The sequence below is a fragment of the Silene latifolia genome, chromosome 7, assembly GCF_048544455.1.
Source record: "Silene latifolia isolate original U9 population chromosome 7, ASM4854445v1, whole genome shotgun sequence".
Taxonomy (NCBI): Eukaryota; Viridiplantae; Streptophyta; class Magnoliopsida; order Caryophyllales; family Caryophyllaceae; genus Silene; species Silene latifolia.
The window spans coordinates 120674884-120819062 of record NC_133532.1 but is presented as its reverse complement, the minus strand read 5'-3'; the positions used below and the strand labels follow the sequence as shown (position 1 = coordinate 120819062).

At 37.2% G+C, this 144179-nt stretch overlaps 10 protein-coding genes, 1 long non-coding RNA gene and 1 pseudogene across 15 annotated transcripts; 7 read left to right on the top strand and 5 right to left on the bottom strand.

Moving 5' to 3' along the window:
- Positions 1-15825: 15825 nt before the first annotated feature.
- On the bottom strand, positions 15826-16275 carry LOC141590648 (protein S40-2-like). The gene has a single exon (XM_074411219.1). It carries the CDS (start codon positions 16273-16275, stop codon positions 15826-15828), a length of 450 nt encoding a protein of 149 aa, XP_074267320.1.
- Positions 16276-21138: 4863 nt separating this feature from the next.
- Positions 21139-21926, top strand: LOC141591323 (uncharacterized). Its single transcript, XR_012520804.1, has 3 exons — positions 21139-21368; positions 21604-21660; positions 21796-21926. It is a non-coding gene; the product is annotated as an uncharacterized LOC141591323 (long non-coding RNA).
- Positions 21927-26757: 4831 nt separating this feature from the next.
- On the top strand, positions 26758-33016 carry LOC141592811 (transcription factor GTE12). The gene is made up of 10 exons (XM_074413643.1): positions 26758-26887; positions 29598-30524; positions 30611-30662; positions 30768-30874; positions 31145-31196; positions 31278-31361; positions 31458-31576; positions 31688-31754; positions 32292-32413; positions 32512-33016. The coding sequence occupies exons 2-10, from the start codon at positions 29604-29606 to the stop codon at positions 32752-32754; spliced, it is 1767 nt and encodes a 588-aa protein (XP_074269744.1). The 5' UTR covers positions 26758-26887; positions 29598-29603; the 3' UTR covers positions 32755-33016.
- Positions 33017-34765: 1749 nt separating this feature from the next.
- On the top strand, positions 34766-37678 carry LOC141592809 (pentatricopeptide repeat-containing protein At3g29230-like). Its single transcript, XM_074413641.1, has 2 exons — positions 34766-36881; positions 37412-37678. The coding sequence occupies exon 1, from the start codon at positions 34800-34802 to the stop codon at positions 36609-36611; it is 1812 nt and encodes a 603-aa protein (XP_074269742.1). The 5' UTR covers positions 34766-34799; the 3' UTR covers positions 36612-36881; positions 37412-37678.
- Positions 37500-39349, bottom strand: LOC141592810 (UDP-glycosyltransferase 708C1-like). The gene is made up of 2 exons (XM_074413642.1): positions 38533-39349; positions 37500-38335 (listed from the first exon to the last, which is right to left on the bottom strand). Exons 1-2 carry the CDS (start codon positions 39266-39268, stop codon positions 37701-37703), a joined length of 1371 nt encoding a protein of 456 aa, XP_074269743.1. The 5' UTR covers positions 39269-39349; the 3' UTR covers positions 37500-37700.
- Positions 39350-41011: 1662 nt separating this feature from the next.
- Positions 41012-44911, bottom strand: LOC141592808 (eukaryotic translation initiation factor 4E-1-like). The gene is made up of 5 exons (XM_074413640.1): positions 44427-44911; positions 42731-42896; positions 42522-42647; positions 41324-41389; positions 41012-41213 (listed from the first exon to the last, which is right to left on the bottom strand). Exons 1-5 carry the CDS (start codon positions 44747-44749, stop codon positions 41163-41165), a joined length of 732 nt encoding a protein of 243 aa, XP_074269741.1. The 5' UTR covers positions 44750-44911; the 3' UTR covers positions 41012-41162.
- Positions 44912-47092: 2181 nt separating this feature from the next.
- On the top strand, positions 47093-51511 carry LOC141592807 (oxoglutarate-dependent flavonoid 7-O-demethylase 1-like). Its single transcript, XM_074413638.1, has 4 exons — positions 47093-47374; positions 48407-48654; positions 49678-50002; positions 50094-51511. The coding sequence occupies exons 1-4, from the start codon at positions 47123-47125 to the stop codon at positions 50334-50336; spliced, it is 1068 nt and encodes a 355-aa protein (XP_074269739.1). The 5' UTR covers positions 47093-47122; the 3' UTR covers positions 50337-51511.
- Positions 51512-51790: 279 nt separating this feature from the next.
- On the bottom strand, positions 51791-55384 carry LOC141592806 (obtusifoliol 14-alpha demethylase-like). The gene is made up of 3 exons (XM_074413637.1): positions 55130-55384; positions 53453-53968; positions 51791-52942 (listed from the first exon to the last, which is right to left on the bottom strand). Exons 2-3 carry the CDS (start codon positions 53924-53926, stop codon positions 51944-51946), a joined length of 1473 nt encoding a protein of 490 aa, XP_074269738.1. The 5' UTR covers positions 53927-53968; positions 55130-55384; the 3' UTR covers positions 51791-51943.
- Positions 55385-64661: 9277 nt separating this feature from the next.
- On the top strand, positions 64662-68165 carry LOC141592805 (protein SRG1-like). Its single transcript, XM_074413636.1, has 4 exons — positions 64662-64995; positions 66006-66253; positions 66818-67142; positions 67742-68165. The coding sequence occupies exons 1-4, from the start codon at positions 64771-64773 to the stop codon at positions 68009-68011; spliced, it is 1068 nt and encodes a 355-aa protein (XP_074269737.1). The 5' UTR covers positions 64662-64770; the 3' UTR covers positions 68012-68165.
- A 17982-nt stretch (positions 68166-86147) lies between these two features.
- On the top strand, positions 86148-99642 carry LOC141592802 (ABC transporter B family member 9-like). 2 transcript variants are annotated; one of them, XM_074413630.1, is made up of 12 exons: positions 86148-86480; positions 89962-90016; positions 90208-90383; positions 92067-92288; positions 93055-93293; positions 93532-94057; positions 94690-94963; positions 95214-95883; positions 96478-96706; positions 97433-97699; positions 98213-98476; positions 98802-99642. In XM_074413630.1, the coding sequence occupies exons 1-12, from the start codon at positions 86223-86225 to the stop codon at positions 99447-99449; spliced, it is 3828 nt and encodes a 1275-aa protein (XP_074269731.1). In that variant the 5' UTR covers positions 86148-86222; the 3' UTR covers positions 99450-99642. The 2 variants fall into 2 exon arrangements, with proteins under 2 accessions (XP_074269731.1, XP_074269732.1); XM_074413631.1 differs by lacking the exon at positions 86148-86480 and adding an exon at positions 88834-89004.
- A 3743-nt stretch (positions 99643-103385) lies between these two features.
- Positions 103386-112969, top strand: LOC141592803 (ABC transporter B family member 9-like). Of its 4 annotated transcripts, XM_074413632.1 has the most exons (13): positions 104612-104671; positions 105514-105590; positions 106458-106512; positions 107008-107183; positions 107384-107605; positions 107870-108108; positions 108289-108814; positions 109327-109600; positions 109826-110474; positions 110858-111086; positions 111407-111673; positions 111787-112050; positions 112216-112969. In XM_074413632.1, exons 4-13 carry the CDS (start codon positions 107022-107024, stop codon positions 112861-112863), a joined length of 3480 nt encoding a protein of 1159 aa, XP_074269733.1. In that variant the 5' UTR covers positions 104612-104671; positions 105514-105590; positions 106458-106512; positions 107008-107021; the 3' UTR covers positions 112864-112969. The 4 variants fall into 4 exon arrangements, with proteins under 4 accessions (XP_074269736.1, XP_074269733.1, XP_074269734.1 ...); XM_074413635.1 differs by lacking the exons at positions 104612-104671; positions 105514-105590 and adding an exon at positions 103386-103598; XM_074413633.1 differs by lacking the exons at positions 104612-104671; positions 105514-105590 and adding an exon at positions 105665-105718.
- Positions 112970-139242: 26273 nt separating this feature from the next.
- The window catches only part of LOC141590647 (uncharacterized), a 5503-nt pseudogene continuing 566 nt past the window's right edge, over positions 139243-144179 (bottom strand).

The following is a 144179-nucleotide window of genomic DNA, read 5'->3' as shown; positions in this document are numbered from 1 at the left end:
AGGGCACGGTGGGGCCAATACATCCCTTATCAAATACTTTTGTTGAGTTCAATCCAAATTTCGAATAAATGTGTCCATGATCCAAACCCACATTAACTTGGGCACGGTGGGGCCGATACATCCCTCATCAACATGAATTCGGTGGATTAACATTCATCACCCACTTCCCCTACGTAACAAGGTTTGTACCCCGGTGTGGCCGAGTGCACTCCCTCACGAAATAGGTTTTCATGGTTTCTACTATTTGGTAAGGCTATGTCTCAATTGATTGTTTTAGCGAGAGGTCATGTCAATTTATTATCTATCACGTTTTAAGTGAACTAAAGCGGTGAACTACGATAATTCTAATTGACACGGTCGAAAAACTCGATAAAAAGACAATGCATGTTTAGTTATGGCGATTTAGCGATGCATGTGACATAAAATAAAATGCAAGCATAAAGATAAATAAATCCTAGTATGGCCTTTCTAAAACAGAAAAATTATTTAACTATTACATATTCGGAAACCAACTCCATTGGTCCCTTGAACTTCGGTTGTGGCACGCATCTCGATGTAACACCGTCTTTATGTATCGCCATTCTTGAAGAAATCCGTCTTTTGGAACTCCGGAATGAATAAAATTACATAATAAATTACATAATTTCCAATTATACATTTGTAACTTAAAATAAAATAAATCTATTAAATTACAAAACGGTGATACGAGATCACAATAAAATTACAACCGAATCGATATTCCCATACATTTCGGGAAATACCAATTAAAATCTAAGGCCATACTAAGTAAAATTACATAATTCAAAAATTACATAAATTAAAATTATGACAATCATAAAGAAAATGCAGCATTATAATATGTATGAACATGCTCAATTTTATGCTAAATCGCCTTTTAATTAGCCAATATCGTATATTACTCGGTTTTTACGGATTTGCGTGATTTCAACATTTTATAATCACAAAAATACATAAACTCATATTTATGCATAAGTTAATTACCCTAACCTCTTAGGACTCAAAATTTAGTCTTCACTAATAATTTGACCATAATTAACCAATATTTTATAAAATTGTTCATAAATGGACCAAAAATTACAAAAATAAGCTATTAAACTTCAAATAAATCACAAAACTTCAAATAAATTCAAAATTTGAAATTTAAAATCATGAACATTCTGGAAAATTACCATGACACTCATAATGTTCAAAATCTTAGGTTAAAAATTTCGAAAATTTTCCGGAAAAACAATGTTGCGGTTTATCGATTTTTAATAAAATAATCATAAAAACATGGAAAAATTATTTTCATTAACTTTTCAATTTTAGATCTGAAAAAGATAATAAAATGCAACATTACACGTTTTTCCTAAGTCATAGATTATGTTTTATTAATTTTCCACTAATAATGTCACTATTTATGCTATTTTTCTTCAAAAATCCATAAATCATGCAAAAAGACTTCTTTATAGCCAATTATTTTACACACATCTTGTAAAATTACATGTGACAACATATTAATTTTCTATGACCAGTTTCGAAATTTAACTCATATTAACCTATTTTTCACTTAAATCCGAATTTAATAATGAGAAATTCATTTTTCAAGCATAACAAGTCCAAAAATTATGAAAATTTACAGGTTATCTCAAAATAATATATGTGACAACATATCCAAAAACCAAGTGAAAATTCGAAGTATAGCTAATTTTAGACCAAAAATGACATTTTTACTCATAAAATCACATTTAAATGCCATTATTGTAAATTATGAACAATAAAAATCCGAAAAATTAACCAAAATATCCTAAAACATTTTAGGACCAGAAATATTAACATGCATGGATTAATTTCATGATATCTCATAATAACACAAATTTAACAAGTTTTATTTGTTATTCTTATAACTCGGAAAAACTTTTAACCGATTTGCATGCAAACAACCTGGCTCTTGATACCGATTGAAGGAAATGTAGATTCATATACATATTAACATACTCATATATGTCTAAATTAATTTGTCATAAAATTAAAACGGATTTTATGCATGCAAACAATAATAAAATAGAGGAGAAATCATGTCCTTACATTGGTAATTTTCGGTTATTAGGGCACAAAAGAGATCACCTTTCTCTTTTGATCTTGAGCTTTCCCTTATGGATGAACAAGATCTAAGTATAAGATCTCTCCCTAAACTTTATACCCAAGGCTTAACACTTAATCTAATTAATATTATTTGATCTAGTATAATATTAATATTGTGAAAAATTGAACCAAAATATTTGGTATTTTAGTTCTCAAAACCGGTTGAGAGAAGAGGAGAGGAAGAAGAATTATTTTTATCTCTCTAAAAATAATTATGTTGAGTGAATTAATAAATTATCTAACACACTATGCCATATAGTGAAAGATAAAATAAAATGAAAAAGAACCCTTGTTCTTTCCAAGGGAGAACCGGGTAGGGTGGAGGGAAATGGCCTATGCATGGCCTTTGTGCTCTTACACAAAAGGCACTAGGTATGCATGCCTATATTAGAGAAATGATGATGAATTCCACTAATCTAAATTAACATAATATGTTAATTATTCCCAATATTTCGGTCCACATTGTAATATGGATTCCATATTATTTTTGTCAAATGTCAATATGTCACATGTCATATGTAACATAAATTGTTTATGTATTTTTAACATATTAAAAATCAACGTATTAATAAAAATACGTCATATACAAAAATCGACTTAGTAATTCATAATTACTCGTACCAAAATATTTTACCGTTTATAAATCGCATTTATAATAATTCATTCAAATCCAATTGTTTCTTTAAACAATAATTTCATCCGAGTAATGATACAATTCGATTACTCAGACCGTATCTCATTTAATCACATTTCAATTTGATACGTAAATTTTACTTCCAAAATCGTCCGTCAATTTTTCAAGTAATTTAATTAACTCGTAACATTATACGATTAATTAAATGATCAATTAAGAGTATTGCCCTTTAGGTATGACCTAGGGGGTCAACTGATCACCACCGTCACACGACAGTAATGTCAAACTCTAGTCAGCCAATCATTACCGATATATGTTGACCAGTTGACAGTAACAATATTACTTCCCAATTGCATTCATTTTAATGAGACTTAAACATGTGATCATCATGATCAACAGTCGTGATCGCATTATTGTCGGAGGACACATATTCCAACAGGAAGCGCATAAGCTCGTCTCAAAGGACGAAAAGGACGAAGTGGTCAACGTCCAGATATCTGCCAGAGGGTGCAACATGCAATCCCTCAAAGTGGCGAAGAAGTCAGAGAAGGGGAAGAGCCCATCCTTACAACAGGAGGGCGACCACATGGATGCAACTGTCGGCATGGTCGAAGGAGCCGAGACTGAAGAGGTGGAGATTGACCCAGGGCGCACCGTCACTATCGGTGTCAACCTGGAGCCAAAATTCAGGGCCGCTCTCCTAGACTTGCTGAGGAAGAACAAAGACGTCTTCGCTTACTCAGCAGCCGAGATGCCAGGCGTGAGCCGGGAGGTAATTGTTCACAAGCTGAACGTGCTCTCCACCGCTCGCCCTGTCAAGCAGAAGATGAGGAACTCCTCAGCCGAGAAGGATGAGGCCATCAAAGCCGAGGTAGATAAATTACTAGCGGCGGGCTTTATCATGCCTTGTACTTATCCTGAATGGTTAGCTAATGTTGTAATGGTGAGGAAATCATCGGGGGCGTGGATGATGTGTGTAGATTTTACCAATCTTAATAAAGCGTGCCCCAAAGATTGCTATCCCTTGCCTCGAATAGATAGTTTAATTGACGCCACGGCAGGCTACACTATGCTGAGCCTGCTGGACGCCTTCTCAGGATATCATCAGGTATTCATGGCCCGAGGAAGACATGCCTAAATGCGCATTTATCACCGGTAACGGCACATACATGTATAAAATGATGCCGTTCGGTTTGAAGAACGCCGGTGCGACTTACACAAGACTGGTGGACAAAGTGTTCCAAAATCAAAAAGGGCGAAACATTGAGGCTTACGTCGACGATGCTATTGTAAAAAGGAAATCTGACAGCGAGCACTTAGCCGATTTACACGAGACATTTTGTTCACTAAGGAAATACAAGATGAAACTTAACCCCATGAAATGCAACTTCGGTGTCCGGGCAGGTAAGTTCCTCGGCGTACTTGTCAGCGCCAGGGGAATTGATGCCAATCCAGAGAAAGTCCAAGCAATCCTGGACCTGCCGGAGCCGCGGAATCGAAAAGAAGTTATGATGCTGACCGGGAGGATGGCGGCCCTAGCCCGTTTCATCTCTCGGTCAGCCGACAAGAGCACCCCATTCTTCAAAGTGTTGAAGGGGAATAAAGACTTCAGTTGGGGGAGGAACGAGCACGGCTTTCGAGCAATCGAAAGCTCATCTTCAAACTCTCCCAACCCTGTCCAAGCCGATCTTTGGGGAGACGCTATATCGTACATAGCGATTACCTCGGCCACGGTCGGTGCCGTGATCGTCGAGAGAAGAAGACAAACAGCAACACCCAATCTACTTTGTCAGCCATACATTGTTGCCCGCCGAAAGAAATTACCCGCTGATTGAAAAAGCGACCTTTCTTTGTCGTCGTTGTCGCAAGGAAACTGAAACCTTACTTCGACGCACATCCCGTGACGGTCTTAACCGACCAACCATTGGAGAAAGCATTGGAAAAATTCGAGCAATCCGGCAGGCTCATCAAATGGGCAGTAGAGCTATCCGGCTTCGGCATTCAATACAAGCCGAGGCCCTCGATAAAGGGACAGGCACTTGCAGACTTCCTGGCCGAGTGCACATATCAAGAAGAGCAAAACCCCGGAGTATGGGAAATATACACCGACGGGTCCTCCACGGCGAACAGCTCAGGAGCCGGCATCCTTATCATCAGCCCAAACGGGGACGAGTTTGAGTACGCCTTGAAATTTACATTCTCGGCCTCAAACAACGAATCCGAGTACGAGGCGGTGATAACCGGAGTTGAGCTAGCTAGGGCTGCCGAGGCGGAACACATCATTTTGAAAACAGATTCACTTTTAGTGGCTAATCAAATCAGAGGAGAGTACGAGACTCGAGACGACGGGATAGTAAGATACCTGGAAAGGGTAAAAGCTGACACTTCAAAGTTGAAATCTTTTCAGATACAATGCATTCCAGTGCGAGAACAACCGAGCCGACGCTCTCTCAAAGCTTGCAGTTCAACCATCAAGAATGTCACCCAACCGTTTGGTGGACATCGGGAATGCCAAGAGCATTGCGAGGCCGTCGGCATGGTGGGTAACATAGAGACCGAGACGACGTGGATGACTCCGATAATGAAATACAAATTGACAAATGAATTACCGGAGGACCGCAGTCTCTCGCAGAAGATAAAGAGGATCGCAGCAAGGTACTTGGTGTTTGAAGGAGAATTATACAGGAGGTCCGTGATAAGGCCACTCTTGAAATGTGTCGGCCCAGCCGACGCGGAGCTAATACCGAGTAAATCCACGAAGGCATCTGTGGTCATCACATGGGGGCAAGAACACTAGCCCACAAAGCTCTCCGAGCCGGCTACTTCTGGCCCACCATGCTTGAGGATTCCAGAGCCAAAACCAAAAAGTGCAACAACTGTCAAATGCATGCTCCGGTGATACATGCACCTTCCCGAGACTGCGGCGGTACTTAGTCCCCTTCCTTTTGCACAGTGGGGGATGGATCTACTAGGGCCATTTCCAACGGCATCCGGAGGAAAAAAGTACTTGATTGTCGCCATCGACTACTTCACCAAATGGATTGAAGCTGTAGCGGTACCTGCGAAGACAACGGCGGCCGTAAGAAAGGTAATCTGGGAAAATGTCATAACTCGTTTTGGGTTACCCCAAGTCATGGTATTTGACCACGGCCGAGAGTTTTGGAGTGACACAATAATGAGCTGGTTGGAAGAGCTTGGTATCAAATTTGCATACTCCTCCGTCGCCACCCACGAGCAACGGACGGCGGAGGCGACCAATAAAACAATCCTCAACGGTTTAAAGAAGAAAGTTGAAGACCTAAAGGGAAGATAGGCCGATGAACTACCGGCGTCCGTGGTCCCTTCGAACCACGGAGAAAGAAGCAAGGGGTACAGATCCATTCCATTTAGTCTACGGGTCCGCGATCCCGCCCAATTGAAGCAACGGTGCCGACATTCAGAACGGCCACCTTTAACCCGGTTGAAAATGAGGAAGGTCTGAGAACCTCCCTAGACCTGGTCGAAGAAAGCCGAGATACAGCACGCCTCAACTTGGCAGTATACCAAAACCGAATGAGAAGAGCCTACAACCGAAGAGTTCACAAAAGGGACTTAAAAGTAGGGGATCTGGTCCTAAGAAAGTCGGCCGCCACCAACAAGGGAAACATTCATGGTAAATTGACGACCAACTAGGAAGGTCCCTACAAAGTGGTTGAAGAAATGAGGCCGGGTACATACCGGCTGACAGACATGGAGGGTGTGCCTTTGATGAGCCATTGGAACACTGACAATCTCAGGAAATACTTTGTATAGCGGCGGAGGTGTCCAAAACAATTGTTGGCACCCCAACGCATGTTTATATCTAATTAAGGAATCATCCAAATTTTCCGTCAAAGTGTTTATCCCCTCCGTAGTCATATCGAGGTAGACGCCACGGCCCAAGCCGGGCAGTCACCCCAAGAAGTAGACGTCACGGCAGTCACTACCAGTGCAGTTGATACTCGCGAAAGCGACCAACATGCCATAGGAACGTATAAGTACAGTTGAGACGCGATTCTAGCCGCCTCGGCCAACCGAAGGCCTGGCAGAGGAAGCGATCAATATGTCTCAGATCTGACATTTGTCGCGCCGTAACCTCTAGCCGCCTCGGCCAACCGAAGGCCTGGCAGAGGGCACAACGGTCGATACGCTAACATGTTCACAGCGGCGGTTGGGAAGCGCAAATCCGACGCCTCGGCTAGACCGAGAGTGAAAGAGGAAGCGACCAACATGCCAACATGTTTTTTTAAAAAAAAAAAAAAAAGACGTTAAACACAGTTGAGATACGCATTCTAACTGCCTTGGCCAGGCCGAAGGTAAAAACGAAAAAGCGCTCAATTAATAACGCAAGAAGACAAGTGAAGGATTGTGATCAAAGCCCCGGCCAAACCGAGGGCCAATAAACAAGCTTTGTTAAAAATGTTTACAAGTAAAGAGAATACAGACGACGGCCGTCCCCATAGGGATAAGCCAAAACACAACCTACCAAAGTTTTACAAAAACAAGGAAAAGAAGAGCAAAAGGTTACAGACATATCATTTAAGCGCCAAAAGATGGCAGGGAGGAAAGGCTTAATAATTGGCCCCCGAACAGCTAAAGCTATCCGAGATGCCGGGGGAACCTGGTGACAACCGCCCGTCTCCCTATGCCTGTTGCTGCTGCTGCTCGCCATCAGCGACGTCAATAGCATCATTTTTGGTAGGCGACCCAGAAGCCGTCTTGGAAGCTTCAGCCTCAGCAGCCTCAGCTGCCTTCATTCTCTCAGCTTCTTCGGCCAGGTCCCGGTATTGGGCGCACATGTTAGGGAGGATAACGGTTTGGAGCGTCTCAATGTCCTCCTCCCTAAGGGCGATGATAGCATCCTTATTCCGAACCACCTTCCCCTGAGCCTGAGACATGGACTTCCATTCGTCCCTCTTCTGAGCATGAAAGTCAGCGACTTTTTGAAGGTGGTCACGCTCCTCCAGCAGTTTAGCGGCTTCAGCCGCCGAAGCCTCAGCCTTGGCTTTCTCAGCAAGGACTGCCTCTTCAGCATCCTCCCTAAGTTTTCGCTCAGCAGAGACAGCCTTTTCAGCCTCAGCCTTGGCCCTCTCGGCTTCCTTCTTCGCCGCAGCGACCTCAAGCCTGAGCCGCTCAAGCTGTGGGGCAACTTCAGCCATGACCTTTTCCTGCTCCATAATATGAGCACCGGCCACCTCAGCCCACTTCGACAGCAGCCTGGACAAACTCAGGCCCTCCAACCTAATCTGGGCGGGGGTAGGCTTCGGGAAGGAGGAGACGATGGTGGCATCCTTACCACCAGCCTGCGCAGTTCGTTTCTCAGCACGCCGTTCAACAGTGCGTCCGGTAGACGGCGGCGGTGGATCTACAAAAAATTCAATCAAGGCATCTGTGTCAACATATGTGGACATGCCAGAGAGACTGTCATCAGGAACGCCTAATGAACCGGCTAAGTCTGAGCCACAGGTTAGATCCGTACCAGTCTTGGCCTTCTTGGCCGGAGGATCCATTTCTTTGCGCCCTCGGCAGCAGCAGCAGCAGCGGCAGAGGCTGTCTCCTTTCTCTTACGAAAGAGAGGAGATTCCTCTGCCTCGGTGACCTCGTCCTCGGCAGCAATATCGACGATCTCCACCGTCTCCTTTTGGACTGAAGGGAGTGGATGTAACACCCGCGAATTTTCCATTTTGACATTTATAATTTATTTAACCATCTACTGTCTTATTTATATTTTAAATTAATTAATTTAATTGATTTCATTATTAAACATGATTTTTATAAATATTATATTTTTAAAGCTTATCTTATACAAAAATAAATATTTTGGTCGGATAATAATAATACTATTCTCCGTCTTGAGTTATGGTAGGCTTGAGACGAAAATTCTAGTGGAAACCGACTCAATTTGAATTGTTGGGCTTTATATAACTCATGGGTTTTTCCCTTCTCTTTTCCCTTCACAAAACCCCCAACTAAACCCTCACAACTCCATCTCCCTCACTCCTAAATTCTGAAATTTCCCAACAAACACACAACTACAACACCATTGTTACACAACTTCCACCTTCTTCACTAAATTGGCCATAAAACCTTCATTTCTCATCGGTTTTCAACGATTTTCGCGGCTATCTCTTCCTCTCATCGCCCTCCATCTTTCTAGGTAAGAAAGATACCGACTTTCCTCCTTATATAGGGCTGTCGAGCCATTTATACATGGTACCCTTTTTCTAATTTCGATTCTTAGTCTTATTTTGTGTTTTCTTATGTTTAGGAGAAAGTTTAGTTGACCCGGAAGTGGATTCTTGAAAGGTAGACGAGTCTATTGTGGATTTAAGTGCAAAAAGGTAACGGTGATGGATTACTCGACTTACATGTCAAAGTTGCGTGTTTTTTGTGTGGTTGGATGCATATAGATGTTAAAGTTGGTAACTTTCATGTTTCATCCCATTGTTGTGTTGAATGAAGTAGTTTATGAGGATCTTCATATGTTTGAGTGGAATGCTATCTTATTTTAAGGTTCATGGTTGATGTCATATGTTTAAATTACCCTAACATGCCAAATTTGTTGAGTATTCATCATATTAGAAAGAGTATGAAGTGATTAAATGAAAGATAGTTGAATTTGAAGGACTTTGGATGTTGTTTAATGGAATTTGCGTGTAAGTGATCCCTGGGCGGTGGGCGCAGCCGGCCTACCCAACCGGCAGCGAGTATATGCGAGTTTGATGTATTTTATTATAGGGTGTACTCCCTGCCGGTGGGCGGGCAGCCGGTCAACCGGCAGAGAATACATAATGTGCAAAGTTGAGCTTGTTTGGCTATAGGGTGTATTCCCTGCCGGTGGACCGGCAGCCGGTGGACCGGCAGCCGGTGGACCGGCAGAGAATACACATTGAGCATTGTTGACCTTGTTTACCTTGACCTGTATTCCCTGCCGGTGGGCCGGCAGCCGGTGGACCGGCAGAGAATACACTTCCAACTATTTTGGCTTTGTTTTACCTTGGCTTGTATTCCCTGCCGGTGGGCCGGCAGCCGGCCACCCGGCAGAGAATACACCTTCATCTATTTTTGACCTTGTTTCACCTTAGCATGAATCCTCTGCCGGTGGGCCGGCAGCCGGTGCCCACACCGGCAGAGAGCACCTGGTAATCATTATACTCTTATGTTTATACATGCTTCACATGAATTGTTTACGTTATGTTTGGGCAATCATTGTTGCTCGTATTTGTGACCCGAGCGTGACGTTTTACATTGTGAGACTACTCGACATTCCTTATTTATTTGCCCTCGGACCTTGGGTCACGGTTAGGTGTCATGGTCTCCGAGTTGGGCTATTTTTCCTTCCGCCTCTTCGGATCGGTGGTCACGGTTAGGTGACAAGGTTCCGATTTGGGGTTACTCGACTTTCGGGCACGGTTAGGTGTACCATGTTTCGAGTCTTGGATACGATTTGGTATCGTTTGTCGAATCGGGTGTCGTCCATCCCGAGAGTCTGGCCAGGTTTAGACTAGGACCGTATTATGATCGTCGTCCTACCAAGAGGTTGGAGTCTAGGGGTCTGTCTTGTTTGAGTCAAAGCCTTTGTAAATGTCTTGCTGATTATGGTCATTGGCGTGTTCTTATATACGAGAGTTCACGTCTCCTACTGTTTGCGAGAGTCTTGGTCCTATCGGATACTAGTGGTGAGACGCAAGCCCCTAGTTGCGATATGATCGCCGGGATTGATGTTCCCATCCGTTCTTATGGTGAGATGCAAGCCGTAAGTATGAATGTGACATTATTAGCCACGTCCCGTGCTATGGTTGTTAAGAGGTTTTCAAAGTAATGGCTATTGATTTTCATCCGTATATTTTCTATTTAATTGATCCGTTATTTACCCTCTTCATGTGGTTCGATGCCTAATCTCATATCCATGTTTTGGTTACATTGAATGCATGTTTAATATAATGTACAATGCCTAACTCATTATGAATGTACTATGCCTATCTCATTATGATTATCGTTTATATCCCCTTGTTCATTATTATTCAAGTATGATGTATGATCTATATGTTTAAATAAGTTCTTGCTTACGTGTATTTTGACATATAGTGGGTGGGAGAACCTCGAGTTACTCCCCGGTGGATATGGCGTTCATGTTTACATGAATGACAGGTTTGTGATGCAGATTATGGGGAAGACGTGTGAGCTACCGAGAACGTTGACCCTTGGACCTTAGTTATAGTCTGCTTAGACTCACCTATCGTTAGACTTGTGTTTATTCGTGGGATATCTTTTCCCCAACGCACTTGTTTTAATACTAAAACTTAATTATCTTTCTTTTCATTTTGTTTGATCACTTATGGTGGATTTCGCACTTTAAACTTTTAAAGGTTTTAAAAATCTCGCATTTTCCGCTTTAAATAAATAGTTCTTTTGATGCCCTATCGAGGGGTGTCACAGTGGAGGTGAAACTGATGTCGACGCCGTCGCCGCCGAAGACTTTGTTTTCGGCGCGGTATGTTACCAGCAACCTTCGCCTGGGCCGCCGACGTATCTAAGCCCTTCCGCTGCTGATCCATGAGATCATTTGGCGCCGGCCTGCGATCACGGGCCTGGGCCTTTGGATGCAAATCAACAACTGTCTTATCCTTGGCAAGCCCCATTCTTCGGAGGATATCCTCAGACAGATCCGGGCCAAAATGGTCTGCAAAGGAAACGAAGCAAGAGTTAAGTAGAAGAAATAAATCAAAGTTCAAGAAACAGAAACAATAAAAGCAGAGATGGGCCTCACACCGACCCCACTCACCCTGTGCTAGGGCCGGTATGAGGCCGACATGGCTGAGCGGCTCGTCCTGAAGAATGATCTGCGTCGGGGGAATCCATCTCTTCGGCACCCCATTCTTCTCCGCCTCAAACAGCCTCATCGTCAGCTTCTCATCCGCATTAAGAGGGACCTTGCTGGCGTCCATCTTAAACTTACTCCGGGTGACCCATTTGTCATGCTCCGCCTTACTCTCGCACCGCAAATTGACTTGGTCTTGGCCGGAAGGGGCGCGGATAGTCATCCGGCACCTCAACGTACACCCACCGCTCTTTCCAGTCCTTGCAGGAGGAAAGCTTATCCACGGAGACGTAACCCGGCTCCGTCTGCAGGCTGTACCACCCGACGCGACCAGGAAACGACGGTCGAAGGTGATGAAGCCGACAGAATAAATTAACCGTTGGGACCTCCCCCTTGAAGAGACAGAGCCACACAAAGCCGACTATAGTCCTAATGGCCAACGGGTGCAGTTGGGCCACGGCGACGTTCATGGCTCTAATGATGGCCATAACGTATTCATTCAGCGGAAACCGGAGCCCGTACTCCAGATGCCGGATGTATACGCCGATGCAGCCCTCGGGAGGGCAACAGACCGCCTGACCTTCCCCAGGGATAACAATATTATACCCCCTGCCGAAGGAGAAGTGACGCTCGAAAAAGTAAGGACCAGAACAACTGGCAAATTTGTGAGTCCAAGCACGGTCAGGGCCGACCTTACAGGCGTCGCCGTGATCCATGACGTACGACCTCCCCTCATTAGGATGAGTCCCTCCAACATCATCACCGTCTTCATCAACATCATCCTCCTCCTCCCATTCCTCCAAAACTCTTGGATCAACCTCAGGAGAAGGAGACCTAGGACCCCTGGACCTCAGCGGGATGGCGGCTAGTGCCTCCTCTTCATCAAAACGCGACGGGGATCCCCCCGGCGCAGGGTTACTAGGACCGGCATCAGCAGAAGACATGTTCACAACAAAAACTTAACAATTAAAAGTTGGAAAATTTGTTTGTTTACCTTGAAGAAAAGTGCTACGCCGAAGTAACGATTCTGAAAACTAGAGAGAAGTTTCGTCAAAGAGGGCTAGAAAGAAGAAATTTTTTGAGAAAATGAATTTGGAAGGCCAAATTCAGGGGCTAACTCTCCTATTTATAGGGCAAAGCCCACTCAATCCGACCAATCAGGGCAAAGCCCATGAAACGTCAACCAATCAGCAACGAGACACATGTCAAGCATGCAGCCATGGAATGTCAATCGACAAACAGTTACAAAGCTTCTTGACACGCTCCTTGACGAGAATGCCAATCGACGTATCTTCTTCAAGACGCTCCTTAGTATCTACTTGCCCAACGGCCCGCCGGTTCAACCAAGCTTGGCGGCAAAGACCACTGGGGCAATCAAAAGCACACGGCACTCACAACCTCGGTCTCGGCCGGCGCCACTCTCTTTTCCACATCTGATGTCCATTACACATCCATGTGGAGGGGGATATGATACGGTACGGCCTAAGCAGAACCAAGCCGAGGTAGAAGAAGCCGAGGCGAGAAATTTTTTCAAACTTGCGCGAGAATACGCTCAACACTCATCGAAGGTCCATACCACGGCATAGACTACGGCTGGGGCAAATTGATGGGGCATATTCTCGCACCCGCCGACCGAGTCAACATATTGAGCAAGGTCAAAGATATCCACAAGCAAGTCAACGACTTAGACGACTTAACCGACGCGGCCCCGTCGGCTGTCTCTTGGGTCTCGGGTGGGAACTAGCGGTAGGGGCACATATCCGCGAACTCATATCCAAGACTCCTCGGCGGCGAGTCAACAGGGCCCGCCGGCCTGCCATGGGTCCCTCGGCCGAGGGTAGATCGATCTTTCCACCGCTTTAGCCACTTGGCCACTACGCGACAAAAGGTGAAAGTCTATAAATACTCCTCAACCCTCATTGAGGAAAGGATCCGAAAAATAACCTAAACACCTCATAATCTGGTAATATCTTCCTTATCTTTCTACAATATATACTTCGCCAAGTAACACACGACTTAATCCCTTTAAGTTTACTGACTTGAGCGTCGGAGTGAGTTCGCTCGGTACAAAGCCGAGCCCTCAGTTTGTTCATTGTTTCAGGAGACCGAAAGGAGGATTCAATCAAAGACATCATTCTACAAGCACGAGTGGTAACAAATAACTGCTCTGGAATTACACCCGGAACAGAAAGTTAACCTATCTCGTTTTTAAGGTCATTAATTCTCGATACAAAGTTGATTATTATCATTAACTAAATGTAAATATTCCGATATACTAATCAAAAATCAAAAAAGAATATCAATATTAATCCTTATTAAAAGTAAGCTCTTGCCAAGGAGAGACTATTCCTAGTGCTATTACTTTATTTAATTTCCCACTTTGTTTAATCAATTATTATGACATTTTTTTTGGTGCCGATTATCAAACAAAATCTAATAATAATATAATATTGATCAAAATCTGCTCTAGGCTTATCAAAAATCAGAGTGATAAAGACATTTTGATCCCCTAATCTATTAGTCGATTAGGTCCAATTTCGATCTTAATTGAATAATTTAATTTAAAGATGAAGCGGCCAAGTATTAGAAAATGTATTTGTTTTTAATGTGTGCTCTTAGGGTACACGTTAGAAAAATCCTTATAGAAGATATAAAAAAACAACAAATGTAATACATACAATGTACTGAAACTTGGTAAAATGACGTTTACTTATATCACATGAGAGTATGAAACACTATTATTCTATGAGACTTCCCAAATAACATGTATACTAATGTCTTGTTCTTTTTAGTTGAAATGAATTGAGATGTGCTTAATTGAATGAAGATGAGTCGAGCTGATACAAGGGTGAATTGAATTGAATTGAATGAAGTTAAGCTTAATTGAACAGAACGAAGTTGAAATGAATTGAATGAAGTTGAAGTAAGTGTTCAGTTGAACCGTGCTGAATTTAATTGAGCTAAATTAAACTGAATGAATTCTAAGTTAAATTAAACTAAAATAAGCTAAATAAATTGGATGGAAAAAATACCTTTACTCTAAAATAAAATGACAATATCCTATCCTAATATATAGGTCACCTCAAGCACCAATAAGTTAACACTTGGCAATCTCAAATGAGGCAAGAAGTCAATAACTATCAACTTCGAATAATTTTGTTGGCCGTTCCAAAAATAAACAAGTCAATTATTTTCATTTGACATATTTACCCAATCCACGTACTATCCAATTATGTCTAGCTAGTTCGTTGTTAAAGTTGAATAATAAATATTCAGGGGTCTGACATTAATAAAAGAGGGTAGAGGTGATTAATTTAGTAGTAATTAAGTGCTATTATTGACAATTTTGTTTAGTGTCCTTGTCTACTTATTTATTTTATTTGTTCTCGTTAAAGACGACCAACCTCTTACAAGCGGTAATAATCTCATATGAAATACTCCTTTCGTTCCGGTCAATAATTATCATTGTCTCAAATATGTAAAACGAAGACAATAATAACTACTTAGTGAGATGGAGGAAGTATTAATTTAAGAGCATAACTATTTAGATATGAATATAAGATGTATGAGATTCATGTATCAAGTAGACGAGATAAATTAACTGGTGTAAATGGCCAAATCGGTATTTATATCCCAAACTCGAGATTCAAGATGAATGTGAAAGACTTTAAAAATTAAGAGCGTCAGATAAAGACTTGATGCTCTTTCTTTTAATTTTAACATTATTGTATTTTTAGCATTCTAATTGTGAAACCTTGAGGATAATATTATCATTCTCTCCGTCCAATCTCACTCGGGTCCGTCTAAATTAATGGTAAGAAAAATTATCGATAACTTGCAACAATATTTTCAAACAAAATACCGCAATATATATACATACATTAAATTGGTAAAACATTACAACTTCATATGGAATAACCCTTGATCATTACATTTGAACATAGTAAGGATCATTATTTTCTCTTGTTATTTGTAAACAAGGAGTAGAAATAAAATCTAGAAATTACTAATAAACAACTAAAATTACTTAAAATCATGGAAAATATTTTTTCTTAACAATTATTTTCCCCTTCCCCTACTCTTGGATAGCTAGTACGTATTTCTCTACAAATTTTCTTAAAACACATGCTTTAATACTCTCACACACATTCGTATATATGTGTCTGGCAGTCTGGCACAGATTAGAAAAACCGTTCTTATAAATGGACTATCTCTCAAGAAAACCCGTCATTCTCATGATATTATCCCTAGCTTCACACAAATTCCTACCTTTAAGAGGACTAAAAGACCTTGCCATTTCTCCACTTAACCTCCTCTCAACAATTATATGTGGAGGCAATCTCAACCCTTGATCATCAACACTATTATCCTCATAATCCTCATCAGACGACTCAAAACACGCCACGCCATCATCATCATATCGAAAAGAGTTGTCTCTTGATGGTATGTTCATAGGTGCAGAGGATGCAACAATCCTTCTTTGTATTTTTGGAATGTTCTTCAACTTTGTTGGCCTTGTTGACCCATTTGATGGTAATTGGTTGTAATGTCGATGTTTTCGACCATCGGTTTTATCTTCATTATTATTGTCAACACTTTGATCATATGAGTAATTTGAGAACATTAGGTCGGATTCTTGAAATTCATCAAAATCCATTATATGAGGATACCGGCCTTTAGACTGCTGAATAACAGAGTCAGAAAAGACAATTTTAAAAACTGTGTTAGGATGACAAATAGGTTTTTTTTTTGAATAATGTGATAAATTAGATGAAAATGTAACAATTTGGAGTGTTTTTTTGTATGGGAATGAGTTTAGGTATTTTTTGTATTTGAGAATGAGTAAGGAAGATGTATGAGAAAGGTGAGGAATTGAGAAATGGGATAAAAGGGTATATATAAGGTGTTATGGATTATAATAGGGTGGAGTGTGGAGGAAAATGATTGGTTAAAATATGAAAAAAAAAAGGGGAATATTATATGATTGGGGAATCATTTGTGCCAAGTAAGTACATCTTTGATTTTGTCTTTGGTTGGCATCGAGTGTAGGATGCTAAATTGCTAATAGTTTATACTTCCCGGAATTTGGGTTGGATATATACTTGGATCCCCATTTGTGCTTTTAGAAAGGTAAGGTAAAAAAATAAAATGGTTATTTTTTTTTTTTTCGACAATTGTATAAAATGGTTTGTTTGGAGTTTATTTGGAGTAGGGTTTATTTGGAATTTGTTTTAGCAGTTAGGGTTTGGAGATGTATAGTGAGATAATGGAATGTTAGTTGAGATAACACATGTATTTATACTAAGCAATGTGTAGTTTGAGTTGTTTTTTAATTAATATATATGTTAGGAAGTTGCGTCATAATCATCATCATATCTCTCTGCTGCTTCAAATCTTATTACTAACCCTTCTCATTCCATATTGTCCGTTCATATGCACAGGGATGGCAGTAATAATGCATGCATCAGAATTATAACGGGCCGTAATTATGCATGCATCTAGTAATATTTAATTTTTTTTTTTTTTTTTAAGAACAAACAACAACGGTTATTTATAAACAACCCGCTGTCTTTAGTTATAACAACGGTTTTGTATATTACAACCCGTTGTTATAACTTTCCCCCCAAAATTGAGTCACATTTTCCACAACGGGTTTTTATACTTAAAACCGCTGTTAATCGTTTTAACAAGTTCCTTAAGAAAACCAACCGTTATTAAAACCTTTTACAACGGACGCTTTAACAACGTCCGCTTTTTTATATAACAACGGTTTTTAACCGTTGTTATAGCCTGTATCTGTAGTAGTGTTTGTATTCATTACTAGATAATGTGAGACTAAAATGATACCATAATTTATTGAGGTATTGTAATTTGACATGGCTATTGGTTGGATTCAAATTGGATCGACTTGAATGTGACCTGAGCTAACCAGCGTGGGGGAGCCAGCTCGACTCGACTCGACTCATGGGCACGCCACACAGGGCCTAGTTTTGCTAGCACAACACAATTTATCTCCAATCCGGGCGGGGTCCTTACCAAAGTCTCCAGTCAAGCTCGCCTGGGGCTAGGGGTGTACACTGAGCTGGGTCGGGTTGTCAATTTGTGGCCTAGGGCGACACTAAAAGGGTCGGGTTGGGCTCCATAATGTCTGGCCCGTGCCCCACCCATATAGTGTTTTTTTTGAATTTTTAGCAGGCCAAGCTGAGTTGGGCTAGAAATTTGGGGCGCTGGCCCGACCCTGGTAGAGGGGTGGGCTTGGCTGGGCTGGCACACGGTCTGGCTGGGCTGGAAAAAATCGGCTCACTGATGCGGGTTGGGCCGGGCTTGGCCGAGCTGGCACGCACCGTTGAACAGCTCTACCCGGGGTCATTAAAACAAAAGGCCTATTTGGGCTGGGTTTGAGCCAGACACAAGGAAGCCCAGCCCCCTTCCCCTTATAGTCGGGGTCGGCCACTCGATCACGACCAATCCGTCGTAGGAGTGGCTCGGTCCGTACCCGCACTCCCCGTTGGGCACCTCTCAATGTGGTCCTTGATTGACCCACCTGGCCGACTATAAGCTAGCCCGTGGAAAGGGTAGAATAAGTCGAGTCGTCTCAACCTTAACCCTTAACGCTGAACATACTCTGATACTCGTGATTACGTTTGGTCGAGTGTGTTAGACCATTTTTGCTGGCAAGTCAATGGTAGGCCAAAAGAATCCGACCCTAAGCCATCTTTAGTTAGCCACCGAGTCAAGCGAGCCATGCGACGAGCCGACGAGCAACACAAATATATCAATCAAACTTGCTAAATCGACCTCTTTCCTAACTATCTCAAATAAGAATTTTTATTCGTATCCGGCTGAAAAAAGGAAACTTGGAAGAGTCAAAGTTGTGAGATATTTGCCGATAAATCCTAAACTCTTAAAAAGTTTAAACTTACTACTACTATTCATATGAATAGTGCAAGCTGAGACCTCCTCATCCGTTGGATTCTCTCTATTGATCCTCTCCCTCCATTTCTCTTTAATTCACAGCCACATTCTAAACCCTCACATTCTCATCCACTCTCACAATGCCTCTCTCTCAGCAAACCCTAGAGCTCACCCAAATCGAAAAAATCGAAGATCCTGTTCAAGGTATTTCCTCCAAATTTCATATCAGTTTGATTTAATTATTATTTTTGTAAGGGTGTAATAGTGATTCCGTTTGTTGGATATTGGTTGTTCTTGGTGGTTGTTTGATCTAAACATGCAAATAGTTTAGATTATTATTATTATTATTATTGTTATTATTTATTGTTGATCGTCTCAGAGTTCTTGTTCGGAGTTTATTAGTTTCATGCTTTTGCCTTTCATTTTCCTCTACTGTCCTCCAATCAAAATGGCTCTCACAACCTGCCGCTTTGCTACCTGGATCGTCGTCTGCCTAATTCTTACCTTATTTCTTCATTTTCGATTTTGATTCAACTAATTTCACATTGCTTTTGCTAGAGATCCGTTTTCGTTTTTGGCGTGTATGCAACATCGTCGTGATTGACTCGGGATCATCATTCATCATCGCACTTAAGCTCCAGGTTTTATAGTTTTTCATTTAAAATTCTACCTTTAATTTAGCAATGGTGGTATTATGATGATGACTGAACTATATCTATGGTTGATTGAAGTATGATCTTTGCTTGATTTTGGTGTGGGGTTTTAATGGGTTTTTTTTATTTAATTAACATTTGTTTGAGTTTATAGTTTAAGGGTTTCAGTTTGGTTTTTTTTAGGGGTATATAGCCTTTCATTCTGTCTTGCTATTGTATTCTTCATATTCGAGTCATCGCTTCTTTGTTTTACGATCAAGCTTCCGGTTGCAATTATTAAGATTAACATTCAAATGAATCAACACTCACAATTTGTGGTTCATAAAGTCATTATGGGTCTACTATCTTGACCTCGTGAGACTGGTTGCATTTGCGCGCAGTGATGATCCTCTATGACATACATAGTTGATGGTTTGACGAATCTGTACAATCAGGAACCAAAGCCTTGGCGATTAGCTTATAATTTTCATGAGTTTGCATCACATGCCGCCGTAATGAGGCTATAAATCCTGCTTTTTCGTTAGCTTTTCTTTTGCTTCTTATTATTCCCGTGTGTCTTTTTTGGTTCTGATGGGATTCAAACTGGCAACTTGCTGTCAAGTGTGTATCTTCTAACATGATTATATCTGTTTCGTTATTCTGTGCAGCCACCAATGTTTTTGGTGCAAAACCAATGGCCATGCTTCGCGTGCGATATTCTAGCGGAAAACTACATTCCTTAAGCACTTGCTAGAAGTAAATATCTAGGTGATTATATGCTCCCGAACCTTTGCGGCGGTGATTATCAAAATTTGTAGCAATTATTTTTAGGAGTATGATGTACCCAACACCTCACTCCTTACTTAAATACTCTGTGCTTATTTACTAGCTTTGCCTTTATTAATATCTTGCTAAACCGCTTTCTTCAGATACAACACCTTTCGCACATATCCACCGAGATTGTCAAGAAAATGCCTAAGAAGGATCGCGGAGGAAGTAAGTCCAACCGTAGTTCTAGCCGTTACCGTATCTAAAACTCTTGCAAGCGATTCCATTTTGATGAGTCCAAAATCCTTCAAAATACCCTTTTTAGATTATAATCTTGGCGTTTATTTCTCATTTATGTTGGATTTAGGTCCGGAGACTGCAGCGACTCTGGGACAAAGAAACGAAATAACCAAAGTTAGCAAACAGGAGTATGGAAGATTACAAAATGTGAGATTTCCCAACTTCTTTTATCGATAGTTCTCGATTTCTGCAATGAGATACATTGGTGTATTTCCGTTCATCGTGTGCAACTAATTCTTATTAGACATGTAATCCAAATATTCATTGTTGACATCTTTAATACAAAAACAAGAAAAGGGTATCCCGTATCCCAAAATGATTTGGGCTGGCTAAATGAATTGTTCATTTTCGCTATTTTGCTATGTCGCTTTGATGCCTTAGGTATTCGGCCTGTTGAACTACGTTTTCTTATTCGTTTCACATTAGAATAGTGTTAAACCTGTTTTACTCAGCAATGAAAGTGATATTGGTTTATTTGATAACATCTTTTGTTCACAGGATGATGAATAGAGCTTCAAGGTTGGAACTTGGTGTTCATGATCAAAGAAGGTTTGATCCTACATTCCTACCTTTCAGTTTTTTCCGCGTTTATTTCTCCCTTGCAATCCCTGCCTTCCATTCATTCCTCTACCCTCAAAACCCTTTCGTTCCATTCATTCCCCCTTTCAATTTCGAACCCTCATCCTCTTCACCCACATACCACCCGGTGTCAACAATCACGCATTTATGGTGATTTATTTCTCCATCTCCATCCAAATCCAGGTTTGTTACCATTGATTGTTTTCCCTTTTTGGTTTTGTTCGTTTTGTGTTTCTTAGAGGGGATCTATGCAATTGCACTCTAAGTACCACCAAGTTCTCCCCCCGCTACCGTTGGATCTCTCACCTTTAAATCTCAATCCTCCATTTTTCATTTATTGACAGCCACATCTTTTCCATTCTTTCTAACGCCTCTCGTCTCACTCTCTAACCTACTTCACGCCTTCACCATCAACAACTCTCTTCTCAATCCTCATCATCTTTGATCCTCAACCCCTGCTTCAATAGTTTACCTGTGCTTTTTTGGGTTCCATTCTCCTCATTTTCATCCGTCTGTTGCTTCTCGGCCGGGATCCAGTTCTCTAATCAAGACCTAGGTATTTAATTCTAATCTTGAATCCTATTATTTGTTGATTTTTTCAAACTAATCTGGTTCCTTTCTCGTTTTAACTTATTGTTAAGTAGTCAACATGTTGCTGATTTTTTTGTTTTTTTGTTTATGTGGGTTCTTTTTTCAATCCTTATCATAATGATGTTTATGTGGCTGTCAATTTTAACTTAACTATTGTCAACACGAATGACTCAAATCCATTTTTTTGTTTTTTGTTTAAGGTTGCTGCCGGATTTAGAGCAACTCAGCCATGTCGTCAATCGATTTGAGTTTATGAGGTATGATCAAATTAGCTTGGTTCATTTTTAGGTAGTTTAATTTAATTTTCGATTTATTTGTTACTATCATATGATTCTTTCACTTATTATATTGATTATATTTTGGGGGTTTGTGGACTGTGGTTGTGATTGCAGGTGATGTTGGTGTAGTTGTTGAGGGCAACGAAAATCGGCCAAAAGTTCAGGTTCTAGATTCGCCTTTTTTCAGTTTTAAGTGTTGTAGTTGTCAATTGTGTTCTAGGTTCTACGTTTGTTGTAAATATTCGTAGATTTAGGATATGTTAGTGATAGGATTTGTGTAGTTGACTTAGTAGATCACATGTAGATAACTTAGGAAACAAATGTTGGCAATGAAGACGTATAATTACCAGGGGTGTTTCAGTGAGATATAGATTCTTGTGATGATTAGACATTAGTATCATCGCCATGGACTCTTGATGGGAGGGAAGGAGGGAGAACGTATTTGCTTGGTTTTGTTCAGATTGTTTTCTCATGTGCGGTGTCCTCGCCGTTGTTTCTTGTTTAAAGAGATGGAGGGGGAGGGGGCACAAAGCATGGGGAAGGGGTATAGAGAGGGGAGAGGCAGGTCATTGGATTCACAAAATACAAATTAGAAGTGGGATTTTGTTTCTTTGATGAAGTTTGGCTCAATAGTTCTGTGTCAGATTGATCACTTAACCCTTAAAATTGTGAAAACGCAGCAGACTTGGAAAGCGGACACTGACAGGACGATCGGCATTCAAGTGCACGATAATCCCAGACTCCTCCAAAAGAGTTTAGATATAGATAGGTTGGAAACTACTTAAAACCTCAAGAAGGCAAGGCAGGGGAAGAGGAAGGTTAATCGTCGGCGAGTAAGGTTTGTTATTGAGTTCTTTGAACTGAAGTTTTAGTCACTACTACTATGTTTCTTCACACTGTTGTAATTGAGATTGAGAGGTATTGCCTTGTAGACCAATAAGAGAACGAAGAGAGTGAAACCATATGATGTAAAAGTTATTTGTCAACAGGTGTGTCATTCGATAGTAGAAAGCTTTGGACATGGTGGCAGACAAGCATCACAAATCGCCTCTTTTGTGATCTCAATTACAGGTTACATATATCACTTGAAAAGTTAGCTCAAAAAAAAAATCTGATCGTTTGAATTAATTTGTGTTAATTTAATAAATGATGGAATTAATTACCTTGCCTTGTTTCTTCATGAACTACGACGTGTTCTTGACCGGTCTTGCACTACTACATTCTTAACGATGTATGACTGGTTGAAGGTAGACACATCTTCCTCGATTTTTTTTTTCACATTTGAACTTCTGTTTTGAGATAGCATCTTCTTTTAGCACAGAGACAATTAAGTTGTACTTGGGCACTAAACCCCTAAAAACATATCAAATATTAGCTGTAGGCAAGTAGTCAAATTAGGAGTTTATTAGACATCATGCGAAAGTTGGAGAGATTATAAACATGCTTTGACACTTATACTTGATCAAAAAACAAATTTCTTTATCTTATCTTATCGTTCTTATTTGTTTCATAGTGTTGTCTAAGAATTAAAGTACTTCATTATGGGTATAAGTATATAACACGTGTATTTTCAGTTAGAAGATATTCATGCAAGCTTGTTTCTTGGCAAATGCGATGCGAATTTGAATAGAGCAAACCACAAGCAAGGACATAACCAAACAAAAACAACGAGATTTTGCAATGGTATTGGCTTGTTCCATGTGCTGATTGGTGTTATATGGGCTTATATGCTGGTAAGTGCTCATAATAACATATTTTCATCTAGCAAATCAGTAGCATACTCTTGACTTTCTCCGTGATCGTATCATATTAAAATAATTAAAATTGATAGAGGATATGGTGTTTTACATGGACAATCAGTTAAAAGAGAGCAGGCCAGCAAACTGTACTATTGTTAAAAACTTTAAATAGCTTCTGAAGTAATCTTCAAGACTTGATTAATACAATAGGGATCTGGTTCCATTTCGCAATAGTTTTTCGATGAATTTAACAAAGACGGATAATTTTCTTGGCTTCTAGAGAATAATAGGTTAGAGAATGATAGGTTAAAAACTTGCCAATGATAAGTTTTCCGAGTGTTCTACTTCATGTATTCATGTAATAGGGCTTTGTACACTATAAACTTAATCAGTAATCTATTTCTTCCTCCGTTCCATTGAATTGTTTACGATTTCTATTTTAGGCCGTTCCATTTGATTCTTTATGCTTCCGTATATGGATATCTTTTGCTCAATCAAACGACCAGCATACCCTTATTTACTTTTTTATCTTTTGGTGTCTGCGTGACAAAAGGTGTGAGACTTACATGAGGGTATTTTGGTGACTGAGCATATGTCCACTCTTTTTTTAAAACTAAATTTGTGGTACTTTTAACAAAAAAATGATAGCTTGCTAATATACAGCACTACATGGGAATATTGGGAAGCCTGCATTTTTTTTATTGATCAGCTCTTGGGTCACTTATTTATTCTTTACTTATAATGGTGTGCGAACTTATGTAGGGTGCGAGTATCTTGGCTTGGAAATTCAAGCAGCCATCAATTGTGTTTAGCCAGCTGCATCTCTCACGAGGCATAACCAGCCTGTTGATATGATGTTTGTTGAAGCAATAGATTTGACTCCGGTGTAATGGACAATTCTATTAGAGTAAGCAATCTGGTGTCATTTATCAGTTCAAGCTTTTTGTTAATTTAGGTCGTACAACTTAAATACTCCTTCCATTTGTCTCCTTTGCTTTTTGCTAACGATTTTCTCGGAGTTTGAAATCTTGAAACGCTACAATGCATCAAGACATTGACGGACCATACTTTTGATGTTATGTCTTTTCTCTCTTGGGATCAATTTTTGTTGTCATATTCTCTGGAGTCTAGACCGATCTGTAAAGGTTAGTCCTCTATAAAGTTGAGGAACATGACTTCTTTTTGTACCTAAATTCTATATTTGGTTAACCGGTGATTTGGGATTCCTAGCTGGTACAAGGAGCAAGATTACTACTTTTCTTAGCAAATGTATCCCCCCTCCTCCCCTTTGAATGTCTGTAGTGAAAATATTGTTGGTTAAAGAGGTTTAAGTTAGAGATTTTATATGGCTTGGTTATTATACGAGGACTATCGAATGGCAAGTAAATTACCTTTCCACATACTTTTAATTTACATCGCAACTTATCTTAAATCTGGGTAGAAATTCACTATTTCATTTCTTATTTTGTTCATCCTTAATACCGTTGTTAACGCTGCCCTGTCTTTGAATAAACTTCCCTAATGTTTGGTATACTGGGTAGTTCAATTAGAGAACCGTGTTTGGATCGTGCACGGGGTAGTGTCATATATTGCAAAAAAAAGCCCACGACTCCGAGCATTTGGTGTAGGTCTACATAAATAGTCTATATATAAGATGTGTGCCAATGTCGCTTCTCATTACACGTACTTATTTTTTGTTCTCTCTTTATAAGATGTTTACTGACATTGCTTCACATATAGTGTAAGGGAGTTAATAATACATTTTATCCACCGTATTCATGTTGTTTATGTGGTTAGTTAGTTTAAACCGTAGAATTTGCTTTGGTTTGCTGATAGAGCTTTAGGGTTGATCTTTGCCATGTGTTGGGATGTTGTCGCTGCTTTGACCTGCATCATGTTATTATTAGACCTACATTATGTAATTACTGCCCTTGCATTAAAATTCATTGCAGATGGTATCCTAATAATGGAATGCGATTTTGCTTCTTTTGCGTCTGCTATTTAGCCTGCCTTTATATGCCAGGTTGTATACTTTGCCCTTATGTTTCATTGAGGCTTTTATGGCGGGCCTTTTTTATGTATTTGATATTTACCTTTTTACAATTTGAAATTCTCATTCATCGCCCTTTAGGTTCATAGGTCGGGCATATGAAGGTGTTTGTGCACCTCCGCTTTCTCAAATGGATAGCTGCAAGCCCCCCACCCACTGATGGAATAAAGGTGATCCTAAATGTCTCTTTTATGTTAAAAAAAAAAAAAATGAACGGCGTACCCCCACTACACCTATGTCACACCCCCCCTACTTTGACATATACTTCTGTCGTATGTAAACAAATGAGAGCTTGGTGATTGTTTTGTGGGTTAACGAGTATGTGTGGTATCATATATGGCTTTTATACCACACTTATATGATATTAGCTCAACTACCAGCGGCATGCAATTTATGTTGCTTAGTAATTTTAATTTTAAGTAAGAGAACATATTAATTGATGGATTGCTTAGCCCTCATTTTTTTCCCATGTCAATAAAGTCCTGAAGCGTGAAGTGTTAGGGAGTATGTAGTTGTCTAATTTTAGGTATTCATGTTTACTGTCAAACATTGAGCATTTCATAATTGATTTCTTTATATTGAGTATTTAATGTTGACCAAGAAAAAGGCTACATACGCAAACATCAGATAGCTATACAACACAACCGAACATTAACAACTTACAGTATATGTACATGTTTCATGGATCTGCAGGAACGGGATAGCTATCTCAAGTACATTGAATCCAAAATTCATGAACCAAAGTGTATGTACAGTCGTACCTACCACCTGCTCTTTCCAGGGCAACTTGGCTAGAGTGGGTTGTGAAGCAAATCTCTCTAACCTAAACAGCAAGACGGTTTTAAGCTGCCTTAGCAAGTTTTGATCCAGTTTATTAACCGCTGTGCCACGGATAAACAGCGACTGTCTAATGTTAGGGTGTTTTGTAATAAACTGCAAAGGCATATAAAGAACTAGCTCTTGGCAGTTGCGCTTATTTAGTAACAAACGACTAATAGATCCATATTAAATATTGTGTATAAGTAACTATCTTTTCTACAATACTATGTTGTTCACTTTCTATGCACTATTTGCTTTGGCGCATCATAATCTCAAAGGTAAAACTGCAAACAGGCGGGGGATTATAGCTTCAACTTTATTACCCCAGATCGACAGGTTTATACACAAAATGTACTATACACAGAACCGTTAAATATTCGCAAAGTTTCCTCAAAGCTTACTATGCACGGAACCACAAATCGGGGCTCCGCGCCCGGGAGGGCGCGACGCAACGACTAGTTACCATAAAAATATCATACAACGACGCACTTCATGACCCATAAACCCTCAATCATTCACTCCTAATTTTTTTTCTCTAGAAACCTTGCTCCTCACTCTATCCCTTCGCAATTTCCCCCCTCTTCGTTTTTGTCTACAGGTTAGATTCTAATCTTTCTATATTTATTTGATTTGATTTTGTTTACCTTAGATTGTTTTTTAATTAATCTAATTTATTACTAAATCCCAATGTTTTTTGCTGATTAACTAGAGAACATTGACCTTGTAATTTATGATTTTATTCATGGTTTTTTATCAAATTGTTATGAAAAATTGTAACTTTATTAGTTTTTATCATCTGGGTATTGTGATTTCATGTGTTTTGATCGGGGTTTGATTTGATCTCGTCAAATTTGCGTTCGTTCGTATGAGGGTTTAATTTCTAGGGTTTCTAAAATTACAATTTTGCAGCGTGTGATTAATTTTACGAAGGGTTTAGTTTCTAGGATTTTGCGTTTTCTAAAGTTTCAATTTTGCAGCGTGTTATTAGTTTTTATCAGCTGGGTAATGTGATTTCATTTGTTTAAATTCTGGGTTTGATTTGATCTCGTCTAATTGTCTTTTATGCATATGCGGCCTTAGTTTCTAGGGTTTGAGTTATCTAAAGTTCCAATTTTGCAGTGTGTTATTGGTTATTATCATCTGGGTATTGTGATTCCATGAGTTTTAATCTCAGCAAATTTGCCTCTCGTTTGTATGAGGGTTTTGTTTCGAGGGTTTTGCGCTCTCTAAAGTTTCAATTTTGCAGGTGTTATTAGTTATTATCATCTGGGTATTGCGATTCTATGTGTTTTAATCCGGGTTTGATTTGATCTCGTCAAATTTGCCTTTCGGTTGTAGGAGGTTTTAGTTTTTAGGGTTTTGCTCTCTAAAGTTTCAATTTTGCAGCGTGTTATTAGTTTTTATCATCTGGGTATTGTGATTCTATGTGTTTTAATCCGGGTTTGATTTGATCTCGTCAAATTTGCCTTTCGGTTGTAGGAGGTTTTAATTTCTAGGGTTCCCCCCCACCACCACCACCACCACCAATATCTTCTTCCCATTGTATATGGCAGATGAAAAATACTAAACATACAAGTGCAATTGAGATTAAAGGCTACCATTTACCAGCCACTAACTACTACCCACCAGAACACAACTCACCACCAAAACCATCACTCATCACCACCGTGCCCTCGAAAACCACCGGAGCACCACTCACCACCTCCAGACCCAATAAAACCACCACGAGTGGTGTAATGGCCGAATAGTGCATCACAGATGTTAGCTTTTGATGATTGGTTGTTGTAGATCGGGGTAAATAGGAGAGGTTCAAGTTGGAGATCTGTTCAATAAGAGAGGATGATGAACAGGTTACGGGGGCGTGTAAGTTGAGCAGATTGGTCGGCGATAAGGGTGTGTTCAGCGATGGAGCCACCATGGAGGTGCTTGGTGGTGGGGGTGTTGTGAAAAGATGGGAATTAATAGTTAGGGTTAGTGTCTAATCACACATGATTATACTATGAAGTAATGGCATTACAGTAAATATGTTTTGGTAATCAGGATAAGTAAGTAATTTAAACCCACAAAATATATGCTAAATATGGAATGTAATGGGAAGAACATTATGGTTTTTCCTTAAGGAAAGTTGGAAGAACAAAGTGGTTGGGAGGGAGTAATAGTTATTATCATCTGTGTATTGTGATTTTATGTGTTTTGATATGGGGGTTGATTTGATCTTGTCAAATTTGTGTTTCATTCATATGAGGGTTTAGTTTCTACTTTACAGGGTTTTGGGTTTAATAAAATCTCAATTTTGCAATGTGTTAAATGTTATTTCGAATTAAGGATGTTGAGTTGACGATTATAAGGGAATACAGATGTTTTTGGTACTTTCATTGTTCGATTTGATTGCATATGTTTTTCAAAATCCCCTCACATTTTTAAAAGATTTATACAATTAAATGGAACAGACTAATTTTTTGATATTTTCTTTCGTATTTTATCCCTTCGTATGTAATTTTTTGTTATGTTTTAGTTTTGTGGAAATGATGGTTGTCAGTGTCTTTCCTACTTGGAAACAAAGTATAGAAGTACTTATGTTAGTGTCTTTCCCACTTGGAAACAAAGTATAGAAGTACTTATGGGATGGCCTCTGCCCTCTGCTAGGATTAGTGCCTGATAGAAATCTGTTTGTATCTAGGATAATAGATTCTATGTTCTTGGTTTTGATATAATTTTTGTAAGTTCGCTCGTGTTTTTTAGTTGTAAGTTTAGGTGTCTGAGACATGCTCTGGTGTGTTTTCAATTGATGTTTGAATCCTCGACGTTTTTGGGGTTGCTTCTGTTATTATTTTTGTTGCATGATAGTGATTGTGTCGTGTCACTGAATTATACTATTGAATAGGATATAAATCCTGGATGGTTTAGTATTGCTTTGTTGTGCTCACTCCATCTAGCTATATATGGAGTATGTTTTTTTTAGTATGAGCCTATGAGGCTTGTCACTATTGACTTGAACGCTTAAAGGTTTGTGTCTGTTGAGTCGGTATTGACATAAAATTGAAAAAGGCTATATGTCACTTTTACCTATTGTACGCAAATTGATTCTTTGTTTTTCCTAAATTCATTATTTTTAGGACATCTACTTTAGGTAAAAAATGGCCCACACAAAAACTCCTATGCCAGTGCGGCTGTCTGATTAATTTCTCATCTGCTAAAATTTATGTCTAAAAGCAATTGTAGTGAATCCAAGTTGGTGGAACTTGGAAGGAGTACGTTAGTCTGTCATTTGTGCCTTTGTTCTAATCATTTGTTATTGGTCGCCTTAGGCAAAAATGGGGAAGTCATTCGATGTAGCAACTGCTGTTGTGGATAAGCCTGTGGTTGTCAAGAAATTGAAGATAAAAATACTTGCTAAGAAGCCTGAGAATGGGGTTGGGGATATCTCAAAACAAGTGGAAGAACAGAATTGTGCGAAAAGGTTGTCATCAACTGATGACAGGACGCCAAATGCTGTAGCTGCTCAGAAGGTTTACTCTGATATGAGGAAAAAACCCATGGATGGAGGTTCCCAGCTTTCAGGAGAAAGGTGCCTGGGCAAATCTTCTTTAATTGGCAATTCGACGAGACGTGCTTGTGGTAATGAGAATAGTAAAACTATCGTAGGAAAAAAGCGTGGTTATGAAGGATTATCAGATTGTCAGGAGAGTAAGAGGTTGAAGATGGACTGTATTGCTACTTCTCGATGTCAGAGTGTTCTCTTAAAGCTAATGAAACATAAATTCGCCAAACCATTTCTGGACCCTGTCAATCCTGCCGCATGGGGAATCCATGACTATTTTGACATAATAAAACACCCTATGGATCTTGGGACAGTAAAGACTAAATTGCATCGGAATACATACATTAGTGCCGAGGAGTTTGAGGCTGATGTTAGGCTGACATTTTCTAATGCAATGCTGTATAATCCTTCAAACAATTGGGTTCATCAGCATGCAAAGAGGCTCAGTGAAGTATTTGATTGTGAATGGAAGCCTGTGAAAGCAATGTTGTTTAGAGATAACAAAAATGTTATAAGAAAGCGAGCCGAAGTTGGTGTTGACAAATCTGCATTTAGTGTGAGAAGCAAGGTTGTGGAAGGTCATTCAGCCTGCGGAGATGCTGTCAGAAATACAATGTTACAAAAGGAAAATCGTTCTGAGAACCTACACAAAGTGTCTTTCGAAGTATGGGGGAGTGATGGGCAAGGTGTAAAAGTAAGTTCTCGCCCTTCTCAAGTTCTTACCTTTTTGATTCTCATACATATTAATCGTGTTCACTGAAAACCTTTTCTGTTTCCTAGGATCATATGCCCCAAAGCTCTAAGCAATTAAGATTTAGTCCAAAATTCAATGGTAAGAGTTAATATATTGTATTAGATGTGATTAAGATGCGATTATTGCTTTGCTATATGCAATTCCAATGCATTGCATTTATATGCTACTGGATACTGCATGTAGGGCCTGTATCCTGTCGAGAGAAGGAAAGTGATTGTCCTATGTCAACAAAGGCAAATCATGGAAGTTCGGACAGGGTAAAGGTTCCTACTGAGCTAAATGATATAGAGGCGAGTTTCTCTTTTTGTTTCGATGCTATTTGTTATTTTTTTTCCCTCTCTCTTCTTTTCCTCTTTTAAGTGCTCGTAGTAGGCTAGTAGCTCAATTTCCACCACTGGTCATCTGGAAACAATCCCTTTGGGTGAACAACACTGGGAAAAGGTTTTGCACATACATCCGACCCCTTATCCTGTAGGAAGGTGTATTTGAGGCGCCGTGGTAATGATATTGGGGTTGGTCTTGTATCAGTTCATTTTCTAACAATCTAGCATGTGGTGCAGGTAAAAAATAGTTCAACGGTGCAAGTGACTAAATCCGATCAAGATTCCGAGGGTACGTCTGTTTCTTGACTGTCCATTATAACAAACAATACAAATGAATGTTATTTTGACAAGTGCTTATACATTCCTGTAGGGGCTGTGAGTTGCCTTGATGAAGAACTTGCTGGTGCAAGTAAACCTTCTACTACAACTGGTTCCTATGATAGTATAAAACAAAGTATGTTCATTCAAATTATTTGGCCAAATTTTAGATGCAAACCATCAGCTGTTTGTTATCGGTTGTCAACTCACTCAATTCTTATTTCTGCTTTAGGTTTGGAGACTGCATTAGACATTGAACTTTCTCCTTCAAAGGCTTTACGAGCTGCAAAATTGAGGAGTCGGTTTGCTGCCACGATACTCAAGGCCCAAAATAAGACACTTCTGCAACCTGTAAGGGTTAAATTTATATCTCACGAGAGACTCATGAGTCATATCAGCTTGTTCAAGTTAATTCAGTGTTGAAATTTTTTTGCAAGTTTATTTACTTGTACTTTGTATCAGGTCGGTAGAACGGATGCTGCAATTTTGGAGCAAGAGAAGGAAATATTGGTGAGGAAGCAGCGTGAAGGTGATTATCTGCAATTCTTTTTCTTTTTGTTGAGTACCATTTTGAAATTATCGCGAAAAAACAATTATCTCAGCTGATAACGTTGTAAAAAACAATGTCCCTATAGGATCTGGGTTCGGTTAGTAGATTTAGCTGAAACAACCAATTCAAGAGATCATGTTTAGTCTAGAATTCAAGGAATTATTGTTCTAGTGCTACTTGTACATGACACATCGCGTACCTTCAGCCCATCCTATACATATACCGACATTTTTCCATTCTCCAATATTTCGGATTACATCTATTTTCTGTGTCTTGAGTATTTTGATTTCATGTATTGTTTTCGTATTTAATGTGAATTTGCTTGATTTTAGACAAATGTCTTATTATGACGGCTGAGTTATCAAGTTTTTGAAGGTAACAACAACCACTATTTGAAGTGGTATCGGCCGCAATTGTGGCAAAAACATGCGAGATCTGAACGGAGTCTTAGATTAAAATTGTAACCGAAATTTAATACCATGTCTATTGACCTGTAATCTGTGTCCATTTTTGCAGAGAGAGCCAGGATCGAGGCACAAGTGAGAGCAGCTGAGTTGGCTGCCCGATCAAAAGCTGAGAGTGAATTCAGGAAGCAAAGGCAAGAAGCCAGAGAAGCTGCCCGGGCTGCCCTTGAGAAGGTCAATCACATTACTCTCATGGCCTTGAGAGATTTTCTCGCATCCATGGTGGTCATGAGAGGTTTACTTTATATAACCTGTTATTCGTGACTATGCAGATGGAGCGATCCATCAATCTCGATGATAATTTCCACACTCTCCGAGATCTGGAAGCCCTGCTTGGTACCAGCTCCTCGTTTGTTGTATGCCATGATAATAGGTCCCACCGTGCCTGGAATCAAATTGGGAGCAATGAACTAGGAAGCCCGTTAGAGCGCTTGGGATTATACATTAAAGCCGAGTATCGGGTTGGTGACGACGATGATGATGATGAATTGGAAGAGGGGGAGGTACCGTCTTGAAATCTGCGACGTAGAGAATCAGGTTTCTAAATTTTGGTAGTATTTTTTGTGGCTCTTAAGTTTATATATGGAAATAACTCTGTAAAAGCTAACAAGGCGATAAATGGTATCTAAGTGAAGTCCATAACCGTAAGATTATTGGGTATTTTGGGTGAAATCGCGTTGGCTGAAAGGGATAAAGCATCATGTATAATGTGGATAGTGGATCTATTGTAGATATGGTTGGAGTTTTTGTAAATAAAAATGCATCAAGTTCTGTTTATATATGGATATATCACGAGGTGAGCCGGGTTGATCTAGTTTAGTTTCAGCTAGGACTTGGATCGGTTTAAGATGTTTATGAGCCCATGAGATATGTTGTTTCAAGGTTTTATTTGGGTTTCGATTAGGTTATGTTGGTTTACATGACTGTAACTCAGGACCGTGTTGTTTCAATTTGTATTGTGACGAAGAAGTATTTCATTAATGTCTGAAGAAAATAGAACTATGTTGGATCACTGGATGGAGTGTCGTCTCAACACGTGATATGCGCTCAAAGTGAAGTGTCCAAGTAACATGAGTCGAAACAAATATTAACATTTCTAACCAAATTTAAAGATGAAACCTTTCAGTATCGTTTAAGAAGCACAGACTATCTTTTCTGCAAATTATTACCTCTAAAAAAATCAATCAGCAAAACAATTCTTCAATAATGAAACAAAAGTCAGCCCTCAATAGAATGATCAATGACGCAATGTCTACGACAACAATAATACAGCAAGTCTTGCTATAGACGGATATCCGTCTATAGCAAGAGACGGGTCAAATACCCTTAAAATGGTGACATTTTTGGGCCCCATCACGCAAATTATTGTTTGTCTTATGCGTAATGTGGTATGTTACTTGGCACGTCTTTAGTTATAGATGGATAGTTGCCGTCTATAATGAGATTTTGTGCAATAACATTACTCCAGTACCTCAATAGCTCCCGCAAATTCCGAGGTAAGGAGGTCAAATGTACAAGTTTCTATATTGCAAAAATCATCCACAATTACATCAATCCAATCAAATAACAATACTCCCTCCACCCGACCGCCCCAATCATTTATTTACCATTGATTAAAATACCCGAATAAAAAAAGTAAACAAATGAAAGGAACGAGGTGGAATACATTAAGAAGAATGCAATAATAAAGTCTACATCCTTTACTTTAAATACTTTCAATTACTAAATTTTACATATGTAATTTCTGTCGCGCCTGTTTATCCCGTGTGTCTACATTCCTTACTTTTATGTATTTTCAATTACTATGTACTATACAGTTTTTGCCACACCTCTACATCCCTTACTTTAAATACTTCTAATTACTAATAAGTACTATATAACTAATAGATTTGTGGACCTCCTCAGTCATGGTTGTATGAAGAAAAACAACGATACAATAGAATATTAGAAAGTATGCGTAAACGTTTTTATCTAATATTGATCTTTGTTTTATAAAAAGTTTTTGTATTCAATTGAATTGAATGTATTAGCTAATAATAATGCTCACCGGCCAATTCAACCCAATCCAATTGATCAAGTTTAACACACCCGACTTTGAGCCGACCGGAAAAAGGCCCCTAGTTGGATTGACTAAGGCCTAACCCCAACCCAGCTATCCGAATTTAGTGCAAACTACAAAGTATTTCTCTCTACAAAATTCACTCTTTCTTTTTAAGTTGTCTCTATACAAGATTTACCTTTTACTTTTTTTTTGTCTCAATCTTGTGACCATTATTTATAATTCACATCATTTACCAGCTTTCATTTGTCTTCACACATTAGTACCTTTCCCGAGACGGAGAGAGTATTTCTTTAACAAAATTGGACGGGTTGAAAACATGCTTAATGGAGGACCGATCTAAACCGACCCAGGGCAGTCAAGCCAAGCCGGGATATGTCACGGCGGGTCACGAGACAAGGCAAAAGCCAACCGCTACGCTTTAATAAACCCGATTTGTAAACATCGTCGACCTTATTTATTCGATTGAACCGGTTTCTGAAGTTTTTCACGACGCAGATAATGAACACAGCATTTCGAACACCAGCCTTTATATCAAGAAGGCGAAACTTGGAACAAAAACTCTCAGACCTCCACAAATGCACTAATTTATCACAAATCAAGCAAATTTACGCACAAATTTACAAGTATAATCTTCAAGAAGACCCATTTATTGCACCAAAACTAATCTCTGCTTTCTCAAATTGCAATCAAATTAGGTTAGCAACTCATGTTTTTAATCAAATTGAATACCCAAATGTGCATTTATATAATACTTTAATTAGAGCTCAAACCCATAATTTTCAGTATTCAAATGCAGTAATTACTTATGTTAATTTGCTTAAAGATGGTAACTTTCCTGATAATTTTACATACCCTTTTGTTCTTAGGGCTTGTAGTGGATTATTTAGTGTAAAAATGGTGGAAATGGTGCATACTCATGTTGAAAAATTAGGGTTTTGGGGGGATATTTTTGTGCCAAATGCTTTGATTGATAGTTATTGTAAGTGTGGGGTTGGGGTTGGGGTTGGGGGTGTTGGGAATGGCAGGAAGGTGTTTATGTTTATGAAGTGTCGAGATGTCGTGTCGTGGAATTCGATAATTGGTGGGTTGGTTAGGGTGAGATTGGTGAATGATGCACGACAGTTGTTTGATGAAATGCCTAAGAGAGATGCTGTGAGTTGGAATTGTTTGTTGGATGGGTATGTTAAGGAGGGAAATATGGGTGGGGCGAGTGAGTTGTTTGAGAGGATGCCTGAGAGGAATGTGGTGTCGTGGTCAACTATGGTTTCGGGGTATGCTAAGATAGGGGATATGGGGATGGCTAGAATGTTGTTTGATAAGATGCCTGTGAAGAATTTAGTGTCGTGGACGATAATTATTTCTGGTTATGCTGAGAAAGGGTTGACAAAGGAGGCGATCTTTTTGTATGAGGAAATGGAGAGAGCCGGATTGAAGCTTGATGATGGGACTGTGATTAGTATTTTATCTGCTTGTGCAGAGTCTGGATTGCTTGGACTTGGGAAACGGGTTCATTCCTCTATGGAGGCAACACGTTTTAGATGTAGTGTTGCAGTGACTAATTCGTTAGTTGATATGTATGCAAAGTGCGGGAATGTGGAGCAAGCATTAACTATATTTGAGAGAATGACAAAAAGAGATTTGGTGTCTTGGAATGTCATTATGCGAGGTTTAGCGATGCATGGACATGGAGAGACAGCGCTTAAGCTATTCTGTCGGATGGAACGGGAAGGATTTCATCCTGATAGAGTCACGTTCATTGCGGTCTTATGTGCTTGTACTCATATGGGGTTGGTTGATAAGGGTGTTGACTATTTTTATGCTATGGAAAGGGATTATGGTCTTGTCCCTCAAATTGAACACTATGGTTGCCTGATTGATCTTTTAGGTCGTGGTGGGCGTCTGGAAGAGGCACTAAAAGTTGTGCGGAATATGGCCATGGAACCGAACGCCATTATTTGGGGCACTCTTTTAGGAGCGTGCCGGGTGCATAATGCTGTGGAACTTGGTGGAGAGGTTCTGCAGCATTTGATAAAACTTAATCTAGATGATACTGGAAATTTATCTACGTTGTCCAACATATACGCTGCTGCAGGGGATTGGGATAATGTTGCAAACGTGAGACGTGCTATGAAAAGTATAGGAGTACAAAAACCTTCCGGTGCTAGTTCTATTGAGTTGAACGGCGTGGTCCATGAGTTTACTGTATTTGATAAATCCCACCCAAATTCAAAGAGTATATATAAGATGATCAACTTATTACGCCCACAACTTAAGAGAGCTGCTTATAGTTCAAAATCTGTATATGGTTGATTCGCAATTAGAGCATTATACTTGATAGACGCTGTCACGCGTAGATTTGCCGTGGCTTGTAGTAGCTTGTGTTGTTGAGATACGTTAATTCCTAGCAGTGAGTTTTGCCAAATAAGACGGTGAGTAGGGTTGAGACGTGCTTGAGCTTGCAGAGTACATAGAAAAATGATTGGTGGACTCTGTTACATATGAATTCTGCTGTTCTGGTATTGCTAATGCGGATGAGCTGCAAACTTGAGGCGTTATCGGCCGAGAAGAGTCCGTCCTCAGGTGCGTGCCTTGGTTTTAAGTTGCGTTTATCTATATTTGATATGATTAGGAAGGAGGCAAGCTAAAGGTAGTAAAGGAGAAGATACGACTCCACTCGTTTATGCTTCCTTGTGAAAAATTTCCGACATTTAAAGATTAAGGAATGAAACTAAGCATGCTAGAATGTTTTTGCTTGTACAAAATACATGCATGGTATAACAATGCCGCGCAAATACATGAACTCTTTTTTCATAAATACATACATCATTTCAAAACCCTTGTTTCCGCACCTCTTTATTCTAAAAAATAATGGATAGTGTAGTTTAAGACGCGAAAATACCTCTGTATGTCAATATTTTGAAAATTTTCAGATTGTAAAAGATAACTCGTCGCTTGCAGACTGTCTGAACAACAAAAAGGCCCTCTAGTACATTCTGATTGTAGAAAAAACTTTCGTAGTATCAAAACGCACCAAAAAGGTCCTCTAGTACATTCTTTCAGTATTTTGCAACTTTTAAATGATTCTGATTTGAATTTTGTTTTACGAACAGTTATTGGATGCAACAGAACACCCAGTCCGCAATTATCGATCTGTTTCTCATACTGGTGCTATCAAGCCAACATAAACAAACTAACAAGGACAGTTGAATTCTTGCATTTTTCAATCAACCAGGAAGAGGTAAAAACCAAAGATAGAACTTTTACAATCTGAAAATTTTAAACTAGATAGTCTGCTATTCTGATAGATGTTCAGGTGGTACGAGCATTCTAACAATTAGAACTTATACAGACATGGAAATTGAATACCTGATGTAAAATTGAACCAAGTGCATTACATCATTACGCTTTCGTCTTACTAATAGACGTTTCTATTATGGTGTTAAACCTTTCACTTGAGCTGCCATTAACATCCCAAGCTTTTCTAGCCTCTTCACCGACTCTCTTTGCACTATTACTCAAGTTGTCGCTCGACATGAGCTCCTTAATTTTCTCCTCGACCTCAGTACTCTTTACCAACCTTTGTCCAACCCACCCCCAACTTCGCTCCCATATTCCTAATCCAACTGCTTTCACAACTCCGGCATTAATCCTTTGATCTCCGTGTAAAGGCCACGCTAGCAAAGGTAACCCTCTTTGAGCAGCTTCCATGACCGAGTTCCATCCACAATGAGTCACAAACCCTCCAATAGCCGGGTGAGATAAGATCTCTTCTTGGTTGACCCATTCCTTTACCGTCAACCCTCTATCCTTTGTTTCCTCAAAGAAGGCCTCACCTAGCAACTCTACTAGCTCCTCCTTATCTTCTTTGTCAACCACAGCAGTCTTGATCACCCATAAGAATCTTATTCCACTTTGCGCAAGCCCTTCGCCTATTTCTTTGATTTGTTCTTTGCTCATTGCTGTTCTACTTCCGAAGGAGACAAATACCACAGATTTCAAAGGCTGTTCATCTAGCCATGATACACGGTTCGATCCTGCAAAGATTGAGGGTTTTAAGAGTCAAAACACATTATTTTTCGCATTTTACATGTTTCCGGTTAAGAATAAGTTGCTTTAAACTTATCCGATTACCTTGGCGTAGGCAGGAACATATTTTTACTTTGGCATATTTTATAAAAGAAATTGTTTTTTTTTTTTGACAGAAAAATAAAAATAAAATTTTTTGATATACCTTTGTCTGATCTCAGGGAGTGCAGAGGTCCAATAGGGAAGATGGGTGGGAGATCACTGAAGACTTTACCGCTCTGCAGAGCTGAAATCGTTTCCGGCTCAAAAAAATCAAAGGTGTTTAGAATCACACCCTTAGCATCTGGGAGATGTCTACAGTTAGTTGCAGTCAAACGACCCATAATGTGGGTTGCATTATACATCAGGGGAGGAATCTCATCTGCTGGAATGCCCGACAAACCAGGGATCATAACCTCTTCACCTGGTGTAAAACTGACGCTAAGACGACTAACCATGAGCGAGAAGAATTTGGCTGAAGTAGTAATGACATTGTAATTATCAATACCCCGTTCAGAAAGCGCCTTATTAATCCCCGAGGCAAACATAAGGTCAGAAAAGATGGCACTCGGCTGAGGGGATAGCGCAACAAGGTGATCAACAAGGAGGTGTGCAGAACGAGAGACAGCATCATACTGCAGGAAAAAAGGGTCGGTAATGCCGGTTTCAGACGGGTCAGTAGGAAGTACATGAAACTCAGAGGAGGCAATGTGAGGGTGTGAGGATAAGAAAGAGTTGATTTGGGTAGTTTCAGCTTCAGAAAGCGTGGGCCGGATAATGATCAGGGTGACACTGCAATTACTGGACGATATCATTGCGGCTAAGCGTAGGAAAGGGGTCAGGTGTCCGATTCCTGCGCTCGGACAAACGGCTACATGTGAGTAAGTAGGGAGTGCATCCATGGTTTTTTTTGTTGTTGTTGCAAAGCAGTGATGTGTTGATGTTTTTTATGTAGCTATATTTATGGGAGAGTTAGGTGAAGTGAATGGTAGGAGTCTGTCCAAGTATGACTGATTGTTGAATGATTGAAAAAGTCAACGATATTTCATCACGAGTTTGAGACGGGTCAATGAAACCCACATGGTAGATAAAGACAAGTCATTTGTGATTTTCTAGGCACTCTAATTTTTATCTTATCTACCAAGATATTTAACCCGTCACAAGCTTGTTACGGATATACCCGTCACAAGGGAGATTTATTGGTTATTAATTGCATTGCCATTATTTTTGCATTGATATGTGGGCAACTGGGCATGTGGCTCAGTGTCTGGTTCGGAGGAAAGCATGTTATGTCTCATCTTCAAATATTTAAGACGACACTTATCCGTCTGAATCTTAAGACGGGTTAAATATCACCCCATATAGGTATATTTGAGTTATTTTAAGCTTAAGATGAATAATGTCCGTCTTAAATAAAAATTTGTGCAAATTATTACTCCCTCCTATCCACTCTTTTCTTCCCTATTTCCTAAAACGGATTATTCAGGTTTTCTTCCCCTTTCCTTTTTGATAAAGTTTTTATTAATATTATACTCTTATCTCTTTCCACTCACCAAACCCCACTATATACTTTATTAATATTTAATTCTAATTATTACTACCTCTCTCCAATAACCAAACCCCACCCATCACCTTTATTAATATTTAATCATAATTATTCATACCTCTCTCCAATTACCAAACCCCACTCATATATTTATCAATATTATACTCCCCACCCTTAATCCCCGTGCCCACTTCAAAGGGGAAAAAAACCATGGATAGGAGGGAGTATTATAGTTAAGAGTGGGTGGGGTGGATTGTATTAAATCAATCTTTGCGAGATATATAGCGGCCTGTGAGGATTTTGTACGGGTGGATTGTATTAAATCAATCTTTGCGAGATATCATTTTTTTTTAAACTCGTCGATATTATAAATTTTGATTTTGCTCAATTTTTAGAGCTTAATTTTTCTAAATTTAACTTAATTTGCTGAATTTTTCTTAATTTAATTTTGCTTAATTACTCTGAACTTAACTTATAGGAGCTGAACTTAACTTAATTTTGCTGAAGTTTTCTAAACTTAAATTAATTTTGCTGAATTTAACTAAAAGGGATGACTTTACGTCCAAAAAAACATGACATAATTCCGAGAAAGAGCCCCAGGTAAATCCTCTATCAATTTAGATACAAAAATTATAGTGTAAGACGGTTCACTTTTGTAATAAAAATTGTTTTTTATTGCTAATAAAAATTGTAAAATGGTTTGACAATAAACTTACAGGGGATAAACACCTTAACCAATCAACCTGCAACTTGAGGTCGGAACGCTTACGTAGGCTCTCCGGCTTCTCATTGGAGGATTTTTCTATGAACTGCTTATCAGCCCAGACAGACCATACTAGTGAGTAGCGACAGTCTCCACTCTCCACTCTATCGCTATTCGCTAGTTCGCTACCTTCTTTACCTCTCTAAATGCTTAGAGATTCGCATTTACATTCTGATCTGGGTGTCAGATTCGTGCCTGGCACGTGGGCCAGCCCAAAAAATTGTTTTATAATTGCTACTTATATTTTTAGTACTTTTTGTTTAATAACTGATGAAGTAACTTGAACAAAGGTCTATCAGAGAACTATAAGAGAGTCTATAAAAGGATGGATGTTCATTTCAGAAGCCATTTTTTTATACAATGAAAAGAAAGCACGAGTCTTACACAACTGAGACGAGTCATGTCGAGTTGAAGGCCTATTACAACGAAAAGCACATTAGAGTTGCACTATTCTGCATATTCTACTGCAGTAACTTGGATGCACAGATCAGCATGTATATTTGTTCTTGGCATTCCTATCTAGCTTCTTTGCATCCTCCTGCAAGTACATTATACACGACATCATTAACCACATTATAGCTTCGACCACCTGGGAATCTGGGATATAATCTGAAGCAAACTTAACAAATTCAGATAGTGCCAGCTTACATGAAATATGAACCCCATGCTATCACTGTAATCCACGAATTTCTTCCATTGCTGTCCGATGCTCAGCTGCATTAACCAAATCAAGATCAAAAACACATAATTCAAGTGTGACACCTACAGCATAAGCTACGACCACAACATTACGCCAGTGCCACAATACTCCCGCCAATATGAGGCAAGGGGATTAGAGAGAACCTAAAGCACTGGATCAGAGAGAACCTAAAGCACCAATCATATTTCAGAACCTTGTGTTGTAACATCCATTTCTGCTATAGATGGAACCATATGTACAGTAAACAGAAAAAGAAAAAGTATCTAAAAAGTTCAAACTGACAGACGAACACGCAAACGTTTAAAGAACAAAGAAACAATTGTGCGAATGGTGGTGCTTCAAATATTCTGGTCTGAACACTAAAGACTTTAATACAAAACCAGATCCAATGTTATCTGTGAAAAAGATATAGCGAACTCATGTACAGCAGGTAAGATTGATACAAAACCATTCAATTAGAGGAAGAAGAAAATCAGATCCAATGTTATCTGAGAAATATAGGCTCCCGAGTGTCAAGACTAGACATCTCCAGCACCTTCAAACCCAACTCACAGAACAAAACATAGAAATTGATTGCCAATAGCAAATTAGCAACTACATAGTGTTTAAGTGACTATCGTGAGATCATTCATTCCCGTAATAGCATAGTCCAACAGCAGACATTTATAAACTGGAGTATCTGTAACTTTTCCTATCCCCGAAATCTATAGCAAACATGACAGTCTTATGCTTTAGTGCATACACTGAATCTCTTGAACCCATGCAATGGAATAGTATGTAATCCTCAGTTTTGAAAGGAGCTAGGAGCGCTAAGGTGACAAGGAGCGAGGTACACATCATGCGGCACACTGTATTCACGGACAATTCCATTTTTTGTTTTTAAAGAGGGTTACCAGGTAAGAAATAAATACCACATGTAACAGGGTGAAGGGAAGGAAAGACAATAAAATAAGTTGAGTAGAAAAAATGTAGAAATTAGATAGTAGTGCGTCATTATCAGTTCCACATGCAAAAGGCACACGTAAGGCACGGTTGCCCTTTGGCTAGTGCCTCAATGAGCCTTATGCTTAACGCACGCTCGTTTAAAATAATATATGATCGCATACGTCACTCTAATGAAACCAACACATGCAGTGGTTAACATACCTGGGCAGCTTCATTTGCAGCATCTTTGGTCCAAATGGATATTTTGTCCTGCCTAGCCCTCACATTCACGACTGCTCCACAGATTTCATCTCCATGATCAAATTGCTCTCCAATCATTGCCAGCAACTAGAATGACTAACCATGGTCAGCCATTAAAGGCAAAGTTGAAAAAAGACGGGAACAAACTACAACAATCTCCGTAACCATACCGTATAAAGCCATGAAGTGTCAGATTTCCCCCTTGAGTAGGCAATAGTCCATTTGCCTCCATTAGCACAAATTGGATCCTCCCATTTAGGCTCAATTTTGTTCTTGAAACAGTAGAAGTCTGCTCCAACACCCAACTTGCTAGGGTGGTGTATGTTGTTGTAGAGGCTGCAACAGCAAAAAAATGTTTTATGATTCATTTTTTTAGTTCATACAACACAATAGCTAACCTTGGTAAATAGGCTCACTCAATGGAGGAGAACCTTGCATCATAGGGAAACGAAAGAAAAGATAATGAAACATTGGCATACACATCCCTGTCACAGAAATCGCCTTAGATAGAACGAATGTAGATACAGTACGGCAATTTTCAGAAAGAGCGCGTGCACATACAAGTAAAAGAGTAGAAAGGGAAGAAAACAGAAATAAACATGGTACGACACTTCAGTATTCATCCAATAATTAGCCAGACCATAAAGTTCATGATCAAGAATCATATATCAAACATCATAATCAAATCTAAAAAAAAACTTCACAAACCCACCAACTCCTAATCAAAACTGAGAAAATCACAAAGACGGCAAAACGTTTCCAGATTTCAACGGAATGATAGGATCATAATCCACCTCAACTACAATAGCAAAAGATATAAAACATAAATCAATACTATAACCAAAACGTAGTTGTCAGCTGTTTAGCAAACAACGAAATACTCATAAATTCACGTCATATTTCTCATTAAAAGCATCCAACATTAGTTTTACAACAGAACCCTAGTTATACATTTCCTAAAGCAAGCATCAAAGAGAGAGATACATTTCATAAAATGGGAACTTTTAACCACAACCCATCAAACAATAACCTTTCAAAGAAAACCGAAGGTTACAGACAACGAAAGAACCTCCAAAATCATTCAACAGCGGATAAAGATTTCAACCAGATATCAGCATTATAACTAAAACACAAATCATGATTCCACAATCCAGGCATACAAAAAGCCCACTGCAGTCTGCTGATTATCCGACAAAATCAACCAACAACAACAACAACGCCTTAGTCCCAAATGATTTGGGGTCGGCTAACATGAATCATCATCCGAAACCATTAATCATAGCTTTACAAAAACCCTAATCACAGCTTTACAAATCAACCATCACACCCCAAAACAAAACAAAACAACCATAAATCATCAATCCAACCAAAACCTAGATAACTATTTCAGAAACCAAGAAAACCCATTTCGCCGAATACCCAACATAATCAATCTTATAAATAACACCAAAACAAGAACCCTAATTACAGCTTCACAAATCAAGCATTACGCTCAAAAGATAACAATTATAAATCCATCCAAAACCCAGATATTATCTCACAGCTCAAGAAAATCCATCTCTTCGAATACCCAACAAAATTAACCATTTAAAAACAACTACAAGAACCCTAATTACAGCTTCAAAAGTCCAACAAAAACCCAGATAATTAATCCACAAATCCAAAAAACCCATCTCATCGAACAGCGAACAAATTCAACCATAAAAAAAAAATCCGAAACAAGAACCCTAATAACAGCATCACAAACCAAGCATCACACCCAAAAGATAACAACCATAATTCAACAATCGAACAAAAACCCAGATAACTATTTCACAAATCAAGAAAACCCATTTAAAATAATTCAAGAAAAACACAAGAAATCACCTCCAGAATTGTTCAGCAGTCGAAAATGTATAAATTGGACGAATAGAACTTCCCCAAGTAGCTTGTTTAGATTTAGCAGAAGGATTATCAAACCAAAAAGTCCATGAATTTTCCAAAGGATGATGTGAAATAATGTTGTTTGAGTTATCAATTTCAGTTTTTGTTGTTGTTTCATTGTTATCATCTTCATTTTCATCATCATCGACAATCTCTCCTTCTTCAACATCTCCTTCAATGTTGTTCATGGGATTCTTCTCCATTTCTTCTTGTTCAATTGTTGTTGTTGTTGCCATTGATTTCTCTGTTGTTTCTTCTACTCCCATGTTTGATTGTGTGAGTGAATGAAAAATGAGTCGCGAAATGTTTGTTAGGGAGCACTCGATGAGTTATGAGTTTGTTAGGATGTTGGATTTGTTATTTTGGGGTGGTTTTGTCTTTTGAGTGTCTAGTAAGCCCAACAAGGGTGTGCACTTGGCGAACGGCTCAATCAGGTCGGATTTAAGACGGCTTCTTTTAACGAAAAGCTTGGCGGAAAAATGCAGTTGTCAGGATGAGTCTGTTGACTAAAGTTTATGGGATGTTCTCTCACATTTAAACCAAAGATAACACTTGCTTTTTGACACTATTTATGGTCGTAAGGAATCTTTGATATTATTCTTAATCTATAAGACAAAATATAATCATGTTAGATCTTGTTTGATTTATCGTCATGAATGTTATAAGCATATCAATTTTTTATAATTTTTTAATAATGTGTAACTAAATATATTCACGTTGCAAAACGTGTCTCGACAAGTGTGATAAAACAACTGTTACCTTGGTTTGGATGAGAGGGAGTATATAGTAGTGTTGGTGTGTGGCTTGGATGAAGTTGGCGGAAAAATGCAATGGCCAGGATGGCTTTGTTGACCAAAGTTTATAGGATATATTGACCAAAGTGAAGGGTTAGGATTGGTCAATGGGCAAAGTGGATGGCTTGGAGGGTTTACTATTCCTAAGGGAACCATTATTCCTAAGGAAATAAGAATAGTATGGACAAGTTTGTGCATTTTATAAGGGGTTTTTTTGTCAAAAACTACCTTTTATTTAGGGTTATTTGTGAACAACTAAATTTCATTTTATTTTTGGCTTTCAACTACCTTTCATTTTCTTCATTTTGCGAAAGACTACCAAAAATCCACTTCCGGCGAAAAAAAGTCAACTTTTCGACGTTGACTTACCATTTCATGTTGAATCTTACTCTTTACTTCATAACCCTAATAATCGATGATAAAAATTTGATTAAACCCAACATTAATCGCTTCAATTTGTCTATCTCTTACCCGAATCAAAGTCCTAATCGCCAAAACAAAAGCATCATTGATATTAATCTTAACATGGTAAGTAATTCTTTAACAATAAATAATGATCTATTATGGCCTTGTTCGCAAAATTAACTCCTAGTGTTAACCATTCGAAAATAATCATGGATTCAATCTTATGATCACTTATGTGCTACTATCTCATTAGTTTTCGTATACCCACCATCTTACCATGAAGAGAGAAAGAATGTACTTTAATATGACTTAGATGGACAGTAGGTTGATGAATCATGAGTAGTCTATAAGGTTGTTGAAATGTAAGGGTGAAGGTGAAAATGGTAGTAAAGGTGACGACGGATATGAAGATGGAGATTGAGATGGTTGATGCGTTGGTATTGCTTTGAACAAACTTTTGATAAGACGTTGGGCATGGAGAAGAGCTTTTTCAGATTTTGTTGGTGAACAAAGGGAGAAATATGAGTTATATGTGTGAAAAAGGGAGAAAAAAGCAAGTTAACGCCAGAAAGTTGACTTTTTTTTCGCCGAAAGTGGATTTTTGGTAGTATTTCGCAAAATGAAGACATGAAAGGTAGTTGTTCACAAATAACGCTAAATAAAAGGTAGTTTTTGACCAAAAAAACCCTTTTATAAGTGAAGGATTCTTGGCCTCAAATTCTTTATCAACTTATATTTTTCACCTACCTTATACAATTATACTACTAGCTTTGTGATTCGGAGTGAGTCCTAACTCCTAAGTGGTTATTTCTTGAATCCATTTTTGAAATAATGGTCAAAAATAAAATATTTGTCGTTTTGGGTCGATTTTGAAAATATTTGTCAAAATGGTGTCCACGTAGACTCGGGATTTCTGGACCTAAAACACGCCACTACTAATGGCGTGTTTATAATGAGTAGGGAAAAAAACTTCATTAAAAAAATGGACTAAAACAAACACGCCATTAGGAATTGCGGGTTTCGGAGGGGAAACACGCCACCCCTGTGGCAGTGTGGCGTGCCTTATGTAAATTTTTTTTTTTTTTTTTTAGTTCAGTCAGTTGAGGAAAAAAATTGTTGTAAAGACACATCACTGCTAATGGCGTGTTTCTTTCACAAAACACGCCACTACTAATGGCGTGTTTCATGTATAGAAATCCCGAGCCTACGTGGACACCATTTTGACAAATATTTTCAAAACCGACCCAAAACGACAAATATTTTATTTTTAACCATTATTTCAAAAATGGACTCATATATCTTCTGTCCATCATTTATTTACTTTTTATATTTTTTATAACAGTATTTTAATTAAAAATAAACAAATAATTAAAAGGGAGAAACTATAACTTATACTTCTATAAGTGGTGAGTTTGCATTGGATAGAGGTGGAAAAAAGAGATGACCAAAACTGAAGAAAAAGAAGTCAACTTTGGGAAATCAATCATAGTACCAAGTGTAGTTGAGCTTGCTAAACAACCCATAACCAATCTTCCTTTACGCTATGTTCGACACTCCCCCATTGATGCTCACTCTCCGCTGTTACCGCTCCCCGTTATTGATCTTCACAAACTGCTTTCTCAAACTCCATCTTTGGCTTCTGTTGAGTTGCTTAATCTTCACTCTGCTTGCAAAGATTGGGGATTTTTCCAGGTACATTTTTTACTCAATATCGAGTTGTATTGTTTTGAGTTACTTTACGTTTTGTAAACATTATAGAGCAGTGTTCTTAGAGTCTCCAATTAAATTTTAAATCTTACGACCCTGCGATCCAAGAAGTCACGAGGGTTCTTGATCTAATGCAAATGCGTGGTATATTAGACATTTTAATGTTTATTATAATACTTATAAATTTTAGATTTATATCTCATGATGAATTTTAAAAAATAAAAATTAATCTTAAAACTAATGAAGAGAATTGAGTAATTTCGTAAAATGTGTTTTTTATAAAAATATTTTAACTAACACAAATTATTTTAATAATTTTTTTTTATCACGAAGTTAATAATTATAGTAACAATTTATGTATGTATAGATTATAAATTTATACCAATTTTGTTTTATTTTTAATAAAAGATTATATTTTTAAGTTTAATGATGAAATGTAATTTTAAATGAAAAATTATTTTAATAAATAAAAATCTAATTTGTTTTCATATATAAGCTTGAGCACAGAAAATTTTAGAGAAGTTTTATTCTCTTAGTAAATACGGGAATGATAACTGATAGGATCTTACGATTCTACAATCTTATACTTCCTCCATTCAACTCCACTCTACCACTTTCAATATTCTATACTATTCACAAATAAACATTCATTTTTCATTTTCTTTCAATACATAAGTGAAAATATATTCATGTGAGATCTTGTTTAATTCGTCTTTACGAGTACATTAAAAATATCTAACTTTTATAATTTTTGCAAATACGTAGCTAATGTTATTTACCGTCTAAAACACGCGTTGGTAAATGTGATAAAAGAAAGTGGTAGAGTGGAGTTGAATGGAGGAAGTAAAAAAAAAGAAAGCGACCCACAAAGCATGATCATGAGAGGTGGTGCTCATGACTATGATCACGGTTCAAATCTCGTCAGCATTCAAATTGCCCTTATGTCTTCCTTTAGACCAAAAAAAGTGTCACAGTCCGGAACTTTGATCACCAGGACGTACTTCACAAAAACTGCAGGTGATAAATCATGGAGTAAGCACATCATTAATGGAGACATTCAAGACAGAAGTTATCAAGTTGTTTGAACTTCCTATTGAGGAAAAGAAAAAGTTATGGCAACAATCGGATAACCATGAAGGTTTCGGGCAACTGTTTGTGATGTCTGAAGAACAGAAGCTTGATTGGTCTGATATGTTTTATATTACCACTCTTCCTCCTAAGCTTAGAAGAACTGAACTTTTCCACAAGCTGCCTTCACAAATCAGGTTCTTCTTTGTCTTTGCTAAGAATAAATTACTAAGGCCAAACATCGGGTTGATATTGGCAGAAGCAGGTTGCAAAAGCAAATAATATTAGCGGGTTTGACCAAAATATATAATTAGCAGAATTTGTTAATGGTGTTTGGTAATCAGCAGTTTCAGATTAACATATTTGGATATTCTCGTATACCCCTGAACTTTTTCGCTTTCTAAGGTGTACTCGTTTTTCACCAAAAAAAAAAAAAAAATTGAGACCGACAATAATTATTTGTTACGAGTTCAGAAAACTGCAATTTTTTTCAAATCAATTATCTCGTCAAGGCCTTGAATTTGAAAAAAAAAAAATTCACCGCCTTTGAACTCGTAGCCGGTAGTTATGGTTAGTCAAACCTTTTTTAACGAATAAACTTTGACCGACCATAATTCCCGATTACGAGTTGAGACGTTGATGATTTTTTTTTTCAAACTGAAGACCTCTTAAAGACGGTCATTTGAAAAAAAAAAAAAAAAAGTTTTATCGTATTCTGAACTTGTAGCCAAGAGTTATTGACGGTTAAAGTTTTTTTGCAAGAAAAAAAGGATACATCTTAAAAAATGAAAAAGTTGAGGGGTACATGAGAGAATATCCCTTGTTTATTTTTTTTGTATAAAATGACTAATATGTACATGAATCAATTATTGGTAAGAATGGTAACTATTATGATAATATATTTTCTCAAGGATAAAAATGTCAATTTATATATATTCTCTAATCTACTGATTGAATATGTTGGTAGATATGCTGCCTGCCAAACACCCAAAACAGCATATTGATTGGTCAAACATGCTAAAAGGTCTCAATATCCTAAAAATTTCTCAATCTACTGTTTACCAAACACCCCCTAAAACACGGTCTTACACAAGAGCAGTTAGTAAGAATCGCGTATCTAGCACTACAAAAGAATTTACATTCTACATTTTAGCTCAAAATTTCAAATCCCGACTCCAAGGATGATATAAATCTAATCTGATTTGGAGTTCTCGTGACAGGGAAGCAATGGAGGAATACATAGCTGCAACGAAAACGCTTGCAGTAACTCTTTTACACCAAATGGCTAAAGCATTAGGGATAGACAGTACAGAAATGGAAGAGTTATTCAGTGAAGGATTGCAATCTATTAGAATGAATTATTACCCGCCATGTCCCGAGCCAGATAAGGCCATAGGCTTCGCACCTCACTCAGACGCCGATGCCCTCACTATCGTCTTTCAGCTCAACCAAACCCAAGGACTTGAGATCCGAAAAGATGGCAATTGGGTACCTGTTATTCCCCTTGAAAACGCGTTTATAGTTAACATTGGTGACATCATGGAGGTACGCTCGTGACATTAATTCTTGTGTAAGACTGTTTCATAATTCATACGGAGTATACCTTAATAGTTAATACTCGGCTTTTGTGTAACAGATTGTGAGCAATGGAGTGTACCGCAGTGTTGAACATAGGGCAACTGTGAACTCGACTAAAGAGCGGCTGTCAGTTGCAACGTTTTACAGCTCCAACTTTGATTCTGAATTAGGACCTGCAAAGAGCATTATTGGACCTGCGAACCCTCCAGTTTTCCGAACAGAGCTGGCCGAGCTGTACCATAAGGGGTTCTTTGCGAGGAAACTCAGTGGGAAGTCATATCTACAAGAAATGAGACTGTAAGGCCGTCTAACACAAATACTTGTTACAGTAGCATGTCCTGAAATTTTGCAAAATTTGTTATGAGGAGAATCCGATAAGGCGACAATGGATATTGCGACTTCAAACAGTCCGATTTTTTGTCCAACAATGGATCTTGAGACCAAACAGAGCAATTTTGCAACCAGCATTATTATTTTGTAACTATTTCACTTGCTGTAGTAAAGCGGAATGAAAAGTCCAAACCAATTTTTACGACTGAAGGCGGTCGGAATCCCAAAAAAAGGAACAACACAGTCACAATCCTTATCCTTCTCTTAGTGGTTAAGACGGAGGCTATGTGGAAGATCGGTCATGCGTACGAATTCCCCCATTCTCTTTACGCATACCGGTCTTGTGCAGTTATGCACTTACGCGGTTAGAACAAGAGGCAAGAGGAGTGGCTTGGCCACGTTCGGTCCTGGCTAATGTTATTTAGTTTGTTTTTGTTCTTGTTGTTTATTTCCTGTTTTCGCAAGGGTTAATCCCGCTTCTCTTTTTCCCCAAAAAAAAAAAAAAAAAAAAAAAAAAAAAAAAAACTGTTAATTGTCTTTGGATATGACCAAGCAGTTGAAAAACTACCTTCCCAAATCCCAACAGTTATGCCCTTCGCCAAAAGACACCATGCATGTATATATAAACACATACAACTATCACTATGAAAATTCCGGGCCATTTAAGCGAATCACCACAACAGACACGGTTTCAAACTATCTAGCACCAACTTTATCTACGTCGAAACTCAAACATGATGCCGGAGAAGAGTCAGAAGACAAACTCCAAGTACATTCTGAGGGATTATCATTGGGGTTGGAAATCATGGGCCATTTTCCTAGCCATACTCGTCTTCCTAATAGTTGGTCCGGTTTTGATGCCAACGGATTTTGACTACATGCTTGCGTTCTACGTGCTTGTCCCGTTCATTGGTGTTGCAGTTTGGGCTGCTATGGATTACAATTACAATAAATTGTTGAAGGAGAAGGAAGACGATGATTAATTCGACTATGGTTGTGTTTATTATGTTCTTTATGCATGATCTAGTAACGAGACTTCTACCAATAATCTCGTCCTCTTTTTATGTTGCGATTATGAATTTATGATTTAATGCATGAGAATTGGCTGTTAGAAAAGATTATGTTAAACTCCTAATTACGTGTTCTTTTCTTGCTTATATTTTTATGCACGGCATGGCATGGCATGTACGCTGAAACATGTATGCGACCGTTGCAGGGATGGAGACGGTGTCATCAACAATGTAATTAAGTCAGAAATGCACAAGGATTCGGTAGATTTCATGCAGACAACCGTCTCCATCTGACTTTGCTCATCCGATCTTTGCTGAGAAAATATATGATTCAAATATGCATGTTACACCAAATCGCGTAAAGAAAACGAAAAACTAAAGAAATTAGGTGAAACAGACACCAACAGATAGCATATTATTCGAAAACAAGAACTGCCCATTTATGAAAATTCTTTGAACAGGCAAAAAAACTCACAAAAACACAAACAGATGGATACAATAAGATACTAAAGTCTAGAACTCCGGAAAACACCAGCGAAACTAAATGACGTACCCTAAGTTATACGAGTCAGTCGAGGACAATCTTTCTGCGCTTGTACCGAACCATGACCTTCCCTTTCACACCCACCACCATGGCATTCCAGTCAATCTCTGGGAACGGAGAAATCAGTTCAAACTCGAAATTCCTAAGCAGATGGCTCCATATTGCCTTAATCTGTAAATATGCAAAGGGTTCTCCAAGGCAGCCATGCCTTCCTCCTCCAAATGCTATATAAGAAAATTGCCCGGCTGCCTTATCCTCGTCCCTCCCGGGGGAAAACCTATCCGGGTCATAACTGTCCGGATTTTTGTAAATATGGGGGAGTCGATTGGCAAAAGCTGGTGACGTGGCAACTATATGGCCGCTCGGGATGTCATACTCTTTACCCTCTTGGGTGGTCACGCTGAAATCGCTGTGTGATTGCCTTAGCAACATAATCAAGGGAGGGTGGAGTCGGAGTGCTTCCTTAATGCATCGATGTAAGACATCCATCTCGGAGAGAATATCATGATCGATATTATCTCCATGTTTCTTCATTATGTTTTTCTGTTCTTCAACCACATCTGAAAAGTATTGTTTAAATCGAAGAAGGTATGCTCCGGTCCAAGTAGATGTAATAGAGCTGGTATGCTGGCCGGCAAAAAGGGCAGCAATGAGAAGACCTGTGACCTCTTCTTCGGTTGTGGAACGACCGTCTTTGTATTTTGAATCAATGAAGCATTGTAACAGGTCGTTCTCGGACTTCCCAGACCCTTTTCGGGAATTTATAATGTTGGCAAAAATATGGGCCAACTTCTTACGGGCTTTGTCACGACGGCGATGAGCTGGGATGGGGAGGTAGGGAAAGAGAACACTAATGGGCAGCATTCCATTATCGAGGTCGTGAAAGAGGGCAGACACGTCATCAAATAGCTTGTCACGAACTTCACGGCCTAATAGACATCTGCTGGCTGTTAAGATGATAAGATGCTCCAGCTCGTATTTCATATCGACCACCCCACTATCTCCCCATTTAGAAAAGTAGTCCTGCAGAATATGAAGTATAAGATCTAAGCTTCTAAGGAGGTAACACCATAGATGCAGTAACAAATGAAAAAATCATACCGTGTCCTTAATACTAGTTAATACGGAGTACTGTAATTGATGAACTGGAATACAGGAATACAGGAAATGATCATATTTTAACTATGCAAGTAAACAGGCACCAAAATACCAATATCATCCAGCTCCAGATTACAAACATAGTTAAAATACTCCGTATTACGTAATTAGTTCACATTCTAAAACCACTGTCAAAGGGTCCACGACTAATATTGCAGACAAGAGTAATTTGTATGTGCATCACAAAAGTGTGACCAAATACCAACATAGTTCCATTAAGCCGTTTTTCTTAGATAATAGTCAAACCTTTTGCTAAATCTAATACGCCCTCCATCCCATTGATCTAATCTCCATTTGACTTTGTTTATCAGATAATGTCGAGTTTGACAACATTAATGCCAACAGTTTCAAAAAATAGATAAATTAGAAATATACCTGAGCCTCTATGACCATATGCTCAACGTAACTTTTAAGTTTGTTGGTTCGAAGCGCCTCTGTGAAGAATCGAAACTGCTCCTGACGAATGGAGTAATCAACGTCGAATACAACACCAGGTCCAAAAGTAGGGACATTAAACCGATAGACCTCCTGCTGGCTAAGATCAGATTCAGAAGCCTTGAAGAAATGGGCAGATACCTCAGGCCCAATCAAGAAGGTAATGTTCTTATTGACCAGGTTCAAGGTAAAAACACTTCCAAGCTTTGGGTATTCCTCACGAAGCATTATGATTGGGCCCTTTAGAAAGCGGAGGAGTCCCCCAATGATCGGAATCCCAGCTTTTATTACAGGGGGAAGGCGTTTGCTAGATTTAGGCAGTATGAGGACCGATATCAACTTAGCTACCACAAGGGTTGCCACGATGAGGAGGCCCACGTTAAAGAACTTGCTGTTCATTAGCTCTGTCATCATGGTTAGCGGGCTTGATTGAACACTCAATCAAAAGTTTTCCAACTGAAACGAACAATGAAAAGAGTTAACCAGCACTGTTAGCAGACAAAAATGTTCACTTTGTGAGAACATCCATCTAGGTGGGAGATGAAAAAATCCTTGTTTCGTTAGCCAATAAGGGTGGAAGGAAAGGGAGGGGATGGATTTGGAGGATCCATTTTTCCTCCTCCAAGGTAAATCAAGATCCATCCACCATAGGGACAATTTGGAGGGAATTGTCTCCAAACACTCGTACTACACAGCCCCTTTCATTTCCCTCTATCCTCGTGCCCTCCCTTTCCCTCCTATTTTGCTATCCAAACAAATCCTAAAAGACCCACAAGACAGAAGATAGCCATTCTCGCTAAACAACATTATCGAGACATGACTCATATCTCAATCTCGATCCTTACCAGTTACCCCTTTGCTTAGATGAAGATAATATAGGGAGGGGACGTTACAATTTCCGTTGTTTGGTTAAAGCCAACAGATAAAAAAGTGAAATGGACGGATCAATTTTCCCTCTCTGAACTAAATTAAAATACTTCATTGTAGAAAACCGAAAGGAAAACACCATAACTTCATTAACTGACCTTTCCCTTCCTTACATCCACCTACCCTCCTACAATTATATCCAAGCAAACCCTTCATCTCCATATTCACAAGCATTTTCAATTTTTCATACCTACAAGCTTAATATTGTACATCATTCGTCACAATCATTTGTTTACCTTTTTTATTCTTTCTGAGACATAGATGTATTTTAAAATCCAAAGAAGACAACTATTAAACCAAATTACCCATTAGATGCATGCCTAATATAGAAAGGTAAACAAATGACCGGGCAGAGGGAGTACTCTCATTGTCCTAATCATTTATTCACTCTTTTTATTCTTTGTGAGTCGTATTTTAATTAAAGGTAAACAAACTAATCCCCAAAACCACAACTATTAATCCAAAACCATACAATGACATACAAGAACAACCCAGAATCAAAGATTCAAGCTTTACCCATAAAACACAATTCAAAAATAAAATTAATCAAAAATAACAGAGATAATATCGAATCTAAAAAAACCCAGATGATTTAATCGACATTAAAACATTGGAGGGCTAAAATTAATACAATCACATTAATTAATTGACATGAACAAATCAAATCAGATAAGAATTAAGAGAGTATACCAGATCATGAAGGAAGAACAATGTAGATGATGAATGTGATTTACTTTGCAAAACAATGAGATTTAGTATGATTAATTTATAGTGAGATTAATAATTAATCAATCAAGATTAGTAAATTATTAATCTCACCACAATAATTAGAGAGAAAGCAGAGTAGTGGTGGCACACAGGATTATGGAGTCCACGTATCTCAGATTTTGACTACTCTAATGGAACAGAATGCCCACTTGGTTCTGGACCCTTGTGTTTCTGATCCTGGATTTATCACTCTCAAAAAAAAAAAAAAAAAGTAGTGAATGTTTGATAGGATCCGAAAACCCGATACGAATACAACATGAATTTAACGGGATAAGAACGACAATTGTCTTATAGAGCCGTTTTAAACCATAGAACCGGCTCAATACCAAAAAGTTAGCCCAATATCTAAAATGAAAAGATAAATCGGCACACAAAAGCAGTTTGCACAAATTAAAAAATAAAAAAAAGAATAAGGAGGGATAACTGACAATTGGCCGTAATATATCCGTCTATAGCAAGACTTACATAGATTTTCAGACAATTGGAATTTGCAAGCTACCATTTAAAGTTCTTCAACTAAAATCATCAGCTTATAATAGTTTAAAAACTTTAATTGTTTAGAATTAAACATTTGTATGTATAATTTGAAAACTTGAGATTGTAATTATTTTTCAAAAATAAACGACATTTTCTTGATAATGTGTTATTAACTTAAAAAGTGGTGTTTTCAAATGAAAATGTTGTGCTTTCAACTTAAAATCATAACTTTGCAAACTAAAATTGACTAACAGTTTTATGGTTAAAACCTTGAGTTTAAAGTCCAAAACAATCAAAATTAGATCTTTGATATCTCAACTTGAAATCTTAAGTTTCTTAATTATGATCTAAAGTTTCAACAAGTCTCTTTTGTGACGTCACAAACTTGCGATGGGTCAAGTAATACCCATGTAGATAGATAAGACAAAACAGATTAATACTCCCTAGGCATTCTGCTTTTGTCTTATCTACCTCACATGGGTGATACTTGACCCATCACAAGCTTGCGAGTCACAAATGAGAATTTGTGCTAAAGTTTTTAGCTTGAATCCTAAAGTTTTTAAACTAAACCCCCAAGTTTATTGACAATATCACTGAAGATCGCCGTTCTTATTAATTTCACCCTTACAAGTTACAACTTTCAAGTTATTCCATTTTATAACTCTAGAATGAGAGATATTTTATTAGCTAATATGGAAATCGAACGCATACTTTGTGCAGTGCACATGCTCTTCCATTTGAACTAATTAGCTTTCGACAAAATAGAACTTTAAAATTAAATAGCGGTTGCGAGTTTTCCTCGTCACAAAAAAAAAGTACATTAAGAATAATTGAAAAACACTTGATATGAAAAAAATTCAGTTTCACCACTACAATCAACATTGTTTCGAGAAAAAAAAAAAAAAACACTCCAACATACTCTCCCCTCATTTTTTTACCACTACAATCAACATTTTGTTGAAAGTTAGAACTAGCAATAATTTTATTTTGGATTCCACCTTGATAATTTTGCCATACATGTTAGATTAGATCTTTGAGTTGTTGATGGTTCCCTTATGACGAATTTGAAACCCTCTTTTGACCTCATTCTGATAAATTTTTCAAATGTTCGCCCATAGAAAATGCTGATACATTAACCTGTGGTTGAAACTTGAAAGTTTGAGTTTGTGCAAGTACTTTACGTCTTTACTGATCATACACATTATCATTTTGGTTACCAAAAAAAAACATTATCATTTTGCTAGGCTTGTAAAATTTCATCATTTAGAAATTGAAATAATCCGAGTTTGAAAGTTGGATTTTTTTATTATTTTATTTATTTTTTACAGTTTTAGAATTGCATTTTTCAGGTGAGTTAGCTTTGAAATTTGGATTATCACAATTCATGAAATAAGAAATAAGTGTCTAGAGCAAATTTAGGACTTTGGAAGAGGTATGAAAATATACTAGTTTTAAACTCGTGCAAATTGCACGGGTTTGCCATTTAAAAATTATATATTATACAAAAGTGTATAAATTGATGATTAAACTTTGTATGAAGTCATATTCAAGTTTTAGATATGACTTATAAATAATTCCATTAGCCATTATGAAATTGTACATGATGGTCTTTTAAGGAATGTGTTTTTAATAATGCATTGCATTCAAATTATATCCTATCAAAATTAGCATACAAATATGCGAAATATAGAGTATTATCCCAATCATAAGTAATAAATGATAGGAGTACTACGAATTTTGGAAAATTACTTTGTGCACTATTCTATTGTCTATTGTGCTTACTGTTATTAAAGATAAGATATTACAACAAAATTTTTGAAAATTAAAAATCATATGTGTGAAATATAATTACTTGGTTTTTTACTCCCTTTAGGAGTGTTTGGTTAGGGATTTTGAAATGAATTGTAATGTTTGGTTGGAACATTTTGGAATGAAGTTAGATACCCGATGGATTTTAACTTCATATCAACCCATTGTAATCTCATACTCACCTCTTCCTCCAAGTTTCTAACTCCATTATACCCAATACATTATTATTCCCATTCCCACATTGAACCAAACAACTATAAACATTTATGGGTTTTCTAACTTCATACACCATAGAGTTAGAAACCATTCTATTTCATTCCTAATGCTCGAACCAAATAACCCTTTAGTAATACGTTTCAAAATAAATTATTCACTTATGAGTTGTCACTACTTGATTTTAAATGTTTAGCAGGTCAATTGAATTTTTTTGACATTTTTATATTTTATTTTTAGACAAAATTATAACATTATAAATCTCGAAGAATGTGTCATTGTCTTAACAACCGATACTTGAATGATATCGCCTTGTTTATCTTTTCTATTTTATTTAGAAAGTATATTAATCAAATAAAATCAAATAATTAGGACAAATGAGTGCCGCGATCATTATTAATTTTCTTAAAAATATTTACCAACCAATGCTTGAATGTTATTTTAGGGTCGAAACTCAACTCGTCTCGTTTAACCCGTTGGGTCAAAGATAAATAAAAAATTAATAAAATATGATATAAAATTGTCAGGTAGTCTGTAGTCATAGTTATACCTGGCAAACAGATCATGTCGTGTCTTGTTCGTGTCAAGTTTAAATGGGACACTCATACCCCAAGTCCCCAACCTAACCCGACCAAATTACATAAACGGGTTGGTTGGTTGGATTATTGATTATTCTACCCAAATATATTATGACGCTTTCAAATAAATGGGTTATTCGTGTCGAGTTTATGTCAAAAGAACTCAACCCTTACCCAACCCATTTAAGTTTCGTATCATGTTTGTGTCAACCAAATTATTTAAATGGGTCACAACGTCTTAGCTCTAACCCGCTAACTTTGTGTCGTGTTTTCAGGTCGTGTTAATGATTGCCACTTCTACATAGAATATTTAACTTTAATTGTATTTTCAGTCTTTCGTTAATCACTTTATTATTGGTTCTATTAGTTAATTACCTTATATACTTATAAACTATGGTTAACTTTTTTAACTAATTACTTATTTTCTTATTATTAATTGTAAATTATTAACAAAACTTTTAAAGTGTTCAGCGACTTGGGCCTATCAACAAAAATGTCGTCTGACCAACTCACTAAATCTAATCAAATTACTAATCACATCCATGATCCACCCATTTTTACCTAATACTCACTAAACCTTTTAAACCTAATACTTACCATGAAGTTCTCACTCTCTTCTCAATAGCCACCACTCATTTCACCTTCTCCTCAATCCCTACTTCAAATTAAACGCCTAAAACCAATTACTGAAAATTATAAATGCAACATCAAATCCTCAAATGAAAGCATGGAATATTGGGATTAGAAGGCAATCAAGGCATCAAGGCAATGGTTGGTTGTTAACTTTTTTTTTTCCCTTAAATTGAAAGTAATCAAAATAATTTGGCCTTCTTTTGATTTTTAAAATTAATTTGTAACAAATTTTACATTTTATTTTTCCAAATGCATTGCAAACAATTGGAAGAATTTTTCATTGGGTTTAAATTTTTGTAATTGGTTTCATTTACTTTAAATTTGTGTTTTGAATTTTCTACATGTTGCTAATCATAAAAGAAATTGGTTGTTTTGTTACCGATTAAATAATTAAATTCACTTTGTTAAATCATTTAGAACTTTATTTTATTTATAAATTTTTTCACTGTTACATTAGTTAATTTTTTTATTCTTACTCTTACAACCTACAATTTTTATAAAATCAAAAATCCTCAAATTATTTTGTTTGGTACGCTTTTCACATGAAGTAACTTGTGAAACTGTAAAAAAAATTAATTTTTAAAATGTGATGTCATTGCACATTTGAACAATTGAAAACCAAGAATCATAGGTTGCGCAATTAATTTGCACATAGATCGTGTGTACTCAATTTTAGGGAACAAAAACTTTGCTTTGACTTGCTGACTTTTAACCATAGAGCGACACGTAGGCTCTGTGGTTGTTCTTTTAATAAATAGGATTGGTCAAACAAGGACTAGTAAAACAGAATGCCCGAGTATTCCCCCAAGTTTTGAATATTTTCGAAAATCCTATGTAATTATCTTGATTTTTTTTTATTATTTTTTTGACATTTTAACCTATCACAATTTAGTTTAGTACTAACATAAATATAATTCAACTTATTTCATTTAGTTTCAATCTAAAAGAATAAGAGTTAGTAAGGTTGTTCAAGAACAATAACTTTGTATAAAAATTAAATATCTTTAAAACGATTATATACAACCAATAATCTACCAATTTTCTCACACACAAATTCTCATTATAGACGGACACTATCCATCTATACATATAAACGGATACCATTTTTCCTCACAAAATACCCATTTGCCATAAAGTGGGAAGCACATGGGGGGTGCCCCACCTTGTCCCCCCTACCCATTTTATTAGAGGTCTTTACCCGTCTGTTCGCCCAACCCGTCTATACCAAGACCTATTGTTTCTCACAATACAATTCAGGTCAACTCTCACAAATTTTTTTTTCTTTTTTTTTTTATTTTGCAAAAATGTTCTAAAGCTTAGGTGTCTTCAGACTTCAATGTAATACAAAATCCACAAATTCTTGTTTGTAACGGCACCTATCTGCCATTCTTGAGTGACGGATACCATTTTACCTCACAAAGTACCCATTTTTTCTCTCTCTGTAACACTATTCATGTGGTCCCCTTTCTCCACTAACCCATTTTGTTACCATTTTATCTCACAAAATATCCGCCACAAATGGTAACCCGTCACAAGGGAGACCAATTGTACAAAATCACACCATGTATTCATTTGGCTTGTACAGTAAATAACACGGTAAGATCAAACTAATGGAAGGGGTAGAATTGAAATTTTAAAATTACACAAATATTTTCTATGTCTCCATCATTTGTTGTTCTTTTTTATATTTGGGTATTTTAGTGAATTGCTGTCCTTTTTATTTTAAGAATGAACTTCATGAACAATTTGATCATTCACACTCAATTTGTTGCACTTGTCATTTAGTAATTGACTCCTTCCTTTTTTCTTGATCTTGCCAAAACCAAAAGACAACAATTGACCGAGACGGAGGGAGTACTTCTTAAGGGTCGACAATCATTCCCTCTTTTATAGTCCCTACATCATAAATTTTTGTTTAAGATGGGAGTTGATAGAATTAGGCCCTGTTTGATAAACAACAGGTTTATATTAGCAGAATTAGATTGTAAAAGCAGATTATAATTAACAGATTTTAGTAGCATGCTTGACTAAAATATATAATAGCAGAGTTTGTTAACGGTGTTTGGTAATTAGCGGTTTCACATTAGCAGATTATTTATTTTTCTTGTAAAATGACTAATATAGATATGAATCATTATTGATAGTATATGTTTTCAAGGGCAAAATTGTCAATTAAAATAGTTTCCAATCTACTAATTGAATATGCTGGGGGAGCAGCATATTGCAAAATAGGAGTAGTAGATTGCACCCCATCTACTATTTCAATATGCTATGATTTTTATCTACCAAACACCCAAATAGCATATTGACAAGTCAAACATGGTAAACGACCTCAATATGCTAAAAATATATCAATCCATCGTTTACCAAACATCCCCTTAATATAAATAGTAATTACTTATTACCTATTTTTAATTATAATCTAGTTCCTCTTTTTAGCAATTAGTTGATTTAGTTCTTAATCTGTAGGCTACTAATCTTGTACTTATAGTGTATGATTCAATGAATACAACCCAACCATTAAAATCATTTACAAGTATCCCTCTTAAACGTAAAATGGGTCAAATAGAATAGAAAAATTCACAAAATATTTGGCCCTGTTTGATAAACGGCGGATTAATTTCAACATAAGCAGGTTGCAAAAGCAGATTATAAATGACAAATTTTATCAGCAGGCTTGACAAGAATATTATAATTAGCAGAATTAGTTTGAGTGTTTAGTAATTGACAGATTACGATTAATAGATTGTAAGTTTTCTTTGTAAAATGAAGTAAAATTTCATATTTTAGAATATGCTAACCAATATGTTGGGGTAAGCACTAAGCAACATATTGTAAAACATCATATTGACTCCAAATATGTTGTTTCAATATGCTATTTACCAAACACTAAAATTAGCATATTGATTGGTCAAATATGCTAAAACCCTTGAATATGCCGTATACCAAACATCCTCCAAGTAGGATGTCTACTCGCCTTGATATTAGAAAAAAACTTGTCCTATCTATATAAGTGTGATATCATCTGACCGTTTTACTTGTTTATATGGTTGTTCAAAAATTATTATTAAGCGGTACGTATTTAATCTTAAAATCTTACAAATTCGAAAATGACCATGTTTGAACCGAATCCAACTCAGTTTACCTGTTTTTAAAGTCTAATTTTGAAAGGAGTTTGTCAATTTATATTGTTAAATTTATTAAAATTTGTACATTTCACGAATGACACTTACATAAAACGAATAACATTCATAATAATTTGATTGTGCCACTACCATTATATAAGTTGTAATTAGACCTGTCAAAACTTGACCCGACTCGAAAACCGACCATAACCCGACCCGCAAATAACCCGCCTTTTTCAACCCGAACCTGTTTTGACCCGTAAATATCGGGACAAAACCCGACCCGTAACGGGTTGACCGTTGGGTCAAGACAATATACGAGTATCTCCTTAAAATACACAATGTCAAATAGGTATTGACTTATAAAATTTTGAGGAAATATATGTATATATCCGGTATGTCACGTCATCACCTTATCCCATATGCCATGTCATCACCTTAAAGTGTGTGTCACGCCATCACTTTCACTATATTAAGTCGATCTGTATTCCACGTCAAAACTGCCACGTCATAACCCTAGCTCACATGCCACATCATAAACTTGAAGTGTGTGCCACGCCATTACTTTCACTGTATTACATTGAATTGCATTCCATGTCAGCACTGCCACGTCATGACCTCGAAGTGGGTGTCACACCGTCACTTTCACCTTATTACGTCGATCCGCACTCCACGTTAGCACTACCACCTCATCACTCAGGCTCACATGCCACGTCATCATTGTCATCTTATTTGAGCCTCATTATCGTACTTAGCGAGTAAGTGTGGGAATGATGATGACCGCGATGGTGATGGTGGTAGTGATGGCAGAAAAAGTTTTAAAAAATGCCAGAAAAAGTTGTTGATTGACCAATTTTTTTGCCCGAAACCCATATAAACTTGACTCGTATTTTACCTGACCCGAAATACACCCGACTCATATTTTACCTGAACATGAAACTGCCAGACTCATATTTTACCCGAACAAAGAAAACTAACAATCTACTAATCGTAATCTGCCAATTACCAAACACTCAAATTAATTATAATATGCTGAAATTAATCCGATATTTATCAAATATAACCCTAGTTGGAATAGATGGTGAACAACTCATGTACGCAACTAGACTACCAGTATAACTCACGTGAAACATGTATAATTCACGTGAAACATTATCACTGAAGATGTAGAATATTATTGTCCAAAAAGGAAATGGGTCCAAACGAATATAGCGGCCGAAAAGTGAATCCATTTTTGAAATAATGGTCAAAAATAAAATATTTGTCGTTTTGGATCGGTTTTGAAAATATTTGTCAAAATGGTGTCCATGTAGGCTCGGGATTTCTGGACCTAAAACACGCCACTACCAATGACGTGTTTATAATGAGTACGGAAAGAAACTTCATTAAAAAATGGACTAAAACAAACACGCCATTGGGAATGGCGGGTTTCGGAGGGGAAACACGCCACCCCTAATGGCGTGTCTTATGTAATTTTTTTTTTTTTTTTTTTTTTTTTTTTTTTTTTTTTTTTAAAGTTCAGTCAGTTGAGGAAAAAAATTGTTGTAAAGACACGCCACTACTAATGGCGTGTTTCCTTCACAAAACACGCCATTAGTAGTGGCGTGTTTTAGGTCTAGAAATCCCGAGCCTACGTGGACACCATTTTGACAAATATTTTCAAAACCGTCCCAAAACGACAAATATTTTATTTTTGACCATTATTTCAAAAATGGACCGAAAAGTTGTTGAAACTAGTCCGCAAAAGCTGACTCGATCCGACAAGGTTGATTTGAGATCTAAAAGCAAAAAGTGTGACCCGAATATGATATGATAGATCCAAACTGATCCGACTCGCCCTATAGTGATCCGAATTGACTTATTTAAGTCAAATTTTTTTATAGAAAACGATCTAAAACAACCTGACCCAAAAAAAAACAAACCCGAAAACGACCCAATAATCATTAACTCGGAAATAACCCGACCTAAACATAATCCAAATGCCCCATTTTCCAAATCCTATCTTTATTAATTCAGAAGACAATACTCAATCCAGGGCGTGCCACGTCATTAATTCAACTTTTTTTTTGGAAATACATGTTATGGTGGGACCCGTTAGTGTGCAATGTATTTATTTCTTCAGAATTCCGGCTATACAAACATACGACAAATTTCGTCTTAGAACAAATACTATGAAATAATTTTATACATTTCGAATAAATGAAATTAATGGCATATAAGTGGAATGAATTACAAATCGGAATAAATGAAACTAATTACAAATAAATTAATTACATAATTTAAGAAAATAATTAAATAATAATAAAATTACATAACTACGAGAAGAAATTACATTTAATTACGGGATTGAATTACATATAATGCAAATAAATTACATGTATAATTTTTAAAAACTAGATAATACGATATATTTTTTTAAAAAGAATATCCTTTGTTATTTCCTCTTAAACCATTGCATGTGAACACGTATTTTTAACAAGTTTAAACATTAATTATGTAGATCACTGATTTAGACCAACTAGATAAGTACAATAAAAATGCAAAAAAAAAAAAATACATCCAAAAATATTAATATCGGCCTAAATACATACCCATGTAATTTTACACGGATTTAAAACTAATTTAGTTGAAACCACCAACGAAGGCCTCGTGCATTCCTCCATATAAAAAGTGCAGTGATAGCAAATTATTCAATAAAAAATAATACAAAAAGAAAAAAGTGAAGAAAATGAATGTAGGAAAGTCAATACTAGTGCCAAGCGTGAAAGAGCTAGCAAATGAATGCAAAGGACAAATCCCAGATAAATATGTACGTTCAGATCTTCAACATCATCAACTTCAAAATGTTACTGATCTTCAAGTACCTGTCATTAACTTGGAAGCTATTGTTAATGGAGATGTTGATGAGCTTCACAGGTTGGACTTTGCTTGTCGCGATTGGGGTTTTTTCCAGGTACGTAAATTCTCAAATAAGATTGTTGTATTTTTCATGCATGTGGTACGGATTATGCATGACTCGATTTGTTAAATGGTAGATTGGGTCATTTTTAGCAGATTAATGTCTTGAGGATCAGTAAGTCTTGCTTACAACCGCAACGGTTATAAATAAAAACTTGTGCTTTAAGTTAGTAGAGATTTTCCATGAGTGAATGAGTCTAAAGATTGGGATGGGGATAACTGGATAAGTTGGAAAAATAAAGAGAGTTTAAACGGAGAGTTAAAAACAGCCCCAATAAGAAAGATAGGTCAAAGACATCCTATCTTATAGGATGATTAAATCATTACATGATAAACTAAAATGACGGGCTGGGTTGAGGCGGTTCGGGGCGGGCCGGGTTAGAAGTGACCCATGAGGCGGGTCAAGGTCGGGTCTAGGGCAATTCCGGGTTTAGGCGGGCCGGGTTTGACATTTGGGGACCCGGAACCGGCCCAGATATAGGTCGGGCCGGGTCCGGGTCAAGTGGGCCGGGTTCATCTGCAGGTCACAGGCGGGCCGGGTCCGGGTTAGCAAGGCCGACCCGCACTGTTGACCACCCCTAGTGTATAGTGTATACCATCCAATTTAGGCTGAATTCGATCCAAGTAGGACCACGTAGGACCACTATGACTGTAAATCTCTCTCTCGTGACAGGCGGAGACTGAGAGTATGAGACCATTGGTTAAACTTGAATGATATGATTGGATCTGTTTCATGATACAATGGTCATAAATAAGACCGACCGTGTATAATAGACATGTTAAAGTGTTGCAATTAGAGAGTTTAAAAATTAAAATGACTATTTGCAATTGCAAAAATTATACACCTTCAATTAAGTATTTTAAGAGACCGACTTATATAAGAATTAAGGAAGGTCTATTTGTTTAGTTAGCGTAGCCAATGTGATTGTCAATAAAGTTTACAATTCAATGAGTTGGTCTCACATTATATTGGTATGCGACTTCTTAATAAATCGAAATGAGCAGGTTACGAATCATGGAGTGAACTCGTCTTTGGTCGAGAAATTCAAGGCGGATACTCAAGCGTTCTTCAACCTTCCGTTGGACGAAAAGAAGAAGTATTGGCAGACTCCAAGTGACGTGGAAGGGTTCGGTCAAATATTTGTGAAGTCGGAGGAACAAAAGCTTGATTGGGCAGACGTATTTTTCTTGACCACTCTTCCTATACATCAACGCCGGCCTCACTTGCTTCCCTTGCTCCCGCTTCCTTTCAGGTAATTACGGTTACCATTACTTCCTCCGTACCAATCATTTGCTTACGTGCATGTGGAGCTGGCCATCAGCACGGGCTGACTCAGAAACGGCCCGCATTGGCCCGTTATTTTATGCAACTAGGCCCGCCCGCCCCGGACCCATCGTTGGCCTGGATCCTAAAATTCCAGCCCGTCCTGTCCTTGGCCCGCCATTTTAGCAAAAAAAATTTAAAAAGTTGGTAAGGCCCGTCAGCCCAGCCCGTCTTGGCCCGTTATTTTATGCAACTTGGCTCGCACGGCCCGGACCCATCGTTGGCCCGGGTCCTAAAATTCCAGCCCGTCCTATCCTTGGCCCGCCATTTTAGCAATTTTTTTTTAAAAAGTTGGTAAAACCCGTCAGCCCGGCCCGCCTCGGGCCAGGGGCCCGGGTCAATATATCGCAGCCCGGCCAAGCCCGCCCCGGGCCTGGCAAGGGTCTGACCAGGAGAGCCCGCCCCGCCCCTGGCCAACCCGACCCAGCCCGACCCTAGCACGACCCGAGTACAGGTCTACGTGCATGCGACTGATGAGTTTTGATTTATACAGAGAAACACTAGAGAAGTACTCGAGCGAGTTAGAGAAACTAGCTCAAAGAATCCTGGAGTGCATGGCTAAAGCTCTAAAACTAGAAAGCCAAACCATGAGAAGCTTGTTCGGAGAAGGAAAGCAGACAATGAGGATGAATTACTACCCATCATGTCCGCAACCGGAAAAGGTTATCGGTCTTACACCTCATTCAGACTCGGTTGCATTAACAATCCTTCTTCAACTCAATGAGATGGAAGGCCTCCAAGTTATGAAGGATGGTAAGTGGGTTTCTGTCAAACCCCTTCCGGATGCCTTTGTCGTCAATATTGGGGACATCCTGGAGGTACGCCGCCTTTGTTCTCTATCGGTTTATGGGTTTCATCTATTATTCGTTTAAATTATTTTCGGATTAGACAATTTCTAATCGGTTTACTTTACTTGATCGGTTTGGTTTTTAATCATTTTCTGAGTACTGCAATTCTATAAAAATTTTTACTCGGTCTAGAAATCATACTTTATCCCCATCTGAGTCGGAAATGTTAGAGTCCGAGGCAATTTTAGCAATGCAAGATTGCAGGACATCACTTGTCAAAAACTCTGTAGGGTCGGCGGATCCAGAAAACTTGTTTCCGGAGTCCTGATTAATATTTAAAATCTATATTTACATAAAAAAGTTGTAAATTTATTTTTTTAGCCTGAAAATTAGACAAAATAAGCTAAAAAAAATTCTGTTTCCGGTGTCCCCAAACCCCGGAATGTTGTTCATAGATCCGCCATTGGGTCTGAAGACATTATAGCTTATAATGTACCTCCGCCAGTCTGCTATGTCCCCGTCTAGAATAACATTGTGTACTAACAATTTTACGATTGAAATATCGAGTTAAGTTTAGTATGTACAAAATGTGATTGTCTAACTTTTGTTATGTTACATGGATGAATAAGATGATGAGCAATGGGATTTACAGAAGCATTTTGCATCGAGCAGTGGTGAACGCAACCAAGGAGAGACTATCAGTGGCGACATTTTACAGCCCGTCATATGAAATGGATATCAGTCCAATTAAGGATTTAATCACACCGGAAAATCCAGCCAAGTTCAGAAGAATCAGCACCGCGGATTATTTCAAAGGACTGTTTGCTCGTCCCCTTGACGGTAAAAGCTACCTAGATGTCATGAGGATTACTGATGAGACATGTTCTTCACCAAATTGATGTACCATTCAAAATATTACAGTTCCTGAACTCTTGTAAGTTGTAAGAAGCTTAAAGTATCCAAGAATAATATGGGAAAAAAAAAATGAAAAATTTACTTTCTTTTGGCAAATGTAAAATTTACTTTTGGAATCATGAAAACTTTAAATTGAAATTTTCTTTTAATCAAACACATTTAACTCTTTCATACTCCCTCCTATTCTCCATTTTGTTCCCCTTTCATAAGGGCACAAGATTTAAGGAGCATAATAAACAACTAATAAAGGAGTAAGGTGGGGTTTGTGAATTGGAGAGAGAAATGAATAAATATGAGTTAAATATGATAAAGCAAAGTACTAATTGTTCCCTCCAAAAAGTTAACCACATTTTTTGATAGCATTAAGTGTTTGATTAAACTGTCGAAATTAGGAAAGGTAATTAGCTTACAAAATCCGAATTTCTCACCCAAATTAGATAATTATACAAACCAAGGTTGTTTAACAACCATTACATATGGAGACATACCTCCATTTACCCATAATTAACTGGGTAATAAATAAACTTACATAAGATTAGTGTTTTCTTAACTAAATACATATACTTAGGCTATATTAAACCAAAACAAAATGGCCGATAAATCTGGATTAGAGGACTTCAGATTTGATAATGGATACTCCTTTCTTTTCAGCCAATTTGGTTGTGTTTCAACAAAAACCAAAATGTCAAAATCAGCTGTCCTTCAAAGCAAGTAGTCTTAATTGAAAAATTGGCACCAAATTTCAAAAAAGGAGCCAAATTTTCTCAAACATTTCATTTTTGCGCCCAAATTACTAAAACAATGTGCAAAGTTCAATAATCCTATAAATAGAAAGCCCTACATGATTCTGATTCATTTATTTGCATACATCCAAAGAACAAATTCAGTACCAACTCAGAAACAAAAAAAAAAACAGAATCAATAAATGAAGACAAAAAAATTGGATAACTTAGAAAGAACAAGAATCTGTCAACTTTTCTTGGAAAAAACAGTTGATGGAAAACCAAAGCACGGCTCATTGTCGAGGTGGCAAAGACGAGTTTGGGGTTTGTAGAAAGACAATAACAAAGATCCGGAAAGTAGGAAAGCAACGACATGCAAGTGGGCAAGGTATCAATGTCAACAGCAAGCTTAAAGGCAGGAGAATGCCTCATAGACTAACCTTTGACACTACTCAGCTAGAGAAATTGGAGCTGGCCAAGAGAACCACTCAGCATGAAGTAAGTGAAGGTTTGGGTGTTAGTCAATCAACAGTCAACAGATGGGTTTCAGCAAAGCTCATTGACTCACATACAAATGCAATCAAGCCACAACTTACAGATAAGAACAAACTTGATATGTTAATTTATTGTCTTTCACAACTTCAATATGATAAACATACCAAACAATTTGTTTTCAAAGATCAGAGTAATTTAGTTCATATAGATGAAAAATGGTTTTTTATAACAAAACCTAGTCAAAGGTTTTATGTTGGTAAAAAAGAAAGAAGACCCCATAGATCTTGTCAATCAAAAAGGTTCATAAGTAAGGTTATGTTTATGTGTGCTGTATCAAGACCAAAATATGGTCCAAACAAAGAAGTACTTTGTGATGGGAAACTTGGTATATGGCCATTTGTAATGGATGTACCAGCTAAAAGGAATTCAAAGAATAGAGTGGCTGGCACATTAGAAACCAAGTGTATATAATCTATCACTAAGAAAGTAACCAAAGATATGCTGATTAACAAAGTGCTACCTACTATCAAAGCAAAATTGCCTGCTAATTATAGTAAAAATATCCTCATACAGCAGGATAATGCAAGACCTCATATATCAAATAGGGATGAAGATTTCAGAAAGGTTGCTTCAGCAGATGGGTGGAATATAAAGTTTACTCATCAACCACCAAATTCCCCTGATTTAAATGTACTTGATTTGGATTTTTTTAGAGCAATTCAGTCTCTACAGCAAAAAAAGAAGTCTAATGTTTTAGATGAACTAGTTAACAATACTATGAAGGCATTTGAAGAGTTAGATGTGGTGAAGCTTAACTATGTTTTTATCACATTGCAGGCATGCATGTTAGAAATTATGCCACTTAAAGGTGGCATTGATTATCCTATACCTCATATGCACAAAACTAAACTAGCAGCACAAGGTTTACTACCCTGAATATTTAACTGCTCAGACCTGAATTGGTTAACCAGTGCATAAGATATGTACAAAATCTTGGTCATGGAAGCTCTATTAGTGATTTAGTGGATTCAATTACTAGTACAGGTGAAACTTCAGGTGTGCAGGCAGATTCAATTAATGAAGAAGAGCTGACTGCTCCCAGTAATCCCCCAACAGGTGAAACTGTACCTGTTGGTAACATTACTGAAAGCTTTACTCGTCCTAATGCAGGTCAGAATGAAGAAGGCAGACAATATTTATACATTGACATGTGTGCAGTTGATTCAGAAGAGCAAATTGGTTGTAGTAATGCCCCAACAGGTGGAAATGTACCTGTTGGTAACATTACTCAGCAATTTGCTCATCTTAATGCAGTTACAAATGAAGATGGCAGATCAGACTTGTACACTAACATGTGTGCAGGTTATTCAAACTAGTAATAGAAGAAGTGTGAAGCAAGTTTTTGGGTACAACAGTCAAAGTTGAAGCATGCAGAAATCAAACAGATTAGAATCAGGTAAGGTTTTGCAGAAAACAGTGGCATGCAGTAAATATAAGATGAAGCAGATCAGAATCAGAGAACTTTTTGCAGCAAACAAAGGCATGCAGTAAATATAAGATGAAGCAGATCAGAATCAGACAACATTTTGGAGCAAACAAAGGCATGCAGTAAATATAAGATGAAGCAGATCAGAATCAGACAACATTTTGGATGCAACAATGCAAGATGTAGTAACCAGTAATCAAACAAGCCCAAATCAGACAACTTTTTCGTCCTAAAATAGAACTTTGCACATGTTTATTTAGTCTATTGGGTACATTTGTTTGAATGAAATGTTAAAGGTAAGACTATTGTTATCGTAAGACTACTGTTATCAACATTTGGAATGGTAAAATAACAAAACCAGAATACATAACCATTGCATAGCCTCATCACATTCTGTGGTGGCGTAATGCACTGATTGTGTATTCTTAGACTGATCGAGTAATGCTCTCATAAAGATCATTGAGCACTAACTTAGATAAAAGGAGTAAATTTAATCCATAAATTTTGTTTTATCATCATTAGTCCTTTTTAAATCCCAACTTATAAGAAAAACATAAAAAATTGAGAATAAGAGATAGAATTAGACCTTCCAAAGAGGCTAACACTTTGTGATTCAGGGACAAAAGTATCCATATCCCCATAGCTATCAAGAACAACATCACAAGAATCGTACGGCGATTTGATTTGTAACAAGACAAAATCATAAGAATCATCCAACTCATCCGCAATAACATCATGTACCTTCATCCCCTCACCATCTTCAAGATCAAAGGCGAAATCAGGCATAATTTTTGAAAGCTGCATCATAACACAACGACGATACTCTGGGCTTTCACGCCGCTCCTTCATCTTCTTCATCCTGCGCTCAACATCAATCCTCATAATCTCCGCCATCTCTTCCCGAGCTTTCTCAAATTCATCTTTCCCAGATTCAATCATAGAATCAAAACAATCCTCATCATCCCCAACATAATCATCACAAAGGTTGAACAAACAAGGACCATCTTCATGATCGGAGTTAAGATAACTCAGATCTGAAGAAAAATACAAAAAAAATTCAAATTTATGGCGATTGAAGAACAAATCCATCGACATGATGAAAGATTTAGGGAAAAGAGGGAGGTAAATATGAGATCATTGATGAGGAGGTTGAATAGAAGTGAAGGAGACGGCTGATGGTGAGAGGAGATGAGAGGAATGAAGAGAGAGAGAGGGTGTGATAACAATGGCGGAAGAGAGAGGTTGAGAGTTAGGGTTTTTTTATTAGAAGACCTAAATATGGCGGGAGGGATTAGGGTTAATGGGTAATTGGGCTGGGTTAGTTAGTTGATTAGGATTAGTGTTAATGGGTTGGGCTAATTGGGGTGGGTTAGTGTTTGGGTTAGTACAAATTTGGGTGGCATAAAATGTAAATACAAAAAAGAAACAAGGATAGAATGGTAAATGTAAAGGTAAAAAACTTACCAAAATAGGAAAGGGGAACAAAACCTGAATAATCCGTTTTAGGAATAGGGGAACAAAATGGAGAATAGGAGGGAGTATCTATTTGTTGCCCTGTCTTGCATTTTAGCTATCCATTGTGGCGTTCTCTTTAGTATGTGTCTGTGTCATTCCTTCATTGTTTTATCATCTTCCATGTTTAACCGTTCTTTTGTACCATCAGTTTTTAAAACAGTGTTTATCCAGTCCATCTGTCACAAAACTCATTTTCATTTTTGTCTGTCCCAAAATGATTGATAACTTTGTATGGTTAGTGCATCTGAATGGCATCAATTTCATGAACCTCTCAATTGTAAGAATCAAATTTTAGGTTTTTTCGATTGTTTTGTTCTGGTTCAGTGGTGGAGATTCTTTGTATTAGATTTTCATGTTCGGGTAGAATCAAAGGGGGCAAGCGGTTATAAAAATGAACATGTTTTTTTTTTGTTGTTGTGATTGGCTTGAGTAAATACTTTTCCGTGATTTGTCTTTCTTTGCGAAAATGTTTGTGGGGAAGTCATTTTCTAGCCTCACTGTCGGCAGAGGTTGCTGAATTATAGCTGCATGTTTCTTACAGCTTGGAGGACATCTTGTTCTCTAATGCTTCTTTTGTTGTTGTATAATACGCAGTCTATTCTTTCTCTTAACAGTAGATGAAAATAGGAAAAAAGGTAAAATGATAGGACAACCTTTATTTTATAGACACGAGTACTACATAAAAATGGTCAGTTATTTAGGAGATCTATTAAATGTTTCTTGCTCGATTTATTAGTTGTTAGAACACATTAGATTGATGATGCCAAGTCCCCTTGTTATTTGATTGTTTGCTTTTAGTTGAAATAATTAGTGAATGAAGCAATCAAATGGACTTTCAACAATGATTCAAGATGATCAAGTCAATCAAGGAAGTCAAGACAATGATACTTTCCAAAGCCATAGTCGATATATGTAAGAGTAAGTGTAACATTCTCATTTAAGTCAAGTAATAGCAAAACCATGCAACGGTCTGTTTGTCACCGTGGTTTCGGTACTATCATACGGAGGAGTTTTCGTCCAAATGTTTTTAAGTGTCAAAACTTTGCAAACTTTAAACCTTAAACATTTGAATTTTCAGAAACTTGAAAACAATCTGAAATTTTGGAGTCACAAGCCCACTTGACTAAACCTCTAGATTTGTGCAAACACCTTTTACCAAAATGGCAAAGAAGACTTGTCAAACTTCTAAAGTAAGAAAGGCTTTTTGCCATTTCGGTAAATTGTCACATGTTGAGTGTAGAAGCTTAAGTTTTCTGATTTCTTAAGCCCCAAGCCTACAAGTCTAACACTTACCATCACTCAAAGCTATCATTTTAATATTGGATTTAATCTTTCAAAGTGTACTTACCTAAGACTTAAATCCACTATAAATAGAGTGTCTTAGTCACATTTATTTCTTAAGACTTCCAAAGCATTTATTGTAAAAACCTTGCAAATCATTTGTGCATTGAAAGCTTTGTTCTTCAAGTATTTGCAAAACGTTTTTTCTGATTTTAAGTCTTCAAAATTGTTTTCGAAAAAGCTGTAAAACCTCCAAGTATCAGTTCGCTGTACTGTGACATGATGAGTTTGTTCCATGATTCTCGTGTTAGATCTTCATTGTAATCTCCATGTTCATTTAAGTGAACTCTTGAGATTCAAGATTCTGTAACACCTTGAGATAGAACCCATAAACTCTTGAAGCGGAGTAGCTTTAAGTTTGAGTGCAACCGGAGTAGGTTGGCGAGTTATTTTCATTGTAAGGGGTTTAGTAAGTTTGAGTAAATTTCTAAACAAGCAATAAAATAACGGTTGGACGTAGGCCTCGGAGTAGAGGCTGAACCAATTTTTAAAATGTCGTTTGTTTGTTCATTTACTTTTACGTTCTTCCACTTTGCTATTTCTCGCATGTACCTAATCAAGTTCGTGTCACGAGTCACCTATACCGTGACATAGAAGCTGCGCATCTTCTTGTGAACTTACCTTCAATTAAGTTTCTCAAGTCTTGTACTTCTTTATTCTTAGCTTAAAATAGTTAATTAACTAAGTTAAGAATAAAATTTTTAAAAGGTACACCTAATTCACCCCCTCCCCCTCTTAGGTGTTAATCGTTCTTAACTCTTCAATTGGTATCAGAGCCTTGTGCTCTTGATATTGGTTAAATCCAAAGAGTTGATCCTATAGTTATGGACGATTCAAAACACACTAAGTATCCCATTTTCAAGGGAGAAAACTATGCCTGGTGGAAACATCGCATGGAGCATTATGTCAAAAGTGCGGACTATGAATGTTGGTTAATCATTCAAAAGGGTCCCCTCAAAATCGAAGTGACTAATGCTGATGGCACTAGCTCCTTGAAAAGTGAGGATAAGTATGTTGAGGCCGATTATAAGAAAATCGAGAAAAACTCTAAGGCCATGTCCATTCTTCAATATGGGATCGGTGACCAAGAGATTAATCGTATATCTGGATGTGCTTCGGCCAAAGAGATTTGGGACACCCTAAACCTTGCCTATGAGGGAACGTCACAAGTCAAAAAATATCGTATTGATCTTCTCATGCAACAATATGAGATGTTCAATATGGAACGAGATGAGTCAATTAATAGTTTGTCTTCACGTTTTTCTAGTATTGTCAATGACCTTAAAAGTTTAGGTAGGGGTTTTCAATCCGAGGATTTAGTCCGTAAAATCCTTCGTAGCCTAACTGAAAAGTGGCAACCGAAGGTTACGGCTATTGAGGAAGCTAAGGACCTTTCATTGCGCACCCTTGATGAACTTATGGGCTCACTTATGGCTCATGAGTTAACTCTCATGAAGCGTTCTGGTGAAAGCTCTAAAGGGAAAGGACTCGCTCTTAATGCTCTCTCAAGTGATGAGGAGGATGAAGATGATGAGTTTGCAATGTTCACTAAAAACATTGTTGGCATGATCAATGGTCGAAACTCTCAAAGGTATAGCAACAACTCTAGTAAACGCCGTTTTCCTAAGAGAAGATCTAACTCCACTGTTGGTTGCTTTAAATGTGGTGACAAAGGTCACCAAATCAAAGAATGCCCAAAGTGGAACGATATCAAATCTAAAGAAAAACGTGACTTTGCAAAACGTGATTACAAAAACAAGGTAATGACCGCTATTTGGGGCATGTCGATTCTCGAAGAGGACGATGTCCTTGAGGATGAATTAGACGCCAAACTTAGCATCTCGTCTAGTTCCTCAAAAAGTGCTTCCAAGTCATCAAAGAAAGAAGACATCAAGTGTCTTATGGCTCACTCCGTGGATTCAGACTCAGATTCAGACCATGAGGTAATTAAGCTCAAGAAAAAGGTTCGATCTTTCTCTAAAGACAAAGTTTGTCTCCTCTTAGATCAATTCATAGATAAATGTCGTGTCCAAACTAATAAGTTGGAAGCTATGCAAATCGAAATTGAGGACATAGCTAAGGAAAATGTAGTTCTTAAAGAAAGTCTAAATGAGAATGATCAACCTAGTTCCATGTTGGGTCTTGAAAAAGAAATCAAAAAGCTTCGAAAACAAAATTTGTTTTTGGCCAACAAAGTTGACGAAAACAGTGCAACAGATTCCTGTACTGTTGCATCCAGTTCTAAAGGAAATGTGTCATCACTAACACAAGAACGTGACCAACTTTTGATTGACTTAGCCACTTGTAACAACGAAAAGGATGATCTTGTAAGATTGCTGAAATGTTAAATGATGAGTCTAGTCATGTCAAAAGTGCCTTAGAACGAGCTCAAAAATCAAATGATGACCTTCTTGCTCAAATTGAGATGTTAAAAAAGGCTGAACAGACTCATGCCACAGAGGTCTCTACTGTGGCATCTGATTCAAGAAAAGAAATAGATACTCTCTCGAAATTAGTATCTTCTTTAACTAAGGAACATGAAACTCTTCTAGCTGACCTCAAATAATAATGCTAACGTGATTCAAGAGAGAGAAAAAGTGGTAAATGCCTGACCTCAAATAATAATTAGTATCTTCTTTAACTAAGGAACATGAAACTCTTCTAGCTACACACTACATAATTTATAACAATTGGTCTCCCTTGTGACGGGTTACCATTTGTGGCGGATATTTTGTGAGTTAAAATGGTAACAAAATGGGTTAGTGGAGAAAGGGGACCACATGAATAGTGTTGCAGAGAGAGAAAAAGTGGGTACTTTGTGAGGTAAAATGGTATCCGTCACTCAAGAGTGACGGATATGTGCCGTCACAAACAAGAATTTGTGAAATGCCTGTAAGGGTGTGTGTCTTTTGTACGTTGCACACTTGCAGGTGCATTAGGCAAAAACAGACATTATTTACTTTATGGTTGCCGGACCATGCTATACAATTTCAGTGTGTTGATAAATACATTGGTTTGAGAAAAACTTTATGAGGCTTCATCATTTTGCTATTATCTACATAAACTACATAATGGAAAGAAAAGCAAAGTGAAGGATACAAAGGGTGTTTGGGCAGAAAGCAAAGTAATAAACATCAATTTTTTTTTTTCTTTTATCGTGCCGGCTGGTTAATGCTGTAAATGATATCTTTGAAAATGTTTTCAGCTATTTGATGATAGACATTATCACCCAAGCCGACAAAGTATGTGTCAGATTTTTTTCTGCACTAAAAGAAAACGACCTGTGAGCCTGTGACCTGGTGGTCTGTGTTTCAGATAATTCTGCTAGTTCCTTCATCTCTTTCTGTTTTATATTTTCTCTTGAGCTGGAGAAATGTTTGGGAAGCTGGGTGTGTGTGTGTGTGTGGGGGGGAGGGGGGGGGGGGGGGGGCGCATATAGTTGCTAGCTGTTGTTGATATTTGTTAGTTGACTCATTCTTTAGATGATACCTAGCTAAGGCAATGTGTATTAAGGATATAAATAAACAAACAAACACTGTCTGGTTTATAATGTGAGTAAACTTGTGTAGAATCCTTGAGGCATACCGGACTGGGCGAGGACGTGTTGTCATGAGAGGAAAAACTGAAATCGAATCTGTTGATTCCAAGAGTAAGCGCGCTGCAATAATCATAAAAGAGGTGCCCATTCTAGTTTGTTGCTTTGCTTCCTTATCTTCATTAACAATATTTCACATCATTGTCAATGAAGTGGATGTTTTGCCTCTTTGTGAATTGAACAGATTCCGTACCAGACAAACAAAGCATCTCTGGTCGAGAAGATAGCTGGTCTAGTTGAAAATAAGGTACTGGTTTCCATTGCAACATGTGACTGCATATTAGCTAGCTGATTGGAAATTTGAAAAAAAAACTGTCTTTCAAACAATATTTGAGGCTGTTAATTTGCTACAGTTGCTAGCCAGTGCTTTCGACGTTGGTAATGGGAAATGCTGATTTTCTGAGTATTTTTTCACTATTAGGGAGATCATGTTTTGTAGGTATTGTCAAATTGGCGATGCACCTTTCTGCTTTTTTTTAATGATTATCAATCAACAGTTCAGTTAGATCTGTTTGTGAACTGTAGCTTCAGCAGTTTGAGCATATAAAACACTCAAGTGTATTACAGGATGGTGGTTAAAGCCGTTTCTGCGATGATAGCATGATAAGATGCATGCAAATATGCAATGTACTTGATTCAGTGTTATGTTTAACGTTTTTTTTTTTTTTTTTTTTTTTTTTTTGAAAAGAACCTCGAAGGTCCTACTGTATTAAAGATAAATCGGCACTAACAGCATCGTTCGCGATCAAAGGCAAGCCCTCCGACCACATAAATCTACCCACAATTCTAGGAAAAGGATGGGCTAACGCATGAGCCACCCCATTGTTTAAACGACTAGTAAACGACCAAACAACAGAATTAAAATAAGAGCGTAACGAAACAATGTCATCTAAGACTAAATCAAAAATACTTCGACCGGAACGAGACTTCCGCAAAGCTTCAACCACTTGTAGACAATCGCTTTCGACGACGATATTCATATGTCCTCTCCGTCGTGCTTCCTTGACACCTTCCAAGACCGCTACAGCTTCCGCAATATGACTTTCCCACAGCTGCTCCAACACCAACGTCGCCCCCCAAATCACCTGACCCCTACCATCCCTACATACCATACCCAGATTCACACCCTTGCCTTCTTGAACTCCTGCGTCGACATTAACTTTCACATATCCCTCCGGGGGTACCACCCAACCCTTATGAGCCCTCTCCCTCCGTCTCACGCCCTCGTCCTCTCGGCTGCTCAGCTTCACGTAGCCCCCTCCCTCTATCTCCTCCATCACGTCCCGTATTCGCTTCACCACATCACACGGGTTCACTTCTCGAGCTTCAAACACGACTTTGTTTCTATGCTCCCACAAAGCCCAGCACGCCACCATAAACCAACCACACTCCCGCCCTCCAAGCTCCTTCCATCGTGCCTCAATCCAATCTCGCACACCTCCACTCCCCACTTCCTCTTCTCCTCCCGCCAGCCCAATGTCCTCCCAAACCCGTTGTGCCACCCCACAGTCCCTAAAAATATGAGTACTCGACTCAAAGCAAGAATTACAAAAGGAACAGAAAGAAGACTCACCTCGAACTCGAGTGGCGATGTTTGCTCTTGTTGCTAAAGCTTCGCTGCACAGCTGCCAAAAGAAGAGTTTCACGCGAGGCCACACCGGGATTTTCCAGAGCCTAGTCCAAAGCCACTTTTCCCTTTCCCAATTTGAAGTACCCCCCACCTCCAACGAGTCACGTCCTCCCACCAACAGTCGATAAGCCGACTTAACAGAGAACACTCCATCCCTCTCCGCACACCAAAACCAGTCATCATTGGTAGCATTCTCGCTGAGCCGTATATTCTTTATTCTAGTCCCTTCGAACCCCAAGAAGATATTATCAATAAGCTGCTCATTCCACGCTCCACCCCCTTCATTCAGTAAGCTCGCCACCATCATACCCTCGAACCCCGGGGGTTGTGGTGTTATCACCCGCCCAAACTGGTTCGACACTACCCAGGCATCCCCCCACACTCTAGTCGTGAGTCCGTTCCCAATGCGTCGTCTAAGCCCCAAACCGAGAGCCTCCTTAGACTCGTGGATACCCCTCCAAGTATAACTGGGGTGATTGCCAATATTTGAGGATAAAAAATCCCCATTCGGATAATATCTAGCCTTCATAACCCGAGCCCATAAACTATCCGTCTCCGTAGTGAGCCTCCATGCTTGTTTGCTTAGCAAAGCAAGATTAAACAGCTTAAAATCACGGAACCCCATGCCACCCATACCCTTTGGTTGACAAAGCTTTCTCCACGAAACCCAAGATATACCCCTCTTCCCCTCTTCATGCCCCCACCAAAACCTCGACATCATACTCCTGAGTTCGTCACAAAAGTTGACGGGAATTTTAAAAATACTCATAACGTAGGTAGGGAGTGAATTGGCAACAGCCTTTAAAAGAACCTCTTTACCAGCCCTAGACAAGATTTTTCCACGCCAGCCTTCTAGTCTTTTGCTCAGCTTATCCCGTAGGATATTAGTAAGCACTTTCTTCGATCGCCCCACCACAGTAGGCAGCCCCAAATATCGCTCTTGCTCCTCAACCTCGATAATACCCAATCGTGTAGCCAAATTGCTCCTCTTTGTCCTCGGCACACCCTTACTAAAAGAGACGGTAGTCTTATCTAAATTCACCAATTGCCCGGATGCGTGTTCATAGCGGCGTAAAATATCAGACACATCTGTAGCTTCCTCCTCCGTGGCTCTAGTAAAGAAAATGCTATCATCAGCAAAGAGTAAGTGAGATACCTCAGGAGCTCCAGCTGAGACCCGGACCCCATGTATAGCCCCCTCCGCCACAGCTCGGCGCATCAAATCAGATAAAACTTCCGCACACAGAATAAATAAGTAAGGGGAAAGGGGATCACCCTGGCGCAAGCCCCTAGTTGGCCGAAAAACACGTGACGGGTTCCCATTGATCAACACGGAAAACGATACCGAAGTCACACAGTCCATGACTCGATCAATCCACGCTCTATCGAACCCCATGCTGCCCAAAACGCGATAGAGAAAGCGCCACTCGACTCTGTCATAAGCTTTTGCCATGTCTAATTTAATCGCCATATTGCCCTCCACGTGTCTCGAATTTTTCATGGCATGGAACACTTCAAAGGCTATAAGGACATTATCCGAAATCGACCTCCCCGGAGTAAAAGCCCCTTGATTCTCCGAAACAATATCCCCCAGGAATAACTTGAGACGGTTCGCGAGCACCTTCGAGACGAGCTTGTACACCACATTGCAGAGACTAATCGGTCGAAAGTCCCGGATTTTGTCCGGTGCTTTCTTCTTGGGAATAAGGACAATATTGGTTTTGTTGATGTCCCTCGGAGATCGCTCCCCTCGAAGAATAGCCAACACAGCTCGCACCACTTCCGGTCCAATCGTACCCCAATAAGTTTGATAAAAGAGTCCATTCATGCCATCCGGACCCGGAGCCTTTAATGGGTGCATCTGATTTAGCGCTTCAAGGACCTCATCCTCCCCATAATCCCGCCTTAATTCGGCATTCATGGCCTCTGTAACACGGCCACCAATCCCCACCAACACGTCGTCAAAGCCAGTTGGGTTCGAAGTTGTAAACAATCCTTGAAAATAGTCCAACGCTACCTTCGTCACGTCCTCGGTACCCACCTTTTCCGTCCCGTCATCATCAATTAATTTGGCAATAAAGTTCTTCCTCTTCCTCTCCCCAGCCCGAGTATGAAAAAACTTAGTATTCCGATCTCCATCATTAAGCCACAAAGCCCTTGATCTTTGCCTCCAGTATTGCTCTTCTTGACGACGAAGTGTGGAAATTTTTGCAATCAGCTGCCTTCTTTTTTGCACATTCGTTTCAGATCGATCCCCTTCATTGAACCTAGCCAATTGTTTCCTCTTCTTTTCCAGCTCTTTGCCTATTTTGTTGATATTAATTTTCTGCCATCCCCTAAGCTCACGTGCACATTCGTCGATGACCGTCACAATGTCGCCTCTGCCCCTCGCCACACCCCTCTCCACGGCTTCCTCACTCCCCTCTTCCCCGACCCATATTTGTTCAAAGCGAAAAGGTTTCGCCCTAGTCTCCCCCACCTCCTTCGAATTCAGTAGAAGCTTGATCGGGGCATGATCCGACCACTCCCGGTCTAGATAATGGAGTCGCGCATGAGGAAATAAATCCAACCAAGTAGACGTACAAAGAGCTCTGTCTAGCATACATTGTCTATTCGCTTCACCTGCTTGACCGTTATCAAAGGAAAAATTGTACCCTACCCAAGGAACATCTCGAAGATGGCAATCATCAACCGCTGATCTGAAGTTAGTCATCTGCCCTTGAGGCCGGCTGCCTCCTTTCATCTCTGTAGAAAATAAAATCTCATTATAGTCGCCCATACAAACCCACGGCAAGGTTGATTGTCCCTTTAGAAGACGAAGCAGCTCCCAAGAAAGATGCCGGTCAGTCACCGCCGGCCACCCATAAAAACCAGTAAGCCTCCACTCCTTCCCCACATGGCGAATTGTAAAGTCCATGTGATGAACCGAGGAAGACATAAAAACACAATCAATATCCTTCTGCCACAACATAGCAAGACCGCCTGACCTTCCCATACTATCCACCTCCATCCCAAAATATCCCTCCAACTTCTCCCTCACCCTCCTCATGTCACGACCACAGAGTTTGGTCTCGCAAAGAAACACTATGGCCGGGGCTTCCCTTCGTACCAAAGCACGAAGGGCACTCACCGCGTCGGGGTTGCCCAAGCCCCGACAGTTAATGCTTAAGATATTCATTGGGCCTGGCGGGGTTGAACTCCGTCAACCTCCGCCTCAGGTATTAAGACGCCCCCGTCTGTGACTCGTTTGAGCTTCTTCTGCCCACTCCCACCGATGCAATCCTCTCTTCCCCTTTTCCCCGAATCATTTACAATCATCTTCGGGTCAAGTGTGCTTTTCTTCCCTGCGTTCTCAATGATATCCCTCGTCAATCTCGTCCATTTACCTCCTTGTCCACCCCACTGGTTTCCCTGCTCTTCTCTCCCCACACTCGGCTGCTGCACCACCTGTCTCCCCCTTTCTTCCCCCTGATCCACCTCCATATTATGAGAGGCAGCCACATCTGGCCTGCTCTTTTTCTGCATTCCCTCCAAAGAACCACTCAGCTGTATATTCAATGTCCCCGACTCCACACCTGTTTCCTGAAGGAGCTCAACAGGCGAAGCCGCCACCTGCACCTGTCCCCTCCTCCCCTCTGTTGAAGCTGCTGAAAGCTCTCCGACACCATTACCACTGTTAACTCGACCCCGTGTTTGGCCTTCCTCCTCAGAATTACCAGTCTTCTTAGTGCGTAGATTAATAGCGATAGCTTGCAATTTCTCAATCATATTTGAAATTACCTCCTCAGAATCCTTGGCATTAACCGCATCAAAAGACGAAGTCAGGTTTCGAGCTGCTTTACCCGGGCCCTCCTTCACAGTTTTAACAACTTTCCAAGGTGATGCTCGTAACCAATCCCCGAATTTAAGATCTTCCTCCTCGTATGGACCGTCTTCACAATCTTTTTCACCGTGCCCTATAAGTCCGCACCCATAACAATACGTCGGAAGACGCTCATACTTGACACTAAAACTCACTGTTCGACCCCCCTTCATTCGGATTGGTATGGACGCCTTTAGAGGTTTACGAACATCAAAGAGCACACGAACCCTAATAGCCCTATCAAGCTCGACATTTGGACCATATTCGACACTGATAAAGGACCCTAGCGAGTCCCCTAACCGCCTAGCATTCGCTTCACAAGCTCTCCCAGTAATTGGCAAGTCATAAATCCGTGCCCAAATTGGAAAGTGAAAGAGCGAGACATCAGTAATCTTACCAGTACGATTCGGCTCCGCAAAACACCATAAGAATTTATCAAAATGCCACGGTTGCCCCTCAAAAACCCTAGCTCTGTCCCTGTCCGAATCGAAGCGGAAAATGAAAGTTTTCTCCTTCGCATCCACAACGTTTCCCATAATTGGCTTCGATGGGTTCCATAAATTAATCATAGTCTCGATGGCGGCTTTGACATTGATTGATCTTGATGCCCACAACTTCCCTATCAACAGCGAAGATGACTTCTCAACCGTTGCTTCAGTCCCCTCCTCCCATTCGAACTCCTCCTCCTCATCCCCCATAGGCTCTTTTCCATCCCGATGTTGGCCAATTGTGACGCTCATCCTTGACACCTGCACAAAAACGAAACAAAGAAACAAAAAAGAAAACAAAAGCCAGCCCTATCTCACGAGAAAGACGTGAGATGAAGCCCCGAGCAAGAGGATGAAGAACGAAGAAATTAGGACCGATCCCTAGGAAACCCTAGACGTTTCTTTTTGGCTAATTAACATTGAAATTCAATCTGGATGAAACTCTAAATATTCTTTTTTATGTAGAAATGTTGAAAAAAACGAAACTAAAATTTTAAGATTTGTTATAAAAAGTCATTTGATAAATATTTATATTTAATTAAAAAATATAGAAGTATTGTATAGATTGAAAAAAAAAATTACAAATGTCGCCTCAAAGACCACTCAAAAATAGGGGTGGCCAAACGGGTTGAGCCAGTGTAGGCTGGGTCGGGCCAAGGGCGAGGGCCTTAGCATGACACTACTCTTCTCCAATGTCAGCGCGTGCGGGGTCGGACTCAGGAATTAGCGGCCCGAGCATGGCCCAGTGAGTGACGGGCCGAGAGTGATGTATTGGGCCGGGCTAAGAAAAAGCTGGCATTACCCCGCCCTAGTACTCTGGTAGGGTGATGTGCTCGCCATAGCACATGCTGGACAAGTCGCCTTTTTTGGCCTGATATTGTGATCTGGGCCGTGCTAGGTCGAGTCGCTCACATTATTTGCCAGCTCTACTCAAATAATTGAATTTTGACATATCTTTTGAAACGAATTGAAGGGCTCATTTCATATGAGCGACTATTATATTATCTGTGATTGGCCATGTTTAAAAATTGTTGGCTGATACTCCCTCTTATCGAATTTAAATTTTCCTATTTTCTTTTTTGGATTATTCAACTATTTTCTTTTTGTATGGTCCAAATTCACTTCCTAAGAACCCAAATTAAAAGAAAAGTTTACATGGAATAGGAGGGAGTAGTAAATTTCCAATTACATACATTTTGTTAACCTAAGTGAGTTTAATATAATGTTGTTCATCTTATTCATTAACTATGAGGTCATGATTTCGTTCTCTTTTGATGATAAGAAGACAATTCTTGTTTTTTTCCTAAAGAAACCTCTCAATGAGGTTAAGCATTAACTATTAAATTACATGAAACAATGGTTAAAATATTCATAGGAAAACAGCTCGTCCAAGCTCTCCTACCAACTTGCCAAGGAAACGACCGAGCAAGCTCATGAGCTACTTTATTAAACTCTCTCCTAACGAAAGACCACTTAACAGACTTAAAAGAATAACTATACGCAATAGTATCGTCTATAATAAGATGAAAAGTACTACGACCCTGTAAACATTGCTTCACCGCATCAACTAAAACTTAACAATCGCTTTCCAATATAACTTCCCTATAGCCTCGCATCATCGCCTCCTTCATTCCCAGCAGTAGTGCTTCCGCCTCCACTTCTCTCGGCTCCGTTATGGCTCGCCTTTAGACCGTTACACCCTATACCAATTATCCCCCTTCATCTACATACTCCCTAATACACGCATCCACATTAATTTTCACCACTCCCCTATTCGGTCTTTTCCATCCCTCCAGTCTCGCCTCCACATGCTCCCCACGCAGATGCCCCATACCCTGCCCCTTCTCACCCGGCCTCATCTAGCTCATTTCGCAACTTTTCGACCCTTCTCAACACCTTATCAAGATTAGTTCCGAAACTCCTCCTCAAATACCCACTTATTCCGCCTCTCCTATAATGACGAACATCCCATCATAAATGTGATAACCTCCCTCACATTAAGCTCCAACCCATCCCACATCCCTCCCAAACCCCTACCACCCCCAACCTTCGTGGAAATGAGTTTCTTCATCCCTAAGACAAAATGGACATAGACCATCCGCCCCTTGAATTCGTTTCATGATAGACAACTGTTAACCTCTTTGGTGAATACTATACTTGACATATTGAACCGGTTCGAATGACCTGATTTGACACTCGAAATTGACTAGCAACTGAATTAACCCAACCCTATATGACCGGACCCGAACGTTTATTGTTGAAAACTGGCTATTATCCTTAATTGATCCGAGAATAACCCGAACCCGAATGAACATGACCCGATCAGAATTTTATTAAACTCGAAAACGACACAATCGGAACAGCCCGACCTAAACCGAACCCGATCGAATAATTAATCTAACCCGACCCGAATTTTGCTAAACTAAAAAATGACTCAATCCGAACTGCCCGGCCAGAGCCGAATCCAACCCAGTTGATCCATTAATCAGATCTAGTGACTACTCACAACGACGAATCAGATTACTCATTGTTATCGACGGTAGAAATCCTGATTAAAAGAAAAGGCAATTACCTATTGACCTAATGTCAAGTTATCCAAGATTCTTTCCCCACCTTTTTTTTACTTTAGTGATGGAAAAACATGAGGCCAACATTTCCAATTTCTAAAAACAAAGCTCTATAAATTATTACGTGTTCTCCTATAATTCTCCTATAATTGTAACATTTCTGTACACATACTGACATACACATGCATGCATGATGCACTCTTTATGTATTCTACACATTACAAATGTAGTACTCTATAGTGATGTCCTTAGTCAGACACATATCAGCAATTAAAAATCACATTCGATTTACACAAAATCAACCTTACAAATTCTCCTTTTTTTTTTCGTATATTTATTTCCTTTCACACACAAAAAAAGTTAATTTCATGATCTTTCATCTTTTAAAACCATATACTCATTATATATATAAGAAAACTTAACTCGAACAATTACTTTGTCCTCAGCACCTCCTAATTTCCAAGAAATATAATAGTCGTCACGATTTCAAAGCCATGGAAGGTGACAACAACAATAATAATAACAATAGTAATATGTCAAGAAAAGATAAGAAAAAAGAAGTGGTGCAAAAAATTGCATTTTACAAATTATTTAGTTTTGCTGATAAATTAGATATATTGTTGATGATAGTAGGAGGTATAGGAGCTATATGTAATGGTCTTACTCATCCATTTATGACTGTTATTTTGGGTCAAGTTATCAACTCTTTTGGACGTTCAAATGTTGATAAACTTGTTCATGATATCTCTAAGGTACGTCATTTTCATGTTCGATAATATTTTCTAATACACACTTGCAATTGAAGCGATATATAGGTCATCTGACACTTAGGCATGACGATTGACGATGATAGTAGAATATGCATGCATGTGTCAAGATTATAAATTTTGCATGATTGCATGAAATTATACTTCGTATTATATAAAGATCGATAGTTTAATAATTCGATGATTTGAATGAAATTACATATACTTGCTTCTATCTGTTTATTCTCCCCATTTGATTTTGAGTTATATATTGCTTTACACATTGATAACAAATTTCTTCATTTTTATATATCTATATTAAATTATCTGACTAAAATTCAATTTATTTTAATTTTTTTGACAAAAATACAAATACCTCTTATATTTATGTCATAATCTTGTTATTTTCACAAGTCATATTCAGCGCAGATATTTTCTTCTTCAATATCTCTTAAAATATGTAAGCATAGAGTATAATTTTTTGTATTTTTTAAATTTTTTAAAATGTAAAACTTTTGAAACTTTAACCATAAAATATGAAATAACCAGTTAATTGAAATGGACGAGATGGACATACTAAGAGCATCTCCAATGGTTAAGCAAAAGGACTTGCTTGCAAATAAAAAAGTTTTCAAGCTACTTGCTTAACCATTGGAGCACTTTACGTGTATTAGCTTAAATTGAGCTAGTAGCTCCATGGAGCTAGTAGCTCAAATGGGCCTACAAGAAAAAATCTACCAATTAAAACAACACTTAAATATTTTTAATTTTTATTTTCTAGGTAAAATAAGTAAATGTATTAATTAAAAGAGTATTGTGGAAGGTAGTTGACATATGGTGCATTTAAGCCACAACACTAAGCTAGTAGCTTACCATTGTAGTAGTTTGTAGCTTAAAAATATTCTAGCTTGAAAATCTTATGTGGCAAAGGTAAGCTAGTAGCAACTAGCTTACCATTGTGGATGCTCTAAATACTCCGTACTTAAATTATGTAATAATTGCTGTAATAAGTTCCCTTAAATTTAGGGCTAACGCCTAGTAAATTTCAACAATTTTCTTAACCTCAGCACCTCAATGCGTAATTCGTAAGAGTATGTCACAGTAAATGCGATAAGAAAAATTGAGGCACATACAGAGTCATAAAATGCAACTTGAACGTTGTTTCTCACTTATAGTTAGTACTTGGCAGCAAATGCTTAAAAACAGCGATTCCTGGCGAAAAGTAGTTCCAACACCTCTTCATTTTTCATATCGGATTTTCTAACGTATGGTTTATATGATAAACATAATAACAATAAGTATATATTCCATTTTTCATGTTATAATCTTGAAAAAATATTGCTTTATACGACTTATTATCGTGTGTCCTTATTTGCGTTTGAATTCTTTTACCGTGTTTGATATCCGCAACCTCAAAATTCATTTTTTACTCTTTTCGGTAAAAATAAAAAGTTTTAAGTTAAGATGAATAGTAAAAACATATACGTATTTTATATCATTCTTCATAAACGATACGCGTACTATGTTTTGGGATATGTCACAACAATACAAGTTAACAAGTTAAGGCAGTTAGTATTCACCATCTCACAAACATGAGTGTCATTAGTAATTTCGAAGTGATATTATCCCTTTTCTTTTTGTTTTTCCTTAACCTTTTTTTAATTAAAAAAACACACGTTCATTGTGAAGCTTTTAAGTCTACTATGTTAATAAGTCACTGAAATCCTATAAAATTAGTAGATTAATATCTACAAGAGTGATTTTCTTTATTTCTAAATAGATATGCGAATATCCAAATCCAATTCAAATCTTGAGGATCTTATAAATCCGATACTGAATTTGAGAATTTCATATTATGTGAATCTTGACTAAATTTAAATTTACTATAAAATAGAGTATACAGATCTGAATGGATTTAAATTTATAAAATCCTATTCATATTCTATCATTTGATTCCTGATTTCAATTCATGTCACACACTATGAACAAACGACCTACTAAAAAGTCTCATGCTCTAATAGTTAAAACTTGGGTTAGATATGCACCAAGTATGTAGAGAATAATCCAAAACGTATCAAGTAAAAAGATGGTTACCACTTGATCTGACAAAATGGTCTCGTTCAGAATTACCAAACCCGTATCTACCCGTCACTCAAATCGAGTGCCGAACATGACCGTAACCTGAATTAACTAGACTCAATATTATCGACCTAAATTTTTATTCTTACAAACTGATCATAATAATCCCTATAAACTTACTTAACTTAGATAATACACTCGAAAATGACTCAAATTCAAAATAACCCGATAACCCGGCCCGGATTCTTACAAATCTAAATGAACCCGCTCGAGGTGACCCAACCAGTTCCAATCCTCGATCATGCATGCGCAATCTCCCTCACGGCCTCAATTTACCATCATTAATCTCTCTGCAATTCTTCAATTTATTTCCTCAAGAACCCTAATCCCAATCCCCAAATGTTCTTGCTCCATAACTCACTGTCTCTTCTTATAATGTCAGTCATTCAAGGTGAAATTATAATTTACTTGAATGTTTTTGTTATTTATTGACTTGATTTTGCATGATTATGATTATGATTATATTGTTTGAATCAATTAACGAAATTACTGATTTGTTCACTTTCAATCTACTTGAGAGTAATTTGCTTGCAAAATTGGTTTGATTTGTTACTTATTTTTCGTGAATTTCCGTTTTATAATTAGTGGCTGATCACCTGTTTGATGAAATGCCTGGATTATTATAGGACCGACTTATCTCATCCTTTCGGACAATTGAGAGTCTCAATTTGATCATAAACTCTGTAACCAACAATTCTCCCTTGTGACGGTCACAATTTGCGACGGGCAAATGTGACCACTTTTTGATGAAATGTAACCACTCAAACACTGTTCTTAAAATGTTACCTATAAAAAAATGGTCACATTTTCTCATAAAATGGCCACATTTGGCCCGTCGCAAATGTGAATAGTGTTTGTGACGGAATAGTACCCGTCACAAGGGAGAATTTGTGGTAACTTTATTGGCCGTACGAAAACAATGATTATACCTGATATATCTGGTTAAGTAGCTGATGTTGTCAGTTGGGAGGGAAGGAATAAGGATAAAAGAAGGTTAATTCTTAACAAAATTATAAGTAGGACGGTTAAATTGTACGGTTAAAATAGCGTGAGACCATCTCATACAAGAATTTGTGTCGGTGAAAAGAAACACATATTCTTATGGTAATCGCTATATACATGGGTAGGAATTGCTGATATTTACTTTTGACTAAATGTCGATTTTTTTAGTAGTACAATGGCCGCTGTCTGTTTAAATAAAACAGCTACTTCAACGTTAGCATACAGACGATGGTAATCTGCAACTTTGATTTTTGACAGTCTTGATATTTTCAACCTCGGCTAATTATGATTATCAATGTCATTTGCTGATGATAAGTTTTCTGATGTTTGTTATGTGTGGCTGCAGCTCTCGATTATGTTTGTGTACCTGGGGATATATACTGGCATAGCTTGCTTCCTACGTAAGTGATTACATAGATAGCTTACATTAATGATCATACGAAATCTGGACGTAGTAATTAACACAAATGATCATATGAAACCATTACTGAGTTTACGACACCTAACACTAGTTTAGTGAACTTGGTTCGTTCAGTCTGCATCTGTAAGGTAGAAAGTGTGCAATTTTGATATTTGAAATCGTGTTGAACAGAGGTAACATGTTGGATGGTAACTGGAGAAAGGCAAGCAGCAAGGATTCGAGGCCTTTACTTGAAGACAATCCTAAGACAAGATATCACTTTCTTCGACACCGAAACATCAACTGGAGAAATCATTGGCAGGATGTCAGGAGACACTGTTCTTATTCAGGATGCAATGGGTGAAAAGGTTCATTTTCTCTATATGCCTCTATCTTACTTTCTTTAATATCTAGTGTAAGTGTGTCAAACACTTGTTGTGGAAATGTGTTTCATGTTTTTGGCCCAAGTGTCGAGCACTCGACACGCAAACAAAGTAAAGCTTCAAAGTAACAGGAGTCTGGATAACATATTTATCTCATTAAATGGTAGAAATTGTTTTTCATTTGTAACACGGTGACACTAATTTCGCACAATCGTACTTTTTTCTAACTACATATAATTAATAAAGGTTTTTTTATGGTGTACCCTCCAATTCTTGACTATGCTATCATGTACCCCTATCTTTTTTAAATAATATGATGTACCCCTAAACTTTACTAGTATCTCCTAAACGTGATCAAAGTGGAAATTCCGTCAATAAAGTCTGTTAAGTGATGAGGTGGCAGTTAGATTAGTGCAAATTAATATTCATTAACCTTAATCTTTATTCAACCTTTATCAAACATCCATTTTCACAAGTTCTACCTCCATATCCATGACTTCTCCATCACTTTACCACACCATCCTCCACCAGTCGATCCATTCGGCCACCAACAAAAACCCTCCAAATCCACCACCATTTTCACTCATACCATCATGCTCACTAACCTCACTGCCCATAACCGACGCTCACCGTCTACCACTGTCAAGCAACAAACACTAATATGCAAATGTGACATTACCCCAAATTGATTTTGACATTACCCCAAATTAATTTTGCTTCAGATTTAGTCCCAAACCGGGTATAATCTGGGTGATTTATTATGCAAATTAAGAGAGAATTAACATTAATATTCATCAAAATCAAGGTGTTTAAATCAACATCAATGTAATTGAGTTGAGAAACATTGTCAATGGAGAAAAACATCATGTAATATATGTAAAATTTAGTACCAAAAAAATTTCAAGAATGATAGTTGGAGGATAATAAAAAGATGAAATCAAAGTCATATATATATAATGATAAAAAGAAAAATAGTAGAGGAATGGATTATGTAGGTCAAGTAAGCAATAAAGGATAAAGTTGAAGGAGTTGAAATGGACGTGAGAGGAGGGTTTTAGAGGTAGAAGAAGTGTTAGTAGATCTAAATTTGGGGTTAATTAACAACAAAACATGCCTTAACGGAAAATACTAACAGAATGCTGATATTTGGTCACAGAAGATATATTTGAGAAAGTTCAGGTGTATATCACGTGTTTTTGAAAAATGTAGGGGTATATCATAGAGAAGTAAATAACTGAGTGGTACACCATAGAAAAACCCCATTAATAAAATAAGACAAATTTTGATGCTATCTTCATTAATGGGTCATTTGAGAACATCCTTTATGTATTCAAAAATCACAGTATTAGACAGTGTAGTGAGTTTACAAAGAACGTAGCCATGTAGGTTATATTGTTGTTATTGTTACTGATGGTATGAAGTATTGTTGTTGTTGGGGTTGTTAGTCTCTTAGAATTGAGCCTCCAGGTTTTTGAGGCCCCAATCCATGAGTTACTTAAACATTCAAATACGGCGTCTGAAGAATCAAGGTATATGTATTTCATTATGACAATATGATGTAATATTGAAAGCTTAGATACTTTGGTTGGAAGTTGGACATGTTTGAATCATCTACCATTTGATGACCATGTTGCGTAACTTGCATCATGTTTTTTTTTTTTTTGGCAGGTAGGCAAGTTCATTCAGCTAATAGCAAGCGTTATCGGTGGGTTTGTCATAGGGTTCATAAGAGGATGGCGTTTAGCGGTGGTTTTACTAGCATGTGTTCCTGGCGTTGTAATAGCTGGTGGTGTTATGGCATTGTTAATGACGAGAATGGCTAGTCGCACTCAAATGGCCAATGCTGATGCTGGCAACATTGTCGACCAGACTGTCACTGCTATCAGGACGGTAAGTCTCTATTGATTTGTACATGAACTTATAGTAGCCTCTTTTGACCGATACTTGTCATTGATAAACTAGTTTGGAACACCAAAATTAGCTTTTGGCTTAAATTTTCATGTATTTGTTGTCAGTACTATGTAGGAGAGGAATTTCAATTAACAAAGGAATTTCAAAATATATCACTTGATTGTTAATGCATTAATTAACTACTGGTAATCCTGAGATATTTTATTCGAGTTTTCAATAAAGGGTTGAGACAGAGGTCTTGTGGAGTTTGTGCGATAGGTCCCAAATTTAAATCCTTCTCCCCTTTGTATTCTCATCACTTTGTGTCTCCTTTTAGACCGAAAAAAATAAATGGAAGCTGTGTATTATCTATTCCTCTTACCTTGTTGTACGACTTTAATCCTTAGGTACCAAGTGGTGTTGTTGTTGATAGTACGAAAAGACTAACTATAGGAACAATTAAATCTAAAAATGAAGGGTTTATAATTCTCCTTTGATAGCAGCGTCCGTTGGGTAACCCCATCTGTACATGATAGCTTAGAGACCTCAGTACGGACCTACGGTGATAGGACCTCACTCGAGAAAGCATCATCTAAGGCCAAATTGCTTCCACGTGACTTTGAACGGACTCACGAGTTATAAGTAATTCATAATGTTTTAATCCCTTGAGCTAACCGATTTTGTCAAGGATTATTAATTTACGCAGTACAACCGTAGTAGATAAACCACAATACTTACTAACTTGCTTATTTCCTGTGTACCCTAGGTTGCATCATTTACAGGAGAAAAGGATGCAATAAAAAAATATGATGACAAGCTTAAAGTTGCATACAAAGCTACTAAAACTCAAGGACTGGCCTCAGGAATAGGTCTTGGTGCATTAATGCTCATAATATCCTTATTCTATGCTATAGCTGTATTGTATGCAGCCAAATTGATTATCCAAAAGGGTTACACTGGTGGTCAAGTCATCAACGTAATTTTATGCATGATGAATGGTGGAAAGTAAGTCCTCCTGTACTGTATAAAACCATTGTGCTATCGATTTACTGTATAAGACCATTGTTCCAGCTTTGAGCCATTTTGCTTTATTCTAGAACCAAAGAATAACGAGTCTTTTATTCCATTGAAATTTGGGTAAACAAAATTCAAAATGAATTTAGGCATGTGTTGGTTTATATTGCAAAAATTTCCTAATCTAGACTGATCTTGTTTTACTGTATATTTGACGTCTCTACTGCAGCTCCCTCGGACAAACATCTCCATGTCTAAATGCATTTGCATCAGGGCAAGCAGCAGCATATAAGATGTTTGAGACTATAAAACGGAGGCCAGATATAGACGCCTCATGCAATGAAGGGATAACAAAGGAAGATATTGGAGGTGATATTGAGCTAAAAGATGTGTTTTTCAGATACCCTGCGAGGCCAGATGTGCAGATATTTTCTGGATTTTCTTTGCAAATTCCTAGTGGAACAACTGCAGCTCTTGTTGGGCAGAGTGGGAGTGGAAAATCTACAGTAATTAGTCTCGTAGAACGATTCTATGACCCGGAGTCTGGAGTTGTTCTTATAGATGGAGTTGATTTGAAGAAATATCGATTATCTTGGATTAGGCAAATGATTGGACTAGTCAGTCAGGAGCCAGTTCTCTTCACGACGACAATAAAAGATAACATTGCCTATGGAAAAGAGGGGGCCACTGATCAGGAGATCAGGAGTGCTATTCAGCTTGCAAATGCTGCTAAATTCATTGACAAACTTCCCAAGGTAAGGATTACTGTAATGATCATGTTGAGTAAACATTAGCCGATTTTATGTTACCCTTACGATGTTATGACGTTTTAAGGTTTCTGGTGAGATTTAACTTTGAGCTAATAAAAAACATCTCATAGCTTCCCTCCCAAAAAGTTGCCAAATTTAGATGTTTATTAAGGTTTTTTGTTTTTTTTGTGACAATAATCAACTGCTAAATTTCAAATTAGTCATTTTGCATCAGGCCTTTTTTTAATTGAGTGGTCTTGGGTCGGGTCAATTTTGGTTTCATAAAAGCTCAGGTTCAAGCGGGTCAATTAGGGGTTCGCCTCAAAACTGAGCTGTTCTCTTATGTTACAACCTGATTCTTGGGTCAACTTATTGGGTTTGGGTCAGGTTAAATTTGTCATGTGTACTTATATCTACATGGGGGGAACATCGTGTTTGATCTTGCTCCAGCTCATGGTGCTCGTAGTTTCTACTATCTACTTTCTATTTTGAATATAAATGCTCTTATATCTTTTTCTTGTTTCATTGGGTGCTGGCAGTCTTTTTGGTCATGTCTCATCTTAGTGAAATTATGTTTATTGGGCTTTGCCAATCTTGAACTTAACGGAAAAAGTCTACATGGTTGTCTCAAATTGTAGGGTCTTGACACAATGGTTGGAGATCGAGGAACTCAGCTTTCGGGCGGTCAGAAACAACGGATAGCCATCGCTCGAGCTATTCTAAAAAATCCGAGAATTCTGCTCCTAGACGAGGCAACCAGTGCCCTAGATGCTGAATCTGAGCGCATTGTGCAGGATGCACTTGACAGAATCATGACAAACAGAACAACAGTCATTGTTGCTCATCGCTTAACCACCATTAAGAATGCTGATTTGATCGCAGTTGTTCATCAAGGAAAAATTGTGGAGAAAGGTAATAAGACAACTCAGATATTCTTTTCATTTGCTATTTGGTGTACCATAACTCAATGAATTCGTCAACCACAACTCAATTTTTCATTTCACTGTTTAAAGTTGTGACTTGTGAGAGTCTATTTACTCATCAATTAACCATAATCTATTCGTTGAATCCAAATCTTTTAAATAATACCGGTTCACATTTTTACAACTGAGACAGTCTCATAGAATTCACTGTAACATTCATACCTGTGAATTGTATCCAGGTCGTCATGATCAGTTGATCAGCGACCCCGAAGGAGGCTACTCACAATTAGTGCGGCTTCAAGAAGGGGCCAAGGAGAAAGAATCCGTCTATATGGATTCAATCTCTGACACCGAAAAAACGGGAAGCAGATCAAGTAGTCAAAAACTACATATAAGGAGATCAGAAAGCAGGGGATCTTCTAGTAGCAGACGTTCAATTTCCATCAGCTTTAGTGAAGTTGGTCCTGTCAACATTCGGGAGACGACTGCAAGAGAAGATCTTGATGATTATGAACACAAAAATCAAAGTGATATTTTCGAAGAAAAAGAGGAGGATAAACGAAATGTTTCAATGAGACGTCTAGCGTGTTTGAATAAACCAGAAATACCCATTCTATTGCTTGGAAGCCTTGCTGCATCAATTCATGGGGTTATATTTCCCTTGTTTGGATTGATGATGTCTTCAGTGATCAAAACTTTATATGAACCACCACATTTGCTTCATGAACATACACGAAAGTGGGCTTTAATCTACATTTGTATAGGCATTATGAGTATCATCGCTATACCCTTTCAGAATTTCTTGTTTGGAGTCGCAGGAGGGAATCTTATTCGAAGGATACGGTTTTTGTGTTTTGAAAAGATTGTGTACCAAGAAGTTAAATGGTTCGATCACCCTGCAAATTCAAGGTATTATAATTTCTTACAAGATATTGTGCTTCTCATAATTTTCTTTTTTTTTTCGTTTGCTTTGGAACATACAACATAACCCTAGGTTTCCCAGGAAATGGGAGGGCTGTTGGGTTCATATCTGAAACATCATCTAGATGACCCTTCATGAAAATTGAATCAAGAATTGAATCGAATAATTGCTACTTCACTATAAAAAGTATCACGCCAATTTAGTGAGCTATTTTTCTTTTGTTTGATCATAATCTAGAACCAAAGAATGGTGTCTCTTTGGCTCCATTAAGAAGGGAACATTGGATATGATATGTTAGACGATGAAATAAAATGGCTCAGTAAATTGTGAACACTTTTATGACACGTAAGAGCATTCAGTCTATACAATTTTTTACGCGATTTCATCATATGGTTCATCAGGGAACAATCTCTTTGTGTTCCCATAAGGCCACTTTTCCCTTGCCATAAACAGCAGTGCATGAGCCTTTGAGCCAGAGGGAAAATATTGTTGGCATACTGTGATGATGAATGTAACAATTCCTACTGAGAACATCTTCAAACTACTTTGGCGCTCTTAATCTTCTTTCTTTCTGACATCAGTGGAGCAATTGGAGCAAGATTATCTACAGATGCTGCAAATGTTCGGAGCTTGGTTGGGGATCAACTGGCTCTAGCTGTACAAAATATTGCAGCAATAACATGTGGTCTTGTAATTGCTTTCACTTCTAATTGGTTGCTTACACTCATTGTTCTAGCCGTGGTTCCATTTATCTTCGTACAAGGGTATTTTCAGGGAAAATTTAGGACCGGACTCAGTGCAGATGCTAAGGTCTGTTTGTCTTGCAACTTTTCATTTATTTTGCTTTTTCAATTTTACCTGCAAAACTATGAATGTGAGCTATCTTATATGCTGAAGTTGTTGGGGGTGTTATCCTTGCCCATGTCATATCGGCTCTTCCCGTCTCAAGCCATACCCAAATTGGCCAAGAAACCAGTGATATGGGTATGAATTATCTAATCTATACCCAGTCCGTTTTGCAAATATTATGCATAGTAGAGCCGGAGATGATGTATTAATCCTTAACCCTTTGCTTTGATAAAAGTATTACGGATTGGGGGAAACAAAAGAAACACTTTTTCCTCCTACAAAGCAAATTTAACAATCAACATAGGAAATATTGGCAAGGAAAATGGTCCTCCGTCCGCACCCCTTCCCTCCTCAGTATGTATCCAAACAAAGGTTTAGTGGTATACTTAATGGTTGTAAACAGTGTGAGTTAAACATTGCTATTTCAGTTTTAGAAACTAAACATTTCAAAAAGAATCTGCACTAATTTTGCCATGAAGTATTGTCAATAAGAACACACAAAAGTACCTGAAAACTGAAATTACTAAAGACTAAAGAGTACTGTCACGATAAGTCTGACAGACGTACCTAACTTCAAGTAAAAAGTTCATAACTTGATTAGAGACCCGTCTTCGTTGATATTACCTACATGGACACAGATTAGCTGATAACTGGAGTACTAATTACCAAGTTGAATGTGCAATGCAGGTCATGTATGAAGAAGCAAGTCAAATTGCAAATGATGCAGTAGCGAGCATCAGAACAGTGGCATCCTTTTGTGCAGAGGAAAAAGTGATGCAGCTTTACAACAAGAAATGTGAGGGTCCTGTGAAAAGCGGTGTTCGGTTGGGACTCATTAGTGGTATTGGCTTTGGTTTCTCCTTCTTTGCTCTCTACTGCACAAATGCCTTTGTCTACTACATTGGTGCTGTCTTTATTCACCATGGTAAAGCTACTTTTGGGGAGGTTTTCAAGGTAGCTACAGGCTTCAGTTTTGCTGGCATTATTTCTGTTTTCTTTTTCCCGCTCCCGTTCGAGCAAAATACTTGCTATCAATTGGTTTTGGAATAAATCAAAGACTCACTCACTATTACAATTGATACATATTTGTTCTATGTAAGAGTGTCCTAACCCCAAATTTTCCCCCGCTGGTTGTAAATCAATGCCAAAAAGATGTGCCTCATAAACTGTTGCACTTCTCATGTCACGATGTAGGAGATGGTCGAGGAAAGCTGCAATTTTAATTATGGTTTATCCAGAAACAGTTTCTGTGTGTTTTAAATAAAAGTCACTTGCAGAGCCACATACGTGCAATTTCATTGTGTTTCCCCCTGAGAGACTCTTTAGCGTTTTTTTATTTTATTTTATTTTATTTACCACAGTTTAACAATACACAATGACAATGAGTCTAAGAATGACCCGTATTCATGAATTTGTGGCTATGCCAGTACTAAATTTCATTGGGTAATGTTGCTGTTTTGGTTGTAGGTTTTTTTTGCTTTAAGCGTCACAGCAGTTTGTTTATCCCAAAGCAGCAGCATGGCGATGGACAGAACAAAGGCTAAAGACTCAGCCGTCTCAGTCTTCAAGATTCTTGATACTAAACCCAGTATTGACTCCAAAAGCGATGAGGGAACAACGTTGGAAAGTGTACGTGGTGACATCGAGCTTAGCCACGTTAGCTTCCAATATCCAACCCGGCCTGATATTCAGATATTCAGAGACTTGAGCTTGTTCATTCCTTCTAAAAAGGTATGTCATGTTTAAATCACAGCAAGTTCAAAGTTGATGCCTCTTTTTTGTGCAGCATTTGGTGCTTAAATTTTATTACGCTAAAAATCAAATCCGAAATACCTAGGAAAATGAGTTTGCTTTTTCATTGGTATTATTGAACCCGGTACCACCATATATACTTGCATTCACACTCGCATGATATTTTGATATTCTATTTGTGTTTGGTCGTACTGAAACTCAATACTACCGGCTAGCATCCTATCACTTCTTAAATAAGGAACTGGAAGTGATACCGAATGTAATACAGTATTTATTTGAGACTAAGTTGATTTTTATATTTCAGACTATAGCTCTTGTAGGAGAAAGTGGTAGTGGAAAGTCCACTGTCATCAGCATGATTGAGAGGTTTTACGAGCCTGACAAAGGCCGAGTTTTACTAGATGGTGTAGAACTCCAAAAATTCAAGCTAAGCTGGCTAAGGCAACAAATGGGATTGGTAAGCCAAGAGCCCATTCTTTTCAATGAGACGATCCGGTCCAACATTGCATATGGCAAACAAGGAGATGTAACCGAAAATGAGATCGTTGAGGCGGCTAAAGCAGCAAATGCCCATAACTTCATATCAGGACTTCCCCAAGCATACGACACATCGGTTGGAGAAAGAGGGGTACAACTGTCTGGTGGGCAAAAACAAAGGATAGCCATCGCGAGAGCAATACTTAAGAACCCTAGGATCTTGCTTCTTGATGAAGCAACCAGCGCACTTGATGCTGAGTCAGAGAGAATAGTGCAGGATGCTTTGGATAATGTGATGGTTGACCGGACGACTGTCATTGTAGCTCACCGGTTGACGACTATCAAGAATGCTGATATTATTGCTGTGGTAAAGAATGGAGTAATTGCTGAAAAGGGGAAACATGATGAACTAATGAAGATAAAAGATGGCGCTTATACTTCTTTAGTTGCTCTTCACGCTAGTGCTTCTTCCTAAAGGATTCGGTTAGGATATCATCAGGTCGGAAAGAATTGACCTCCAAGTAATCAAGGATGTTGTTATGTGGGTTCTTGTTTAAGTAGTGCCTTTGTTGTCAATATTGTGGACATCTCGGAGTTAACTCTATGTTTGCTATCTCGTTGTGATTCTCTGATCGATTCAATTCGAGATTTGGTTTACTTCGGTTGAATTACAGCCCATCATATATGAATTATGATATGCGAATAGGTTCAATTCCTGATTCAATCACACCAGAAAATCCACCAAAGTTCGAAAAAATCAACATGGTTTATTATTGCAAAGATTGTCTGCTCGTCGACGACAGGTAGCCTACCTGGATGTCAACATTTCATCACCAAATTGATGTGGACTTTTGTATGAAACTTAAATGTATTCAAAAAAATAAAATGGGCCGTTCCGTCTTCAGAGTATTCAATCGGCATTACCGAAATCCCGTTATTCAATTTGATTTGGTAAAACTAATTGCCCGATGACTCGACCGATCCATATTTGAATCATAGCCTAGTACCTGAATGACCAATCCATATTTGCATAACTTGAATATGAGCTGAACTCGAATTGGTCCGACCTGCCTAATATTTTTGATGTACTTCTTAACTTGAATGATTCCTTAAAATGACTTGACCTACCACACTACCAATGTGTTTTATTTTATTATTATTATTATTATTATTATTATTATTATTATTATTATTATTATTATTATTATTATTATTATTATTATTATTATTATTATTATATTTTCGGTACTGAGAGAATCCACAACCGCTATCTTTGGTGCGTACTAGGTAAACCCTCAAGTATACGTGATTCAGTGAGATTTTGATAGATGATAATTTGATTATGGGACTTTGGCGTTTTTATCCGATTCGGTCCACGAGCCATTGTATACTTGTATCAACCGTAAAATTTTCATATACGCATTTTACTCTTTCACATACACTTTTTACGATTTTACCCTTGTCATTTTTATCATCTCCACTACCAAAAACGAAAACAATTATCCACTCTTTTCCTCCTCACCCACCGGCCTATCCTCCTTCCGACCTAATAACCTCCATGTTCCGATGCCCTCTATCTCGGACTTCGGACCACGCAATTGTGTCAGTTGTATGGTATAAATCGTTAACTTATGTATAGTAATAAGTATAGCAATCATCGATTACATGTTATTTCTCAATTGGAGTTTTGCGGCGATTGATTAGGGCTCTTGACTGAGTACAATCATCGATTTCATGTTGTTATGTCCATTGTGCCGTCATTAATTAAGCAAATTCATTTTGTACACTATGCCGCCATTAATTAAGCAAATAGTGTGATACATTGTCTTACAATTTTTATCTGATAGTGGAGAACCTCACAAATAATATTAATAATTTTTCTATGCAAGTAAATTACTTTTATGAATTAAGAAATTAGGATCCATCCTTCGAGTACTTGAGTAATTAGATTAAGTTTTAGGAAAAATGTTTGATATCAGAGTGAATTTGTTTACGTTTTGGTTAAGAGGAGTATTAGATGAAAATTTAATGAAAAAATGTATGTAAAAAAATAAAATCCGTGAAAAAATAATTCTGTTCATAAAAGATGAGTTCACATTTGATTATTCAATGCACCAAATAAATCAATACAAATCTAGTATTTACCCATTTTGATGATTGTGTTTCAATTCAAGAAAATACACATTTGGTTACCCATCTTTGTAGTTTGTAAACATATCAAATTTGATCAAAGAGATTACTAAGATCTTCCCCTATTGACCAAATTATAATCAACGATCGTATGTAAAACCTTATTTTCAAATGCTTTAATATGAGTTCGGGAATCTACATAGTATAAAAACTGAGTTTTTTTAAGCTTTTTAATTGACCGAGAGAATGAGAGATTTTAGGAAAACATGCATTTGTTTTGTTAGTGGTGGACCCCATTTGAAAAAAGAAATTAATTAATTTCTTTTCTTCGCCCTCCGCACTTTAAATTTTAAGAAATTATTTCACAATACCCAAAAAATCTACTTTTAATTTTGTACAAATTTAAGTCAACAAATAAAATTAACTTGCAAAAGGAAAATCGATTTTTGAATAGAAATAATATAATGTGATTTCAGATTATGTATAACTAGTATGGGTGCCCGGCTTCGCCCGGGCTACCTTTATTTAGCATTAAAATATATTTTCAATTAACTAAAACTACTTTAAAGTTGTCTAACTCATAAATTTTTATCATTAATATATTTTTTTATGATACGGAGTATATCTTAAAATTACAATGAAATAAATTATGAGACAAATTCACTACTCCCACTATTAATATTTTTACTTAAATCGATTACTTAGGTAATTTTCCATATATACTTCCTTTTGTTCTTAGAATTGTTAACTTTTATTACATTTGTTATTATTACTTTTACTTTCAGTACTTCTGTCGTAATTATTGTTACTTTCACTAATTGTACATTAATATTGATAATTTCACTGCTCCCGTTGTTACTTCTGTTACTTTCATAATTTCACTATTCAAATGAGTGATTACTACCATATTACTATATCTAATGTTACTACAATTTTTTTTACTACTAACATAATTACTTTTATTCTTTAAGTATCCAATGAGTGATTTACATATATGCATTAAATATATTAAATACATGCATTAAATTAATTAATTCAAAATAATTATGTAATATTATATTTTTTTGGAAATCTAGCTTGATTTATTTACTTTTTAATAGTTTCCAAAATATAATATACTTATATCATATTTGTTTATGTTAAAATAATTAACATCTTTATACTAATTAATACCATAAGTGGGACATGTTTATTTCAAGGAAAAATCACCATATTCCGATGTTCTCTAAATTTATATTTCAACCAAAACGATATAATATTTACATTGAAGTCCTTTGTTCAGGTCCATCGCACAGTTCTATTGATTTAAAACTATATAGTATAATTAATTTGTATAGATTTATTTAATTACATTGAAATCCCTTGGTTTCTGGAATTAATATATAGTATTGATTGATTGATATATATTTTACAATTTTTTAAGTAATTTTACTCTTCAATCTGTCCAGAGTAATGTATTTTTTATATTTAGCTTAGTATATTTATGAATGTGATGTTTACTCTACTCTTTTCACGTTTTTTAGTAAAATTCATTATTAAAAATACCCATGCATTTTTTGCACGGGATTAAAACTAGTATAAGGTAAACTCAAGTTACTAATTTACAAAGTTACTAAATCCTTATTTCTTTCCACGCATTGTCAATAACTTTTTTAATCACGATCGCCAATTTTTTTTTTCTTATTGATCGTATATGAATGACAATTTTATTAAGCAATTGTAACAAACTAATAACCCCATTAATTTCTTATGGTACGATGTATAAAGGTTGGAGTAGTTGTTTCCCCATACTAAATTAATTTATATACTCCGTATATTGTCGTCCATATCATTATATCAAATACTTTTTTTCGCCCCCACTTTTTTTTCTCAAATTCGTACACACATTTGACCATTTTTTAATGCCAAATTTTTAATGTTTCTTGAAACAAAGCATTCTTATTATTATTTTTTTGAAACTCCAAAGGTATTAATATCCTTGCTTAGAGAGTGAACGCAATAATCATCTTCTATATTGTTAATTTATTTTCTCCTTTTATTCCACAATCTCCTCTTTTTTTCTTATAAATTATTTATTTCCTTTCATAAAAAAATAATTACATGATCCTTCACCTTTTAAGTTTTTAGTCAAAATAATTCCCACCTTAAAAACCATAATTCAATATAAATATAAGAAAATCCTACAGAATTAAAATCCTCAGAAAACGAGTGTGAGTGATATAAGAAGATATTATTATTTCCATCCATGGATAATAATAATATTAATAATAAAAATAAGTCAAGAAAAGAAAAGAAAAAACAAGAAATGCAAAAGGTTGCATTTTACAAATTATTTAGTTTTTGTGATAAATTAGATACATTGTTGATGATAGTAGGAGGTGTAGCTGCAATATGTAATGGCCTTGCTACACCAATTATGACTATTATTTTGAGTAAAGTTATTAAATCTTTTGGACGTTCAAATGTTGATACACTTGTTCATGACATCTCTAAGGTATGTTATTTCTTGAAATTTTTCTTACATTTTTCTATTTATATCGATTACTCGTATATCACAAATTGTTGTAGAAGGTGCCATATACAAGATTACAAGAATTTCTGTAAACTTGGTTTTTTGTTACCACATTTTTATTTATTTTCGTAATCATTTTTTTTATTCTATTTTATTCGATATAAGTATTAAGTGCAAAGTTGCCTTACGAAAAATCAATTGATATTTAGGAGTCGTTTGGTTGCATGCAAGAATTTCCATTGCCTCGAATTAGAAAATGTTGTTTGGTTGTATTACTTGTATATAGGAATTGCAATTCATGTAGGCATTCCTACTTACTTAAGGGGTCTAGGTAAACAACTTCCTCCATTATGAAGGAATTAGAATTCATGGGAAGTTCCAATTCATGTGAATTGGGGTAACTAAACAAGTTACCTATTTTACAATTCACATGAATTGTACTTCCTGTGTTTTTTAGTGAGTAACCAAACGACCCTTAATTCAAGTTGAATACTCAGTATAAAATAGTCTACATACTTTCGTTTTTTTTAATTACTAACTTAAATAAGTCAAGCATGACAAGTTAAGATTCCCCGTTAGAAGGGAAAATATTATGTATATAATACTGTAAATTGCAAATTTTTTGTTTTAGAGGGCTTTTTTCCGTCTGAAGCTTCAAACAAACAACTTGTGTTACAGGCTTAAATAACGCTTATGTAACTTGTTTTTCGATAGCACAAAATCTCATTTGTGACGACACGTATGCGTTATTTTGGAGTGACGGATACCATTTTCCCTTACAAATAACCCAATTAGAGGAGAGAAGGAAGCACATGGGAGTGCCCCCACCTTGTCCCCCCTATCCGTTTTGTGAATGACATTATCCGTCACTTGATCCGACCCGTCTTCAGCAAGACTAATTGTTTTAATAATGGTCACATTTAGCTATTACAAAATTCCGTTTTATTGCTTCAAATCAAAATTGAATAAATTGAAGTTTGTTTTAAACCAGACTGCAATTCATCAAAATAAATGAAGGATTGTAACTGTGAGAAATCTTTAGAGCATCCACAATAGTAAGCTAGTTACTACTAGCTTACCTTTGCCACATAAGATTTTCAAGCTAGAATATTTGTAAGCTACAAACTACTATAATGGTAAGCTACTAGCTTAGTGTTGTGACTTAAATTTACATATCTCAACTACCTTCCACAACACTCTTTTAATTAATACATTTACTTATTTTACCTAGAAAATAAAAATTAAAAATATTTAAGTGTTGTTTTAATTGATAGATTTTTTCTTGTAGGCCCATTTGAACTATTAGCTTCATGGAGCTAGTAGCTCAATTTAAGCTAATACTTGTAAAAAGTGCTTCAATTGTTAGCAAGTAGTTTGAAATCCTTGAATCCATTTTTGAAATAATGGTCAAAAATAAAATATTTGTCGTTTTGGGTCGATTTTGAAAATATTTGTCAAAATGGTGTCCACGTAGGCTCGGGATTTCTGGACCTAAAACACGCAACTACCAATGGCGTGTTTATAATGGGTAGGGAAAGAAACTTCATTAAAAAATGGACTAAAACAAACACGCCATTGGGAATGGCGGGTTTCGGAGGAGAAACACGCCATCCCCTATGGCGTGTCCTATGTAATTTTTTTTTTTTTTTTTTTTTTTATGTTTAGTCAGTTGAGGAAAAAAATTGTTGTAAAGACATGTTACTACTAATGTCGTGTTTCCTTCACAAAACACGCCATTAGTAGTGGCGTGTTTCAGGTCTAGAAATCCCGAGCCTACGTGGACACCATTTTGACAAATATTTTCAAAACGACCCAAAACGACAAATATTTTATTTTTGACCATTATTTCAAAAATGAACTCCAAATCCTTTTGCTTAACCACATATGATCTAACTAGACACGTCAAATTAATGTCAAAAATACAAACAAGAGAGATAATGACAGCCACTTCTTCACCATCGCGAAAACTTGAAGGTGAATTATTATTATTATCTTGAATGTTTTTATCATCTTTTGAATTGATTTGATACAATAGTATACTAATACTAGTATGTTGTTTGAAAGATCAACTTAATGATTTGTTCATCTTCAATTTACTTCTGGTAATTTGATTTGTTACTGTTTTACGTGAATTTTGTTTTATTCTTAATTGCCCATCACCTGTTCGATGAAATGCTCGAACAAGTGATACTCTCCTATAGCAGAACAAACCTATCTCATCGTTTCGGATGTTATTGAACTATGTCAATTTGACCCACATGGAAAATAAAAGTCGGATATAAATGTCCCGAATTGGTCATAAAGTCAACGATTTTGTTGGTCTCGCATCATAAGTAGTTTTTAAATAGCGAATGCTGACCTTCCAATGTTGCAATATATACCGGCTTTTGTTACAAAAGTTCTTGTATGAGACGGTCTTACAATACTACAAAACCTGAACATATGTCTTGTTTCTGACATTTTTAATTGATACGGACTTTTATGATGTTAGTACCCATTTGACTAAATGTGGGATTTTTGAATTATAATGGATGAAATAACATGTTTATTCTTGATTATGAACAAATAAGATATGTAATTGAAATGAAGCATTGGTACGCTTAGTTACCCAGGGACAATATTCGATGTTCAATATTCAGAAATGGAACGATTAATTTGCGAATAAATCCAAAGTGAAAAGGGTGCAATATAAATGATGAGATGAAGGGAGTATTTCAATGTACCTATGTTTAAGTTTCAGTTCAACTTTGATTTTCTCAACATCAACTGATTATGAATTTATGATTATTAATGTAATTTGGTGATGACAAGTTTTCTGGTTTTTGTTATGTGTGGCTGCAGCTCTCCATTCTGTTTTTGTACCTGGCGATATATACTGGCGTAGCCTGCTTCCTCCGTAAGTTGTTACATATGTTACTACGACACCATCCACCTGCTTACATAACATATGAAATCTTCACTCTGTTGGTTGTTAAAGTAGTTAACACCAACAATCATATGAAACCGGTACTCAGTTCCCTGTGACTGACACCAGGTTAACATGGAACTATGATCCATCAACCCGGATAATTGAAACAGATCATTTAGTTTAGTATTTCAGTTGTTATTTCTTTGTGCGGCTTTCATGCTAGGTTACTGTGACGTTTCCCTTTAGCAGTGTACTCTGAGATGCTCCTACATCCGACTCTTACATACAAGTCGGTTTGGCATAGCTCTTATATGACATGCACTGATGCACCTACATCCGACTCTTACAACCAAGTCAGAGTGATACCGCTCTTTTATGAATTAGTGATCTTAGTTCTTTCAATCTGCATCTATTAGCGAGTACTATACAGTGATACAGCGTAAGCAAGTGCAAAAACTTAATAGATGATATCGTATGGAACAGAGGTAACATGTTGGATGGTAACCGGAGAAAGGCAATCAGCAAGAATTCGAGGCCTTTACTTGAAGACAATCCTAAGACAAGATATCAGCTTTTTCGACACCGAAATATCAACTGGAGAGATCATTGGCAGGATGTCAGGAGACACTGTTCTTATTCAGGATGCCATGGGTGAAAAGGTTAATTTCTTCTATCTAACTTTTTTAGCACGTATAGATTATAGATGTTCTAAACCTGTGTTACATGGCATTGGCTACTTTGTATAGTGTGAGTGTGCCGAACACGGGCTGTGGAAATGTTACATGTGTTTTGGCCCACCATGAATTGTCTCAGACATATTTGTATGCTATCTTCACTTTCTGCATTATGTTTTTTGCAGGTAGGCAAGTTCATTCAGTTAATGGCAATAGTTGTTGGTGGGTTTGTAGTAGGGTTCGTAAGAGGGTGGCGTTTAGCCGTGGTTATATTGGCATGCATTCCTGCCCTTGTAATAGCTGGTGGTGTTATGGCAATGTTATTAACGAAAATGGCTAGTCGCACCCAAATAGCCTATGCAGATGCCGGTAACATTGTCGACCAGACTGTTACTGCTATCAGGACGGTAAGTCGCTATTGATTCATACATAAAATTACCTGACAAATAATTACCATTGCTAAAATAGTTTGAAACACGAATATTACCTTTCAGCATATTTGTTATAAGTAGTATGTAAAGATAGGAATCCGGTTATACGGTTAACATAGGAATTTCGAATATCTCACTTAATAACCCAAAAAACATTGGGTAAAGGATTATTAATTTACTCACTTCAAGCATCAACAAACCAAAAAAAATAACCTGATTAGCTTATTTTCTGTGCCCTAGGTTGCATCATTTACCGGAGAAAAGGATGCAATAAAAAAATATGATGACAAGCTTAAAGTTGCATACAAAGCTACTGCAACTCAAGGGCTGGCCTCAGGCATAGGGCGAGGTGTATTATTGATGATACTTTCAATCAGTTATGCTGTAGCTGTATGGTACGGAAGCAGATTGATTCTCCGGAAAGGTTACACTGGTGATCAAGTCATCAATGTACTTATGGCCATGATGAACAGTGGGTAGTAAGTATTCTTGTATTACAAAAACTTGTATAAGACCATTGCGATTTCTTGTTATATTTCACTACTAGGTTATAAATGTGACCTATCGGGATTATTTTGGTCACGCGATGCTTTATATTGCCAAAGGTTCCTAATAAATAGTGACCTTGATTTCTTGAATATGTGGCTCCGCCACTGCAGCTCACTCGGACAAACATCTCCATGTGTAAATGCATTTGCATCAGGCCAAGCAGCAGCATACAAGATGTTTGAGACAATAAAACGGACACCAGATATAGATGCCTCAAACAATGAAGGGATCACAAAGGAAGATATTAGAGGTGATATTGAGCTAAAAGATGTGTTTTTTAGATACCCTGCTAGGCCAGAAGTGCAGATATTTGCTGGGTTTTCTTTGCAAATTCCTAGTGGAACAACTGCAGCTCTTGTTGGTCAGAGTGGAAGTGGGAAATCGACAGTAATTAGTCTCATAGAACGATTCTATGACCCCGAGTCTGGAGAAGTTCTCATAGATGGAGTCGATTTGAAGAAATATAGATTATCTTGGATTAGGCAAATGATTGGACTAGTCAGTCAGGAGCCAGTTCTCTTCACAACTACAATTAAAGATAACATTACTTATGGAAAAGCGAGTGCCACTGATCAGGAAATCAGGACTGCCATTCAGCTTGCAAATGCTGCTAAATTCATTGACAAACTTCCCAAGGTATGTAGGACCTAATTGTAATGATCATGCATGCTGAGGAAACACTACCGAATGATTAGTTATGGTTAAGATGCTACGAGGTTTATGGTTTCTGGGTTAGATTCAACTTGAATTTAATAAAAGTCATCCCGAAGCTTTTCTTCCAAAATGTTACCAAAATGAGATGTTCAAGGTTTTCGTTATTTTTATGTAGAGGAAAAATTAAATGCCATTTCGAGCTAGTTGTTTTGCTCGGACTCTCTCGATTTGAAAAGTCTCTGGTTGGGTAAAGTCTGCTCACGTCTATGTCTGTGTATATCTGCATGGGTGTAACATCACGTTTGATCTTGCTCTAGTCCATTGTTGTCGGACATTTTACGTGCTACTTTGTGCCATGAACTTTCATGCTCTTTTATCTTTTTCTAGCATTACTTCGTCATTTCTCATCTTAGTGGAAGTGTGGAACTATGTTTATTAGGCTTTGCAAGACTTGAACTAATCAGAAAAATCTACATGGGTGTCTCAAATTGTAGGGTCTTGACACAATGGTTGGAGATCGAGGAACTCAGCTTTCGGGTGGTCAAAAACAACGGATAGCCATTGCTCGAGCTATTCTAAAAAACCCGAGAATCCTCCTCCTAGACGAGGCAACCAGTGCCCTAGATGCTGAATCTGAGCGCATTGTGCAGGATGCACTTGACAAAATCATGATAAGCAGAACAACAGTCATTGTTGCTCATCGTTTAACCACCATTAAGAATGCTGATTTAATCGCAGTTGTTCATCAAGGAAAAATTGTGGAGAAAGGTAATACGACAACTCATTTTTTCTTATCCCTGCTTTAATTTTTGGTACCATAACTTGATTAATTCGTCAACCACAAATTTTCAAATGGGACTATCTTGCAAAAAAAACTATTGTGAGACCGTTTGTACGCAGTAATAACCCATTAATTCCTTGAATTCGAGTTTTATTAATTATCTCTCTCAAAATTTGTCTGACAGTAACATTGTACCTGTGAATTGTAACCAGGTAGTCATGATCAATTGATAAGAGACCCAGAAGGGAGCTACTCACAATTAGTGCGGCTTCAAGAGGGGGCGAAGGAGAAAGAAGCCATCAAAAGAACAGTGAGCAGATCAAGTAGCCAAAAACTGAACATAAGGAAATCAGACAGCAGGGGATCATCAAGTAGCAGACATTCATTTTCCATCAGCTTTAGAGATGTTGGTCCTGTTGATATTCAGGAGACGACTGAAGGAGAAGATCTTGATGATTATGAGGAACACAAAAATCGTAATGATATTTTTGAAGAAAAAGAGGAGAATCGGCGGAACATTTCAATGAGACGCTTAGCGTGTTTGAATAAGCCAGAAGTTCCCATTTTATTGCTTGGAAGTCTTGCTGCATCAACACATGGGGTCATGTATCCTATGTTCGGGTTCACGTTGTCTTCGGTGATTAAAACTTTATATGAACCACCACATTTGCTTCATGAACATTCAAGAAAGTGGGTTTTAGTCTACTTGAGTTTAGGCATTATTAGTATCTTCATCATACCCTTCCAAAATTTCTTGTTTGGAGTTGCCGGAGGGAGACTTATTCGAAGGATACGATTTTTATGTTTTGAAAAGATTGTGCACCAAGAAGTTAAATGGTTCGATCACTCTGCAAATTCAAGGTATTATTATTTCTTACAAGTTATTATGATGCTCATTGTTTTCCAGTTTTTTTTTGGCTTTGGAATGTACAACAGTATCACCCATGCCTCAATGGCTTCCGGAATTGGCGGAGTTGTAGCCTTTGGCTCCATTGAATAGGGAACATTGGCTTTGGCATGGCACGATGACATAGAATGGCTCGCTCAACTACGTGCGCTTTTTACGATACAAAACAATCTCTTAGCGTTTTCACAAGGCCCCTTTTAGCTTGCCATAAATAGCAAGTGCATGAGCCTTTTAGTTATAGGTTTAATACTGTTGTCATACTGTGATGATGCATGTATTTGTTCCAAGCAATCTTCAAAATATTTTTGCGCTCTTATATTCCTTACTCTGACATTAGTGGAGCCATTGGAGCGAGATTATCTACTGATGCTGCAAATGTCCGGAGCTTGGTTGGGGATCAACTGGCTCTAGCTGTACAGAATATTGCAACAATAACTGGTGGTTTTGTAATTGCTTTCGCTTCTAATTGGTTGCTGACACTCATCGTTATAGCAGTGATGCCATTTATTTTCGCTCAAGGGTATTTTCAGGGAAAATTTAGGACGGGACTCAGTGGAGATGCTAAGGTCAGTTTGTCTCAGTCCATACCAAAGAATAATACGCCTATGGCTCCATTTAGAAAATCTCAACATTTGAAAAAAAATCTGGTTACACATTTTCTCATGAAATGCTGGCAATATATACCTGTGTCCCAGAAGTCATTACAGGTCTGAAACTTAGATGCGTACACATACTCGATACTCGTATCTTTGTTCAAGTAAAAAGTTCTTGACTTGATTCCAAACCCGCTCCTCAAAATTATCTCTATGGCTCCTACAGTCCTACACCACTAACACACTACCTGAAAATTGAAATTACTAACGAGTAAGTTGAATGTGCAATGCAGGTGATGTATGAAGAAGCAAGTCAAGTTGCAAGTGATGCAGTAGGGAGCATCAGAACAGTGGCATCCTTTTGTGCAGAGGAAAAAGTGGTGGAGCTTTATAACAAGAAATGCGAGGGGCCTGTGAAAAGTGGTGTTCGTTTGGGACTTATTAGTGGTCTCGGCTTTGGTTTCTCCTTCTTTGCTCTCTACTGCACAAATGCCTTTGTCTACTACATTGGTGCTGTCTTTATTCACCATGGCAAAGCTACTTTTGGGGAGGTTTTCAGGGTAACTACTGTCTTCAGTTTTGCTGGCAATATTTCTGCTTTCCTTCTCTTCTGTTTTCCGTTCTCGCTTGAGCAAAAGACTCGCTGTGAAAGATTGGAAATGTTGTGTTGTAGGTTTTCTATGCATTAACCATCACAGCAGTGGGTTTATCACAAAGCAGCAGCATGGCTATGGACAGGACCAAGGCCAAAGACTCAGCCGTCTCTGTCTTCAAGATTCTCGATAGTAAATCTGGTATTGACTCCAAAAGTGATGAGGCAACAACATTGGAAAGTGTAAGAGGAAACATTGAGCTCAGCCATGTTAGCTTCCGATATCCAACCCGGCCTGATATTCAGATCTTCAGAGACTTAAGCTTGTTCATTCCTTCTAAAAAGGTATATATCTCTGTGTAGTTGTTTTTCGACGGTAAAACTTTATTATTCCTGATCCTAAAATAGAACCTAAACTAACAAGGAAATCAAATTCGCTTCACCCTGTGGCGTTCTATCAGTTCCAAGTTAGAAAAACGCCGTGTACTGAATATGAGTTTTATATTTCAGACTATAGCGCTTGTAGGAGAAAGCGGTTGTGGAAAGTCCACAGTCATCAGCATGATTGAGAGGTTTTACGACCCTGACAAAGGACGAGTTTTACTAGACGGAGTTGAACTCCAAAAATTCAAGCTAAGCTGGCTAAGGCAACAAATGGGATTAGTAGGCCAAGAGCCTATTCTTTTCAACGAGACAATCCGGTCCAACATTGCCTACGGCAAACAGGGAGACGCAACTGAAAATGAGATCATTGAGGCAGCAAAATCAGCAAATGCTCATAACTTCATATCAGCACTTCCCCAAGGATATGACACGTCAGTCGGTGAGAGAGGAGTACAATTGTCCGGAGGGCAAAAACAAAGGATAGCCATCGCAAGGGCGATAATTAAGAACCCTAGGATCTTGCTTCTTGATGAAGCAACCAGTGCACTTGATGCCGAGTCAGAGCGAGTAGTGCAGGATGCTTTGGATAGTGTGATGGTTGACCGGACGACTGTCATTGTAGCTCACCGGTTGACGACTATCAAGAATGCTGATATAATTGCTGTTGTGAAGAACGGGGTGGTCGCTGAGAAAGGGAAACATGATGAGCTGATGAGGATAAAAGATGGAGCTTATGCTTCTTTAGTTGCTCTTCATGATAGTGTGTCGTCCTAAAGATTTGGCTTAGCTGCTTCGGGTAATCAGATGACAAAGTAATCTTTTTTAAATATAGTTTTTATAGTTGGGAGTCTCGGAATACCATGACTCTGTTTGAAACTAATGAACAGTATTTGTCAAAAAAAAAACTAATGAACAGTAAATCAATCAATATATATATATATAGGGGCTGGTTCAGGTACGAACTGGGTTACGGTGCGAACCGTACGAACTAGCTTCAACCCAATTTTTTTTTTTTAGATACACTTTATTTCCTTACCAGATACACCTCTTATTCAGATACATTTTAATATTTTATAACATATGTAGATACACTTTTTTCGCACTAAAATTCTAGATCACTTTTACACTTTTTTAACACTAATTTTTTTAAGAGTTTTAAGACTAACTCCGAGATACATCTTATACTATTTGTGGATACATTTTATATTATTAGCGAATACACTTTGTGGAAATTGTTACAAGTTTTAACACTAACTCTCGGATACGTTTTATATTTTTTGCGGATACTTTTTTGCGGATACATTTTATATTTTTTGCGGATACACATTATAATACTTCCGGATACACATCGTATTAATACCAGATACGCATGGTTATACTGCCGGATAAACATGTATCCCGTATTAATAAGGTGTGTATCTGGTTGATATTTTGTGTATCCACTGCCCACCATCACCACTGCCTCCATCACCGCCACCACTGCCACACACACCCACCACCAGCTCCCCCACCACCACCGCCACTGCCCCCACCACCACGCCCCACCATCACCAACCAAACCACCATGAATCCGCTGACCAACACTACACCTACTTCCACCGCCACCTCTAAGCACCCCTGACCAACACCGCCACCTCCAGGCACCCCTGACCAACACCACGGTCAACCTTGACGCTGACAAAACCACCATAGATCACCACCGAGACTCACACCACCACAACCAAACGACTTCACGACCACCGAGACTCACACCGGTGATACTATTTACAATATCAGGGAACGAAAGCGACATCACCTAAGCAACACCAGGCACGACGACAACGACATCATGCCACCACCATAGTCACCAGACAACGCCGCTCGCCACCATGAGCATCACTGCAATCGTTTCCAGCCAACGAAATTGTTTTCTTACTCAAAATCTTCCAATTAACTCAGTAAGGCGATTAAAATTATGAAATTCTAATTCATTTTAAGTAGATCTGTGTTTCGAAATTTTGAAAACCAAATCGAAATTTTGTTTTCTTACTCAAAATCGTTTTCACACCTCAATATCTCGAAAATAGCGCACGATTGTGGGACAGAATATATAGATCTGAGATTACAATAACAAACCTTTACAGAATATATCGAATAATTGAGATCTAAAACGCCAAAATACCTTCCATTCTATAGTTGAGTTTTCAGGATAATGAGACGCCATTATTACGATTATTTTTTCTAAAATCAATTTCATTTTCTTTAGATCTAAGATTAAAATTACAAAATTTTTGGAATAAGAAGAGGTAGCTGAAGAAGTAATGGTGTTTTGCCGGCGACGTTGATAACGAAGCTCCGACGATTATATGGTAGTGGTGGTTAGAGATGTGAGTTGTGGGCTTGACGTTGATAACCATGAATCCGCTGACCAACACTACACCTACTTCCACCGCCACCTCTAAGCACCCCTGACCAACACCGCCACCTCCAGGCACCCCTGACCAACACCACGGTCAACCTTGACGCTGACAAAACCACCATAGATCACCACCGAGACTCACACCACCACAACCAAACGACTTCACGACCACCGAGACTCACACCGGTGATACTATTTACAATATCAGGGAACGAAAGCGACATCACCGGCAACACCAGACGACGACAACGACATCATGCCACCACCATAGTCACCAGACAACGCCGCTCGCCACCATGAGCATCACTGCAATCGTTTCCAGCCAACGAAATTGTTTTCTTACTCAAAATCTTCCAATTAACTCAGTAAGGCGATTAAAATTATGAAATTCTAATTCATTTTAAGTAGATCTGTGTTTCGAAATTTTGAAAACCAAATCGAAATTTTGTTTTCTTACTCAAAATCGTTTTCACACCTCAATATCTCGAAAATAGCGCACGATTGTGGGACAGAATATATAGATCTGAGATTACAATAACAAACCTTTACAGAATATATCGAATAATTGAGATCTAAAACGCCAAAATACCTTCCATTCTATAGTTGAGTTTTCAGGATAATGAGACGCCATTATTACGATTATTTTTTCTAAAATCAATTTCATTTTCTTTAGATCTAAGATTAAAATTACAAAATTTTTGGAATAAGAAGAGGTAGCTGAAGAAGTAATGGTGTTTTGCCGGCGACGTTGATAACGAAGCTCCGACGATTATATGGTAGTGGTGGTTAGAGATGTGAGTTGTGGGCTTCATGAATGAGGAGGAGGTGAAAGTGGCGGTTTCGTTGATTGCTTTTTTATGCCGACAGTAGCCTAGTTGATGTGCCGACAAGCTTTTGTGGTGAACTCCGGCGAAGTGCTCGGCATTAATGGCGAAAATGGTGGCGGACATAGATGAGGGAGGTTAGAGGTTGAGATGAGATTGTGAAGTGTCGTATGGCTTTGTTGTTTGGGGTTGGGTAGTTGGAATAAAGGAAATGAAATGTCACGCTTAAATGTCACGCGTGAGTTTTTAGTATTTGAGGTGTTTTAAGTCAGTTCGTACGGTTCGCACCGTAATTTAGTTCGTACGGGATTCTGATTATATATATATATATATATATATATATATATATATATATATATAGAGTAAGGATCAAGTGAGTCCACCAAAATCCATTGAGTCCATAAGTCCTCTTTAGGACCATTGAAAAGATGGGATGAGGGGCTGAGATTGAAGGGAAAAAAGGAAGGGATTAGTGCAAAAAGAAGGGATTAATGCTAATGTAAGTCTCTCTCTCACTACCTCACTAATCAACCCTTAATTTTACTATATAACCATTCTTTTTCAACCCACTTCTCTCTCCTATCACACAAATATCATCATTCACATCTCTCTAAAAACCAAAAATTTCAGAAAACCAAAAAAATCCAAAATTCAAAAAATTCAAAAAATCAAAAAATAAATTCCCTCCTCTCAGCCTTACCACCGACCACCCCACCCACCGTCACCCACGCCCAACAACCCGGGACCACCACGAGCCGTCTTCTACCCCCACCTTGAGCTCCCTCCCCTGCCTCGACCCTCTTGACCGCCACTGCTCCACCAGTCACAACCACCACCTACCCACAAATCCACCACCTCTGCCACCACCACCTACCACCATAAACAAAAAAACCCCAAAAGTCGATCTACCACCACACACCTAATAACACCACGCGGCCCACCACCACGACGCAAGCTCCACCAAACCACGCATCACCCCACGCCAACAACACCCTCATATCCACCATTAGCCCGACCATCTCCCTCCCTTTCTCCCTTTTTGGCCAGATCCGAGCCCCACACCTCCACCAGCCCAACCACCTTCCACCCTTTCTCCCACCGCCACCCTCACGCACCACCACCACCAACAACCACTAACACCACAAATACCAATAAACGAGATCTGGAAAGAAACCAAAAAAAAACGAGATCTGAGACGGCAACCAACGACCACCGGCCGCACTTGCACCTTGCACCCGCACCCACGACCACGGGGTTTTCTCTCGGCCTTCATTTTCCATTTTTTTCTATTTCAGATCTACAAATAATGAGGGCCGTGGTTGGGTGACGTTTAAGTGTTTTTGTTTGTTGAAATGTTGTTGCGTCAAATTTTGTTTAAAGTTTGTCCTTTTATTAATTTATTATGGTGGTAGTGGGTGGGATGAGTTGTCTGCCACTTTATTTCTGATGCGTCTCTTTTTTGTTCTTTTTTTTTTAGTTTTTGTCTTTTTGTTTTTTGTTTTGATGATTTGTCTTTGTTGTCCATTTTGTTTTTTGTTTCTCCTTTCTTCCAGATCTCGTTTCAATTTTTTTTTTTTTTTTTTTTTAATATCATAATTTTTATTCTTAGATCTATAAATATATTTATTATACTCATTTTTTTTTACATTTACACTCGTATTTGTGTACATTTACACTCATATTTCTTTACATTTACACACATTTTTTAGATTTACACTCATATTTCTTTACAATTACACTCGTATTTCTTTACATTTACACTCATAATTTTTACATTTACACTCATATTTCTTTACATTTACACGCATTTTTCAGATTTACACTCATATTTCTTTACATTTACACGCATTTTTCAGATTTACACCCTTATTTCTTTACATTTACACTCGTATTTCTTTACATTTACACTCATATTTTTTACATTTACACTCGTATATCTTTACATTTACACTCGTTAAAATTATATAGATTTGCACTCATATTTTTTGTGGATATGAGTTGGTGGTGGAGGACGACGGTGGTGGTGTGTTTTGGTAGTCGGACTAAAGTTTTACTCGTAAAGGACAAAAGTGACACTTATAAAGGACCAAAGTTACACTCAAAGTACCAATTTACTCTTAAAACACTATATTTACACTCTTAAAACATTACATTTACACTCGTAAAACATCACATTTACACTTGTAAAATGTTAAAATTATGTAAATTCAAAATTTCCGTCACAAAAAATCAAATTTACACTCTTAAAATGTTACATTTACACTCGTAAAACCTCACATTTACACTTGTAAAATGTTAAAATTATATAAATTCAAAATTTTCGTCACAAAAAATCAAATTTACACTCTTAAAATGTTACATTTACACTCGTAAAACATCACATTTACACTTGTAAAATGTTAAAAATATGTAAATTCAAAATTTCCGTCACAAAAAATTAAATTTACACTCTTAAAATGTTACATTTACACTCGCAAAACTTCACATTTACACTTGTAAAATGTTAAAATTATATAAATTCAAAATTTCCGTCACAAAAAATCAAATTTACACTCTTAAAATGTTACATTTACACTCGTAAAACCTCACATTTACACTTGTAAAATGTTAAAATTATATAAATTCAAAATTTCCGTCACAAAAAATCAAATTTACACTCTAAAAATGTTACATTTACACTCGTAAAACTTCACATTTACACTTGTAAAGTGTTAAAATTATATAAATTCAAAATTTCCGTCACAAAAAATAAATTTTACACTCTTAAAATGTTACATTTACACTCGTAAAACTTCACATTTACACTTGTAAAATGTTAAAATTATATAAATTCAAAATTTCCGTCACATTTACACTTGTAAAACTCATACAACATTACATTTACACTTCTGAAATCTAAAACTCAAAACTGATTAATTAGGGGCTAGAGAGAGAAAGAAAAATTAATTAGTGTGTAGAAATTTGATTAGTGGTAATTTTTTTTGGTAATTTTCAATCTCAACCATCCATCTCAATCCAACCATCCACATTTTTTTCCTTTTCTTTTTAATGGCCTTTAATCAAATTCATCTCAACCTTCCATTTAGTCCATCCAATGGCCCTTAGAGGGACTTATGGACTCAATGGAAGTGGTGGACTCATTAGATCTTACCTCTCTATATATATATATATATATATATATATATATATATAGATTTGGGATCCGGTGAGAACGAACACTCGGTGCAAACGGTGAGAACGAACTACCCACCAATACATTTAAACCCCACTCCCCCGTCATTTACATATTCACTCAGCCCAGCCCAAACATTTAACCCTCCCATAACCCACCCAAATTATCAACAAACTCAAACCTGCCACATCCACCACAACCAGTCCCTGACTTCTCCCCGACCGCCGTCGACGACTCTTTTACTACCGGCGACGACAAATCCCTGACCGCCGGCGACAACATTAGCCATCATCAAATTTATTTTTATGCCGGAGTCGATCATCTTCTATTTCGTTCGCTAACCTTACCGATCATCCTCTTTCACGCATTCCAAAACTCCACTCCTGCTGTCGGAGCTCCGATAGTATAGTCACCGGACGGAGTAACATTTGACTGGCTCCGTCACCCTCGTCAACCGAATTGATGACCCTTAACGGTGTCAAACCACGTCATACCCCAAGAGAATCTCCTTCTCGTCATCACTTTGATTTCTCCGTCACCATCATCAGATTCATCATCATATGCAAGATTAAGCAAATGGCTCGCTATTGTGGTGCTGCTGGCTGCAGGAAGAGGCTCTTTTAACCTGTAATTTTTAGGATCCTAAACAAGGACGAGATCATTGCGATTGGCGTATATATTCATAGCCTGCATTTTTTGGTGAAGAAAAGTTTTATTGCCATTTGGAATATTGACTATTGGTATTTTACTGCTCAAGTGAGGTTAAGCCAAGCCAAATTTTGAAATTAGATTCTATATAAACTAGTGAGGCCATTGAGCATCACCAACAACCAAAATTACCGATTTTAGAATCCCAGATTTGGACTGTACCTACACTAGTTTTTGATGTATCTAGCAACTAATTTAATGTATCTTAACATAGATACACAAAATTAATCACTAGGTACATTAAAATTGGTTTGAGATACATCAATATAGTATCCAAATACATCGCCTCAAAATCAATTTTTCATGATAGAGTTTAGCCTCCTCCCGTAGAATCCGAGATTCTATACTCACCATTGGAGAAAAAGAAAGCTTCATTAGCTGCTTGAATAGGCTCGAAAATCGCTTCAAAGAAAGACAGAATACATGAAAATACTCCCACTTAAACCCAGTTCAACAAGCATTGGAACATTCTTAAACAACATACACCATGTTCATAAGAAAATCATCAAACTCGAAACTAATTAGATTTACTGCATCAATCTCGAGCTCTTTCAGACAACAATTAATCACTGTCAAATGCTTTAATTTGTATGACAAAATGTGTAAAGATTTCAAAGTGTTTGAATTTTCCACATACAACCGTGTTCCAAGAGGTGGCACTAAAATAATATAAATTCTAAAGTTTTTGCAGTTATGTCGACACGTGAAAGACAAAGCGATTTAAGGTTGAAAGCGCCATTAAAGCGAGGATGCTTTAATATGTCAATTCCTAGAGACAATCGGGAAGGGTCTGGGTAGTGCTTAAGGGTTATAATCATATGAAGGTGGAGCTCCTCCACTCATTTTGAGAAGGCAAACCTAACCCATTTCTCAATTTGGCTTGGATCGACGATCCAGTAATTCAAAAAAAACTCCAAATTTGCTACTTGGGTGCGCCGGCGTCAGGTAGTAAGAGAAGGAGAAGCTTACAAAAGGGGAGGAGAGTTCGGGTTGTTCGAGGGGATGGGCTTGGTCGGAGATCCGGCGATCATATGGCGGGAATGGAAAGATTCTGTGACGAGAGTCTTGTCTGAGCTCCGACGATGGGGCTCTAGGTGGAATTGAGAAATATTAAATGATGGAGGAAAGGTAGTGTGCGTGTAAATCGTGTATCGTATACGTGGGATTGTTTAAATTTAATCCCAGCCCTTTTATATATTAGTTTAATCTAATGGTAGATATGCGTTCTCACCGTTCTCACCGAGTGTTCGTTCTCACCGAATCCCACCTCTATATATATATATATATATATATATATATATATATATATATATATATATATATATATATATATATATATATATATATAGCGATTCTTATAAGGCCCTTACATCCATTGAGTCCCTAAGTCCTTATAAGGGCCTTTGGATGGAAGGGATGGAGGGATGAGATTACATCTCAATGGATGGCCATAAATCTCCCTCCCTAATCTCCCTTCCTAATCCATGTACAACTCCATCCTAATTTGTATAACTCCATCCTCCTTCTAATTCTCCCAACTCACTCACCCACTCATCATCCATTTCATTCATTCACTTCTTCAATCATTCACCCCCTCTCTCATAATTCATTCTCTCCCAACAAAAAAAAAACCCAAAAAATAAAAAAAAAAACCAAAAAAAAAACAAAACAACAACCCCTCTCACCACCCTTCAACCACCACGAACCACCTCACAACCAACGAACCACCCCCACAACCGGCCTTCCCCACGAACCACCACCAAACCCGCCTGCACCTTCCCCTTGCCACCCTCATCTCCCCGACCACCCTCCTCTCCACCACCCGCCTCCCTCCTCCCTCCACCGCAACAACTCCACGACAACAACAACAACAACAACACAGCCACCACTCACCTCCTCACTCGCCCCCTTTTTTTCAGCCGACAACCGCCACCATTTCGACCTCCATCTCCTCACACCTTACCTCCCGCCTCCACTGCGAACCACCGCCGCCAGATCCCTCACTGCCCTGCTCTCCCTTTTCGTCTCCCTCCGTCTCCCTCCGCGTCTCCTCATCACCTCCCTTTTTCGTCTCCCTCCGCCTCTCCTCATCACCTCCTTTTTTTTTTTCAGATTTTTGTTGTGTTTGTTAGTTGGTATTTGGTGTTTGTTAGTTGGTATTTGGTGTTTGGTGTTTGTTGTGTTTTCAATCAGTCAGTGCCTTTATTTTTATCCCTCACTGCCCTGCTCTCCCTTTTCGTCTCATTTCAGATTTGTTTGTTTTTTTTTTTTTTTTTCGTTTGGTTTTTAAATTTTTTGTTTGTTATTTGGTTTTCTCTTTTTTTGTGTTATTGTCTTTTTGTTATTTGGTTCATGTGAATGGTTCCCAGATCTAGTTTTTTAGTTTATGTGTTTTTGTTATTTGGTTTTTTAATTCTTTAATTAGCTTGTGTTTGTCTCTTTTTTGTTATTGTTATTTGGTTTTTAATTTTTGTTGGTTATTGTTATTTGGTTTTTAAATTTTTGTTGGTTATTAATTTTTTGTTGGTTATTGATGGTTGTTATTTAATTTTTTTTCAGATTTAATATTTGTTGATTAATTACGATTTTTCATATTTATTTGGTTTTTATAAAAGTTATACTATTTACGACTAAAGTTATACACTTCAAACATTAAAGTTATACTATTTACGACTAAAGTTATACACTTAAAACATTAAAGTTATACATTTTATGACTAAAGTTATACACTTTTTACATTAAATTTACACTATTAACATCTAAATTTATACATTGTATAAATTGAAGTTATACAACCATTCAAGTTTGTTTTGTTGGTTTTTTTGTTTGGTTTGGTTTTGGTTTTTTTTTGTTATTTGATTTTTTGGACTAAAGTTATACATCTTGTCTATTAAAGTTATACACTGCGTGCACTAGAGTTATACACACGATATTTAAATTTGGTTTTGTTATTTGGTTTTTTTTTTATTTTAGATTTGGTTTTTTGTGATTGTTATTTGATTTTTTGGACTAAAGTTATACATTTTATGACTAAAGTTATACATTTTATGACTAAAGTTATACATTTTATGACTAAAGTTATACAATTTTGTACTAAAGTTATACAAATTTGGACTACAATTATACAAAAAATGAACTAAAGTTATATAAAAATGAACCAAAGTTATACAAAAATGAACCAAAGTTATTCAAAAATCGACCAGAGTTATACAAAAATGCACCAAAGTTATACAAAAATTGGACTAAAGTCATACAACAATAGACTAAAGTTATACAAAAAATTGGACTAAAGTTATACAAATATGGATTAAAGTTATACAAATATGGGCTAAAGTTATACAAATAAGGACTAAAGTTATACAAAAATGGTCCAAAGTTATACAAAAATGAACCAGAGTTATACAAAAATGAACCAAAGTTATACAAAAATGCATCAGAGCTATACAAAAATGCACCAAAGTTATACAAAAAATTGACTAAAGTTATACAAAAATGAACCAGAGTTATACAAAAATGCACCAGAGTTATACAAAAATGCACCAGAGTTATACAAAAATGCACCAAAGTTATACAAAAAATGGACTAAAGTTATACAAAAATGAACCAAAGTTATACAAAAAATGAACCAAAGTTATACAAAAATCGACCAGAGTTATACAAAAATGCACCAAAGTTATACAAAAAATGGACTAAAGTTATACAAAAATGGACTAACTTTTGTATAACTCTGGTGCATTTTTGTATAACTCTGGTCCATTTTTGTATAACTTTGGTTCATTTTTGTATAACTTTGGTTCATTTTTTGTATAACTTTGGTCCAATTTTTTGTATAACTTTGGTGCATTTTTGTATAACTCTGGTCCATTTTTGTATAACTTTGGTTCATTTTTGTATAACTTTGGTTCATTTTTGTATAACTTTAGTCCAATTTTTTGTATAACTTTAGTCCATTGTTATATGACTTTAGTCCAATTTTTGTATAACTTTGGTGCATTTTTGTATAACTCTGGTCGATTTTTGAATAACTTTGGTTCATTTTTGTATAACTTTGGTTCATTTTTTGTATAACTTTAGTCCAATTTTTTGTATAACTCTGGTGCATTTTTGTATAACTCTGGTCCATTTTTGTATAACTTTGGTTCATTTTTGTATAACTCTGGTCGATTTTTGTATAACTCTGGTTCATTTTTTGTATAACTTTGGTTCATTTTTGTATAACTTTAGTCCATTTTTTGTATAACTTTGGTGCATTTTTGTATAACTCTGGTGCATTTTTGTATAACTCTGGTGCATTTTTGTATAACTCTGGTTCATTTTTGTATAACTTTAGTCAATTTTTTGTATAACTTTGGTGCATTTTTGTATAGCTCTGATGCATTTTTGTATAACTTTGGTTCATTTTTGTATAACTCTGGTTCATTTTTGTATAACTTTGGTCCATTTTTGTATAACTTTAGTCCTTATTTGTATAACTTTAGCCGATATTTGTATAACTTTAATCCATATTTGTATAATTTTAGTCCATTTTTGTATAACTTTGGTTCATTTTTGTATAACTTTGGTTCATTTTTTTATAACTTTAGTCCAATTTTTTGTATAACTTTAGTCCAATTTTTGTATAACTTTAGTCTTTTTTTGTATAACTTTGATCTATTTTTGTATAACTTTGGTTCATTTTTGTATAACTTTACTCCATTTTTGTCTTAGATGAAAAAAAAGTATCTCACAAAAAAAAAAACGAGATTTAAAACACGAAATCTTTAAAAAAAACGTATAACAAGAAAAGATTTAAGAAAATGAATAAAAAATGATAACTAACAAAATAAAAGACAACTAAAATAAAATAAAAGACAAAAAAAATAATAATTGGAAAAAACAACTAAAAACATACAAATTCATACAAACAAAAAAAAAAAAAAAAAAAAACGAAAAAAAAAAAAAAAAAAAAAAAGAAAGTCAGCGGCGGTGGGGGCGGCGGCGGTGGGGTGGCGGCGGCGGGGGTGGTGGGTGGTTATTTGGTGTCGGGTGGGGTGGTGGTGGGTGGTGGTGAATGAGGAAGAGAGGAATGAATGATTTATTTGAGTTTTTTTGATTTATTTGGATTTTTTGGGTTTTTTATTTATTTGGATTTTTGGGTTTTTTTTATTTTTTTGGGTTTTTTTTTTAGAGTTTGAGAGAAGAGAGAAATAAAATGTGTAAGATGAAAGAGAAATGGATGAGTGGAAAACAAATATATAGTAAATTAGTGATTAATTAGAGTGGATTAGTGAAGGAGGAGAGAGATGATGAGATTAACTTTATAAACACACTTTTTGGGGTTGATCTCATCCCTCCATTTCCCTCCATCCAATGGCTCATAATAGAACTTATGGACTCAATATAAATATGAACCTTAGTTGATCTCTTCTCTCTCTCTCTCTCTCTATATATATATATATATATATATATATATATATATATATATATATATATATAGATTCGAGATCCTATGAGAACCACCAAGATAATGAGAACTGTGAGAACCACTCATAACCCTTAGATCTAAGACGAATTGGACGGATTTGATAAACTCTTCTAATTCATCAAACATACGATCTCCCAACCACCAACCCCTGTAACTCAATTCATTTATACAACTTTCCTTTCTCACTAATTCTTCGCCCCCTTTCGATTATCAAGCTGTCTACGACGATCAACCACCATTGCTATAATTTTGAGCACATTATTGGGCCATCTTCAAGCTTACTCTGTACATCAGACTTCAACTTTGCTTCCTTCTTCGTTCTCACTGATTTCATCATCGATTTTATGATTTCGAGCAAATTACAATTTAGGTAATTCAATTTCCCCAATTTATTTCTTATTCCTCAATTTTTATGAGCAAATTAGTTGATTAGGGTTGCATTCCTGATTTTATTTTTCTTTTTTATTGAAGAATGACGCCTCTTCCGAAGCTCCGTTCATGGTTGCACACAAAACACACTCTCAAGAATCTCAAATCGATCTGTCACTGAACGTCTCCTAGTTTCCATTGGTATCTACAATGAAGGAACATCGTATAATCTCTCTTTCAATTACCTTTAATTTTCTTCAAATAAATTTTATTTGCTAATGTTCTATTAAGGTGTAGGTTCAGTATGATTGTTCTTTTATTTTATTTTCTTGTTTATAAGTTTTGCTGGAGTGAATTTCCATAATTATGATGCTTACCAAAGCTTGAATTAGATCTATTTGCAGTTTATTTAAGAGGAAATGAATTTTGATTGATAAAATTTTGGTGTGGTCGGAGTTGTGGATGTCGGTTGATGTTCCAGTTTCGTTTAATGTTATCAGTTGATCGCATTAGAAAACGAAAGAGAAATATATAAAGGAGAAACAGTTGTTAGCAACAGAGGTATTTAATTCTTTCTCTATTTATTCACCTTCATCTCAATCACAATCATATATCTCAATGTTTATACCAGTTCGTTTCTATAACGCTAATTCATATTGCATGATCCTTTTTTAGTAATTCTCATTTAATTGAAGCAGACAATCGTCTTTGTCTCGTTGACAACAACCTCCTTGATTTGTAGCAGTCCGATAAATCGTTCTTGTTTCGCCTTCATTTGTTGTCAGTATTTTGGATTTGTAAGTAAGTTACATTTTATGGATATGAATTTTTATGAAGGAGTTATTGTCTAAGACCACCTAAACAAGACCTACTCCATCATTTGTGCTTACCTCAAACAGTTTTCAAATGAAGCAATTTGAGCTTACTCTTTAACAATGAGCTACTGATAATTTCATGTTCAAAAGTTGTTTTAAGTGTTTGGACAATGAACTAAATCTCGGAAACTGAGGCATTGACGACTGGAGTTTGTTACATCATTATGCATCAACTTTTTATGATATTATGTCAATGTAGTATAGCAATCAGGAGCATTCATTTCTATGAATTTTCTGCAGGTTTTGTCTCTTTTACTCTTCTACTACTCTTTGTTGGGTGTAGTGCTAGACCCATATATTTTGGTATCATGGATTCTCACAATTGTGTCTACTTTACATGATTTAACTGTTATGTAACTTCTTATACTGTTAGAGTTGATCAAGTTATTACTACTTATAGTCTACTAGGTACACACTTCACAATAAGGAAAAGTGAAAATATTTTGAGGTATATGGACTATAATAACTTGCAAATCGTTTAGTACTGCTGGTGGAATTTTAGTTTCAGGCCAATTACTCATAATCTCAATGGCTGGTGAATGACAAGGAACGTTCATGTTATAAGTTGTTAACTTCAGCGAGAAATGTATCCGGATGTATTCTATATGTGCATGAAATAAGGTTCTATATGCATAAAATAAGGTTCTATGTGCATGAAATAAGTTTTAAATGGGCATGAAATAAAATTATATGCGCATGAAATAAGGTTCTATGTGCATGAAATAAGGTTCTATGTGCATGAAATAAGATTCTTCGGTTGCATTAGTTGGTTATATTATGATACTAATTACTATTGCTTAAGGACGTAAATTTTATATGGGCATGAAATAAGATTATATGTGCATGAAATAAGGTTCTATGTGCATGAAATAAGGTTCTATGTGCATTAAAAAATTCTTCAGTTGAATCAGTTGGTTATATTATGATACTAATTACTTTTGGTTAAGGACATTAATTTTAAATGTGCATGAAATAAAGTTCTATATGCATGAAATACGATTCTATGTGCATTAAATAAGGGAAATGATTGTGGGGGAGATTTAATGGATTGACCGGCCTTTTTGCGTAACTACAAGGCATTTTAGTGTATCTATTACTTATCTTACTAATATACAAGAAAAATTTCAGTGTACTTTGGTCATTTATTTCAGACTCTTATTTGTTTACCGTATTTTAAAGGCTATTAGCTCAATGGTAGAGCAATGTGCAAATTTTGCACAAAGATATGGGTTCGAGTCCCATATAGCCTATTAAATCGTAAATCCATTGATTGGAATGTGTAATGTTGCGAGCAATACAGTAAAATTATTTAGGAGGCCATAATCATATTCGGGCAATGGCGTGCAGACCATGATACGTCTCAAGCGAGCAACAACAATGGCAATGAGCAAGTGGAATAGATTTGCAATGATCAGAAGTTCAATACAAGCATTTCAAAGACTAGCATATATACCAAAACTATTATTATCATACATGCAATTATGCAAATAGGATTACCAACTACACTATTTTTCATTATTTAGAGTAAAAAAAAGGTTTGGTATTTCATAGCCAATATGGGAATCGAACCCACATCTTGTGCATTGCACAATGCTCTCCCATTTGAGCTAATTGACTTTCAAAATAAGTAAACGTAAATATTCATAATCTAGAAACTGTAATGACTATATCAAAGATAATATAAACTGCTAATTTTTTTCTTTTAAATGAAATAGTTTCCTCGTTTTTCTTGGGTGAGGGAGAAAGGAACAATTAACTGAAACTGGAAATATGAAAATTTTGATGGGAGACGAAAAAATAAAGGACAACTTTTCTTAGATAATGACTTGTGATGAAACACAAGCTGTAAGCCTCACCGAACCTTTCCCATAAGCAACTGGTATGCCAACTGTTTCAACCAGCCTATTGTCTTCCAGCTTTAGCAGTAGCTGCAACAACAAAAAGAAGATGCTAGGGTATTGAGGGATATCCTAACTAAATCAACAAATATACTAGGAACAATACAACTTTTACTGCCATGAGTGAATTGCTGAAGGACTATAGATGGTATAGATGCTCCATATGTGTGTGACATTAGACATAAACAGATCATCATGGGGTTATACACTTATGCTAAATATAGTTGGCAATGGCTAGAAGAAGGGACAAACAGTAAACATTGTTTTTGGCTTGAGCTTGACTAGAGAAGAGATAATATAACGAAATAGCTAATTTTGAATAGCATGAGAAAGTCTCATAGTATGACACCAAAACATAAATCATTTCTACAACCGTAAAATGACTCAAATGTAATCTTATCGAGCTTAAAAGTAACTAGCACTCTTAGTATACTAATATTGCATATAACACTAAAATGGTAACTTGAATTTTGAAGGTGAAAAATGTTACTTTTAGTCCCACGCTAGAATTTGCGACATCGAAAAGGTTGTATGATGCTCTGCTATCTCTTTAGAAGTTACAGGAACTTCTGCTAAAAGCCCAATTTAACGGTTTGAATTCCAAATGGAGTCTATCACCCCTCCTCAAAATACTCATGTAGCTAAAGAAAGCCATTTTCCAACCAAAAGCTATCATAGCAAAGTGCACTAAATACTCAAACTACATGTAACTGCTTCATGCTACCCTTTCTTAGCATCACCCTCAGCCCTCAACTCCACACATTCTCGAAACACATCAACTTCGAGAAAACAACGTTTCTTTGTTTATGAAAACTATGCATTTCCATCAGACTAAAGATCAGCCTGACTCCATTCCTTCTTGCTTCGGCAATTACATAATCCAATGCCTGCAATGCCCTCAGTTAACCAGCAAGCACAAAACTAGCTGAGAGTACTAGCCAAAGTACATACTAAAGTTGCTACGACAAACCACAATTTAGCCATTAATCATCTTGTTCTGGGTTCAGGTGTTCAACAAATCGCCCAAATAAGGAATAACACTGATCCTCCTAAAGCTATAGTTATGCAAAAATGCAAACTTTGCAAGTAATACAATTAAAGCCTGAGTTAAAATAAGCAGCGATTAATCAGCACAAATTCCATCATAGACAGAATTGTGTTTCTTTAAAGCGAAATAATAAAATGATTATAAACTTTATCCTCTGATGGACCATGTTGGAAATTACTAATTTGATTCATATGATTCATATTAAATAATAATCCATCCGTCCCATTCATTTATTTACCTTTTTTTTTTATATTCTTTGTGAATTATTTTAATCAAAAGTAAACAAATGATTGCGACAGAGAGAGTAATTCTCATCTCATTCAAAACAAACTTTAGCTTTATTTCAATCACAAAACATTAAGTTATTGAGAGACTACTTTATCGTAACCCAATCAATATCCTAATCATCTTTATGTAAAGAAGATCTCATTTATAAATCTGGGTAACAAATAATTTGAGAATCAATTTTGACTACCAACCAAATAATGATTTCTTTGCATCTACTTTAGTTTGACAAGAAATATAAGATTAAACATTACAGCATTTCCAACCTAATTCATGAAATTAAATTCACCTAATTCATGAAATTACATTCCCAATTTCATGATTTCAACTAATTGAGGTAATTTCTCAATTTCCCCCAATCCTAATTTACCAACATTATGATGTAAATTTTACCGATTTTATGAACATAAACCCTAATTTCACAAACATTAGGCGACAGTTTTAATTATGTGCCCCAATTTTATGAACATAAACCCTAATTTCACAAACATTAGGCGCGCCCTTAATAATTATATGTATATAAACTCGATTCAAAATTCGTCAATTATAATTTGTTAACAAATTAACAAATTCTCAATAAATAAAGTCGAATTTTTGGGAAATTAAACAAACCTCATCCAATTTACAGCGGCGATGAAAGATAGTTCGATTTGCGTCTCCATTGATGAACGAAGCAGAATATTGAAAGCCTGTCTTCAATTCGAGGAAGAAGCTGGGTGATCGAAGGGAGAAAAAAGAATTTGGAGAGAGAAAGTAATTTAGTTGAACTGTGGGGTTTAGTAAAAAAATATGGTATCAGGCTATCAGCCCGTCATTTGTTTTAGATTTAAGGGTTGGGAGAGGTTCTCACAGTTCTCATTATACTAGTGGTTCTCACCGAATCCTGACCCTATATATATATATATATATATATATATATACTAGTTTGAAAGCCCGTACTTCGTACAGGTTAATCACATTGATTATTTTTAAACTAAGTTATAGAACATTATTGAATAGGTGTTCCGAAATTCAAATCCGGGTGTCACATAATCTAAAAAAAATTAAATATCCTAATCACTTTTCATCTCTTGATATGTACTTGATTCTAAGCATTAAGTAGCCTCTAAAACTTTGTTATCTCGAATTCTAGCAAAATTTATTAGGTACTAATCATCATTAAGTGTAAGAGAATCATGGCGCTTTGATAGCCCTTATGATTAATATAAAGATAGATGCGAAATTAATGAATAATTTACATTTGCTGTATTTTGTGAGAGGGAATAAAGCAAATGTAAACTATTGACTGGGACGGAGAGGTTATATATTTTGTTTGAACCATATACCTACCCTTTTAATAAGACCGTCTTACATAATAATAATAATAATAATAATAATAATAATAATAATAATAATAATAATAATAATAATAATAATAATAATAATAATAATCCCTCTTATTCTTTGTTTTCTTCCCCTTTGATGTGGGCACAAGATTTTAGGAGATGATTAAATAATGAATAAAGGAAGATGGTGGGGTTTGGTGATAGGAGAGAATGAATAATTAGGAATTAAGAGCATGTACAATAGAGAGGATTACCCTCCTCTTATCACTTTCTCTCATCTAAGAGGAGGTCCTCTCTATTGTGGACATAATAGTATGCATCCTCTTAGTAAGAGGAAGATACCTTCTTCCTCTAATTTTAGAGGAAAGATAATCTTGGCCCTTGTGCCCACTAACCAATCCTTATTTGTTATGTGCCTAATAATTAATTTATTTATTAAGTTATAAATTATTTAAAGTAAGAATAATAATTTTAGAGGATCTTCTCTATTGTAGTAAAAAAAAGAAGAGAAAATTTAAAGAAGAGGATGGTGAAAATGAAAAATAAAGTAAATGAAAAACAAATTGAGGTATCATAAAAATAGTGGAGAATGAAAAAATAAGAGGATCATTTCATACTCTCTATTGTACATGCTCTAAATAAGAAATTGTGAGTTAGGTGGGGCTTGGTGATATGAGAGAGAGATGAATAAAATAAGAGTAAAAGTTGAGTGGGGTTTGGTAATAGGAGAGAGGGGTGAATAAAATAAGAGTAAAAGTTTCCAAAATAAGAAAGGGGAAGAAAATCTGAATAATCTGTTTAAGAAAATAGGAAAGAAAATAGTAAATAGAAGGGAGTAATAAATTACCTAATTACTGATACACAGAGTTCATTTTTATGTTCTTTCTTTCACAAAGTATAAGTAATGTATATTTCTATGATCATCATATTGCTATCATTCGACCGTAAAGGCGTAAGAGATAAATTCATCTATGTTTTTGGTCACTATAAGCAAACATACAATTTAGTGACAACAAAATTATAATTTGTTAAATTTTAATAATAGAAACTCTTAAGAGCTCTCTTTCACAATAGTTAAGTGACTCAAAAGATTTTGGGTTGATTCCCAAGTTTCAAGGATGACTTCTATTTATAATCATAAGATCACCATATCTTATGCTAATCTTTCAATGTGGGACAAATCTACTATTTATACGTAGTATATTCACAGCACCTCCATTATTTTTCAATGTGGTACAAACTACAAATAACATACTAAGTAATACACCGTCTTTTTCACACCTAGCTCGATATCCAACCCGAATCCCGATACACGGACAATTGTTACTCGTTATATCTAATACTTCCTCTATTCAACTTCACTCTACCATTTTGCTTTTTCACGTTTGTCAACGCGTGTTTTACGCGATAAATATCATTAGCTACGTATTTGCAAAAATTATAAAACTTAGATATTTGTAATGTACTCGTAAAGACGAATCAAACAAGATCACACATAAATATATTTTCACTTATATATTGAGAGAAAATCGAGAATGAATGTGCACTTGTGAATAGTATAGAAAATGAAAATAGGTAGAGTGAAGTTGAATGGAGGAAGTAGTAGTTATATGGGTTTTTTTATCAGAAACTACCTTTTATTTAGGGTCATTTGTGAACAACTACCATTCATTTTATTTTTGGCTTTCAACTACTTTTAATTTCTTCATTTTGCGAAGGACTACCAAAAATCACTACCGGCCAAAAAAAGGTAACTTTCCGGCGTTAACTTGTTCTTTTCTCCCTTTTTCACACATATAATCCATATTTCTCCCTTTGTTCACCCAACAAAATCCGAAAAAGCTCCTTTTCATTCCCAACACCTTATCAAAAGTTTGTACAAACCAATACCAACACATCAACCATCTCAATCTCCATCTCCATCTCCGTCGTCACCCTTACTACCACTTTCACCTTCACCCTTCCTTACATTTCAACAATCTTATAGATTACTCATGATTTATCAACCTACTATCCATCTAAGTCATATTAAAGTACATTCTTTCTCTCTTCAAATGCACTCAAGACATGAACACGGCCCATATTTAAAACTAAACTAAACTAACTAATGACGAGATTTAAGTGCAATTAATTTAAAATTTACAAATTAAATACAATAAAAATCCCACTGGCTCCGTCCCATTTGGTTTGAGATAGGTCCCCATACGACCTCTTTTTGTCTTTATATATCAATTACCCGCAATAGAATACAATCAAAACAGCTCAGAGCTCTTAAAAGTCGATCATAAATCTACGCATGTGCTACACAAAAGCATAAGTAGCACCAAGATATAACACGTGCATATAAAATCAATGTTAGAGACCGTCTCAGCATATCAAATTTTTGATGACAATTATAATAAAATCGCGTCAAATTATTCGTCCACCCAGGAAAGTATGGAGTATCAAAACACAAAGTAGAAGTCATACGAGATAGTTTACTACTCGCCACACAAGTAATCCTCATAAAATTATCCTCAACAATTACCTCAGATTGGTCGGGAGGTCTACCGCTCCTAATGTCAGAATCGGTGGGAAAAGAATATATTACCTCTACAGTGCTAGGAGAATTCACTAACTCATATACCTTCTCGTTTCCCTCCTTGATAGGTTCTATCCCTTATATTTCAACCTTTAAAGCATCCAACTCAACTTTCCAAATGGGAGATTCACTTATACATGTCTCAAAACATATCAAAGCATCTGAAGGGTCCTTAGTGAAGGACACTTGTGCAGAATATTCATCAATATCATCTTTAACATCAAAAACACAAAAATATGCATTCTGCACAGGTGTATTAAAATTAACCTAAATAGACTCAAAATTAGAATCAAATTCAACAACTGAAGGAGGAGTATCCAAAGAAAGAGTCAGCATATCGTCACATGAGTCCCATTTGACCTCTAGATCTTCGAATCGCGCATCCTCAATCTCCTTATCCCAAGACTCGTCATAAAAGGGGTACTCTATGGGGTCCGTCAAGTCTTCCTCATGTGACTCACTGTCTGTAAAATTGTCATAAAGGGGTTCTAGATTATCCTTAAAGAAGGGGTTATCAACTGAGCATATGGTTTCATCCTCTATGTTTCCCACGATATCCTTGTATTCTAATACATGGGTTCTTTAGTCTCACCCACTCCCTCATCCTTGTCTGACTGAATGAAATGAAAAAGTGAGTTTAATGCATTCAATAGCAAGTCATTCAAAGAAACAAAGGACATCTTCAATATTCTTACCACCATAATCTCCCTTACCTATGGAGTCAATATAGGCTTGGGTTTGTTTGTTCATACCTCTTATGATGGTAAGGCACACAGTAAGCCATGGGAGTGTGCGTTCGCAGTTATGAGAACAAATCCAATAATTCCATCTAAGCATGTAATCGTGGAAATTCTCATCTTCACCCTGTGAAAACTGGATGGAAATCATTAGAACGGTCTCAAGGAACTGATGTTCCCTGAGACAAAAGACAAACTAAACAAAAACAAACACAAAAATTGTTGTCTCCCCGGCAACGACGCCAAATTTGATAAGGATAAAGTCGTATCACCTTAATCAAAGTAAACCGACAATACTACTAACACATAGCTAGTGATAAGACATGTATCGTATCCACAGGGAGACGATAATTATCTAGTTTGATTTATCTAAGTTCGTCTTAAGGTAGCAGTTTTCTTGGAGATTGGTTTTGATTGATTTCTAAACTAATTGCAATAAACTAAAAGATGAATTCAATAAGATTTAAAAGCCTAGAGATCAAGTTCACTGGATGGTTATCCGTGGGTATGATTTAAATAATTATCAGAGCAATTTATGTTGTTTAAGTTCATATGATCAGTCGATTCTAATATGCCCTTTAGATTTATCCTTAACATGTGGTCACAATCATTAAGTCAATATATTCAATTGTCGCAGCCTATACTAGTCTTAAACCAGTCGGTGAAAATCGTAGTTTGTAAGACAACAATTGAACAACCACTAAAAGCAATTTAACTATTAGTTCATTAATTAAACCCCTTTTCTAACAACCTAGATCCCTTTTTACCCTAGAAGGAGAATTAAATACGCATAACAATTAAAAGAATGATAAACATAATTAAAGAAACATAAGAATAGAGATTAGAAATACCGAACAATGAGTAATTGGAAGATTAAAGGTATGAGCGATCTTGCAAACAATAACATAAAAGAGTTTTTAGAGAGAAAGCTAAACTAAAACTAAACTAGTGATTTTAGAATACTTCAGCATAACCTAATTATTGTGTAGAAGTTTCCTATTTATACTATTATATAATAATTAATTAAACCGATTTAAGGGAAGTTTCATAAGAAGTGCGTCAGACTAGGATACTCGATCGAGTACTGACACACTCGATCGAGTGACTTCAACAACTTCAGCTTATTCGTGTCTTCTTCTCTTCTTGTTTCCGTCTTGCCGACTCCGCGGTGCTCCATTTTACTCTTTTGCTCCACAAATCCATCCAATCTGCATTAAAACACCAAAAGGCGGAACTATCGACATTTCTAATATAAACGGCATATAATTAACATATTATAACACAAAACCGTCTCAAAAGCAACTAAAGGGGGGTATAAATGTGTGTATAATTATGACTCGTCAAGTTAACTGAAAGTATTAAAGCGTTTAAGAAGGGAGGCAAGAATCTTTGTGGGCGTATTGTAGTTCTCATTTGGGCATATATTCACCGTTGAATTCAACAAGGAGGTACAACCTTCTGAGTTACCTCTGATCAAACATTGGTCAGATAGTAAATTTTCAAAAAGAATAAAGGATGACAGAGACAGACTGCCCTATTTGTCAAAACATGGTTGTACCATTTGACGGTAAAAACCCTTTTTTTGTTCACAATATCTATCAACAGTCTACTATTACTGTAACACTGTTTTTGAACACAGTTAGTGTAACATTGTTACAGTCACAATGTTACTGTAATGTTGTTATATTATTAATATGTTGGTGTAAAATGGGATATGTAGAACCTGCTGAGGGTGAGGATGAGGAGGAGGAGGTTGTTTCTCATAAGTATGAGATTCTAGATCGGGTAGGCGAGGTGGTCTATCAATTGACTTTGCCACCGGCGCTTGATCGGGTGCATAATGTTTTCCATGTGTCTCAACTTCGGAAGTATGTAACTGACTCATCTTACGTACTTGAGGCTGAACATATTGAATTGGATGAAGCACCTAATTATGTCGAGACACCGAAAGAGATCTTGGATCGAAAATTGCGCATGGCAAGGAAGGGCGAAATTGTGTTACTTAAGGTGTTGTGGTCGAACAAAAAGGTTGAAGAGGTTGCATAGGAAGCGGAGGAGGCTATGAGAGAGCGTTATCCTCATATTTTTGATCAGGTATGGTTGGTTACGGGGTCGTAACTTATTTCTTTTAAGGGGGGGTAAGAAATAATCGCATGAGTTTTGGGGCAGTTTTGGGATGGTTATATAGATGTTCATAAATTTTCGAGCCAGTTGTGGGTTGTCTTTTGAGTCGCTTTAGTTGTTGGTTTGTGGTTTTGCATTATGTCGGACTTTGGTGAACTTTGGGGACGAATTTCATTTTAAGGAGGGAATACTGTAATACCATAGGTTTATGACCATGGGTAACTCTGTCGAGTAGGGCTTACTCGGCCGAGTTGGTTGTCTGGTGTGTTAAGTTGGGTTCCGGAACGCTCAGAACTCGATTGAGTATGTTGGTACTCGGTCGAGTTGGGCTTACTCGGTCGAGTACATTCTGTACTCTGTCGAGTTACCGGTTTGATGGGGTTATATTCGCGGTTTTGATTATAATAGTTGGAGAAATATTTAAAGACGTCTTAACAGTTTTTTAATCATTTCTTAATCATTCTTTTAAAACCTAAACTACGTACAACTTCTCTAACTGTTCTAGTCACTGCTAGGGCTAGATTAAAGGGTTATACATCTTTCTTTCGCGTCGATTCATCGGTAAGCATCATACTTTTGTCTTTATGGTCATAGTATATTGTTGTTAAACCCTAATCGAGATTATTTGAGGTTTAAGGTAGATTTTGATTGTATGATGTATGTATAGGTAACGAATTCGTAGAGGAGACTTTTTTTATTTTGTTGCTGTGATTGTATGGATTGCGAATAAGGTAGGATTTCCCTACTCAGTTAGCTATATAATTAATTGGTTGTTTATGATTGATTGTTGGCATGTTATTGTTGTTTGGAGTTGATGGAGAATGGTGGATTGGTATTGTTGGTTGGATGTTTGTTGTGGAATTATGTCAGGAGATGGTTCCATACCCATGTTCGCCCCTTGTGACCCCGATGATGTACAGATTAAGGAGCTGGGATCGCTCGTTGCGATGAGTTGGGATTTCGTGGGCAAAGCCGCGGTCCACCACTGGTGGTGTGGGTTACCTATCGAATGGGTAACCTGACAGGGCTACACACTTTAGTGTGTAGTAAGTGATTGGTATTTGTTGGAGTTGGAGATCGTCTGATTGTATTGTTGTATTTGTTTCCGCTGCGTATATTGATTGGTTATACAGCTGATTGATCCCGTTTTATGTTTTAAAAACTGTGTGGTGATCCATTCGGGGATGGTGAGCAATTGGCTTAGTAGGTGATGATTATTGATGATTGATGGGATAGCTTGCGGGGCATAGATGAGCGCTGTCATCACCGAGTCGTCATGTTGTTTTAGCTGACATTAGATCACTCTAAGACTTTATTCCAGTTATTCCTTTTGGAGTTGTTTTGAGACTTGTAAACCTTATTACTTACCTTTATTCAAATTTGTTTCTTTATTGTTAATATGATGCGTCCTATCTCAGGCAACCGAGATGGTAGCACTCTTATATGCTAAGGTGGTCCTTGGTAAGACTCTTTGGTATACGGGGGTGTTACAGAAGTTATGGTTGATTTGAGAATTTCGTACAAAAAAAACCCGACAAAATATTTTTTCCCCTCAAATCATAGAGTATGACGAGATAATCATTTTAAAACAAAAATTGGCCTATTCGGAATTCCGGTCTAAGCGTTATGCTCAATTGATTTTTTTTATAGCGACAAAAATGGTATGTTATGCATGAAAATAAAACATAAAGGGTATTATGTTCATAAACTTAAAATATTGAGTACCATGTGTAAAGTGACAAAAATTCGGGGTACCACATGCATTATCCGTTATTTTGTTTTTAAAAACAATTATAAACATTAATTTAGGATATCTACCGGGTAGTTAAGCGGGTGATAGACTAGGATCCACATCCCACCTTAAATTCACCCATATCCAGATCTCACCCTAATTTTTTTTTTTTAGAAAAAAAAAATCATCATCCATATCCCAACCATGGGCCATGACCTATCTAATTTCGGGTGGATTCACAAGTCAGGGTGACGTTGCCATCGCTAGTGGCGAAGTTGACAAGTTGCGGACTAAGTCTGGAATATTAGAGCATGAACAATGGTACTCACTCCATTTTCTAATGATGTTCCCACTTCTTGGAATATATGTGAGGAGTATTTTAATGAAGTGGAAACATCGATAACATATGGAGGGAGTAGTTCTTAAGGGGCGTTCTTAATAAAGGACAAGTTGAATGCCATTGTTGGAAGTCGTTCGCAGTTCGTACGTCCTTGAAGGTTTGGGCAGACAAACCAGTTCGTCATGAGAGGATGGAACCATAAATCAGCCAAAGGAAGAGTAAGGAAGTGGAGAGTGAGGAGGACAAGTGCAATTTATTGTAAGGAGTATGAAGCGTGAACTTCACCCACCCATGAACCAGTAATAATGGATTTGTGGTGGACCTTATCCAATTTTTTATTTTGAAGAAATGAAGTTAGGTTAATCAATGACTAACCCATAACACCCTTCCGGGTGAGAACGGTAAAAGAAAATCAAATAGTTTTATTTACTAAGAAAAATAAAAGAGGACAAGAAGACAGTGACTCTCAAGAAAGTCAGGCCTTAAAAACGTCCACAAGAAATAAAAAACATCACGAAAAGGGAAATAACAAATCACAAGAAAATATGCTAAAGAAACATTAGAACAAAAAGAAAAAAAACCAGATCTGGAAAAATCTTGCAAATGAACTTCAATAAAGGGGACTTATGATCACAAATCTCCAAATTCGATCAACATTGTTGACAAATACATACACAAAATTATAGATGCTCCAACATATTCAATTCTACAAATTTCGCTTTAATTAATTTAAAGAATTGCTGTGAGAAATCTTGATTTATTCAACCTTCTAAGAACAAGACATGTGACTAAATATAGCCCTCCTAGGCTAAAATGTAGAGCAAATAAAGTATAGTCTTAAAAGAAGGTTCAAAAAACAAAGAAAAATGATGAAGCAATTTTTCTCTACTCATTCAAAAAAAAAATTGATAAAAAAATATCAAGATCTACACTATCGTGTAGAGAGGAAAGAAGATAATGAAAATCATAGCTAAGAAAAAAGATAAAAGAAACTAGTTTTAAACCCGTGCAAAATTGCACGGGTATGTATTTGGGCCGGTATTAATATTTTTGGATGTATATTTGTTTTTGCATTTCTATTGTATTTATCTAGTTGGTCTAAATCAACGATCTACATAATTAATGTTTAAATTTGTTACAAACACGTGTTGACATACACTGGTTTATGAGGAAATAACGTAATCTACTCTTGTAAATAAAAATTGCATACATAAAAAACTTTACATCCGGATAAAAGAAATATAATCTAATAATCAAGTTTAACATATATAAGTTATTCTAAAAATTGAAAATTTTCATGATACACTACATTAGTAGTCGTAGTAGAAGTACGCGTATCTAAGTCACAAATTAGAATTTTCAAGCCTTCTTTTCGGACCCTGGAAAGTGCGACATAAAGCTAACCATGACTAAACACTGGTCTTGGAAGATAGATGCTGACCTGAGATAAAGACTGCCCTTGACTCTTGTTTATCGTCATTGCCAAACAAACAGCGATGGAGAATTGTCTTCTACTGAAACGTACCGGAAATCTACTGGTGTCCGATGGAGCAAGTGCTAGCAATATGCACTCTATCACCTTTATGACTACCAGTTAAGACAGTACATCTTATCACGCGTGCCCCCAGATCAGTCACAATTAGTCTCGTACCGTTACACAACCCACATGATTGATCAATGTTTCGCAGAAGCATCACCATAGCACCGACCTTCAACTTCAATTAGTGATTCGGGAGTCCGGCACATTTAATACTGTTGAGGAATTCAGTAGAGTGAATGTCATCGTCACCTGTACCTCTGTCATCACTACACACCTCATCGGAGCTTAAATAAATTCTCTCATCCTTTTTAATAAGCGACAAAACATATTCATTTACTGATTCAACAATCTCGTGAGTAGGGGCCAGTATTGCCCTTTGTTAGAGATATTCCGGATTCCACAATTGTGCAAGCAGATCCGGATAAGTGACATCTTCCAATGTCTTAATAGGATTCGTCACATCCTGAATGAGTAAGTCGGCTGGTAATGTAATACTCCGTATTTATAAGTCTTGGGATACTCTATCGAGTAGGCCTTACTCTGTCGAGTAAGGGTAAGTTGCGAAATAAAATAGTTTCTGACCTGTTGGGTACTCGATCGAGTAGCTGGGGCACTCGATCGAGTATGGGGGTACTCGATCGAGTAGCCTTGGGTACTCGATCGAGTAGCCGGTTTTACGGGGAGTTTTCTCGGGTTTTGTTAATTATGCGATTAAGGTATTTAAGTTTCGTCGTCATTGTTTTAAATCACTTTTACAAAACCTAAAACCCTGTTTAAGAGAGAAAGCAACAAGTTCATCTTCCTAATCGCATTCTTAGCAATTCCCGGAGTTCAGACGGTCAGTTCTTGTCGTTATTCGTATCGTTGAGTTCCTTGCGTCGAGGGTAAAAAATACGTACCCTTTTTATTGTTTTTCCCTTGATTTGGTTAAACCCTAATTTAGAGATTGGGGGTTTTTGTGTGTAGTATGTGATGTGTAGCCTCTATGTGTTATATGATAGGAGGAGGGATCGTAGAAGAGGCTTTTTGATACAACTGTTGATACCGTCTGACTGTTGTGCTTTCCAGGTAGGATTTCCTACTCAGTATTAGTCCCATAATGGGATATTGGTTGATGTGTTGTATTTGGTTGTTTGATATGATGATTGTACTGTGTTTGTGGTTGTGATTGTTGTTGATGTTTCGCGAGGCGTGGCCTCGGCTGAGTGGGGTCACTTGCGGGAGTGACTTCACGCCCTAGTTTCGCCCTTCGTGGAACCCGCCACGGAAGGGGATGTGCACATTAATGGGACAGGGTTATCGCTCGGTATGATGAGCGGGGATTTGGTGGGTACGGCTGCGGTCCCCCACTGGCAGGGCTGGTCCAGTGGACAGTCGGTGATTGAGATTGTTGGGATTGGTGTGGTTGTGTGTGTGTGTGACGGTTAAGCTGTCTGTTTATCTTATTGTTGATATATTGAATTGTGTGATTAGTACTGACCCCGTTTAAATGTTTTAAAAACTGTGGTGATCCATTCGGGGGTGGTGAGCAGTTGCTTGGCAGGTATATCTTGGATACGCGTGGGATCTAGCTGGGGATGGAGTCATCACATATCAGAGTCTTTAGTCTTCCGCTGTGTTTGTTAGGACAGTTCCTTTCAGTTGGTTTATAGTTGGAGAACAGTTGTATTTTGCTTACAGTTGGTTTTGTTATGTAATCGCTGAAACTTATTTAATAAAGTATGTTTCTTCATTGTCTTATGATTATCATGCCTCGGGTAACCGAGATGGTAGCATCCTTATACCTGAGTGGTCCTGGTAAGGCACTTGGAGTATGGGGGTGTTACAGGTAATTCTAGATCAACTTCTCCATCATTTTCATCGCCTGCTATACCATCTCCAATCTCCAAGAGCCATTCGGAGAATTTTCGTAACTCCTCAACATTGTCACATGAACTACCAACTTGCAATCGCATATTTTTGGTCAATCTAAGTACCTATACGTGGTATACGTTTTATATCATTTAAATACAGTACGACAATAATAATTTAAGTAAGACTCACAAAAAACGGTAATATTGATATTTAAAGAAAGAAATATATATACCTTGCAGAAAGACCACAAATACGATGACCACAGGGATGCAGCCACAACATCTGCTCTACTTCCTTTTGAAACAACCGGTAATGTCAGTCTAAAATCACCTCCGAATACCACAACTTTTCCACCAAACGACAGTTCAGCATTTCCCACGTGTAAAAGACGCATTACATCTTTTAAACTTTTATCAAGGGCCTCAAAGCAATGTCTATGAGTCATCGGTGCTTCATGTAGATACCTCATTTCTGCACCTCCCGCAAACCACCCGGTGATGATTGGGCCGCATGTTTGATACGCGGAACGATTTGTGACAATTCGTAAGATTATCGTCAAGTGATTGCTCAAATATTAATGTCTATCTCTTAGTTGTCATCTACGTCCCGATACGGTCGTTTTGTGATAATTAGAGTACATTCGAGTCCGGGCCTAAAACCGTCTCCATTTTCTGATAACCGTTAAATCCCGAGTCAGAATGTTCTGGAATGTTCCGGATATTTCTATTCCATATTTCATAAATTTTATCTTTTAGTAAGCAATTTCCCGTAATATTCTCATAAGATATTAAGGAAAATCGAATTATTTCCGTCCTACCAAAACTCAAAGACGGAGATCTTTCTTCTGCAGGAGGAAACCACTTGGGAAAGACGCGCGGAGTGTGCGCCTCTTCCAAGAGACGCATGGCTGCTGCGCCTCTTCCCAGGTGCCCTTTCTCGCGTATTTTCGTATCTTTTTCATATCTTTCCGAGATTCACTTCCAAAGAGTCTCCGAAACCCTCATTCCTCCACGTGATTAGTATAAATAGGAGCCTTCGCTCCTCATATTTTTCACGCGAGTGTCCGCCCTTCTCTTCTCCCTTTGCATTCTAGACTTTGTTCTTACTTTTTGGCGTCTATGTGCTTGAACATTCGACCACGTAAGCTCGGATCTTTCTGAGTACCAGCCTCCCCGTTTGCATGACCGACCAATTTGACCTAGTACACATCAATCAACTTAATTAATCAATCGTTTTCCTCTTACGAGGGCACCTTCTTTGCATTCGCGTCGAGCATCACTAATCGATAATTTAGTCCTTCTCGTTTCGTCAACATGTAAGTCTGAGGGTGTATAATATCTCTTTTATTATTGTATTTTAATTATTGTATCACAATTGTAAGGTTTACGTCGAAAATACCATTAAAACCGATTTCTAAAACCATGCCTTAAAACCTCTTTTTGCGGATTTCCAGTAGATAACCGTCGAGAAAGGACGCAGCAACTGCTGCGCCTCTTCGAAGGAGCACAGTTCCTGCTGCGCCTCTTCGTGAGGCTGCCGCAGTTCCTGCTTCCTTTCTTCTTCGTTCGTCCTCTGTTATTCGTCCAAAATTCCTTTCGTTTGTTAATTATTCATCATAACAGTATATAATTCACATGTATATTATTTATCATCATTAACATGTTTAGTTCATCCTTAAATCCGACTTAAATCCCTTATAATTCATATTTGCGGGTTTTCGTCATTAAACTCAATTCGGGTTTTAGAAATTCAGTTCGTTCATATTGAGTTTCTGGAATTCATCGTTGACATATTTGTATCTACTCTTCATCATTAATTCGTCATCAATTCATCATGTTTAGTCTAATTATTTAGTTTGTAATTTGTTATTAATCATTCGTTCATCATTAATTCATTTTAATTCCGTCTCCTTCATGTTTTATTGCTTTATGACCCATCATTCACATGTAAATAACCTACTTATCACTTTCATCCGAGTAAATAATTTAATCAATCGTTAAATTCACCAATGAGCATTAACAACACGCAATTCACGCCCGAATTGGTCAGAACAGACGCAAAGAATCTGCCGCGCTTATTCCAAAGGACGCAGCTCACTCTGCGCTTTGTTCGGCCGAGTTCGTCCACGAACTCCGTTTCTGCCTTGACCTAGTTTAATTAGTTTACATATTAATTAACTATTATCCGTAATATCACGCTAATTCCTGTTCGTTTATTCTTTTATTCCTCTTTTCTCAAATTATCCGTTTTAAAGGTATTTTCGACATAAATCGCTTATTCCGTTGTAATTATTGTAATTTTCATTATTGTAATTTATAATTATTGTATTTCTTTTATTGCTTGTATGTTTTCACATGTAAATGAGCATTAAATCCCTACTTCGACCCAATTGTTTGATAATTACGTGTCAACCGACTTAGTTTAAATCTTCACATGCTAGGATTAAAACTTGGATGTTGCATTGCATGCATATAGCCGACGATATATCAAGTACGAATAACTTCCCTAATCATTAGTAGAGGCCGCTATCGAGGCGGGCGGGATTAGGTGTTAGATCAAAAGAGCTTCCTAATACGTACCCTCACCCCTTACTCCAGATCTCCGTGAACACCCGTGTTCGTTGGCATCCACGAGAGTCATTCTAGACATAGAATGCTAAGGGTAACGATTGCTTAGTGTTCATGTCTCTACTTTGTGTCTTGACATGACGCGAGGTATTCGAACGGTTCCAATTTCCCATAAAAATTGGTGGCGACTCCATACAAAAATGCAAACGCTTGTTTCTCTTTTCCAACCCAAGCGCCCCCGTGGGCGGC

Coding starts and splice junctions, on each gene's coding strand:
- LOC141590648 (XM_074411219.1), bottom strand. CDS start 16,275: ATGGATTTTGATGAATTTCAAGAATCCGACCTAATGTTCTCAAATTAC.
- LOC141592811 (XM_074413643.1), top strand. CDS start 29,604: ATGGGGAAGTCATTCGATGTAGCAACTGCTGTTGTGGATAAGCCTGTG. Junction 30,525..30,610: donor GTGATGGGCAAGGTGTAAAA/GTAAGTTCTCGC, acceptor TCTGTTTCCTAG/GATCATATGCCCCAAAGCTC. Junction 30,663..30,767: donor ATTTAGTCCAAAATTCAATG/GTAAGAGTTAAT, acceptor TACTGCATGTAG/GGCCTGTATCCTGTCGAGAG.
- LOC141592809 (XM_074413641.1), top strand. CDS start 34,800: ATGAACACAGCATTTCGAACACCAGCCTTTATATCAAGAAGGCGAAAC.
- LOC141592810 (XM_074413642.1), bottom strand. CDS start 39,268: ATGGATGCACTCCCTACTTACTCACATGTAGCCGTTTGTCCGAGCGCA. Junction 38,336..38,532: donor CTCCCTGAGATCAGACAAAG/GTATATCAAAAA, acceptor CAATCTTTGCAG/GATCGAACCGTGTATCATGG.
- LOC141592808 (XM_074413640.1), bottom strand. CDS start 44,749: ATGGGAGTAGAAGAAACAACAGAGAAATCAATGGCAACAACAACAACA. Junction 42,897..44,426: donor ACTGCTGAACAATTCTGGAG/GTGATTTCTTGT, acceptor TTGCTGTTGCAG/CCTCTACAACAACATACACC. Junction 41,214..41,323: donor GCATGGGGTTCATATTTCAT/GTAAGCTGGCAC, acceptor ATGTACTTGCAG/GAGGATGCAAAGAAGCTAGA.
- LOC141592807 (XM_074413638.1), top strand. CDS start 47,123: ATGACCAAAACTGAAGAAAAAGAAGTCAACTTTGGGAAATCAATCATA. Junction 47,375..48,406: donor AAGATTGGGGATTTTTCCAG/GTACATTTTTTA, acceptor CAAAAACTGCAG/GTGATAAATCATGGAGTAAG. Junction 48,655..49,677: donor AAGCTGCCTTCACAAATCAG/GTTCTTCTTTGT, acceptor TTCTCGTGACAG/GGAAGCAATGGAGGAATACA.
- LOC141592806 (XM_074413637.1), bottom strand. CDS start 53,926: ATGATGACAGAGCTAATGAACAGCAAGTTCTTTAACGTGGGCCTCCTC. Junction 52,943..53,452: donor ATATGGTCATAGAGGCTCAG/GTATATTTCTAA, acceptor CATATTCTGCAG/GACTACTTTTCTAAATGGGG.
- LOC141592805 (XM_074413636.1), top strand. CDS start 64,771: ATGAATGTAGGAAAGTCAATACTAGTGCCAAGCGTGAAAGAGCTAGCA. Junction 66,254..66,817: donor TTGCTCCCGCTTCCTTTCAG/GTAATTACGGTT, acceptor TGATTTATACAG/AGAAACACTAGAGAAGTACT. Junction 67,143..67,741: donor ATATTGGGGACATCCTGGAG/GTACGCCGCCTT, acceptor TGGATGAATAAG/ATGATGAGCAATGGGATTTA.
- LOC141592802 (XM_074413630.1), top strand. CDS start 86,223: ATGGAAGGTGACAACAACAATAATAATAACAATAGTAATATGTCAAGA. Junction 86,481..89,961: donor TTGTTCATGATATCTCTAAG/GTACGTCATTTT, acceptor GTGTGGCTGCAG/CTCTCGATTATGTTTGTGTA. Junction 95,884..96,477: donor GATCACCCTGCAAATTCAAG/GTATTATAATTT, acceptor TTCTGACATCAG/TGGAGCAATTGGAGCAAGAT.
- LOC141592803 (XM_074413635.1), top strand. CDS start 103,410: ATGCAAAAGGTTGCATTTTACAAATTATTTAGTTTTTGTGATAAATTA. Junction 108,109..108,288: donor GCCATGATGAACAGTGGGTA/GTAAGTATTCTT, acceptor CCGCCACTGCAG/CTCACTCGGACAAACATCTC. Junction 108,815..109,326: donor TCATTGACAAACTTCCCAAG/GTATGTAGGACC, acceptor CTCAAATTGTAG/GGTCTTGACACAATGGTTGG.